We start from the raw sequence: 144,179 nt of genomic DNA, 5'->3' as shown, positions 1-144,179 counted from the left end.
GTGAGAAGGTCTTAAATGTACTATTTAGATACAGTTTGCGGTTAAAAATATCAAAGTTTATTTATTATTTTTATGCATAGCGGTTACGGAATGGTAGTTAGTAACTTCTGAAGCATTATTTGATCCGCTACTTTTGATGCTGACTATATACATCTGTAAACCGAAATACATACCTCTACTTGAGTCGTTCTGATTGATCGGGCAATTCCTGCATGGACTGCGTCAATCGAGTAATTAGACAAAGTATCGAGCGCTTTCATAGAAGTCCACCCGCGACGACTCACTACTCTGTTTTTGATTTTATATTACAGTGTAAACATACTTTTTCTAAAATAAAAATAAGATTTTGTAGGTAATTGATAAAACAGATATAAATATTATAATGTCAATATTACCTACTACCTACTCCGTAAGAACTTTTGCCATGTTGGTAGCAACTTCCATCAAGTTTTTATTGGCAACGTGCATGAATGAGTATGGCGCTTATTTTAACAGATACATAAGATTTGTGCATTATTGAAATTTGTGTACCAGTGGCGCTAACCGCTCCGATGTATCGCATGGTGACTGTACTTATATTAAAGTAATGATTGTGCAAAGCGTTTTTGTATGGTACCCGTTCTAATTGATCGAGCATCGGGTGCGTTAATCGAGTGATTGGACAAGGTGTCTACTTTCATACTCGACCGCCCGTGAGAGCAGTGGCAGTGGCTCATTTTGACGGTAGGTTAACCGTGACAACACAACACATGGCGGTTAATCAAGCATTTTCTATACCTTCCACGAAAGACCAAAAATCACACGTTCGAATTTCGCCTCAGACCCGTTGCTGCCTAATAAGTGCCTAATTCGAACCTTATTTTTATTCATGTCAAGTCTTAGTTTTAGATCGACATGGCGAAGATATTTTTAGTATCAAAAGTGACTTTTTTTTTAAATAAAAATGTTGAGTGACATATATGTATCCGATATACAGTGTGGAAAAATAAATCGGGCCCTGTATCCCCCCCGTTGCTTTAAATCCTTAAGTTGGCTCATTTTAAAAGAGTCCAAGTCTAGCAGATCCCAAGCTCACATAGCCACAAAGCGCCCCAGTTAGATATTAGCAGGCACCTTTGCTTGTGCGATGCGGGCGATATGTAGAAACCTCATTATTTATAATTTCCTCGGCGACTAGACATCAAACTCAACACTAATCTATCGGCCATTTAACACGGGTACCGTTCCAAACATAAGACATTAGAAAAGCACACCTATCAGGGCGGAACGCATCTGCTCGCAATGACTACGCGTTTACCACACACCCTTACTCTTCACACAATCGATTTACAGCCTTAAAACCTCTTCACAAGCTTTAAAACAGTGTAAATGGCGGGCTAAATCATTGAGAATTTTTTTCAAAGTATAATAAGCTTCATCTAGTTACTTCTAAGTTTAGTTTAGAGTGGTAACAATCGTGCGTTCGTAGAATGTTCTGGTTGTTGCGCGTCGAATCGTCTTCCGGCCGCCGACGTGATTTCTTTAAGAAAGTACCGCGTGAATGGAGGCGGTGGACAATGTCCGTTGTATAAGCTGTAGTCAGCGACTCGGCTACCGAGACTGGTCTAATTAGAATTGTAACGTGTGAACGAGGTTTTTGTCAAGCTAGCGGTCAAGTCCGTTTAGGAGCAGGACGATCGTGATCAATCACCTAATAATAACCATAGGTAAGGGATTTCGAAAACTCATGAAGTGTTTAGGTATCACAGTCTTTTTGAGTCGACGATGAGTGACTCTTCACTTAGTTACAGACTCTTATTGAGTTGATATAAGTACTATCAATTTGTATACCCTTCCATTAACAAATATTCTACAATAAAAAAGTATATTGAAGCCATGTAAGAAGGAAAATCAAATAACTTAGTAAGTTAAAACCCCTCTTAGTAGCTCATAAGTTTCATATTAAGAATTCATGACGCGTAATAAAATATTCTATTGCATAACTTTTCCTTGCAATCTATCAATAACTTTACTATTTTTACATAAAACCTAAACTGTCTACTCAACACTATAGCTGATTTCCTGGCCTTTCCCTTATTGAATGACACCGTGAGAGAGACGGGTTCACTTTTTACGCCATCTCAGACAACAGTCAATTGATAAACTTCTAATCATTTACCAACTTATCGAGGAAACAAAAATCGAGCAAAGACTAACCTTAATATATTTGTCACAAGTATTTATACGTATTTAAAGTAGTATTGTTGACATAAGTTGGTATTTAACATTACTTAAAACTTTTAAAAGTGACGCAATTGATCCAAGTAACGATGCTGTTGAAATCCTAATGGGTCCTTTAGATGAGCTTGTAATAATGTTTTTGGTATCTACTTGGTGATAAGGCACGCTAAAATGTAGTTTATTCGTTTATAAAATGGTGATTTAATAAATAAGTGTGTAGGTAGGTTGTGTATTTTGTTCGTGTTAGGATATTAGTAAAAGAAAAAAAAATAAGACATCATTTTAATGGGACAATGGTCCATTCCAACTATTAAATTCTTCTACGTTTTCCTAATTAGAACACGAGATAATATAGAAACAATCGATATGGAAACAATACCTAATCTCAGCCTACTTCACAAAATAGAAAAACCATCTGAAGGTATCAAAAGTGTATAAGTGGCTGTACCGCAGTAAACACAGTTTTGTTGTACCTAACTGTCGTAAGACTGTCGGAATCAATTTATCCTGTTCCTGAATTTGGGACTTCCTTTTAATTCTCATTAATTCTGTTATAGTGTAGTCTTGAATTGAATTTGTAACGTTGTGAATAAAATACGAGGACACTTATGAGGATAAAAAGCTTCCGTCGGAGCAAAGACGGAAGCACGAGAGTCTAGGCATAAATGGAAACCACGTGAATTTGCTTAAAATATCTAATTAGAATTTTACCGTGCGCTGTTTTTTCTTATAACGACAAGAAACTTAAAACCGAAGTAAATTACATATATGAAAGAAAAAGACCAAGTCCTCTGGTGCCTGAGGCTGGACAAGAAACTTATTTAATCGTCGCAAAAGCCATCACTAAATGGACCTGTGCCTTACTAGACTGCTAGAATCGATAACAGAAAAAATACTAAACCAAAACAACACGAAACAACGGCCAGCTGTTTTCTATAAAGCACGACCAAAACATTTTCCCGCCCCCGCCACAACGCTTAGAAAAAAGGGAAGCCATTTTTACGAAACTCGTAATTCTATTTTTAAAAGTGCAGAGTGCCAGTAACCTCGGGGAAATTCTTTTTAATTTCAATAGTGGGGTCGCGGGCTCAAGGCCAACGGCCGGAGGGGACAGTTTTATGATCAGCTGATACTTTTTGTTATCTGCGCTGAGTGAATGATTTATTAGGTTGTTTATGGAGCTTTCAGTATCTGTGGTACTAATATTTGGAGCGGTAGAAAAGTTGGCAAGAAAATATAGTTTAGTGCCTAGGATTTCAAGTGGGGTACTGTAACAAATAATAGTATTATGACTTTCATACACTTGCCTTTATAGTTTATGTAATTATAATAAACGCAGAATCGAAAGTAAACTAAGGAGCTAAAATGCCAATTTAGATTAGAAACTTTACTAGCTTATACACCAGAAGCAATAAGTTAGCCTTTCGATTAAGTTACATTTATATAGATTAGGTTAGTTTATGAAGTTTTAGTAATTAGAACCCTACTTAATTAATCATATTGAATTCAGTAGATTAGGCAGCTTAGAGAGAAAACCATTATGAAAGTTTTAATAATATGCCGTACATTGCCGCCTCGTTGTCTACGGCTGTTTAATTTTTAATTCGCATAACCATAAACAATAGTCACTTGCACACTTCCCAGACAATTAAAAACTAACTTGGACTTTTAAAGTTGTCTCGATAAAAAACGGCTATAAAACGGGCAGAGGGCAGTGGGGGGCGGTCATCTTAACCCCCTTTTTATCCCAAGTCAAGGGCGCGTGGGGCAGGTTCGGCCGGCCGGCGGCTATTGACATTCTGTTTTCAAATTTACCTACTTTTGCCATTGTCCGGAACTTTTTAATGTTCCGGGGTCGTTGGCCGAGTGGCCAGCGATAGCCCTTGCGTAATCCAGCGTAACAGTTGCTTTTTTGAAATTGGAACGCGGTTTTGTTTTTTAATTTGGTCGGTTTGTTTTTGCCAGTACTGTGTTAGTTTCTAATTAGGTAATTATTTAACTTTATTTTTATTGCTAATCAGATCTGTTTTTCTGTTCTAAAACAAATTTAGGTGCAAGTGATTGAGTCTCTTACAAGTTTGGCTAAGTACTATAAATATTAGACATTTATTAGATTTAAATTAGGTATACTCCGTTTCTTTTAAGATTAGAACTATCTGTCAAACGGGTAAACGAAGAAGCAGTGATCGTAAACCTTCCTCCTTCGATTTCGGCCGATACCACTGATTTCTCGGAACTTATGTACATAGTGTAGATAGTGTATGTAGATAGTGACAGTGACGTTTTGTGGGAGCCCTATTTATAATAGAAACTCTTGAATCAAATCTCAATAAATTATATTTAACGCGAAAAGAAAATTACAGCGATAATAATAAAATGTTTAGTGACTTTTCATATCAGACATTGACACCTATCAATCAATCATTACAACAGCCAGAAAGCTAGAATACAAATAGGTTAGCTAAAGTCGCCACAGTTTAAAAATAGAGCATAGGGAACTTTGCCTCTTTAGGTTTTTTAACGCTGAATAATGTATGTATTCTCGTAATCGAGATATTTATTAACTCGTATTCACACTATTCACCGTTCGATCCGCAGAATGTGCCCGATAAAAAACCTTATATCCTTTTCTTGACAGGTCTCTCTAATGCTAAAAAAACGAAGTAAGTATAGCAATGGGAAATAGGTGATTTCGGTTCTGATTCTAAAAATAATGTAAAGTGTTTCCTTTACAATATCTTTGTCCTCATACTCGTAAAGATAACTCAATAAAGATTTATTTCTCCCCAGCCATAGACAATCATAGACAAATGACGGGTGTTAGAAAAGCGCGATAGCATCGGCCGTCACAGTCTGTCAGTCGCGATATCTATCGTCTTTACACAAATTATTACCTCGCTATCGACTCTGGCGCATCGATCTGTTAGTCCTGACGCTTGGTACAACTATTTATTAGTAGTAAGTAACACTGACGTGATTTTTAATAACCTTAATTATACATATTTGTAGCGTTTTTCCTCTTAAATGAAAAAAAATCATTTAAGAGCCCCGTGCTTCAAATGGGAAAACAGCAAACAACCCTTATAATACCTACTTATCTACATAGTTTCGGTGATAGGACATGCAAAAGAATGTTACATGCCATAAATTATTTTCATGTTAACTTGTACTTCTGAAAAGTTGTGCTATGTCTTTGAAAAATAGGATCAATTGAATACAAAACAAAATCTGAGATGCAGATTAACGACATGGTTATAAAAACATAAGAGGTTAAACCCACCATAGGAAAATTTCCTATAGAATGAAAGGCGAATGGAATGTTGAACTAACAACCTATTGGATATTTCGTAGGTACTGCATATCTTATAATTAAAATCCATTAAGATCATGTCTTATTAGAAAGCAACGGTACAATGCCACAAATCCCATAAGACCCTTAACAATAATTAAGACATTACAAACACCGATCGCATCTGGCCACAAAAAACTCCCAAAACGTCTTGAGTGACGGGACCGCCGTCGACAAAGCTATCGATGTATCGATACTATTCGATACAATCGATACAATCGACAAAGCGCGCCGCGCTCGGAGCGTGTGCTACGTGTGAATGCTATCGAGATATGACGAGATACAGAGATGTGTATGTCGATAACTTCCCCATTACGTTGGTAAAAATGGCTGGGAACTGTTCTTGACGTGCATGCTTGTGTGCGTGATTGTAATTGTGGGCAATGACAGACTGATGGATCCGAAGATATCGTTCGTACACGAATCTCACGCCCGTATTCGTAGAAGATGCAGAAAAAATGTACACTCAAAATATCATGACAACAATTCCAATATTAAACTGACATACAAGTATACCTATCATAGCTGAATACAGCTTAATTAAATATGCCAATGGATTTACTGTAACATATTTCATCTTTTATCCATACCTAGTTAATGCACTATACCTGTGAACATATAACATGAAAGCATATCATACCTATGTAAATTATCGTAATTAGTTGTACAAATAAAAATAGAGGTGAAAAATAAGCAAGATTTAAAGCCAAAGTAATTATTATTCAATAAAAGCTTCAAAACAAGAGATCACAGTTAAAAATATAATAAAAACTCCATGAATAAGAAACCAGAAGTCATAATTAAACCAGCAAAACTCCAAAACGGCCATTAAATCGAAGTAAACAACGCTACTACAAAAAATCTATTTCACGATTGTCCGATAAGTGTCCATTGAACTGCGTTTTCGGCGCGTGCCCGATGTGCCAGTTCATAATGGCGGACAATGCACGTCAAACCTAACCTAACTTTTTAAAAATGGCGTATGTCCCATAGACAATCGTACACAGATAAGATATTTTTAGCTATCGACTAATATCTGATAAGTCGCGGGATTACGTTACAAATTTTAACCACAATTACGTCTCTTAAACGAGCGCGATACTTGATCTGTAATAATGAACTTGAAACCTGTGATATAGATTGTGTAGACAAAGATTTCGTTCCGTTTTGTTAGTTCTTACTGACGTTTGGAAAAATTGAGTGTCTATGTTTTCTTGCTTTGAACAGTTTGAACTGCGAGATATGGCAGTTGAAACAAATTAATCGTGCTCAACATGAGCCAAGAGTGTCCTAACTTTGATACGTAACTCTTTACCTAATCTTCATTTATAGGTGAGCACCTAAATAGGTGAGGTAGAGCGTGTCCTTACATAACAAAATAATTCGCCTAAGTTGACAGCTACACAGACGGACAATACAACAAAAACGTGTGCCGAAATCGCAACGCAATATCTGAATCGAGTTGAAGATTTCGCCACAAAACTAACGAGTGGGCGTGTAGACGCGAAAAAAACATATCACTCCCACAACGACCGGTTATGCGACAACAAATCAAAGCAGCATCCAGCGAGCTCAAAATTAAACCCTTTGCCGCGGCGATAGGAGAGAGATGACATGAATGAGTTCGTTGGTGGATTCACACTGCCCGCACCACGCCTCGACACCCGTCATTGGCAGAAATAAAAACGTCGTCCACGCGTAACTCGTCACGTCTGGCCGGACAGCGGTCGTGCGACCGGCGACAATAACACGTCGCCAGCTACGCCGGACCCCTGCCCCGCGAAATGTGGCCGCAACAAAATATGAACGCATTCTTAGTGCAAACAAGTCAAAAGCTCATATGAACCAGTTTAAGGAGCGCTCTCAGCCTACGCTGTCCTGTTACAGAGTTGATCTGCGATCGCTAGTTATGATAGACTCGCTAGAGCTATTTATGCTATTGAAATATGCGTTCAGGAGAGAACGAAATGCAGAAACGAGGGATTATTCTAACAGATCATCGGTTAGTGGACGCGTTATAATTGTATGCCGTCGTCGTGCCTTATGAAATGACAGTTGAAGCTTCAATGCACAAACATTTCATCGATCACGCTTATTGCTAACCAAGATGTAAATCGTGTTACCGTTATTTTGAAAAATCGATTGAGAATCGATTTGTCACAGTTGCGTTTGGTTTACGCAGTCCCACGGTAGGCGTTCTGACCTGTGTGTCGGCACTGTTTAAGTGTAAAATCTTCTTTAGTGCTCGGTCGGACTGTCACAATTGTGTTGACATTTCCATTGCGGGGAAGTTATTTGTCATGAATGAGTTAGAGGTGAATGGGAGCTGTTTTTGTTAACTACGAGTATGACTAATAAAAGGAAATGAAGTTACATTTTTGGAGTACTTACGAAGCAATAATTACAGGGACTAGGCTGATCTTATAAAAAATAGGGTGAAACTCTGGAAATCCTGCTTCATCTATAATTACAAACACTGCTGTAAAACTTCAAATCAGTACATGTAAAATGCGTGACCACACTACGATGTCGCCAAATAATTTCTACTGTTTTTCCCAAGCTGTACATTAGGTATTATTTATTACTTAGTCTATTCACCAAAAACTTTGCTAAAACCTAAAACCTGAACCCCCGCATACCGCAGGCCGCAAACCAAAATTAGTGAACTATCCTGCATAGCATGGAGATTATAAACCGTCATACACGGCATACGTCGGGCAATTATACAGGGTGCCACGGCCTGGCACGGCCCGCCCGAATTTGCGGGTACAGGGTGTGTTAAAAGCCGCAACTTTTTTCTTTCCTTAATTATGGTTGGGCGTTTTGGTGAGACGTAGACTGAAGAGGGTATTTTTACTATTTTTAGTTAGTTTTTAGGTTAAAATAGAATTTTCACGGGATGGCACATTTTAAACAGTTTTTAATGGTAACATGCGTGATTCACGCCTGCACTCCTTAAATAATGCATAATTAGTAGGTATTGTAATAGCAGCTCTGAACTGCCAAACTTCGCTTAAACTCTGCAGAAGTCTGAATCACGAACCACGACTCGTTAATTTTCTCTTTAGCACACGATAGAAATAGAAATACGTTTATTATTAAAGAAAAACATTATACATAAATTATCAGGACACTAGGCTAGGTACGCCTGTATAGCGGTGAACCAGAACGATAAGCCACAAGTATCAAACCACATAATATGTGGCAAGCTCAGCCTATATTACCTATTGCAGACTCTGAATTTAAAAAAAAAACTGTTTCAATAACAGCCCTGAACCGCCAACCTTCGCTCGGCAGAACCCTGAACCGCGACTCGTCACGTGCGCCTTAACGCACGATAAGCCACTGATGGCGACATCCATTTGCCAATTACTGTACAGCTCTGAGAATATTGTGATTGAAACTGTGAACTTAGCTGATTAATTTTCTAAGAATTTCGAGACGTTTTTTAGTTCTTACCTAATTACGTGGATTCAGTTTTCTGGTGTAGATACTTATTTGTCACATCAGCCAGGTAACAAGAGCAACCTATGTTTGTTAGAAGAACTATTTTGATTGATGCTCTACTGATATTCGATATGGGTAAATACCTACATTGTGAAAAAGGCAATGAAAGGTCTATTTAAAGAGGGCTAAAAGTAGCCGTTACCATACTGTTTGATGCGTAATATCAATTTGTCAGTTGGGACGTAATTTATTTTTCAAAAAACACAATTTTAACGAATCAAGGCAATGAAAAGTTATGTAAGTAGCAGCAGCGGCTGGTCCATACAAGCCGATTCCCACCGGCATGCCTAAAATTGATTACTAATAAAGTACCTAATGTTAAGGTAGGTTTTTTTTTGCTCAGTGTTGCCTAACAGAAATTTTCACCAGCCGCCACTGGACTAAGTAGTTAATTCTGCTACCTACAGATCAATATGATTCTTTTTTGTTATACATATGCTGATTTCCATCCATTTTGATCGTGCATTTTCTATAATATCTAAAAAGAATATAGAAACGGTAACACCCTGTGGACACTGGATATGAAAGCGTATTCATTTGCATTTGTCGTGATTGCCGCGTGTGTGCTCGCGTGCTGCGATGTATTACGATACCTGCCTACAGTCTGCTGAATATGTACTACAGATAGGACACATCACACAACGTTCTTACAGAAGTACAAAATAAATAAGTTCTTACTTGGACATGGTCACATTTGGTGTGGTCCATGTGTGCTCGCGTGCTGCGATGTATAACGACTGTAGGCAGTCTACTGAATATGTACTACTGATATAGGACACAACGTTTTTAAATAGGACATTATAGATTCTTTCAATAGGACATATATGTACATACATATTTATACCTAAATATTATGTTCTTACAAACCGGACATGGTGAAATTTGTTGTGGTTCCTATGTGTTCTTGTGCTGCGAATCTGCGATACATTGCGATACCTGCCTGATGCACAGGCAGGCTGCCTGAGTTAGAACTACAAGTAGGACATAGTTTAAAAAAAAAAGTTGTTGCTGCGCATCCAACACAGGTACTCACTAAGTGACAGAAATTGATTGTAGAGAAGACATAGGCTCTCGTATTTGTAACTCAAGGAATATCAGAAATGAAGTGCTTTACTATACCTCCTCTTTATGCTGTACCAATACCAACTTTAACTGGAGTACGAGTACCTACATACAGGGTGTATGGCACATGAACCGACAACATTTTTTGGGGGGTTTATAGTGTCTATGGTTCCTTCCTTTTCTTCCTTGGAACCTTAATTGGTCCTAGGACCCACGGACCTGGAGATACGATTTTTTATTTATGAATGAATGAATGAATGAATGAATGAATGAATGAATGATTATTTTATTTGCATAAAACAAGCGTATATACATAGGTGTTCAGAAAAATATCCACAGCACGATTCTTGTTTTGCCCCGACAGGCGTACAAATATTGTTTACTTATGAACTAACAAAACTTAACTAACTATATACAAGATGTATACTAGTCTTACGCACTATAATTATTCATGCAGTTCTGTACATAAAACATTTCCAAAACAGCATAGCTCGCAACAGTGACAATAAATTAATTATATATAAACATTTAATTTGAATTTACAATAAATAATTAGTATTAAATAATTGATTATAATTTACAATTTATTACATATTCATCAATGGAGTAATAACAATTTTCAATTAAATGATTAAACAATGTCTTTTTGAAAACCAATGGGTGTAATTCTTTAATGTCATCAGATAGGATATTGAATAATTTGATAGCCATACAGTAAACGTTTTTCCTGGATAACGCTAATTTAGTCATAGGTAAAAGCAATTTAGTTCTATGTGTTCCACGTTTGGAGTTGGTTGTGATAATTTCAAAAAACGACATATGTTTCTTAATAAAGATACACATTTCAAAAATATAAAGTGACGGAAGAGGCAGTATACGTTTGGATTGAAACAAAGACTTACAAGGCGCTAAAAATTCTGCTCCGCATAGAGTTCGGATACATTTTTTTTGTAATTTAAATATAATATCTGCGTCTACTGAGTTACCCCATAGTATGAGCCCGTATCGCAATATGGATGCCACATAACCATGGTATGCGGTAAGAGCTGCTTCCTCCGAAACTACATTTCGCACGCGATTTAGAACATATACAAAGCGATCCAGCCGTATACGCAGGTCATCTATATGAGCTTTCCAATTACAGAAACTGTCCAATGTTATACCTAAGAATTTAGCTGCCTCTACTTCTTCAATTATAGTGTCATTATAGGTTACCTTCAAATTCATTTTCTTACTTTTGCATGTTAAAAGTTGTATCACTTTGGTTTTGTTTAAATTAATGTTAAGGTCATTGATTTCTAGCCATATTATTATGTCTCTTATTGCGTCGTTTATATCATCATTAAAGGTCATAGTGTCGTTACATTTTACGAGTAAGGTAGTATCGTCGGCGAATAAGATACACTCCTGTTTTGTAGCATTGGGTAGGTCGTTAATGTAAAGCAGAAACAACAGTGGACCTAGTATACTTCCTTGCGGTACTCCTGTCGAGTTTTTTCTATAACATGACCTAAAAGTTGTTTTATTGTTACCAATTATTCTCGTAGTTTCCACACACTGCTGGCGGTTACTAAGATAACTATTAAGCCATTCATGAGCAATTCCTCTTATGCCATATTTCCATAATTTATTTAAAAGTATTTTATGATTTACGAAATCAAATGCTTTAGTCATATCTAACAGTATTGCGACTACAGGAACATTACTGTCCAAGTTTTCTATTACAGATTTCACTAATTGAAAGCATGCCTTAGTAGTAGAACTATTTTTCCGAAACCCATATTGCTCATTTTTTAATATCTGATATTTTAATAAAAAGCTACATATTTTGTTATGCATTACCTTCTCGAATATTTTCGAGAAAACCGGAATTAGAGTGATAGGTCTATAATTGGTAACGTCGTGTTTGTTCCCCTTTTTATGTAATGGTTTTACCACTGAGTATTTGAGTCTTTTTGGAAAAATACCCTGTGTAAATGAGAGATTTATGATGTGACATAAAGGTGTTGAAATACTTGTAGCACATAATTTAAGGACTTTAGTGCATATGTCGTCGTAACCTGTAGAGTTTGTATTACGTAAATTTTGTATAACTTTTATAATGTCTAAATTATTTACTGGTGTAAGAAACATACTGTGTTCGATTTGGGGTATATTGTTGGCCTGACTTATCAAATCATAATCTGTTTTTCGAAGCCCCATAACTTTTTTTTTGTGTGGTCTTAAATACATAATTTGTTTGTTAGTCTTACATTAGGCCTGTCTCCTAAAATACTAGTTTTTATTATAAATTTCAGCATAAAACGAACCATGAGTTTTTTTTTATTACAAATAAACTGAATGCTGCACACGTGTTCAGTAATTATTTATATTTTTTTCACCTCACCAACTGGTAAAGGCTTTCTTTGCTATTCGAAAACAGATAGCATAATTTTTAAGAAAAAAAAACCGTCGCCTTTCGGGTTCTGGTGAAAGTTACTTGCGAATGTTGGATTATGTAGAAATGTGTAGGTATTTTTTAAAACTGCTTTTAATGCTTTAATTATTAGATGGCAACATAAATGAATATACGTATAACGTTAAGGTTTGAGGAGTTTCCTCAATTCCTCATGAATCCGATATTATATTATAAGAAATCGAAGCTTGACAAACTTTGACTTGAAAACTCAATATGCTTAACAAACATAACTAAATAAATAAATGTCACTGTTCTGAACTTAAATGCATGCTTTTCTTGCAAAAATACCAAAGTCACTTATGAGTGTGCCGTTCAGATTTGAGGAGTTCGGTTCTGACCATCAGCAGTTCCACTGTACCAAATGTCACTGTTCTAGACGTAAGCGCATGCTGTTCTTATAAAAATGGCAAAGTCACTATAAGCGTGCCGTTCAGATTTGAGGAGTTCGGTTCTGACCATCATCAGCAATTCCGCTGCACCAAATGTCACTGTTCTGGATGAAAGTGCATGCTGTTCTTATAAAAATACCAAAGTCACTATAAGCGTGCCGTTCAGATTTGAAGAGTTCTATTCTGGCCATCATCAGCAGTTCCACTGCACCAAATGTCACTGTTCCGTACCTAAATGCATGCTGTTCCTTTAAAAACACAAAAATCACTATATGTATGCCTTTCAGATTCGAGGAGTTCCCTCGATTTCTCCAGGATCCCATCATCAGAACTGGGTTCTGAGAAAAATGGGACCAATCTGTATGCATATACATTCAATTAAAAAAAAAATTTCAAAATCGGTCCAGTAACGACGGAGATATCGAGGAACAAACATTAAAAAAAATAAAAAATAAAAAAAAAAAACATACAGACGACTTGATAACCGTCCTTCTTGAGATATGAGGCGACGGTTAAAAATTGCATTTTATCCACAAGGGAGCAAAGTAATTTCATACAATTTTTAACTCGATGTCTTAATCTGGCTGCTAGATTTTACCTATAAATGATGATTTTGAATCATAAATATTGAATAAATTGATGGATTTGATTTATTTTGATGTTTTATAGTCAGTATTTTGTTCGTGTTGGTGTGGTGAAAAATTTTGTGTTTCACTCGGTGGCAAAGTTTGTTTAACCTTCGTGCCTTGATACCCTCGCAACGCTCAAGATTGCACTTTTTGAACCACTCGCTACGCTCGCGGTTCAATATTGGAATCTTTCGCTTGCTCAGGTATCAATATTGGCACGTGCGGTTAAACAACTACTTTGCCCCCTTGTAAAACAAATAACTATTTAATAACTCGATAACCGGTAGAGTTAAGACGCTAGTTTCTTAGAGAAATTAATTGTAATTGATCTAAAGCACCATCCCTTAACGGAATTCAATAAAAACGGGGTGTATTAAGGATATGGAGGAAATATCGCAGTTAACTGGGTATTTTTATACCTTCTACGATTCTACATAATAATCTTGTCTTTGCCCTGTCTGAGTCCGATGTATCGCTCTAATGAATCAACCCCGAATGTTCGGTAACACTCATTAGTTCGTTGTGTGATCGATAATCGACGAAGTTACCGAACGGTGAAGCTACTAAGTTTTAAACTAAACGTTTTGGCAACTTGCACAGAGTTATGACGTTACGCGAACCAAGGTAAGTCTGCAAATAGTGCAAATTTCACATTTCGCTCCTTGAAAAACATAGTGTCATTAAATGAAAAACGTCTTTTTTGGGTACAACGGTTTAAAGTTTTGAAATTTTTGAATTGTCAAAAATTACAATTTTTACAACAAACTTGTAATTTTTTGGCAGATCTTGTTAGTTTTGTGACTAAACCTGATAGATATAATAGTAAATTGTATTTTTTTTATTTTGTTTCTAAGATAATTAAGCTTGAACAAAATGGTAGTGACACTTTTCCATTTATTTTTGTTTAGGGACACATGACAACTTTATATCTTCGTTTTACTTTCTGGAAAAATGACACTATAGCCATTTTTTTATGAAATTTACCTTTTATTTCAATGAATAATTAGCAATCAAACCACCTTTTATGTATATACATTAAAATTTATTGAATTAAATGACATTCGGTCTCAAACCCTGTATCTATTTAGCATTACAGCCCTTAAAAACTAGTGTAAACACTCCTGGCTTGCCCTCTTAAACAATAAAATATAACTAAAAAAATATTAGAAACAAAAATCACTTTCAGTCTTGACATTTGCGTTAGTAATACAACATTTATTTTAATATCCATAAAATTCATGACATTTTATACAAAAAATTAAAATTGTCAGGAAGAAGTAACCAAAGTGCATTCAGGTTAAAATTAAAAAAAAATCAAACGCAATAAAATCAACAAATATCGAAAAAAATGACTTAAAATTAACCTTAAAACCCAGTGTTCCTCCCTCTGGCCCTTCCTGTAGCTTCCATGCGATCAGTTATGGACCTGATCAGTGTTACGATCAGTTTTTGAGGAATATTTTCCCATTCCTCAATAACTACGGCTTCCAGCTCTTTGAGGGTGGCTGGAGCAGGATCCCGTGACCAAACAAGCCGTTTTAACTCATCCCAGAGATGTTCGATGGGGTTCAGGTCGGGGCTCGTTGCTGCCACTCCATTACGGTGCATTCCGACCTCATGCATCAGGGAGTCCCGCACTATCAAGGCAGTAGGGCAACGGGCGTAGACGTGCATGAATTGGAAATCAGGTCCAAAAAACTCAGCGTACGAGACCATACGTTCTTCTAAGATCTCCATAATGAGGATCCGTTTTGCCGTCGATGGAAATGCCGCCCCAGAACATGCACGAGCCGCTCCCATAACTGACTGTTTCTTCGGTGAAGACTGGTGTAAACTGCTCTCCTTGACTCCTGTACACCCTTTTGCGTCTGTAGTTAGTGTAAATGATCTCCTTCGTCTCGTAGGGGAACAAAACTTTCCTCTATTGCTGCAACGTCCAATCCTTAAGCCTTGTAGCAATTCGATTGGGGTATTGGCTCTGGCTTCAATTGGTAGCCTCTGTCAGCTCTTCGGGGTAACATTTTCTTCTCCCTCAATCTTCTTCTGATCATGGAGATACTCACTACAGTTCTTCGAGCTGTTCTTAGCAGTATCTGCAGCTCAGGAGCGATAAGAAAGCGGTTCCGCAAAGAGGCTGATACAATGTACCGGTCGTCTGTAGCGGTGGTGCAGCGTCTTATCTCAGATCCTGGCCTCCTGATGTAGCTACTGGTCTCCAGAAACCGCAACAAGACTCGTCGCACCCGGAAACGGATTATGCTTAGGCGTTCAGCAACTTGCTACTGCCGTAGTCCGTTTAGGAGCAGTACCACCACTTGAGCTGCTTTTTCTGGTGTTTTACCCTATGCGCCTGCAGAAAAAAAAACCTTGAAGGCAGGTTTTTTTTTCTGCAGGCGTTCGTCCTCGGTGACTTTTGGGGTGCAAAAGATCCACATGACACCTTTACAGCTCCTTCTAAAACCGTCTGGGGTAGCATAGCACACCTAGAGTCCCATTAAAATCGCATCAATACCTTTTTTTAAACCACGGCAGATTGGCGATTATTGTTTTTAAGAAAATTGTACACCTTTTCTCTTAAAGGGCTTTAATTTTACTTTGAAATGACACAAATATTGATAGATTACAGTCAATAAGATTAGAGATATTTTTGCCTGAAACGATTTGCACAAGAAATTTATCCACTAGCAATCATAGTTTTTATATTGTATCTTAAATTAGTAATTGTGTCTTGTAGATCACAAAAATAGCAATTACTTCGTAAAAAATAATTATACAAAAAATAACCTTAATTTTTATTAGCGCTGTTTATAGGTATTTTACAAAAAAATAGAGTAAAATGTCTTTTTCATAGAATTTCATCAAAATTGTGTAGGTTTATGTGCTAAACTTAAATGGAACAATGGTATTAAACGTAATATGTCTAGAAGGTAATTAATCATTAACTGTTTTGTAATTTTAATTACCGCAAAGCATGACATAAAACTTAAAGTGACAAGAATCAGTCAACGCGCTTAAAGCTACCATTACCAGTTAAAGTGGCTTTAAACTCATAACAGCGGTATTCCATTTCTTTGCAAGTGTAACTATGGTAATTCATACAATCAAAAATGACACTAAACAGATAATGACGACTCATTCATGCAAATTCTTTTTAGCGAGGTAAGACCATAACGTCATTTTAAGTAAAAGTACAGTACAACTTTATTTTTAACCTGCATTAAGCCTAATAGTTTAAAACCAAACCGTCATTACGTGCACAGTGTCACTATACCTATCTCAACACGTTTAGAATTGTTAAAGTACTAGTGTCATTATAGCAAAAATGACACTGTTGCTTTAAAATGAAACTCAATATTGAATAGTTATTACAAGTTCAAAGTGACACTTTAAGGATTGATACAATGTTCCATAAGAAAATTGTTATACTTACCATTCAATCTCGCGGAACACCGTCACTAAACACAAAATGACAACTTTCGTCTTAGAGTTCACTACATTTTGATCGGCGTCCAGGTCATTAATGCAAACATGACATTGTTCCCGTCCCCCACGCGTCTATTCCCACTATTCGCCATAGTGACATTAGCGCCCCCTGTCGCTTCTAAGCGAGCTAAATCGATAGGTGTCTTTGCATTGCGTTCGTTATGACGGCGCGACCTAGATGGCGTTGTTAACTAAAAACCTATGTTTTTTGGATAGTGTCACTATGTTTTTCAAGGAGCGATTTGCAATGACAAAATGTTGCAATAATGTCATCATGGATGCATATAACGTTTTATAATGACAAATCAAATAGATGAAAAGTTAGCTTAGACGTATTCTATTTCTAAATTAAATAGGTAAAACCTTATCCACATTATCCGATCCGATATCGGATGTCGGAAGGATTCCAAAGGCTCAAAGATGGCGGCTTTAATGTATGGGATATCGGTCCTACATCCGATATCGGATCGGATAATGTGAAAACGCACTTAGGGGGCACATAATTTTAAGACATGATTGTCCCTTAAGTTTTTCAGCGCAAAGCTTTTTAAAGCTCATAATTATTACCATCATGTCGGCCCACCCATAACAAAACAAACATACAGTAGGTAATAAACCTCTCCTTTAGAAACTAAAACTATTGTAATAAAGAATTTAGTTATCACTTTAAAGATAACAGCCGTCCTTAAATGACCAAATAAGATATCACGGATTTAGAATACGAAGACAAAGGACCAACTTTACTGTGCAGTGTAAAATAAAACTTTCCCGTAAAGGCGTGAACACTTGCTGTACACGTCGTGCAATAAAAAAGGGACAAAAGGAATACAGGTAGGTGCAAAACAATGCGCTTTACGTGTATGGATGATTGCAAACGATTAGGCGAAGTGTAGATGCGGTACTGTGTTATTTAAACGCATTGTCCTCCTGTGTTTAAAACTGTATTATCTAGTGTACCTTTAGTAAAATTTACAAATAATGCAAATCACCATTAAATTACCATGCTGTACTTGCTAATCCATTGTGATACTTAAACATTTAATGGATAAGGCTAATACCACGTTTTGTGTACCTCTATTTTGAATGGATAGATTTTTTTTACTCGATATGTTTTAGTAATAACTTTAGATACAGTTTGAGCTAGCAGGTCGGTCTCTTAAAGTTTGTTCCAAAAGTTTGAAGCGCATGACGGAGTTTTTTGAATATTTTTTCTTCTACTTTGATTTGTATCGATTTTCTTCGTGACAGATAAATAACGATATTGAATTTCTTATTTGGTAATTCAATGTTACAGTTGAAAATCTTTCGCACTTTTTAGGATAAAGGAAATCTCTTATTGAAAACGCCAGAATTGTCTTTGCTAATTATTTCAACGTGAATACAACATATATTAACAATAATTACATCAATTACGTAAGTCTCATAGCAAGTGAAGTGATTTATTAATTGTTTTTTTTTCTCTTTAATTGTGCGGTTTTATTGCGCTATTATTAAACAGACTTACCACCTTATTGCTGATATTTCGCTCTGACACATTTATTCAAACGTATTACAGATTTGAAACGTGTCTATTCCTCATTGCATCTATCTCCTTTACCGTTTCATTTCAGTGCTCTAGTAATAAAATATCTTAAGTCCCATAGTAACGCCAAGAGACATACCCCTATTTTCGTTTCAACCACAACTTTTAACTATTACTCTAATTCCAAGTACTCATAAGGCTGTAAACGTATCCCATATTTTCCGTGACGTCTCGTCGGCACCTTTCATCTTTCTCCAGAAGACACTGAGCGAAATATTTTACTGCATGCAGTTAAAAAACATTACCCTCTTTTCTTGCGTCGGGGTATGAAGATGTTGCCGCTTTTTTGAAGACAATGGTGAACTAAACCTTATCATTAAAGGTGTAGCAAAAAAACATATTTAAGTCATTCATGGTGTTTTAAAGACCTCAGTAAAAACATTAAAAATCGATTGTGTGAAATTGAATGTCCGCCCAAGTCTCATGGGAAATCGTACAAAACTTAGCATTAACATTTACGCAAAATAATTATACCAATATTTGTTATCTACATATCTAGTTCTAGGTACCCTAATGCGGAATACATTCTTAAATTTTTTGACCGAAATAACATAATATATTTATTATTAAAAACCTTTGATTTTTCCGGGTATGACGACCTTTATTAGCTTTAGTAGTTTTCGACATTTTCTAAAATAATAAAATAAAGCGAGCGAGAAGTACTACTTCCGCAAAAAATATATATTTAACTAATTCGAATTCATATTATTTTTGCAAGCGAATCACACTTACCTAAGTAGGTGCACTAGGTGCTATACTAGAACTATGACTGTAGTTAAACGCTTTTAGTGATTTAAGCATTAAACTAATAATAGCGTACTAGTTTCCTTTCAATATAGGTACTTTTTTTTATAAAAGTAACCAGCTAAAAGCACCTCAAGAAAATCTAGCTCATCAGGCCATCTTGACCACACATCACCAGATCGCGTGTGCGCCCTCGCGTGCTGCCTATCGGCAACACATGACTCGCATAGACAGCCGAAAACCGCCGAAAATGCTAATGTCTGATGCTATCACGGTAACGCGTGAGCCGGCCCACGCATACCCGCCAATGTAACCCTTGAGTATCTGATAACGGTGTCCCAGTTTACCCTGGTCTAAGAAAAAGTTTGGGAAAATCGCCGAAAATTAGTCACGACTGTTCACAGTCCTGATGAAAAACCATTTTAAGTTGAAGCCTTAGTTACACGTGGTTTTTTAACATCTAAAGCTCAAATTATACTGCCTTTAAGATTTATGTATACGGCCGCTGGTGATTTAGTTTCCTTTGGTATCCGCACGCGTTCGTCAAGCTCAACCAGTATATTTAGACACTGAACTTTCTTAACGTCTAATAAGTATATTAGGCTGGTTCACACGAGGCGTCAAATTGCTTTCTCCAGCGATTAAAACTACCCTTCTAATCGCAGGTCTCCGTCAACTGGACGAAAGTGGCATGCGACGTTTGAAATATGTGGAGTGACGTCACATTTATGTCAGCCAATCCATTAATGCTTATCTGGACTTCCGAATTCGTGTGGGTCTTAGGCTTGTGTTTTATTGAACTGCGACATGACAGTGGGACAAAGTTTCTTACACTTAAGGTGACAAGTCGGTCAAAGAAACTCAGTTAAATGTCACAGTGCTCGATAATTCCTCAATAAATCGCACATGGTACTTAATTGACAATAAACGATTGTGTTACTTATCGATTAATCTGGATAAGTAGCAGCAGTGCCAGTCCCCAGTGGCGGACACTGGCGATCAAATATGTGAAAGAGGCGCGTTCCTAGCTCACAGTCTAAGCTCGTGTAGGTGAACGCGTATTATGCCTGTATGAGTGAAATATGACAGGTCGACTGTTCGCGTTTTTGACAGGCGGTAACTGTGAGGTATCCGAGAGGGAGTGGGCGACACTTTCAGCGGGGAGCGAGAGTCGCCATACTTACTGTACGATAGTACTCTTTCTTATACTGTGCTGCTACTAATTAGACTATCATATGCATTTTTATGCTGAGGTTAAAAGGTAACAACGTACAGACCTACGAGTATATTTACTGATAGACCAGAGAAACCACTTTCAACATCTCAAAATAACTGCAACACATTGAAGTATAGAAATAGAGAGATAAATACCTACGACGCAGAAGAAAACTAAAAATACAATAATACATATACCATCCGCAACACTGCAAATGTATAAGTCTACCGATGGTTAGCTAAGACTAACGCCGTGTCTTGCGTGGGCGACGGTCGCGCGACCGTCGCCGTCGCGTCTCATACTTCCATATCGATAAGGTTTGATTTCGTATGCGTAGCATCGCCGTCGCGCGACCATCGCGCGACCGTCGCCCACGCAAGCCACGGCGTAAGAGTGTTGCTGTTAGTACCCTCTATAAAACAGAAATAGTAACCAACATATCAAGAAGATGTCAAACGTTCCATTTTCAAAATTAAGTACCCTACTTTTAAAGTTAACCCAATATCAACCATAACCACCTTAATTTTACTGTTGTACAATCTAAATCATTATACTCCGCTTTGTTATTGTTATTCGCCATCACACGGCACGTGTTAAATGGAGGCCTGCCCAATTAATCTTCCCCAACAATTATAAGCAGCGGGTTAAACACTTGGGTGTTACACCACTGACGTTATGGCCACAAATTAATCAACATAGCATTAGCATTTATACCATGTTGTCCATAGTCAAATATAGAAATTTAAAAAAAAAACAAGTTAAAATTTTATTTCCTCAACCGAATGATGATGTCAACTTTAGACAGTCTTCTCCAAAACCATGGTATAGTGTCGGCCGAGTGACATTCATTTTTATATATTTAATAGTTTCGCAGCTAAATGAAATATTGATCAGATGTCAACTTGGCCAGTCTTCTCCGAGACAATATGGACAATTCTGTCCTCAAAAAGTCAAAAATAATCGTTTTGTAATATGAAATCATATATCAATATTCGTTATTGTTATTAACTAACTTTTATAGGCTTCACGTGTTAAACGCCTAAAACGGAGGCCTACCCGATTAATCTCCCCAACAATTATAAACTACTTGGATGGGTGTTCACCGCTCACCGCTGACATAATGGCCACACATTAATCGCCCGATTCGGCAGTTAACACCTACTAATGATTTAGGCTGTAATAAAGTGAGATGTAGTGAGTTATTGTGAGAGTTTGGGAGTCAGACATGGCAGCCTAGTTTTCAATAAGACGCTGTATCAATACGAGTAAGACTACAAACATACCTAGCTAAAGATTAAGTTCGCCTTTTGTACATTTTTTTACTGTGCAATAAAGTTTAAATAAATAAATAATAATTATACATAAATTGGCTTGTAACATATTGGCACGTAAAAGTGAACGCCCGGGGCGGCGTCCAATATAAACCCGTGTTCTTTAATTACCGCCAACACGAGAATGGTGGGCGCCGACGTGATTTGCCTAATCGACTCGTATCGTGTATCGTTATTAACCATGTAGGTATGGGCTTAATAATTTACCTGCAAATACGTGGGTCAGACAAGGCAAGACGCGGAAGCTCTTTGCATAGCTTCTACAATGAATATCGTCGTTTTTATTAGTGTATCTGTATACCTACTAGATATACATATAGTGACATGGATTTGGGCGAAGTTATGCATCAAAAGTAAAACTAGGATTCATTCCCAATTCGGTGTGACCTTGGAATAACTCAGCTGTGCTGACATCACGGAAAAAGTCTAATCTGCGTCGTGAAACATGTAAAGCTTAGTCATAAAGTTTATAAACAATAGTTAATACAGGTAATCGGACATTTTGTTTACAATCCCATGACTCTTCTTACACCTCTAGACTAACTTGTCACTAGAATTAAACCATCATCCTGGAAATACCGGAAAAACTGCAACAAAGTCATGACGAAGTGAAGTCATTTCATTGCCTTAGGAAAAACAGAACCGAGTTTCTAATAAACTCTCAAAGAGATACAACGTTTCTCTTCTGAGCATATCAATTTAGCTGGCAAACTTATTAGTTGCAGTCGCTTACTTATGGAAAGAAGCTTAGCGCTATACAACATTAACTACTTGGTAAGGGAGAAACGCCATAGACAACAGCAAAAATAATTTGGCACAAAATCAAAGACAAACTTTTTTTTTTTCAACATGTCCGAAACGTGGGTCTACAATACCGCTATGTGTGTAATAAATACCCCATTGTTCATAGATTTAAACAATTTCGTAGAAAGATGTGTGAAATTGTAAAACCCAGGTAGGGTGCATTGTTTTTAGGATTTGGTCTCAAGGACGGGATATGTGGTCATTGTTGTGTAGGTAAGTGTAATTTTTAAATTACGGGTATTTATGCTAAATGCATTTGTGAGAATAGGTAAGGTGTTTTTTGGTCAAGCTACGTTGTAAAAGGAAATAGGTGGCGTGCATGTGCCTACCTGCCACCCAAGGTCACAGTCGCTATAATTTCGACAACGAAACACTTTGTAGGTACCACTATCACCCTTTACGTCAGTCGCCATGGAGCGATAGCTACCTCAAAAACTTTTTCATTAGGGCAAAATTCGCTTGACGTGACCGATAATGAGATGTCCTATCAGCCCTTTTAATTTTGGCGATGGTTTACGGGACACCTGGTATGTACACACTAGTAGTTGTCCTGGTTCTAAAATTAAGCATGTACCTAAGGCCTAATGTTGTAAGAATAATTCTTATTTCTGTATTAATTCTTATTCATACACGTGAATAGAGTATAGGCAGAGCAAGAACTTATAACATAAAACTAATATACTCTGGTATTTTAGCTAAAATTAGTAAAACTCTACTTAAAACAAAGCTACCAAAAATACCATAGACATCTTTTATTTTTGATTACAAACTAAAACACTTTAAAACTTTGTATACCATCCCCTAAAACTCTGTAAATTTCCTGCAAAATAACGAGCAGGAAAGAAAATAAAAAGCACACGTGTACAAAGTTCCGCTATCGTGTGAATGGGCTCTAAACGAACCGCGCATCAGCCAACTTTGCATCGCATATACTCGACTATAAACCTGCTAAGTATAAGTGGTAAGTGCAGCAGAAGTTCGCGGGAGAAATATTATCTGCACAAGCACTTATGAATTAGTAGCGTGTACCTACGTACCTAGTGCGTATGAGCATGAGTTGTATGACTTATCTGTATTCGAAGAATAGTTCTACTCTGTGTTACAATAACTTCGGATGCTTATTTTAAAACTGCACGCACGGAGTGAGATCAAGTTAACTTTGCAACTATGTAACTACCTTAGAACTACCTTAGAACATTTTAATTTCGCACCCTTTTTTAAGGACAAGACTGGCTTGACACTTCTATACAGAGTGTATTTTGATAGCGAGTAAGGGCATCAAAAAACACCATGCGAAAAAAACATTTTTTGTTCATACAAATTGTATGAGAAAAGTTTTTCTCGGTTTGTAAGTTTTTTAGCCGGATTTTTTTTTCGTCCCATACAAGCTTTTGATCCTGGAGACCTGGATAGGAATGGGATCGATTGGCGTCAAAAAAAAAGTTTGTCAAAAATACCCTGTATGTTTTTTCCAAAATCTGTAAATGCCATTTTCATTAATTTGATATCGATGGATGGTCTCCTTAGACCATTTTCACGTAGGACTACGGGATCTCATAGCTGCCCTTACTGACCCGCTATAAAAATACACCCTGTATAAGTATTACAGCCTAAACAAGTGTGGTTTCACTTTAACATATAAATTACATAAGTATGATATGACGTTTAACATTAACACTTGAACAGGTTGGGTTATCGAAATCGCTGCCAACTTAATATAACTGTACACAAAAAACACGAATCTTCTATTTTTTATACAGGAACCGGAAAAAAACCTAGCCTAAGTAGCCTACAAAACTTTTCCACTTTGAATACACGTGAGCTTTGCATACACGCGCCAATTATCCTCGCACGGTGTACCAATACAACGGACTAATTCGCGGGGAAATTCGACGATGTGTACTTCACTTTAAAGTACTTACGAACGAATAAAACACCCCGTGCAGTGTACCAACATGACGGGCCGACTCGCGGGAAAACATTGAAAATTCGGCGCTTATCAACTCTATGCTTTTAACTTTTATTTTCTGCGCTCGGGGCGGGTCGTGTGGGCACGATTGGCCATAGAGTTAGGAAGATGATGGTTATTGTTTTTAATTGAGTATGATATTTATTGACCTATGATTTATGATGTATTTTATTTTTATGTTTTGTTAACTTGTTAGGTACTTAATACTAGGTACTTTACATTTGTAAACATTTGGCAAAATTGCATAGAAAGTTAATTTTTAATAAAAGCTTCCTTATAGCAAGTTGTTCCAAATCCTAAATAAGTACTTACCTACACCCTACATTTCAATGTAGCATACGCTACCCGATTCGTATCTTGAACAAGCTTTAAGCCTTCGAGAGCGTTGCGTCAGCTTAGCGGCACGCGAGCTGAACGCGCGCTGTTTCTGCGCGTTGGCAGAGCGCTCCGCCGGCGTCGCGCCGGCGCATCGCGAGCGGTCCGCCCTCGGAACGCTTGTGCAGTCACACATAACACAGCGCGCGTTGCGATCGGACGGATTTGCGGCATCATGAATTCGAACGTAGAAAGATAAATGCGAAAGTAACTCTGTTTGTCTGTCTGTCTGTCTGTCTGTCTTTCACACTTAAACCACGCAACCGATTTTGATGAAATTTGGAACAGACAATCTTTAGACCCTGAGACAGAACATAGGCTAATTTTTATTTCGAAAAAAAGGGATGAAGGGGTTGAAAAAGAGAGATAGGGATAGCGGATAGGGATAGCGATAGGGATAGCGATAGGGATAGCGATAGCGATAGCGATTGCGATAGCGATAGCGATACGGATACTATCCGTATCCGTATCGCTATCGCTATCGCTATCGCTATCGCTATCGCTATCGCAATCGCTGTCGCAATCGCAATCGCAATCGCTATCGCTATCGCTATCGCAATCGCTATCGCTATCGCTATCGCTATCGCTATCGCTATCGCAATCTCAATCGCAATCGCAATCGCTATCGCTATCGCTATCGCTATCGCAATCGCTATCGCTATCGCTATCCCTATCGCTCAGATCATGATCGGATTGCGCGCGCATCGCGTGCTTCCCGCCAGCGTCCGGCGGGCGACACGCCGGCCGCCTGCCGGCGTAAGTGACCGGCCACACCAGAGCGTCGCGTGTCTCGGGGCGCGCAACGGGCGTCCGCGCCACGCCGCTTCAGTGTAATTCAAAAAACGCCTCCTCAGTACATTTTGTATAGGAAAGACGTAAGACGCGCCCCAGGTGGCGTGGCGGCGGCGGGGCGCGCGCCGCGCCGCTTGGCGGCGCGTCTTACGTCCTTCCTATACAAAATGTACTGAGGAGACGCTTTTTGAATTACACTCAGGTGGCGTGGCGCGGACGCCCTTTGCGCGCCCCGAGACACGCGACGCATAAGTGGGAACGCTGCCTCACGCCGGCGTGTCGCTCCGCTGACGCGACGCCGACTTTCTCGAAACGCGCCCGTGTGGCGGAGGCTTTAATGTGGAAGCATTTTAATCATAATAGGCTAGTTTCCTATACTCAAAATAAAATATTTTATGCAGTGCACGAAATAAAGCACCACATAATTAGAAGAAATATATGGACAGTAGTTATGTTTAAACATAATTTCTATTTAATAAGTCAAATAGAAAGATATAAAGTATATGATTTGACCGTGACGTCACTCCTCAGTATTTCATAGTAATTCCATATTAGCCACAGACCAATACAACAAGACGGCCCTTACAGGGCGACTCGCGGTCACCAAGCATACGACAAATCAGGTTTATAAAAGTTTGATCGCGTGCGACACCGATCAGTAGCGCCCAAGTATACGACCCGCTAACAGTGTTCGTGTCCGCTCGGAAAAAAATCTTAAATAATCAAATTTGGTTGCAAACAATGGTCTCTTGCAGCATAAAGTGGTGTGGCAAGTCTTCTAACACTTCTACATATAAAAAAGATGGAATAACTTTCCACAGTTAAGTCAAATTAATTATTTTGTTGAATATTGTTTATTATCCGCGGAGTTCATTTATACTGGTCAATATGGTTGTACTGAGCGGCGCCGAGGCGCGTCCATCCCTTTTTGCCTAGTTAACAATGCGATATGCTATCCCTTTCACGTAAACGACTAGGGATGGGGCCATATTGGTTTATGTCTGTTGCGGGAAATTCGTACTACCGTTCGTACCATGTGCTACCATTTTATGAAATATAAAAGAAAGCAGATTTGTAATTGTGAATAATTATCTAGAATCTGTAGAGTCTGTAGTGTTATTTAGTTGATTGATTAGTTTAGAATATTTAGTTGGTAATTTAACTTAGTAAACGTAAGTAAAAATGCACAGTTTAGTTATTAGTTACTAGAATTATTTTTATTGAGGTGCTATCACAATCATCATCCTCCTTGCGTTATCCCGGCATCGGCATTCGCCACGGCTCATGGGAGCCTGGGGTCCGCTTTGGAAACTAATCCCAAGATTTGGCGTAGGCACTAGTTTTATGAAGGCGACTTCCATCTGACCTTCCAACCCGAAGGGTAACTAGGCCATAATTTAATTATAATATTATAATTTGTTGCAAAACAAATTCACCACAGTACTGGTACCGGTACCATTGTCTATAATAGACATGTCCCATTCCAATCCCTACTGCTAATCGTAAAGGCGCGCCATTATTTGAAACGACCAATGGCAGCACCGTGCGCGCCCGCCTCACCCCGCAAGGATTGGTGATTTGCGTCTCGAACAATATCGCTTGCATTAGCCTTCTAGTGGGGTGTTCTGTGATATTAGCAAATCGTTTTGACAGTTCTTAAAAAGAAGCTGATTTGACTAGTAGGAAACTAGCCTATTATAGAAGTACTATTTTATTCTCATGTAGAGTTAAGGTTAACGCAGGTACCTATCTGTAATAATTTCATGAGTTCAATGTGGGACTCTAAAAACAATCGACTGTAAAAGTATATCCATATAAGTATAACAAATGAACGTGACTCTTAAATATGTACCTGGTCTATTTTTTAAAATACTTGCAAATAGGTGTATGTATGTATAAAAATACGGCCGGCGAATTCTGCCACTTCCGTAAGTTTCGTTCCAATTTCGAACGCAACCCAACCGGCCAGCTCTATCACGTTCCAAAATCAAATCTGGGCGCACGCGAGCGACTATTTACGGCTTGTATTTTGGCCGTATGTTCTCACACGTCGCCGATACACATCTGATTCATTACCGCGTTGCCGATCTGCATTGTCTGTGCCAAGCATAGACAACCCGCGGCGGCCATACACGTCGTTAACGGCCATAGACAAACGTAAAGCGTGCTATACACGTACAATGATTTAATGGGGTTTTGTCTATGATAGGTGCTGCTTGATTTAGATGTTACAAGGACTGGTTGAAACGGTTCTAAACATGGTTACCGCCTAGTCTTACTGTTCAATGGATATGAAGCCGTGTAAGGTTGACTTATAAATAAACACGGGCCCTAAGAAGTTTATTTATAACTTACTCGTTCGGCAGGCGGATCGATTAAGAATTAAGTACGTACGTACCTACGTTATTGAGTAGATATACATATAACCATATATAGTGCCGTTATAAGCGTGTTATAAACTGCCTTGCGTACTGAGTAGTATTAGGGATCCTGTCCTAAATCTTGAATTTCTTTGCTATCATCGCATCGCTGTAGTAAAGAGGTAAAAGTTTTACCTACATTCCTAATGATATACAACTGAAATACTAGTTAGGTACTCTATCCATTCTAGTACCCACTTACACATCACAGTCTCGTCTGAACTTCTAAAGCCCATTTAATAAAACATCTTGAAAGCCATATAAAAACGTCCGTGCACTCATTTATATGAACAAGCGAGCAATAACGTAGTTGTAAAACTGGAGGCAACTAATCTAGGTGTCGGATGGAGAACGGGTTATGTGTTGTTTGTTTTAAAGTTCTAGAAATATGCATTGGAAACTTTCTTGCGGGGTTTGTGTACGGTAGCTTGTCTTGGACATGTAAAAGATAGAATACTCTTTATTGGCACACCTCAGCAAAAGATGCAGAAAAAAGATACAATGGAGACAAAACAAATGATTATAAATAGAGGCAGACAACAGGCGATCTTATCGCTAAAGAGCGATCTCTACCAGACAACCTTTGGGTAGCGGAAATAACAAAAACATAATCAAAAAGAAAGGTAATAAATTGAATATTGATTTAGACCGGGTGTCACAAAAAAGACTGTAATTTATACAGTTCTTTAATGAAGAATTTGGAAGAGTAAAATGCTGATAAATTCATACAAACTGGTTAGAAGATAATAAATAGGCATAGAGGTGGCACCGATAGACTTATTACTTTATAGTCATCGTTTATGCACATCGTGAAACCGGTGATAATGATTTTGATTACCGGATTACCTGTCAGAGTTGGAACAGACTAAATTTTACCATTTTCGAGGCTACCTGCATGCTGACATTATCAAATCAAATCTGTATCGTTCGGAAACACAACTTATACAACGTTGTTTTATGGGTATTCATTATTACACAAGATATAGTTATGTATATAATATATCTGTTAACATTAAAAACCTCATGAAAGGAGCGAGAACAGAGTATCAGCCTATAATATCGTTGCACTCAAAATCATAAACTCTACAAATTGGTGTTCATATCCAAACAAACTACCTTTTTATTTTTATCAATCAATTCCCTTCCCAACTTCGCCTTATGCTAAACTCCCCTCGTGTTACGTTTTATTAAGTGAGGTCAGATGGTATCGCGCGCTAATGGTACACACGTAAAGGTAATTCGGCATGATGTATGAACACGCATGCCCTGCTACGAAAACAACTCATGTCTTTAATGCTTTACTTTGGCATTTTTTTTTTCAGAAAGAAAGGACGTGTCACTATAAGTTAGCCATAGAGACTTATTAAGTTTTTTTTTTATTAAGGCAATGAATGAACGGCGTTTCCTTCCTGTGAGGGATTTGTTATGACATTTTATTTTAGTCATTTTGTAAAAAAATACTATTTTATTGTTATAAAAAATAAGTTTTATTAAATTGGTACGGAGATACAATCGTGTGTGGTCAATATCTTTGAACTTAAAGTTCGTTTTTGTAATTTTATTTTTGTGATCAGAGTTACCGATTTGTAGCTCATTCTTGGTGGCATTTGACAGAGGTAGTTAACCTACTAGGATTGTAAAAATCGTATTGATATCTAAAAATCGTGTCATACACGAAGCCGTGTAAGGCACACGCAAGGCGGTTTATATTGCCATGACATTTATCTTAGATAGGATATGGGATACCAATTCAGATTATTATAATACCCAACTTTAAAACTAATGTATTGCATGATCTCAATTAGACGTAACTCAATTGAAATCTAAATAATAATATATTAAGAGTTTTGTATGTAAAAAAAATATTTATTACTGAAAAAACAGTTTATTTTTTTTATACGTCAAATGTGGGGTGCATTAAATAATCCGAAACACATAGTTCACAATTCATACATCCCATTTTCTGAAATATTTATGAACACAATCTGTTATTACTGCAATTTGTTATTATTTCGATATTTTCATGAGGTGTGCAAGATCTTAAAATACAAAGTTTTCCTCCCGTTATTTACCCTTCTAACCCTTAACTTGGAGGCCATAAACGATGCGTTATATTAAAAACAACGTTCTTCGTTAACGTTACGGTTATTCAGCCCATAAAAAATAACGAGAGAACTTAGGTGTTATGTATATTGTTATGTCATTGTTTTTATCATAGCTTTAGTGATGTTTCAATTCTTAAATATCCGTAAGACACGTCTTAAACTAGAAAAAGATCTGTATTACCGACTTCAAAAAAGGAGGAGGTTCTCAATTCGACTGAATTTTTATTTTTAAGAGGTCATGTCATATACAGGGTGAAATGCAAAGGACCGTTCAAATTTTGCATTGTGATATTGTCTTCGGTTACCGCAATAGTTAGTCATGAAATAAAACTATGGAAACGGATTTTTTATAGTGTGTGAGCCTGCCTTAGAAATCTATATTATTTATGGTCATGGTTCGTTAATATTTCTTGTATGTGGGTAGCTTTTGCACATTGTTAATTTTTCCTCAGTCACCCGTTGACTCACACACTATAAAAAATCCGTTTCCATAGTTTTATTTCATTTTGCATTGTGACTTTTGTTTTGAGGTCATAATGAACAACTCTTATTTTGGGATGGGACCAATGCTGAAATCGCGAAAAAAAATTGTCTGTTCCGTAAAAATGAGCGGCATTATGACAGTCGAAAAGTAAGTACATTATGTTTCTACTTATGGTAGGTACTATCGGCTGCAAATTTGCATGGAGAAATTATGAATGAATTAATTGATAAATTCGCCATGCACTTTTGGAGCTGATAGTACCTATAGGTTACTAATGCTTTTGGAGCAGCCTAAACGATAACTTGCTAGAACGCTCCAGGGTGCGTAGGCAAGTTGCAAATCAATGACGCTTCGGAGCGTAGGTATATCGTAGCTGGATAGCTAAAATTAAAATTTTGAAAAAATCCCCGACTACGACATAGTAGACCGATTTTCATGAAACGTGGCTAAGAACACTTCCGGCTAACTGAGCTTGAAGACAAAAAAAAACTAAATCTAAATCGGTTCATTCGTTCGGGAGCTACGATGCCACAGACAGACACACACACAGACAGACAGACAAACAGACAGACAGACAAACAGACAGACAGACAAATAGACAGACAGACAGACACGTCAAACTTATAACACCCCGTCGTTTTTGCGTCGCCTAAATTGCCACGTGTTTTCGGGATCAACTTTCATTAGCCAGACTCAACATACTATCCGTATAATATTATGTCTATCCTCTTGCCGCCCAATGTGCAATGAGATGTACATTTTGGTTCAATGGAATTTTAACTTTCATGTGAATAAATAAAGTAGCATTTCTTTTGTCTCTAAAATGTTTCTAACAAATGAAACTCAATTCTATTTAAAATGCGAATAGGTTCAAAATTCTATAACAAAATGTTTGTATGGTGGTACAAATAAAAATAAATAACAAGTAGAAATACATACATACATACATACAATCACGCCTGTATCCCATGAAGGGGTAAGCAGAGCACATGAAACTTCTCAAGTTTCAGTGCCACTCTTGGCAAATAAGGGGCTGAAAGGAAATATGTCCATTAATCGTTAGGAAATCGGCATGTGGCCATTAATAGACTAATTACTGCCCTCGGGAGTAATGTATGTTTCCGATAACCGCGGCGGTGGTTAACGACTCCATGTGTGTAGTATAATTACATTAATTAAGTACTGCGTAATTAGTGGCAATGTGGATTTAATTGGAAATGTGGCGTAACCGTTAATCGTAATTGTAATAAAAACGTTTCAACCGTAGTCCATAGTATTAATATTCATAGTGGGAAATTGTGTGTGTTTGTTTGTCCGTATTTCACGGCAAAACGGAGCGACAGATTGACGTGATTTTTTAAGTAGAGATAATTGAAGGGATGGAGAATGAAATAGGCTACTCCTTATCTACTTTCAATGTGATTTTTTTTCATAATAAATTCTTACACATAATAGTCGTACGATACACGTGCGAAAAGGAAATGCGTAATTCGTAACTCCATTCGGTCGTGTTTTAATTTATCGCCACTCGTTTCGAATTTCGTTTTTCCCGCACTTGTATCGTAATGTACTATTTTAGTAACCCCTTCAATACCTCCAAAAACCGAAGAGAAAAGAACAGTTCTGTTTTTCCGTAAGTGTAACGTGTAACACAATCCTGGGCCAAAACTCATTGTCCCAGTGACTCAGTCGTAACAATTTACATAAACCAACACATAATAATTAAACAATCCCTTATTTGTTATTGTTAGGTTACACTTGTAATAAGCTATTGTTAAACAAACGTAACGGTTAAACAGGTATCCTTTACAAATCTCTTTGGTTCTAAAAATATTTCAATTTGGGTGCAGGTGTATTTATATCATTTTATTTATTACAACATTTTTTTTTTAATAATTATCGACTGATCTATACGAATTAGTATGTGATTAGGTAATTGATTAAGGTACAGAGGGGCAATCTCGACTGTAGGGAAAATGTAACTGGTCCATTTTTTCCATGTTTTACTATATTTGCATTATAAAATATAGTGTCCATCGGTTATAATTATATGGTAGGCGTGTTCAGTGGATACATGTAGAACTCAAAATCATAGTGTAATAATGGAAAAAATGGATCAGTTACAATTGACCCCCAGTCGAGATTTGCCCCGATTTCCAAATAATGTCATGGGCGTCTTATCTCTACCAGTGTTAGGCCGGCAACAGACAGTCTTAAAATTCATAATCAAAAATAGTATTTTATGCAACTGGTGGTTAAAAGAGGTCAAAAAAGGTGAGTGGCGTGGGTAACAATTTGAGGCGAAGCCGAAAATTGTTAATAAAGACGCCACGAGCATTTTTTGACTCAGTTAAACACCGTTGCATACAATACTTTTTCTACGACCAAGCACTTATTTTGAAAGAAAATTATAAATCAACAAATACCTACTTTCAGTCATCTTAGTTATCTAGCGGACCGCCTACCATTTTGAATATGCAGTTTGAGTGCAAACATGAAAATAAAACTGTCTATGGTATGGTTCTTTGAAGCCTGGCCATTAAGACGAATCGAGCCGAGTTGAATCGAGTTTTCATACATTTGAATGCGATTCGACGCGTCGCCAATGAACGCAGCAGAAAACGAAGGAGTCTCGACTCTGCGAATTGGTTTGTTAAGTTGGTAGCAATGTATTTACTGAACTGTAACAGCTATATCGTGCTACTGCTACTAAATGTTTTCAGGGTATAGACTAGATAGACTTGTCCTAACATCTTTTATGTAGGGTTCTAAAGTTCTATGCACGACCTTGTAACTCACGAATAACAGTACGGGAGTAGAAAAAAGAACATTTGTATAGGTACAATCTGTCAGATCAATCTGAAAATCCATAATGAGAGTGTGTGGACAGTTGCAATCGTGCATTATGATTTTTCATATTATGAATTTTAAGACTGTCTGTTGCCGGCCTTAAAATGCACATGGGACACTTGGAATGTCGAATAGGTACCTACCATTTTAATCCCTTTTCGAAAGCTGCCGGAATAATGTGTTTATTGCTACCTTCTTGACAATATAGGACGGACTTCAGAGTAAAAAGCTGTCACTTATGACATTTTGTAATAAGTCGTTTAAAGTGTTAAAACTCTGGGTATTAGTATCCAGGTATGTTTGAAGTTTTAACAATGATGCGAGGTCCTTAATTCTTAGGCTCTGTCGTCCTTTGTGTGTCTTGTTGTACGTAGAAAGTATAGAAACTTCAATGCGTTTTTGAGGAAGTTTTTTTTTCATAATTTGAAATTTATTTTATTTAGTCTTATGGCATCAATTGGAATTTTTTGTCGGTTTACAAGTTAATATCTAAGTGCTTCACCCAGTTTTTTTTTTTTACTTTTTTTACTACTTATTTACTCCTGGGCAATATTTTCGGGCATTCGTGGAAAATGTAGTCAAATGGACTGTACGGAAATTATAATCTGTCAAACAAGTCTGTCAATAAATAAGAACAAATAAAACTATAGGTGTCCTTTTCTATAGCACCCTAAAGAAAAGGATGCATATAGTTCTCTTTGTTTTTATTTACTGACAAACTTGTTTGACAGAGTTTATATAATTTATATATTAGTAGGTACCTATGCTGATTACTTTAGCATAATTTAATAAAATTTATATGCATAGTGGGCTCAAAATCGGATTCAAAACAAATAACATTAAATGTAATTAATAAGTAAGTACCTATACAACTAGGGAACAAATCAAATTATTTTATTGAATATTTTTTTGATTTGATCTCTGTTCAAGTAGTCACACTACTATATCATCATATTATTTAAGAGCCATCAGGCTCTTGTCTGTGGAGTAATCGCCATTCCGTTCTTATCTCTGCCGCTTTTTTGAGGTCCTGATATACGTCATTATACGTCACTACGTTGGTCTTCTCTTTAAGTTGGTCTAAAAACGCACGCGTCGGTCTTCCCCTGCCTCTCCTCTATATATAAATTGAAATGGATTATCATACACGAAAGAAAAAACGACGACCCTGGCCAAGACCACCCGTCTTAGTGGTGAAGACGTTAGCCGCGTAAGCTGAAGACCCGGGTTCGATTCCCGGCTCGGCCACCAGTGGGCCTTGTCGTTTTTTCTTTCGTGTGTGAAATCTATTTCAATTTATAAGTAACTTAAATAAGTACGTACATATTTTATTTTTGTTTAAATTAAGTGAATGCTAACACTAATCGATCCAAGTTGATCCAACGTAAAAAAATAACTGTCATTGAGGATTAGTGGATGCTACGCTATTACTTCTTCAGTGAAGAGGTCAATGACACGTAGTGTGACCTGTCAGTGACACTGAATGACCTGACAGTTACACAGTTAGTGCGTTTTCACATTATCCGATCCGATATCGGATGTAGGGCCGATATACCATACATTACAGGCGCCATCATAATTTTTTTCTATTGAAATCCTTCCGACATCCGATATCGGATCGGATAGTGTGAAAACAGATTTAGGTAGACCATAAATGAAAAGTCTATTTGATTGAACAAATTACATGACACATGTATACCTAAATAAATTAATTAACCCCCGACGCTAAAACGACGGGGAGATATAAGTTTGACGAGTCTGTCTGTCTGTTTGTGTGTGTGTGTCTGTCTGTGGCATCGTAGCTCCCGAACGGATGAACCGATTTAGATTTAGTTTTTTTGTTTGAAAGCTGAATTAGTCGGGAGTGTTCCTAGCCATGTTTCATGAAAATCGGTCTATTGCTTTTTGAACCTACTTCTGTTGCTTTTCTGTGTAGGCACTTAGATTTTAATAAATATACCTACTTAGATAGCATACTGTATAGCAATAGCATACAGGTCTCGACGGAAGATCAGCGCTGACCTTATGGTTAATTAAATTAGCAATATGCTGAGGCGGGACCATTTCGTGGTAAACAATATTTATACTGGTTTTTTTTATAACCATTTGTTTGTATTCTTTGTTATGTGTGTTTACCACGAATAAATGCTTTGTATTGTATTGTATTGTATTGTATTGTATACAAACAAACAATAGGTGAGCAGTTCCGTCAGCAAATTTAATTGATCTTATTTTGTTACCAACATGTAGCTAATATACTTTCGACTTTTCATAAGATATATGCAGGATAATTGTTATAATTAAGAAAATATAGATACTAGAGAACCTTAATGACGAAATAAAACTTCAAATTCAATTCATCTTGGTAGCAAAATAGGAATAAAATAAATTATTTAATTTTTTCCTTAATTTTTGTACATGCCTGCTACGCCGAGGTCCCGGGTTCGAATCCCGGTAAGGGCATTTATTAGTGTGATGAGCACAGATATTTGTTCCTGAGTCATGGATGTTTTCTATGTATATAAGTAATTATATATTATATATATCGTTGTCTGAGTACCCACAACACAAGCCTTCTTGAGCTTACCGTGGGCCTCAGTCAATCTGTGTAAGAATGTCCAATAATATTTATTTATTTATTTAATTATTGAGAACTTCTGAGGTATATCCAATAAATACTACCTGCTACTACTACCTTCTTATAAAGTAACATAAATATAAGTTTCTAGAACGGTCAGACATATCTTGAAATTCTAGTAGAAGCGTAGAAGGTACCTAGAGCAACTTAGTTATTGAACTTCGAATCTCGGTGCAATCACAGAATATATAATAGTACAAGTACAATGCAAACTCGGAAGGTTATTTAGAAGGGATCGCTTTTTCTCGATAACGTGCCTTTTCGCAGTTGACAAAGTCTGATTTACCTGTCCACGATTTTACTAGGAGCACCGTTGAATATGTATAATAATCATTTATTTTACCTGCAATAGAATAGTACATTACGATACAAGTGCGTAAAAAAGGAAGTTCGAAACGAGTGGCGATAAATTAAAACACGACCGAAGGGAGTACGACGTTTTTCAGTACAGATGAGCCTCCGAAGTTTCGACCTGACATATAATGAACCACTTCTCGCACTAGTGCGTAAAAAAACACCATCTGTACTGAAAAAATATATATTTGGATGTAACTTAGGCCTAGGTACTATAGAATATTAATGCCATGGACAATTGGACATGTACGTATCAAAGCGGCGGTCTGAAAGAAACATTCCTTATCTGTTTTATCTCGCAGACAGAGTTAAATTCACGAAGCTCGACTCACCTATGGACGCAGTAAAGTAACGAATTCGTCTGCCTCCCCCGCGTTTGTAGGTCAGCGCTACCGAGCTGGCCCTGACACGCCAGGCGGCCATCCCCGAATATTACAATACGAAACGCTTCTTATCACGCTCCGTGCAACCGCCGCGAGAAACATACCCATATGTTACGCTACGCAACTGATAACGAGATAAGAATCCAGTACATAAAGGAGGTGTGTCAACGTTACGGAATGTAGGTACTAGGCTGACATACATAGTGTGGGCGTCACATGTGACGGTATTCGGGTAATGTGACACGTGTGTGCGGGCGGAGGGTGGTGGGGGGTAGGCGGGGCCGGGGGCGGCCCCACGGCGGCCACTGCCCGCCGGCGCACGCAGCGCGCCTCGGCATTCGCGCGACACCGCCGCTCCGCGCGCCCGTCTGATCACGCATTCCGCGCTCGCGCTCCGACCGCGTCGCACGTCCGCGCCCGAGAGTGTGTGCAGTGTTACGAACCGGACCGAGTGACTAACTTTTGACTTCAGTGAGCTATGCGCCGGAATTGAAACGCGAAAGGGTTACAAGTACGCGCACGCGCGTCCGACGGCAGCATGGAAGAGAAACCGGAGGAACATTACAGCTTACGCTGGAATAACCACCAAGCGCACCTCCTTCGCTCGTTCGAAGCCCTCCTGCACGCCGAGACCCTAGTCGATGTGACGCTAGTGTGCGCCGAGCGCCGCGTCCGCGCCCACAAGGTGCTGCTCGGCGCCTGCAGCCCGCTGTTCCGGCGGATTTTCAGCGAGAACCCCTGCAAGCACCCGGTCATCGTGTTGAAAGATTTCCAAGGATGGGAGGTGCAGGCGGTCGTGGACTTTATGTACCGCGGCGAGGTGTCTGTGGCACAGGAGCAGCTAGGGACTGTGATACGGGCCGGGGAGTCGCTGCAAGTGCGGGGCTGGCGGACCACGAGCGGGAGGAGAGCGCGCGGTCGTGCACGCCGCGGAGCCCGGCGGCGGCCGAGCCGCCCGCGGCGTCGCCGCCGGCCAGCCCCGCGAGTCCGCAGCCGAGGAGGAAGCAGGCGCGTCCGCGGCGCCGCTCGGGGAGTCGGACACGCCGGAGAACCTGTCCATGCGGCGCTCGCCCGGCGACGGCGGGCTGAAGGCGGTGCGGCTGGCGCGGCCGCGCTCGCCGCCCAAGCAGGAGGCGGAGGAGGCCGAGGAGGCGCCGCCGCCGCCCCGCATGTTCCCGCCGCACCAGGACCTCTACCCGCCCGTGCCGCCGCAAGCCGTCTCAGCCCTATCCCTCACACCGCCTCACAGTAAGTACTCACATTGTAATAACCTATTATTCTAGATGGCCATGGCACGCAAACAACATTCTCAAAATAATAAGACCACAAGACCAGACGAATTTTTAAATAGACTGTTTGTTAGTTGTTTTAGTCACTTCATTTTCAAATTCGTGGCTCAATTGTCATGTTAGAAATGTGTCAAAATAATAGGGTGTCCAAATCGATATGCAGTGTCGTGGATAGTCCCGCCCCATATTATGAGACAATTAAAAACGTATATTAAAAAGTTACACGAGTCTTTATTAAGGTTGTATTATAAAAAGTTAAGGCCAATATTAAAAGCAAGGCTGTTCTGGATGAGCAATAATTACGCACCTGATAGGTAAATCGGTAAATAAAAACTGACCTCGCCATCAAGATCTTAAAGTTAACGCTACATTGGTTAGCTTTTTATTTTATACGTAAACAAGTTATTTGTCGTTTTTTTGATGTCAAAATACACAAATCTGTTTTCCTCCTCTAGATATTACTATAGTGGTGAACCTAGGTAGGATTTTTTCTAACGAGATTCTTACAAGAAGGTACTGTGTCACGTTAGCAATAAAAGGGTTAAATCACACATAATTACGGCATGGGTTAAATCACACATAATTCTGGTTAATATAGCGATATTTTTGTTTTGTTATATTAGCAAGCTCTGACTCCACAGTCAAACTATATAAATAGTTTTGTGGAGCAATATATTTAAAATAAAGTTCTTGTATCCACATGTATATTCATTGAATAAATAATAATAATAAATGACGCAGGGATAAGTATCTGCTTAAAATTCATTTTATTAGATAATACTGAGAAACATCTACAAGATGACGTTAATGCACTAATCATTTAAAAACACGAAGTGTCACTAGGTGTCATTATCATAATTTATCAGATGCGTGCTTCAGTATCGTAGTCAAATGGGAACGTGACGTTATAAAACACATTCTAGAATTAGTTTATTGTTCTCCGAAACCTGTCAGGCTTAACATAATTCGGCTCTCCGTCATTGCCCCTCGCGACCCACAAAATTCGCTTTAAATAACCTACTGTTTAACCCCAGTGGTTCACGAGTTGAGATTTATCACGCTCCACCCCACCGCACAGGTTTCCTCACACTCGATAATGGCATGCTTCGTGATACCAACATACTCACGAAAATATCTCACTTCAAACATATTCCGTTCAGCTCACGAGTCACGAATTTAATCATTGTTGTGACATTGTAATGCCGTATTTAGAATAAAATATCGTTTATGCGCAAGCTTTATAAGCAATTAAATTTTAATGGGGAGAAAGTGACACATCTAAAGCCTTAGACCTATATCAGTGCCGTTTTATGCGAAAATATGTAATGATTCACTTAATTATGCCGTGAGCTAATGTAATTACAGTGTACCGCTATCGGTGGAATCACAAGATCACATTATCGCTTTAAGCTACCTACTGATTATATTGACCGGAACCTCACATCTGAGATAAAATTAAGATCACCTATTCATGCGTCGGGTGCATTATCTCGTCAATCGCGTGAAAGGTTATAACTTTATAAAGTCCATTAACTTAGCATATCGCAAACATTGGCCCGGCCGTAAAATATCGTTTTAAATGGCGTTGCATTCTACCCGCCGTGTATGGTCCTCGTAAATGTGTGTCAGTGTAAATTTTACACTTCAATAATTATTGCTCGAGGTCTCTTTGCTCGTATGAAAGAGGAAGCAATTCGAGCAGTCATCTTGCTTTATGATCCCTTTTCGATTTCTAAACGCGTTTACAGCGGAAAACGCTGTAGTTCTCGCGATATTTACGGCGAATTTTATTGATGACGCTCGAAGGGATTGCATTTTAATTACAATGCCACACAGACGTGGAAAATATATTGCCTTTTCAAATCATTTTAATGTATTTGGCGAAACACGTAAAAAGGCTGTATGTATACATATAGTTATGATTGACATATTCATGAGTTCAAGGTGTAATTGATTGCAATCTGGATCAACGACAGATCCCGACCGTGTGAATTAGTTGTTTAATTTCTCATTTTAACCACGCAATTATATCAGTGATATACACATATATTTAAGTTATTGTCATCTAAATAATGAGACAATCATAATAACAAAGGTATAGCAGGACCGTCCACAAATCACGTCAATAATGTATTTTATACGACAGGTTTAAAACCTCGGTCGGAATTAGTTCAAGGAGTGGTTTTATACGTCAATTTTGTTTTATTGTTTCCTCAGTTTCGCGTATGTGCTTGATTGCGCCATAATGCCGTGGGTAGTAATGAAGGGTTGCACGCACTCCGCGTGTTGGGACTCGAGGGGGAGATTTGTGAACGTTTCCGCACTTGTCAAGTTTCAAATCAAATTTCGAATGCATTCGAATTTTACTTTAATCACCGGTGTGGTTTTCCTTATACGTATACATCTCTATAATATCTTCCACTCGTTTATTAAATCCAATATTTTCCTCGTACATTTTTAATCAAGCTTCCAAGCTTCAGTAGGACGTCATAATATCAGAATCAGTGGTTAAATTTAATATAAGAGTATATTTTATTGTTTCCTCCATCTCCGTGTGTGATGAGAGCTTGATTATGGTTAATGGTGGTACGTAAATGTAATGAGGGGTTGGAGCGCCGCAATCACAGGCCTTCCTGATTGTGCTCACTTGGACTTGTCAAGCAATTCCAAATTTAAACCGCTCTCTTATTATCTCTGATTGTTTTATTTTCACGCTACCGTAGCGATTACTTCGAAATGGTGAATAAAGAGAGTTTATCTTCGCTTTAAAGCTATTAGCAGTTTTGGAATGTTAAATGATTTTAATTACTTTAGAACTTCGTGTGTGGCGTTTACGATGCTTAGTTATTTGTAACGCTAATGGCATTTGAAATCATTAACCTCGCCATAGTTAGCAACAATGAAATGGCTATTTTTTAATTTCTCTTTACTGGGGCTGAAGGATGGCTATTTGAATTAATTGATGAATCTATGTTGGCTATTGTTTACATAAACCTTATGTCTCGACACGCGAGGTCTCAGACCATTGGGTACATGACCTTCAGGAGGAGTAAAAAAAGTAGAACTGTGCAGGCGACGACATTGGCACGAAGCGCGCACACGCGAGGATGGATAGGAAAACAATACGTCACCTACATATTAATTACTTGTAATTACTTTTTATACGTACCTACAATTTATATGAAAACCTTTGTTTGACACAGTAATTTTCCTCGCAACTAAAACTATTAATGTTTAAAATGAAGTGAATAATTTAATTGCCTATTTTACTATTGACATGCTAAAATCTAAATTATTTACATTTTAAATTGATGTGTGCGACAATCGTTAATGATCTTACACCTGAACAGTAGGTAAATGCAGAATATACATTTTATATTTAAACAAAAAAAATGTAACTCCTTTAGAAGATTATTTTAAAACACATTTAAAACTGTATATTTTTCTACTCAAAATAAGGATTTTATTAATCACGCGAGCGAAAATTTAAAAAAAAAAACGAGACTGTCCTCACATCTCGCACCGTGTGCGCACCGCGAGCTTGACGGCGCCCGCGCATCGCATTAGCATTCAATCGGCCTGACCCACTCCCGAGCAACACCTAGGATTATGGGAAACGAGGGCCTTTCTGTAAACACTACAACGGGTGTATGGACAATAGGGAACTTGACTGTGTTTAAATAAATTAATTTAAACCCTGTATGAAATTTAGCACCAAAAATTACTAGAAAAATTGTAGACAATTAATATTTTTCGCTACATATAAGTAGGTAGTTTGATTTTACCGTGTCGCCATCGTCACTTGTTGTGTTCCATACCATAGTATTTATCGATTTACTGGGGGCCGATTTTTTAGTCTCACGGCGTTAGAATTCAGAAAATTGTCACTGAAAATAATAGGCAATTCACCGTTTTCAACCGGTATTTTAGTGACAGTGAGACTCAAAAATCGGCCCCCTGGTTCAAAATGAATCTGGACTTGGACTAAATTATTGTAAGTTGTCAATTTAGCCAAAAATTGAATATGCCCTTTACAAAAACTTTAGAAGACTCTTGAGAATTTTTTTTGCCGTCAATTAAGGTTTTAATAAAGGGTGCATGAAGTTGCAGAGTTTGTGGTCAAACAGGTGCAACACTTATGACAATGCTGGTTTCCCGGTGGCGTCATGTATGGAACTCTCCGTGGTACTTTTTATTAGAAATATGAGTGTAGTACAAATGACTACACATAATATATGTGCATTCAGAATACCTACTTTGCCTCTGCAAATGAAATAGCTGACAACACTTTTAACCCAAATTCTTTTCCAATTTGACTGTCAAAGTTAGCACTATCGAGTCTATCGACTTATCAAGCACTTCAAGCAGTATATAAGTAATAGTAGTAAAGGACGCAAGCACCTTGTGTAAGACCTACTACTAATTTACTAGTTTAGCTTCTCATCACTCCGATATTGATGAAGATGTACCTACATGATAATTGATCAGGGTTGCCAACGTTGCCATCGCGTGCGCAGACGCAGCATTAGCATTCAATCGGCCTGACCCACTCACCAACGCGATTATGGGAGATAATGACAATTAATTTAGAACAATTAACTGCTGGTGTTAGTTTATGTTAATATATTGGTACCTACCATGGTTATCTGTGTTATAAAATGTAAAAAAATAACATTATGACAGAAATACATAAATTAATAAAATAAAAGAATAAATAATTAATTAAATATTGGGGGACACCTTACACAGACCAACTCAGCCCCAAACTAAGCAAAGCTTGTACTATGGGTGCTAAGCGAGGATATACATACATACTTATATACATAGAAAACATCCATGACTCAGGAACAAATATCTGTGTTCATCACACAAATAAATGCCCTTACCGGGATTCGAACCCAGGACCGCGTCTCAGCAGGCAGGGTCACTACCGACTGAGCCATACTGGTCGTAAATGCTATATATATATATCTCACTAATCTAGTTCAATTCGGCACCAATCATTTCCATGGAGTAAAAATAAATAAAGTGGCATTGCAATAAGTTGCAATTCAGTTAAACTAGAAATCAATACTCTATTCTTTTTTTTTTTCTTAAAATTAATCGATTCTTATGAAATATTAATGACTTCTATTATTACCTAGTCATAACTTATAAGAAAAAATTATGAAAGCTATTATTCATTTCACAGTCAAATAAAATATTTGAAATTTGTATAAATATCATTATATATCTACTTTCATTGGAGATCTGTTGGTATTAAATAAAAATAAATTTAGAATATATTTCCCTACATTTGCAGTCACATTAACCGAGATATGCTTCAGTTAGTTAAAAGGGAAAACTCCGAAAGAGTGACAGAGGGCACTCGAGCCCCATGCGTCTCATTTGACGTTTCGTGCGTCTTTGTCAGACTCGAGAGGTTTCTTAAACTTGCAGGATTCTTCAAATAAACAATTTAAAAGTCACGTTTCATATACTCTTAATAAAAGTACTTATTCGCAAGAAAACTGTCTGTGCTATTTCTGGGAGTTATTTTCATTTACCTTTATAAGTTTCCGCTTAGGAAAAAGTTTCTCCAAAATTTATGAGACGTTATGTCTAAGTTTGTAATTCATATCCAAAAAAATACCAATTTTTTTCACTTTATACTTAATTTTTCATATTTAATACAATAGTCAAGACAGTAGATTATTGATGAATTGGCATTTTTCAAAGGCATGCGATAATAAAAATTAATAGCTACCTATAACATGCCAAATTATTGCCAATGTGTGTACTGGTCACTCTGGCCAGTCCGTAGTCGGTATCACTTCCCCGCCTCAAAGCATACATAATACAGATCAGTGGGACAGACAAGCGTTAATTGCCATTTTAATCAGCCATTGTGTTGGCCCCACTGACGTCACGACACGTGTACCTATATGGCGGGTAATTTCATAATTGGAATCCTATTTGTTTACGTTTTTATGGATGCGTTCACGCTTTGCTGATTGCCAGTAATTTATGTTGAATGATTAGTATGTGGGAATAACTTGAAGCTTAGATGTAGTTGTGATATGTACTTCAAACAGATAAAGGTTTTAGATACTTATTTGCATATAAATACTATAAAAGACATTTGATATCAAGCTACTTGTGTGTTACTGTTTCACAATTTATATGACAGGAAGGATCAAAATTTACGATTACGACAAAATATGTGAGTACCCTACATTTTAATATGTTCTTGTTTAGTAAATTTAATACGTTAAAATTCCAGTTACCCGCAGATAGTGTATGCGTTTCAAAACTCGGACAAAACGTCGTGTACCAACAACAACATTCAAACATAAACTGAATTCGCATAAAGCCCGCCGTACACTAGAAACCTGGTGGGCGTATCGGTAATGATATGCGTTATATAGTGCCACAATAATTTATGTGAACATTTCTATCCGCTGCAGGTGATTTATCTAGCAGGTGACTCGGTCGTGAAAGGTGAGAGCGGTGTTGCCACATCGTGAGCTGGCTTTGACAAACAAAATGCACGCATTCGTATTGATTAAGCGATATGCATATCGGCGTATTGGAAGATAATTGAAGGGTTCGTTAAGGAATGGAATAGACAAAACGAGTTCAGTGGAAGATATGAGAGACCATCTATAATGCAATTTCTATTCTAACAAGGTTAATTTCACATGCTCCTTCCGTTACGGACCTAGAATGGCGGCGGTATTTTAGTTCACTCTTATCATAATCTTACAAGTTTTTTTGCATTCAGCTGATTAGTAATTAAACTAATAGTGTTTATGGTTCATGATATATTACCTATACCTACTTTGCATGCACAAAGATTATCACGTAATTCACGTACTAAAATAATGGCTGGATTCCAACCGCCGAAAATAAAAAAGTTTGTTTTGGCAACTTTACCTTTGTCTAGTCTCAAACGCGCCCTTATAGTTAGAAAACATGAATGGGTGGTCGCCTCGCCGACCTATTCATCGCTTCCTCATAATAAAGCAATAAATATTCAATTCTGCGCTATCATTCGACCAAATAACTTGACGAAAGCTCCCCGACTCAGTAAATATGCCCTTGTAAAAATGAAATTTACAACCTAGACACTTGCTGATTACATGGGTGCAAGCATAATCCCATTACTGGGTACAGGTAATTGAGTAGTTTACATAATTAAACACTTGCTCACATGAAATATGTGGGTTTAACAGTCTGGGCGCAAATGCACCCGCTACGCGTATTAATATTCCTTGGGCTCGATTCTGCGACCAACTTTTACATCTTTTATATATGATATTCCATAACTTAAAGGACCGTATGCAATAAGCATAAGGACGCTTTTGCTATGGAAAAGCACATAAATGTCCATCAGTATTTATTGCGCTCTTTTACATCTGCTTATACTAAAGTGGTAGTATAGCAAAGATAATATGATTTTATATGTATACAAGATACTGTTCAGTGGGTCAAAAGGAATCTAGAACACAGGAGCTTTATTGATTTTGAAGGTGAAATGAGATCTACCCTTCAATATAATTTTAAACAAGCAATCATTGACGATTAAATCGAACGGATGCAAAAAATGTCCTGCGATAATCAAAATTATGGTCACACGAACATTTGCTTTGAAGTTATTAATATCCTACATGATTTTTTATGAACATGTAACTTACCACGACTTAATTCTGATCCTTATAGTGTTAATAAAATGTAGAATTCTTTTTATAGGTTTTAAATGGTCGTACTAAAAAAATAAAACCGCCTTCAAAAAAAGCGTGTTACAAAATACGGAGAAACTAAAAAGCCAAAAATAATAAACCTTCGAATTCAGATTTCTTATCGGATTGCAATAATCTAAACATCCAAATTATAAACAAATCAATTATTTTTGTAGTCGGTACCAGACCTGTTCGTCGCCTTGCTATTTCCTGTTTGCCCCACCCAACCATACGCAGGCTGGCCCCGACTCCAAAAATAATTGATTTGTTTATAATTTGGATGTTTAGATTATTGCAATCCGATAAGAAATCTGAATTCGAAGGTTTATTATATTTGGCTTTTTAGTTTCTCCGTATTATACGCTTTTTTTGAAGGCGGTTTTATTTTTTGTTAAAAAAGTAATTTATTTGTTGATTTTTAGTGGTTCCTAGTGATATTATATGTATCAGTCCGAATATATGTACAGTAGTGAAAGAATTATCCTTTAACTCCTAACCATTGAGGAGTTGACCTTCCATCATCAGCTCAGCCACATAAAATTATTACCATCAGGCGTAAATACTGGTGTACCTTTGAAAAATACACTAAAAACATTACATGTGCCTATAACATTTGAAGAGTTCCCTCGATTTCTCCAAGATCCCATCATCAGACCCCGACTTGGTGCCAATGGGACCATCTCGGGGTTATACCCGTTCGATAAAAAAAAAATTTTGAAAATCGGTCCACGATTCTCGGAGATATCGAGTAACATACATACAAAAAAAAAAAAATTTAGTCGAATTGAGAACCTCCTCCTTTTTTGAAGTCGGTTAAAAATAAAATCAAAATTCCATGCAAAGTTTTCCGCAGCGATTTTTACAACGTAGAAATTAAGTATTACGCTCGTTATTGAAACGACTACATATGTATATTGTTTACAACTGTATATCGATAGAAACATCCGTAGAAAGCAGTCGTTAAATATTTCAATACATATGCAATTAAAATTTTGAAAAACCCCCGACCGTGACCTAGTGGACCGATTTTCATGTAACATGGCTAAGAACACTCCCGACTAACGCAGCTTTCAAATAAAAAAAACTAAATCGAAATCGGTTCATCCGTTCGGGAGCTACGATGCCACAGACAGACACACACACAGACAAACAGACAGACAGACAGACAGACAGACAGACAGACAGACAGACAGACAGACAGACGGACAGACAGACAGACACGTCAAACTTATAACACCCCGTCGTTTTTGCGTCGGGGGTTAAAAATAGCAGCAGCCGTGATTTCCTAATAGTTGTTTACCAAAGTGCTTATGAATGTTTTACATTTATTATCTTTAAACCCGCGGTCTTAGAAGTAATAGGTATCGGTATGTGTATTAAAATAAATTATGTACAGTTTTTTATATAAATGTGTCCTTTAGGCATTAGAATTTATTTAGAATACCTACATATATTCTTTTTTTTTCCTTAAAATATGAAAAATATGTTAATACATATTCTTCCCGTGGGTGTCGTAGAAGTCGACTGTGGGTTAGGGGTCAAATTGTGGCGTAGGCGAAAAGCTGGCAACCTGTCACTGCAATGTCACAATTTGGATTTCTTTCAACCCCTTTTTGGGACTTCCGGTACGGGCGCCATCTTAGCGGTATCGTGTCGTGAATAATTTCTACTTCTTTTGCTCATTAATTTTGTTTAAAGTGTAATATCGATAGCTTATTATGCAGTAAACTAATGTTATAGTGAGAAGCTGATGAAGAATTAATCTCGAAACGCGTTTAGCCCCTTTTTTGTCGTCAACGGCCGATAGTCCACGTGCCCTTGTAAAATCTAGCTATCAATTTACAAGTGCCAACTAACGAACACTGTCGTACTTACCGTACCAAAATCTAAAACAATTAGCTTATATCACCTTAACACTGGCAAAATAGTCCCACCAATGGGACTGAGGCCATTTAATTTTAAAAATCTAATCTAACCCCTTTTTGCCAAGAGTGGCACTGAAACTTAGTAGTTCATGTGCTCTGCCTACCCCTTTATGGGATACAGGCGTGATTATATGTGTTTGTATATTATTTAATCATTTACTACTCAGTATTCATTAAAAAAAATACGTCATAACAGACTTTTAAAATAAAAAGCTCCTAGCTACTATAATAGACACCTTTTTGATGTTGATTGTTTCCAAAATTCGTTGGCTATTCTAAAAATATTGTTAAACGTAAGTTGTTTTAAAAACATAATTACGTTAGGTTATGTTATGTTGTATGAGTTTCATTTTTCTTGTATTACGTTACGTTATGTTGTTTTCATATTTTCATTAAGTAAACATTATTTAGAATGTACAATTATGAACCTCCAGGTCTTTTGTAGCTATTTTCTTTTTTTTTTGCAGTACATTTTTGTATTGCCAATATATAATGTGTTTATGTGACTGTTTGTTTGGTTTCTGAATAAACTAAAAAAAAAGAAAAAAAAAAAGATGGAATTCTTTCTTAATCTTACTTACTTAATCTGTCACTTCTTAATCTTATTTAAAACATATTAGGTGCCTAAGTAGCAGCTATAACATTTTATATCACACTTTGCCGTCCTTTCATATTATCGATACGCAATAGTTAACTATTACCATATTAAAACTTAATGTTTCCTGCAAGGAAATTGTCTATTTTACACCCCATAACACACGTTTACTAAACCTAATGAGTGATATTAGACTCCCTTAAATATCTAATTATAATAAATCAAAATTACCTATTAGCTTTACACCTTTGTCTGTGGTCTTTAGGACTAAATTACGTTTAGTATTGTCTATGGTCACATAAGAGTGACGTGAAAAGCAATAAATTTGGATTCTGTAGTGACATCTACCGATTGGCAATAGGTAGTAATAAAGTAATGTAGGGCTGACCTCATTTCGATTGTGCTCATTTGTACTAATGTGAATTTTCCATTCATTCTCCTCAGGAGAATTTTATTGTAGTGTTTTATGGCAGGAAAATGCTGCCTGGTGGTACTTTCTGGAACTAACAGAATTATATGACATATGTAACATCTCGAATACCAGTTGAAACTAAACATACTACCTACTAGGTATATCATTCACACATACCTATCTATATTTGGAAAACACCTGAAAAAAAAATTTTTTTTTTTTTCAAAACATACTAAAAATAACCCTACATACACAGATAATATTTTTTATTCATTTATTAATTCCACTTGACTTTGGCTTTTTAGGAAGAATTATATACAGTCATGTAAACTAACGAAAACCATTTACTGTAACCCGTAAATGTCCAGGTGATACTGAGAAACTTTTACTATGGGACCAACACCCAAAACGCGAAATAAAAATTTACTCTCCCATAGGAAATACTTACTATAAAATAAAACTACCTATGAAACTGTCAGAAGATATTTTCGTGATTTCGGGGTTGATTCCATAGTAAAAGTTTCTCAGTATCACCTGGACATTTACGGGTTACTTACAGTAAATGGTTTTCGTTAGTTTACATACTTTATATCCTGTATAAAGGTAATTTGTGCAAAAACAGAAGTTAGTCACTATGTTAGACATAGTCGCAGACAAGTAAAGTTTTGCAATTCATAATGAGATACGTCATTGAAACATTAATTGTATTATACGCAGTCAATACAGCTTGTCATAATAATAAGGAAAAAATAATATATGCCAATTTATGACGAATACATAACACATGGTCTGTGGACCATGTGGTAAGTATTATTTCATTACAGGAAATTAAATAATATGAACCAAATATAATAAAATTAAAAAAAACTCTCTTATACGTGGTTAATGATTTTAATGTAGTACCACAACATACAAGACGTAAAATAAATGTAAATGGAGGATTAATATCTTAATCAGGGATCAAGCTGTGTAAAATTACAATTTATGACAAATAATCTAGATTTTACGTAGCCCGAAGATGCATTGAATATACATAAATTGTGAAAACACGAATAATGTAATACGAATAACGAAAGAGTATCTAAAGAAAAGAGTATTCTAAATCATCCCATGCCACCCTACTATTTGCCACCTATAAAATAAAGAAGATATGACATTGTCAAAATAAAAATGCCTAGTATTTTTTAAATAATATTTTAGTCTGAAGAACTTTCCTGTGGTGTCCAGCTGTCCACCTTCGTCGCCCACATCGTCGTGAATCTCGTGATTAATATAGTAGATTTGAAGATAATATTCGCTCAATAAAGGTGTGAATAGCGCCATTAGTGAGCTGACAAATGTTCTCTGCCTCGGCGCACGCGCCGACACCATATACGGTTTTTTTAAACGTCAACTCGTAAAACTGACATAAATTAGGTTATAACATTTGTTAATGTAGGTATATTAATTTATAACACTTTTATGTAACTAGGTTTTTTTGTTCTTTTTGTTTAAGATTTTAGAATACAATTTCAAAACCTTTTTTATCCTTTTCACTTGACTACATTAGATAGCTTCAGCTTCAGACTTATCAAAGGTTACTAAGTGCAATTCCTACACACAAGCCCTTTTTATCTATTTTAAAAACTAGGTAGCTTTTACTAGCCACTACAAAATATACACCTATTTACCATGAAAACTAAGATAATAGTTATCTGCGATAACTAACTCAAACCTACGCAAAAGCATATCATATGTTATACAGAAATTAAGGCCCTTGCACCTTTAGAACAGCTTTCAATACTCGATTGTTGATAGTATTGATACGGCACGCGGATCGTAAAGCGTCTAATAGGTGGTGCGGACCTACCACACAAAAACCCTTTTTTTAATGAAAATAATAATTATATTAGCAAATATACACCTTCATAATCTCGGCTGAGATATAATTAATTTCCACGATATCTAAAACCTACCTAGTCTACCTACGCATATCTCATATGTTATACAGAAATTGAGGCACATGCACTATTAAAATAGCTTTCAATAGGCGATTATTGATACGGTACGCGGATCGTAAAGCGTTTGATATACGACGCGTCACATATCACACATATACACTTTTTTAATTATTAAAAAAGACGCTTTTACTAGCAAATATACACCTACTCCGCGCAAACTGAGATAATTTCTGCGATATCTAAGACTTGATCTACCTACGCGTATCTCATACGTTATACAGAAATTAAGGCGCATGCGCCATTAAAATAGCTTTCAATAAGCGATTATTGATACGGCGCGCGGATCGTAAAGCGTCTAATATATGGTGCGGACGGCGTCGGCGCGTTCTCCCAATTACCAGAGGGTATTTGTCAGGGCTGAGAAACGACGCACTATGCAGTCAGTGTGTTGTTGGATCAGTTGAATGCTATCTGGGAATCAAACGGTGACGTGCCTTTGAGGGCTAGGTTTATGTTGACTTGTAACTTGACCATGCCCCGTATGAGTTTTAAATAAGAAACCGTAACTAATATTCTAGATTGAATGTAACTAATTAGTAAACAAGGTTAATTCTGGTTAGTAAACATGTAAATCTTTACTAACCAGAATTTGCATTGTAAAAGTCTGAAAAAAAAATCTACAATTGTTCAATGATAAATGTTTAACTGAAGACTAAATTTTGGGACATCCCGATAAATTCGAGATATATCTGGTCACCCGTGATCTGATAAGATACTTGCCGTATAAGATTGTCTGTACTTATTTAAAGCTTAATTTTATATTTATTATTAAACTTTAGTAGTTAAACTAATATTTTTGCAGTCGTAAAAACCAGACGTCATAATTATTTTTTAATGACAGTTGTTTAAGATTCCTTTTTGAAAAATTGGCCAGATGTAGTTTTGAAACTGGGAAGATGAGCGGGGAGGGTTTTTATATGCAATGGAAGGCAATAGAACAATAATAGTAATATTTTTAAAAATTTTATAAACCGAAATACATAGATATAGGTACAGTAATAGACATAGTGACATTAGTGACCGAATCCACCGGTAGTCGAGGTTTGAATTGGACTAGTCTCTTTCATGGCCACTGTGACTAGACCACCAGGCAAAAAAAAACCTAATTGGTGATAAGTAGATACTCGTATGTAGCAATTCATACGATTTTTGGTATAGGTAGGTACTCGGCATATGTGACGTGACTCGTAGGACTCATCATGTTTTGTCATGTTTTGTTTGTGTACTTAGAATTGTTTGGTTTTCCTTTAAAAATGCGCTTTTGTGCAATACGTGTGGCCCTTAAGGAAATTTATACCTTCGCTTTACTCAACAATGAATTGCGAAATTTACGTTAAAGCAAATAAAAATACGCTTTTTGAAACTTGTTATGTTTGTACTTGTACTTCGTGTGTACTTGGTATTTAATCTGATTTTCTTTAGAAAATTCAACGACGAACGTTAATTTGCTCCAAATCCCAAACTACCGTACTTTTAAACAACAAAAAACTGTTACACGCAACCGGAACTCGAATCATATATTAGGTTTAATCTTATACGAATTTAATAACAAGTGATATGCCCAGACGCCATTGTCCGCCTGAGAAAGAACTCCATTTTTTGTTAACGATAAAGAGGTGCCGACGAACCAAGAGATTGATGTGCATGCGTGATCATATCATTCATATCTACCCGCTGTGCCCGCGTTATTAAATGTACGCGCAGGAAGATTCTGCTACCGACACAACATATATTTTCGTCACACGACCGTAATTGATTTTAGCCGTAAAATTCAAATTTTGAATGAGCGTTCTGTGAATGAGAATCGAAATAAGATCACGAGTATGTTCGGCAACGGCCTCTCACCGACACAATGACCGGCGCATACGCCAGATCTCTCTCTCGATAAACACAAAAAACTCCACGAAAAAACTACATGTCATGCATCTACGTGTGCTAGTCGATTTCACGGCGGCCATGGGAATTGAGTGACGAATGGAGTTTAGAAAGCAATTAAAATACAGTCCGGCGACCAAAAAGTGCGCTCGACACATGAAATCGTCGGCCACGTCGGTGTCGTCACGATGCACCCGGCAAAAACGGCCAGCACCGTTAAACGGCTTCAAACTTACCGCCGCCACCCATCGTACCCAGATTTATTGACCCTTGAAAGGGATCCTTTACCACAGATAAATGTTATTCTGCAGAATCAAGGAAAATACCTTCATAAAAAACTTTTCCCGCTACTGAACTTCGCAACCTACTTAATGTAACGAAAACGATACAAAGGGACGAGCGTCCGAGACTTGATTTTTTACGGCCGCAAAGGTCGGCAAGGAAACGAAATCGGATTACTGATCTGTGATTATAAAGTTTCGTACGAACCGCGGGAAACCACAATTTCGTGGCGGGGCTCGAGCATGTTTTGTATATTGCAACATAGATTAGATATATGTTAATTAAATGTTCCATTTTGTATGGTGGTATCGCGATATGCAGCTGTCAATCACAACCATAACTGGCAACCGAACTTTGAATAAGGAACATGGCTTTCGACATTGTTTTTTTTTAACTTAATAACTTATGTTGTTTTACATCTTTGTTTACTCATACGCTATGTTGCCAACATCATTACAATAAATGTAATTAACCAAAAGCTTCTAGGGACTGAGTACATTATTTCTCGGTAATTTCATTACAAATTACAAATGTATCTATGTTATTATAACTAGCGGGCGAGGGGCGACCATGAGTCAGGCACATGAGTAATGTAACACAATGGCGGTCACAAACCTGCGGCCCACCACACACGTAAACGTAAACAGCAATTTGGCCGGAATCAATCTAACCTTTTTCTATATCAATACGATACGCGCCGTGATAAATAGACGCCCATAGACAATTTACTCTTTTGTTATTCGATTGCATACTCGATTGTATCGACTTATAATTGGAATACGAGATAGAACATTCACGTCACTTTCTGTTTTGTTTACTTGCATGAATACAAAGTAAGCTTCACGGTTATTCAACTTAGAAATAATCTTCAGATAATTGCTTGTTGAAAATAAGTCTACGTATTTATTTTATTATGTATTAGCCTTTCCTTTTAATATTGACAAAGTCTAGTTTTTATTAGACACTCACTTTTGTACTTTTTACGGTCTATGCACAGAGAAAGTACAGTAAATGTAACGATCTAATCGATTTTTTATTCGTATTCGCAGCTTTATCCGCTTTAAATCGATTCTCGCGAATAACCACAATCGTTTTGGCTCTTTCACATGATAGATTACATTACATACGCAACGGAAGCGAACTATTACCGATACGATCGACAGACCGCAGAGCACATACCCCCGTTCTTTATTACTATAAAACGAGACGTGACATGCAAACAAAACAACCGCGGCTCACTGTAGACAAGTTATTACCAGATAATAAATTTAATAACGAAATTAATTAGGCCGTTCCGATTTCTAAAATAACAATGAAGTTTGAAGCGTCATGTGGGCAATAAATCGAGCATCGGAAACGGAGTTGAATCGAGTGATTAAAGCTCCTCACTATTTGGGCATAGACAATAAGATCGACCTCTCATTTCGGCGCGAACGCGAACAATAGAAAGCGCTGCAGCCAAAAACTTCACACGATGTAACATGGGAAGTTAACGAAAATACATTTCAATAGCTAATGCCCAAATTGGTGCGAGCTTACGAAATTAACACGTTACTAGCTATAATTTGCTTGAACTCTCCCACCGTGTGTGATTCAGCTAATGTGTTCTTGTTACAATCAAACGTGAACGCTAATTCGGAAACGGTGTAGTGTCATTATGAAATTACAATTAAACCGATAATGAGTCACACGTCATCGTTAGTCACGGGAATGGTTTTTATATGAAACTGTTTTGCACGGCTCGGATGCGTGTGTCATGAGGAAACTGGCTCCAGGCCCAATTCATTGAGACATTACTTATCAATTGTTTACGTTTGCTGTAGTTTACCGCCGAAAGCTTCCTTATTTTTGTTTCCGTTTCTACTTCCATCTTCCATGTAGACCGTGTAGTCCATGTGTAATAGAGCAAAACTGTCTATTGTAATTGTAACTAAAATCAAAACGCTTTTGGGCATTTCAATAGTCTATGACACCCTATGCCACAATTACATTTTTGCAAGTAGAACTAACTTGGTTAGGTAAGGCCCCAGGCCCATAACAGTGACAATAGGTAGGTACTGGTATTTAATATAGTCGCATTAGTCGCTTCAGTTAGGACAAGGCTTTATAGCTGCAATCAAAGCTAGCCTTATAAATATTGAAGCCCCGCTTATCAGTATTCTTTACACCCTATATTATTTATGTAATGAGGACTTATATTGGACACGCGATGTCTCGAACAATGCAAGGATAGTCGCAGCATCATCGGCCTAGACTTCTTTCCATTTAATCGTTCCCCACATCGACGTGCGTGTGCCTCGGCTGAAACAATGGATTAACCTAGTTGGCGAGAGGTAGCAGTTATGGCGTCTAGATATCGTTACCGTGTCCTTGCCGGCCGCTATCTATCATGTGATCTATTGTACGTACAGCCGACATCGGTCTTAGATTAAAGCGATAATTAATGCTGATTCCATACGACCTAGATTCGGGTCCGCTCGATAAAGTTAATTTACAGTTATAGTTGTAAATCTCGTTGCAAAATAAACGGCGAGCACGAGCCTGACCATAGACAACGCGCGGCGACTCCCACACAGACGCGCCCCCGTGTGTGCGCCGGTGTGAATGGGCCCGTACGTGACACGTGCCTAACCCGACACGACCCTTTACGCATGTGTCGAGCGAGACACAACAACACATGTGCGTCACGCGTAAGCGGGACGGAGCTCCCTGTTTCCTCAATGACCGGGGTGCTCTGACAAGTTGTACGCAAGGGTTGCGTTGCGGACCAAGTTGCCGCTTTCGATTTCTACGCGTGGTGCATATGGGGCACGATCGATCGCTAACTTTGTTGTCTGATAACTTCCAAGTGCGATTTTGTTTACGCCCGTTTCACTGGGGCGAACAGCTGGCGCTTTAAAACGAAACGGCTTTAGTGTTTGAACGACATCCAGTGCGCATAAAAACAGAGGCTTTTACGAGTATGAAGGTGACACTTGCGAAAAATTCTTAAATAATTTGCGGAAAAAATGTCGTGTCGAATTTAACCGTATTGCAGTCTGGTTAGGTTTCGAAAATAATTGTTTATGGTCGAACAGTTAGTTGGGGGGGGGAGTAGAAAGCGCCGAGCGGCTAATTGACCACAAGGTTCGTTCTGGAAATCGTGTGATATAATGAAATCGATTGGTCACAGCGCTTGATATCTTCATGTCGCAGTTGTTTTGTTTGCATTACATAACCGTGTTGTAACTTGGAAACGTTTGACAAGTGCCTTTTGAGCTGAATTTTCTTTTATCTTAATTCGGAAGCCGTGCACGACTTTTATTGCGAAACTTAGTGAAGTACGTAAAAGACATTAGTAAGAGAGTGAATATTTCTGTTCAGACCAACCGTTGGCACCCTGGCGACGGTCGGAGCTTGCAGAGCAACTTTACAGTAAGTTTAGACTAATTATCTATAATAAAACCTTTATAGTACCTGTCGAAGAATTGAAAAAAGTAGAAGCACTACATTTTCCCTTAGTACCCATAATACGCTGCCTTATCGCGGTCACAAACCGACCAACTCATAGTTGCCATTAAGAACCCATCACAGTTGTGTAGTTTACCTTGTCTTCATATCTAAATATACACACGAACCTACGTTAAGAGTGATAATAATCAAAACTCTTTTCTTTGGCCAAAATCGTGTGAAATAAAAGCACAGCTAAAATTACATCTCCCTGGCCGATACAGATCTCCACAGTTATTTTTGAGCAATTTCCATCCAATATGAATGTAGGCTTATTGATTGTCGGTAATTATGCAAATGGTTCGAGCTAACGAGTACTGTAACCAGTGACACAAATTAACTGTTTGGTATTCCTGCCTCTATAAACCTAGACGACTCTAACATAAACTCAAAAGGGCTTATAACGCTTACAGAGTAGATTTCATAGGTCGTTTTGGAATTGGCGTGGGATCGTATGTAACCACGTATCGTAAAATTTCTAGCCTTTCGAATGCTTGTAGTGAGAATTACAATTAAGCAAGTAATAGTGCAACTCCGTAAGATTGAACGGGATCCGTTTGATGGCGGAGTGATGAAGGCTCTAGTTCCCTATATATTTCCAGCGCCGCTCGTAACTTTGCGATTCTTTTTAACGGCTGTATTCGAACAATTTTGCAGCTGTTTCACAGTGATACGACATCGAAAATGTCCGTTGCACAGTTGAAAACATCTCTTTTCACAATGACAGATCGGTATCGTATCGTTTTTAAATCGATGAGGAGTGTTTCGAATGGGTACGGCTGTAAGTCAAATGTGGCTGAGAAGTAAGAGGTTTTTTTTTTATTATAAATGGGCTTACTCTTGACCACAGACTAGCCAAAGGCAAAGACGTGGCCTAGTGAGCTCGCGTGATGCTCGCTCGATGGAATAAGTATGAGCAAAGACATATATGTTTAACTCCGTATAGACAGATAAAGTCTAAGAAAGAAACGTACCTCAGTACCATACAGAAAAAGGTACGGTGGCCTAGATGGCATTACACCTTTGGGGTACGCTCAGCTAGATGGCGCTAATATTAATATTTGACATTTTAACACATATCAAGCTAAGAATATGGCCCAAATTGTCAAAACTGAGGTTCAAAAGTTTTAAGCCTGTGTCAAGAGATGGTAGTCTATGCACTGTGATTGCACATTTTACTTTGACAGTAACTCTCTATAATACTCGATCCTCTTTGGTATGAGTAAAGAAATAAACCATACAGTTCTATTCAGTAATGTTAATGTAGACATATTCGCACATTGCGGTTTTGATGATCGACGTCCGGTTCTCTGTATTTATCGTACCTCGCTCACAATATTTACGATTTTAAATAAATATTACAATGAGACCATTCATACTTAAGGCAGAGTACAATGCTTTTTGATATTTTAATATAGATATCAATCATATCCATGTTTTAACTACTTTTCGCTGCTCCTGACCGACTTTTTCTGCAATAAATGGTCATACCGCACGACTTAGTGCGTTTTCACATTATCCGATCCGATATCGGATGTCGGACCGATATCCCATACATTACATGCGCCATCTTGGATTTTTTCTATTGAAATCCTTCCGACATCCGATATCGGATCGGATAATGTGAAAACGGTCTTAGGTTGGAAGTTGGAATCCGTAAATACTTATCGGCCACCACATCGATAATAAAAGATTTCTGATTGTTTTAAGCACCATATCAGTCTATATTATCATAATGTATTTGTAAGAAACGGACTATATGAACAAAGACAAGCCATTTGATACACGTTTTATGAATCCGTGGTATTAAATAATGATCATAATAATGTTCATCAATCCAACTATTTATCGAGCGATGAATTCCAAATCGTTTACGAAACACGCAAATGTCATTTAAAGTTAGTTTTCTTGCAAATGAAACCTAACTACGATGTTTCTAGCATGTTAACAACCATTTTTAGATATAAAAGTACCTACCTAATCGTAATCAAAAGAAAATAGTTACTGTAATGACTGATTGTGCCAAGCGTGACATGCAAGCCTTCAACATCCCGGTCCACAAATGGGAAGAGCTTGCCGAAGACAGAGACAAGTGGCGCAAACTGGTGTTCGACGGACGTACAATCCACGACAATGCTTGGTTTACGGCACTCGCAAGTAAGCGCGCCAAGCGTCATCAGCGCGATACGTGTTCGCCAAGTGCACACTACACCTGCCAGAGTTGTGGTCGTGTTTGTCGCTCCCGTATTGGCTTACACAGCCATGAAAAACGTTGTCGCCCCACGTGACACTGCTTGTATAAAAAAAAAGAAAAAAAAGTATATAGTCTGTTATAGACTAGAAGGCCAATGATGATGATGAATCACAAACTTCGATGTTACATAAATAATTAACTAATCTTTTGCATACATATGAAAGGTACAGCAAACTAGGAAAATCAAAATCTAAATAAGCAAAGATAGTGTACCCCTTTATAGGGCACTGGACTCAAAAGACCACCCTGTAAGATTATCTTTTTCAATTTTTTTTTTCACAGAATTTTTAGGACTACAGGGTGGCGATGAGGATTGAGTTAACGATTTTTTGGAGTCTTGTTGTTGTTAATATTCAACATTAGAACCGTCATATACGCTCAGAGTATCTGCCACCTTGGAATATTTCTCCAAATAAACTTAACCTACCGATTTTAATATTACAGTCCAAACCATTTAAAGACATAATGGCATCTCGTATAACAACGAACGCGAAATGACGTAATTTTAAGGTTTTTTAGGGTCCCGTACTGAATATGAATCTAATCTTGATTCTATCTGATAATTATTCAACAGTAACTTTACCTTCAATATACCGATGACAGTGTTTGTTACGTTTTTAATAAACCCCTTTCGAAGCATAGATATATATCTCGCACAGATATCCGCGTTTGTCGAACGCAGACATACCTGTTACTAGGGTTGCCACATGGTCGGGATTTGACGGGATTCTCCCGATTTTTATCATGTCCTCCTACTCCCTACAAAATGAAAAAAATCCCGAAATTTTACTTTGCAAGAACATGAAACGAAAACGAAACGTTGCTGCTTCAGCGCTTGAAAATAACAAAAAATCAAAAATGTTTTATCAAAAGTTACACTTATGCTAAATGCATTTTTTAAAATTGTTTATCATTATCAATTTATGATAATAAGGGATGGAAATATCATTTAATAAGGAAATATCGAGAAAAAAATTGTTTAATTTGATTTTTATTTTTCACTTCCCGACACAAGTTCCAAAATCCCGATAAAATGTCCTTTTATCATTATTTTGGTGCCATTCGGTCTGGCAACCCTACCTGTTACAAAGCTATAGTAATAAACCTAGCCGGCGATATCGATTCAGCGGCAGGACACCTCGGCTTATTTACATCTGCAGACTATCTAGCGCTCGAGTTATGTCTTTTACTAGAAATGTATTGTCTGAGTACGTTTGGTAGTTTTTTGGGAACTAATTATTGGTTGTACAAAATGCAATTTAGAAATACTTCAGTAGGGTAAGTTTTTTTTAATCACTCCATCTCCCTGTATTTTTCGGAACATTTGGGACACTCGGAATTGTCAAGAAACTTATTACTTTATTTGAAAAAAAAATACCCTACCCCACAGTTTCATAACTAATATGTTTACTACTCGTCTCATTTTTAAACCTACTTTGGTCTGGTTGTTTGGGCTGATTCATAGCTATATTGTTACGTATACATATTTGTTATGAATGTGCCTTTGTTTCCGCCGTAGGTAGGGTGGTAAAACTCGATAGAACTGGCGTGAGATTTGTCCCGAGCCGTCAATATTTTCATAGACAGTCGTCGTCTGTTACCTATGTCTGCATCGATCTGTCTTAGCACATTGGAATCGGGCGGTAAAATTTTATTTTCGATAGTCAATAATAGACCTCCGCTCTTTTCGGCTCATGAATCGATTAGGGGATGTGATGTGATCAGAAATCGACCAATTGGGCATCATTTGTTCGATGTTTTAGTAACCATGAACCTTGTGCTTTTGGAAATTATGCCAAGAGTTTGATCACTGGTTATTATACCTACTTTGTCAACATCAGTTTCCGCTTGAAGTTCATGAAAGTAAATCTAATCCACTTTTACATAAATAGTACTATAAAATCGATGGGATACTGCACTGCATACATTGGCCTAGCTATGGGCCCAATTTACACCTTGGAGATATCGCATGCAAATTCAAAAGATTTAATCCTGTGCCGAGAGATGGCAACGTATGCACTGTGACTACACATTTTACTTTGTCAGGAATTAAACTCGACTCTCATTGTATAGACGGATAAAGTCTAAGAAAAAAACGTACCTCAAAGCCCTAGAGAAAAAGCTACGGTGGCCTAGATGGCGTTACACCTTTGGGGTACGCTCAGCTTGATGGCGCTAATATTTGACATTTTAACACACATCAAGCTGAATATGGGAAAAATTGTCAAAACTGAGGTTCAAAAGTTTTAAGCCTGTGTCAAGAGATGGCAGGCTATGCACTGTGATTACATTTTACTTCGACAGTAACTCTATAATACTCGATCCTCTTTGTTTGACAGTAATTAAACTCGTTTCTCTTTGTATCGACTATTGACGGAACTATTTCATACACGAATAGAAATCGCAATTCCCATAAGCATATTCCCGCTGGCTCGCAAAAGAAACAGGGAGTAATTTCAATTCGCTCGGCGCGCAGTCTACTCGTAATATACCCGGCATTATGTATGCAGCTTTATAGAGCTCGTGAATCCATTGGGCTTCCTTTTGGTCTAATATCTGCTAGTAAAACATTTTAGACCAGTTTGGTTTAGTAACTAGCAGTTTTTAAAATAATAATCCAATTTATGAAATGTAATTCAAAGCTTACGCGGCTAACATCTTCACCACTACGCCACCCGACCGCAGTGAATCGTCTTATATACCCGGTATTATGTATGCAGCTTTGTAAAGCTCGTGAATCCATTGGGCTTCCTTTTGGAGCTTTTATCTAATATCCGTTACTGTTAGTGAAGGATTTTAGATCAATTTTGTTTAGTAATTTGCACTTTTTAAAATGAGTATAATTCTAAACGTATTCGACTATTGTATAAAATAAATATCATAATCATAAGCGAAAGAATCGAACCCGTGTTCGGTTTACGCGGCTAACGTCTTTACCTCTAGACCACCCGACCACAATGAGTCGTTTAATATATCGGGAATTATGTATGCAGCTTTACAAAGATAGTGAATTCATTGAGCTTCCTTAGAAGTTTTTATCTAATGTCAGTCTGTTACTGGTGACCGATTTTAGATCTAGTTTGGTTGCTAACTTGCTAGATTAGTAAACAGAACTTCTTAAAATTGTGTAATTTTTAACCCCCGACGCAAATACGACGGGGTGTTATAAATTTGACGTGTCTGTCTGTCTGTCTGTGTGTGTGTGTGTGTGTCTGTCTGTCTGTCTGTGGCATCGCAGCTCCCGAACGGTTGAACCGATTTAGATTTTTTTTTTGTTTGAAAGCTGAGCTAATCGGGAGTGTTCTTAGCCATGTTTCATGAAAATCGATCCACTATGTCGCGGTCGAAGGTTTTTTCAAAATTTTAATTTTGTGGTTAGGTTATTATATCAAACTGTGTGCTTGAGATTGGATCTTGTATTCTTGTGTATATTTCGTAATAGTGAATGACTGACTATGAATGTTCCGGCTCCGTTCGGCTAAGTAATTGCTACTAGCAATTATTACTTGTGTGTGCGTTACCACAGATTAAAGATTAAGCACAAAATTAAAATTTTGATAAAACCCCCGACCGCGACATAGTGGACCGATTTTCATGAAACATGGCTAAGAACACTCCCGACTAACTCAGCTTTCAGACAAAAAAAACTAAATCAAAATCGGTTCATCCGTTCGGGAGCTATGATGCCACAGACAGACACACAGACAGACAGACACGTCAAACTTATAACACCCCGTCGTTTTTGCGTCGGGGGTTAAAAAGGACAAGATTCGTCGACCCTAAACTGCTGTCGAACTTCGATTTTGTAGGAACTGTATTTTCTGTTATGCAGAATATAAGTTCGTATTTGTCATGCTAGTTCAGTCTATATCAGTACATCTTGTAGGTACTGACACTGACTGACATAGCATGACACGTTCGTACGTTTCCGTAACAATTCGAAGGCAAATCTTTTCACACTACATCTATACTTACATAATAGCTATCATTGCGAACATTTCTTGCTCGAATTCTGGGAATTCAACTGCCTTTACCTACTAATAATTAATGTTCAATTGCGTAATGTCTCTGAATGAGTTATTTTCGTGCATATTTTTGTAATTAGTCTGTGTTAATATGTCTGTTTAATCTGTCGCCAAAAACGGGTTGAGTCAGACATTGCTCATTAATATTTTTTGTCTAATTAATTGTATTAGATCTAATGTCATGAAATTAAAATGGCATTTGTCCTAGATACACAACTTCGGACTTATTAATTGTATCTTTATCTCATGATAATTAGTACTAATTAACAAATTGAAGTGAATGGAACTTAACAATTTTGCCATAAGTATTTATCTACTCGTAACTTGTTAACTGCGGTTAATAATGCAAAAATCAAGTTATAATATTAATAATTCATTCATCGACAAACAACACTTGTGAAAATAATGACATGACGCAGCTTTAATTGATGATTCAGATTTTAATTAATTGCGAATAAAACGCACGCTCAGTACATGTTTGTTCAATATTTTTTCAACTATATTTCCGTATTATTACGGCTGATATTCAAATACATTTTCATTGCGGACGGCGTTTAAAAAGCGAACGCGACTGGCAGCGCCATCTGTCGTCGAGTAGCGGAGTTACTCGCCCAACTCCTTTCACTACTTGTGCTCAGCTACTTATATCTATTCCTTGCGTTCTAATTACGTGCCGTTTCCATTTATTTGATCATATCTTAGGATGTAAACTAATAAGTAATCATAATTATATTATCTAATTTTACAATATATTGATAATAATAGATCATCGTACCTGAGTTCTTGCATCTCTAGTTAAGATTAGAACGCTGTAACTGTAAGAGAAACTTGTTGCAAACTTTTTTATGTTTTTAGCTTAAACGATTGTTGGTGGCATCTGGTATCTCTGTCAGCTATCTTTATTTAAAAGTAAGCTTATTTAGCAAGTCGATAAGCGAACTTATTAAGTATTATTATCCAATGTCTTGAATTAGCTTTTACGTAATAATAGTTAATATAAACTGTCTCGAATCAAATACTAATGTTGTCTGTTTATGTAATAGTGTGGGTATTAACTATATAAGGGCGAATCAACTTTTTGACCGACTCAAATCTGTCCGCACATTCTTAACATAGTTGTGAAATTTCACCCTTAAATAATGAATTTTATTGGTATTTTTCACTTTACCCTGTATATTAAAACATAACCCTAACTGTTAAATCCAATAAACTGAAACTTTGTTCATTAGAAGTTCGATTTCTTGGTAACTCCAGAGACATTTTGAGTAACGCCAGAGACACCAAAAATGTCGGTCAAAAAGTTGATTCGCCCATAAATCAGGTATCAGGTAGGGTTGTGAATCAGGTATCTTGTAAGTAGAACGCCTAATCTTATGATAAGTAGGTATACATACCTATTTGTTGTAGCCCCGCCTTGATACTATAATTATGTTGCTCACACTTGTTGACAAACACATCACGTACGAGTGGGTAGGTATCTTGATAAAGTGATTCATGACTACATGTCAGCCAATCAAACACTATATGTATAATGTTAGGTAGTTTCTAAAGTTCCGAACTTTGATAAATCACGCCAATAAGTATTCATTAATTACATACATACATACAATCACGCCTGTATCCCACGAAGGGGTAGGCAGAGCACATGAAACTACTGAAGTATCAGTGAAGTACCACTCTTGGCAAATAAGGGGTTGACAGAAAACGAAACTGTGACATTGCAGTGACAGGTTGCCAGTCTCTCGCCTACGCCACAATTTAACCCATATCCCACAGTCGCCTTCTACGACACCCACGGGAAGAAAGGGGGTGGTTTAATTATTGTTTATTAATTCATTAATTAATTATTGTTTATAAACAAGTAAAACATATTTCAGAGATTCGAGGTTCTGTATTGATATACCTTTAAAACACAAACTGATGGTTTTGCAACTTAACGCTTTCAAACACTGACGCCTGAAAGGCACAAGCATTCCAAAAGTTATCTCTGCAACTCTAAAATAGATTTTCATAAATAACGACAATTTAAATTCGAAAACTGGCCTAATTAATTAAGTACCTACTTAACTAATACCAAAGACTTATATAACTCCGTATAAACAGATAAAGTCTAAGAAAAAAACGTACCTCAGTACCATACAGAAAAAGGTACCTACGGTGGCCGATGGAATTACCTTTGGGGTACGCTCAGTTAATATTTGACATTTTAAAACATATGAAGCTAAGAATATGGGCCGAATTGTCAAAACTGAGGTTCAAAAGTTTTAAGCCTGTGTCAAGAGATGGCAGTCTATGCACTGTGATTACAGATTTTACTTCGACAGTAACTCTCTATAATACTCGATACTCTTTGCTAATACCAATAAATTAATCTTGTGTCCTTATTGTTCCAGTGTTCGGCATCGACTCTCCACTGGGCCTGTTCCCGCCCGGCATGGACAAGATGTACCCCCTGATGGACGTGGAGCACCGCGCGCCGCCGCTTGACGCACAACTCTTTACCAACGTTAAAAAGAAATGTGAGTGCTATTCTGTACACCTTTCACGGCAATTTACAAATCTCACGAGTAGGCATGACACAGGTCATCGCAACAGGCGTGTACCTACAGTAGGAAATAGATATAAAGACAAGATGTACCGTACCCCCTGTTTAATGTGGAGCACCGCGTACCGTCGCTGGACGAACCCGACGAACTCTTTACCAACGATAAAAAGAAATGTGAGTGCTATTCTGTACACCTTTCACGTCAATTTACAAATCTCACGAGTAGGCATGACACATGACATCGCAACAGGCGTGTACCTACAGTAGGAAATAGATATAAAGACAAGATGTACCGTACCCCCTGTTTAATGTGGAGCACCGCGTGCCGTCGCTGGACGCACAACTCTTTACCAACGTTAGGCACTGGTCCCACCGCGAGCTAGTAAGCTATGAGCTATCGGCTATAAAAACGAGCAAACGATAGTCGCTCCCGTGCAAATAAAAGAGACACGGCGATGTTTATAGTTACTCGCCCAGCGGTGAGCTATCAAAATCGCCGTGTCTCTTTTATTCGCACGGGAATGCTTATTTTTTGTTCGTTTTTATAGCCGATAGCTCATAGCTTACTAGCTCGCGGTGGGACCAGTGCCTTAAAAAGAAATGTGAGTGCTATTCTGTACACCTTTCACGTCAATTTTCAAATCGGCCAATAAATAGTAGATAGTGTCAAAAGTTACAAAGAAGCAAAATGGCGGAAGCGTTTGTTGAGCCGTATAAATGAATAGACAAGATATGAACCAGGACTTATTACATACCTTAATTGGATGGACTCGAATACAAAATATAGGCAAAGAAAAGAGCGTACACTCATCTTAAAGGCCGGCAACGCACCTCCAACGACTGATGTGCCGACGGAAAGTTTCCAAAATTCTGAAATTTTCCCATAGGAAAACTTCGGAAACTTTCCACACTTTGTATGGATGGAAACTTTCCATTTCATAAATTTAAATTCCCTTTATTTTTCGTGAAAGTTTCTTGAATTTTTCAAGAAATTAAGATTTTTTTGGAAAGTTTCCGCAACTTGCACATCATTACCTCCAACACTTCTGGTGTTTCGGGTGTCCATGGGCGGCAGTGATCGATTACCATCAGGCGACCTGTCTGCTCGTTTGCCTCCTATCCCATAAAAAAAGGCAAACTTGCTTCTGCGCATAAGAATCAATTTATTATACCTATAATATGTTTCTGTCCGCATCACCATCTGCACAAGCCGATATAAGATTGATAAAAAGTGTCCTATCCTTACCCGAGCTTCAAACTTTACATTTTAATCAGTCAATTTAAGCGTGGAGGAGTTCCTTTTGCACACCTATAAAAAGCCTATACCTTAGATGGTGCTACATAAGTTCATTCATAAATTCTAGTCTAGAATAAACATCAAATAACGAAACATTAAACAAATCTCCATCTCGACATCTCGAGATTACTCGGCGCACGGCCGCCTGCAGCAAACAAAGCATGCAGGCATAATGCACAAAGTTCGCACACGGCTTTGTCTCCGGGCTGTTTATTAAGACGATCTGATAACGTATCAGCGGCCACCGTATGAATGCTCTCGTCTCGCACGTCCCACAATAGCGATCGATCGACGCCCATTTCATCTACATGCATGCGACGCAGAACTGAAGCGCACACAGGGCTTTTTGTAACGCGTTTTGACAAAGCGAGGCAGTATCGCTGAAACAATGGGTTGGACTGTCATATGTGTTTTGATGAGCAGATCTACGAAACATGACTATTTTAGATAATTTTGTAATTTCAAATGGTTACAGTAACTTTATGAATTTGTTAGAAAAATTAAAGGCCAAAGAAGCCAACGGGATATTTATCTGAGTAACGGAGCATTTGAAAAGTTAGAAGTATGTAACATTTGCCACAGTCGGTACAATTTCAGCGACTTTTCAAAATATACTGCAGTCCCCGTGTGCGACGACTTTAACCTTCTTTAATTTGCCATCGCGTGACCTCGAACCTCTATTAAAATAAAAACTAATTTCCATAATAAATTTATCATTCCGGTTGTAATCCGACTCGATTATCTGATCGGAATCGAGTTAACGTGCTCCGCGGGAATTATAAAAGCATAAAGTTACGCGGGCGACATCGCGCATATGCATGTCCGCTTTTCTTTTTGACAAAACCGACTCGGTTGTAATAGTCGCGTGCGGCGACAAATTAATGACAACCCGCCGTGTGGCAACCCGCTCATTGGCCGTGTGTCGCGGAGTTATTGCTCCGCCAAAATACGGTTATTAGATAGTAGCCTGCACCGCGCACGTCATGTGTCGTGCCCCCGCTGCACCGTTCACAAATCACCCCTAATTACCGGAACGTTTTGTTTTTCCTGTCGATTAAACTATTTGTTGTTTCAGGGCGACCGAAAGGCCAACACAGCGCGCCGCGCGGCGGGCCACCTCGATCATGGACCAACGCGGAACTGACAGAGGCTTTGCAACACGTGTGGAACAAGAAGATGACGACCAGTCAAGCGTCGAGGATCTTCGGCATTCCGTACAATTCATTACTGATGTATGTGCGCGGGAAATATGGGAAGAGTCTAAAGCTTGAACAATTACGTAAGGATTGCATCGGAGGACCGCTCGACGGACTCGGGATGCACTCCGGCAACAACAACAACAACCACCCACCAGGAAAACATCACGATAAAGACGAGCACGGAGGAGGGGGCGGCGGACAGAGGCCGGCCAGCTCAGAACCCGACATCGCTTCAAGTCCCATGTTCAATCCGTTCACGCAAGGGTTTTATCCCGAGTTTCCTCCCGGGTTCCCGATGCCGCTGAACATGCTACACCTGCTGCCGCCGGGAGACAAGGCGCGCGAGCTATACCAGGCGATGCCGATGGCTCTAGACTCGCTCGCCGCCGTAGCTAAGGAAGAGGACTGCAAGAGCGACCGCTCCAAAGAGAACTCTGAGAACGAGGAGGGCGAGTCGTACCGCGCGCCGCACGCGCCGCACCCGCCCGACAACCGCGCGCTGCTACACCACAACGGGCAGGACTAGGCGCCCTCTTTAGTTCACCGTAGCAACGTACCTTAATTTTACGTCTGACGTGTTCTGATCTCGACTCCCGCGCGAGTCTGAAACGTAGTGCCTTTGCTGAAACACGGCTGTTTTAAAAGTTGTAATCTGTTTTGTTGCAGCTATTATTCCGATCTACTTTAGACATTAAACATTTTATTCAGCTTTTAAAACAGTCAGTTCTTAATCTTGGCACTGACGGTTTCGGTCTCGAGCGCCGCGACGAGGTCTTCTAGTATTCTGGAAACATTCCGGAGCTCGCGGCGAGCGACGTCCACATTTAAATTAGTTAAATTTATATTTAAAGATGTGTTAATATTGTAAATGTATATGAGATCGCGTATAAGTGATAGGCGATAATTTATTATTCCGAAGGAGTGCAATAAGTATGAAAGGTGTTGTGATTGTTATCGTTAGTGACCGCGGCCGCGGAGCTCTCTGTTTGTTACATTCCGTTCTCATTCCATTTGCGTTGTTCGCTCCTGCGTTTTCGCACTGTTACTTACGGTGAATCCTATACGTTACCTATATTATTATTATTTTAAAGAACCGTTCCATTCTTGCCCTAGACGTGTCCTGTAGATATTATGTTTGTGCGAGTTCTTCTGCAATTCACCAAAGTTTGTAAAATATTTCGTAATAATAGTTATATTCGATGATAAACAATTTTAAATGTAAATATTAATTGATAAATTAATGGGATATAAAATTAAATTAGCAACTAATGAGGAGACATTCGGTGTCTAAAATGGTAAATAGTAGTGTATTTGTAATTGTTGTAGTATTAGTGAAGTGACTACAGTGATCGGTTCGCGCCGGCCGGGTTCCGCCCGCTGCTCGCCGCGCGGCCCTTCATGCACGACGCGGGTCTCGAGTACGCTGTGTTATAGTATAGGCCCGGGAGCAGTGCCGTGGAACCGCGCGCGCCAGGTTAGACAAATAAAGGTATCTGCACTCAATGTTCAAATCAAAAGGAGCTTCTCAAGATTTTAGTGAATATGTAATAATGAAGTTAGAATTAAACAAGACTCGGTCCTACCTGGCTTTAGATAATTGTATACCGATGATTTCATAAATAGATTTACCACGTGATTAGATAGACTTGTGTATATACGGTTTATTTCTGTACCTAATTCTTATTGTTCCGTTGAGAATGGTCGACACCCACATGTACATTGCGTTGTGTAGATATTGGACTAGTTCTCCGTTGAAGCAGCGAGGGCGCCGCCGCACCCTCTACCGACAAGACTGAACACTATTTACGACTCTATTTTATATAACGACTGTAAATGACATAATCACAGTTACTCCGCAGCTCTCAGCATACCGTAGGTGCACTACTAGTGTCACGTCATATAACAATATTATCGTTACAGGGATTTTATATAATTATAAACGAATTACATTATATATTTGAATATGTACTATAGTTTTACAGATCAGAATTCTATTGCTTTAATATTTCCTTTTTAGCTTACTAATGTTACCGATTTCGTCTCCGAGCGCTTGATCACATGTAATAATTTGTAAATGTAAAGTAAGGTTAATGAAATAAGTCGCTGTCATGGATTAATGTTTAGCAAAGACTCGGGATCGTGTGAAAGTTACATTATTGTGCCAAATAATCAAATTCAACGACATCAATAATTTTAAAATTTTCACAGCACAATTTTAATACAGCTTCACGGATGAGTGATTTTATATTTGATTTGTTCATGAAATGTTTGCGTGACGAATGTTTACTGTGACAAACATTTGTCGAGCTGATTTTATTTAATTTGTGTTGCGACTTGTGGTTGTACATTGTGTTGTCGGACGATATACCTAATTCGTACAAATTCAGCAGTATTAAGAGTGATTTTGTTAAAGTTTTTAATTGAGGCGTTTTAATTAAGTTTTGTTATTTGTTAATGATACGTACTGTGGTTGAGTAATTGTTTCGACGAGTGCCGAGCTCCGCTCCGCTAACTGGCTCCGGAGCCCTGAGCTACAACTTGGTTACGAGTTCCTTCTAACTACGTTAACCTCCGTCTTAGCACTTCATCTAAATTGTATATTTTAAGGCACAGTTTCAGTAAACGATGTACAGAGTATTCACCCAGGAGCCAAATGTAAGGACGTAAAGAATTAATATATAATGACGTAAATACTTATGTTTAGTTGATAAACATGTGATTGTGTTAATTTAGTAGATTCAAATATTTAGTTCCTTCATTTTTGTTACGAGTATTTATAAATTGTAATTGCAATGATTTAGCTTTTAGATAATTGTTCTCTCCGATAAAGATTATAATTAATTATTACTTGAGTAATTTAATTTGTTGTATTTTTTCTTAATATAATGACAAATTAAATTAAATGATATCGTTACATTAGGGTGTAAAAAAGATTATCTATTTGATCTTAAATAATACGAAAAAATATTTATGTTCTAGTATCATTCTATCGTGTAATTTAAATTGAAATGATGGAGCGTTGTAGTAAAATTGGTTTACGATCACCGACGTAAATAAATTGTAAAAAATAAAAATATTAAATCCCACTTCGTTGTTTATTTTCAAGACGCCAGAGATCCTCCTAGCCTGAGATACAAAATTATGGTCAAATTCAAATAATGACAAAATGTTATCTTGATTATTAAATGATAATACAAAACCATATTATGGGATATATAAGTAATATATAGTATGTATGTCAAACACATTACTCTTTATAAAACCGATGATTATGACAATAAGGGCCATTTTTTTTAAGTTGTCCACCCCACTTTTTTGGATTTGGAAATTCGTATGGCGGTAACGGAATGGAAAATGTATGGAAATCTTGGGACATTTTTTTTTCTCCTATCAGGGTCGAAAGACCTCGCGATTCTGAGCATGAATCGCGTAAAAAATACTCGTGTAAAAAAAAAGTGGGGTGGACAACTTTGAAAAAATTGGCCCAGGCAACCCTTTGTTCGGCTTATTTAGTCAGTATTAGATCTCGAATGCGAGTTTCAGTACCATCCGACATTTGATCGGTCGACTGAATGGAAATGTATAATAAACGCAAAAATAGAGAAATATAAATTTACCACGTCGAGCGAGCATTCAGTTGGTACCACGGCGAGCTACGTGCTGCAATACGATGTCTTATAGTAAGGCAAGGTAACAAATGTGGCTTGAAAACCTGGAACATAGGAGGCAAGTAATTTTTATCCTATGTATCACAGCAAATTAAATGTAAAATGTATCCACGAATCGAGTGTCGACACAAACCTGATAGGGTTTCATGCCACTGTGGTGTATGAACAAATGTAAGGTGTTTAATATAGAATTAAAAAGAAAGTGTAGTTGAGCCGATGGCCTGGTCCCATCTCCAGAGATCCCACACAGTGATACGTGCTAGGTACTTATGCGAGGCGCACGGTGATAGGTAGGATAGGAGAAAATAAGAAGGGCGCCACCGTCTGTCTATATAAACCGTTTTGCGTATGGCAATTATTTTGACACTTTTCTCTGAGAACAGTTAAGTGTTGCTGCTATGATAAAAGAAATTAGTTATATTTCTACTCTTTTTGCCAAGGTGTAGATAGATATTATGGACGACGGTCGACGGAAATGCCGTCCAATGGCTTAACTATTCACGATATAGCGTTGCAAAAATGGTCAGAGGCGCAGTGACCGATGATGATGAAGGCAAAAATAAAACATCGAATTTCTATATCACATGAAATCGTACCCTTTTATTCACAGTATCATTAATATAATTTATACATACAAAATTAACACTAGCGGTGGATACAGAGTGCCAATGCACCCGCACTTGAGCAAATGCAAGCTTCAAAATAATATGCAGTGAATATGGCGCCAAATGTAGGAAGAATCTGAAGGCGACGCCATACTTTTCATATGAAGCTGTCAAAAAAATACACCATTGAACGATAATTAATATGCTATTACAAACTTGAACGATTGTTAACCTCATGGCCGGTAGTTATGCATAGAAGACAACGTAGACGCCAACGTCTCGCATAGATGACTACCGAATCTATCGTATAATAACCCACATACTTTCACACAAGGATTAACTTCGTCATTAACATTTAAAAAAAGATGGGTGTTTTTAATGTCAATCATTTGTTTCTTATTATGACCATTAATACATAATCAAAAACTCAATAAGATATGAGTCGATTACATAAAAAGAAGACTACTTTGACAGCTCCATATGAGATTCAGAAAAGTTAAATAGTCTATGGCCAGTTCCTGTATTCGTATCATTCTATTATAATGTATTTTATTCCTAATCGGAATGAGGTAACTATTTTTTGTATTTCGCTACATATTGTTGCGTTTATTCCTTCATTATCACACTGTGTTATAGATAATTGAGAGATAACTCATATTAAGGGCCAGTTGCATCAACCACATTTGACAGACACATCATCGTCACGCAGCAGACGTCTATGGAACTTCCCATACAATAAAATTTTACGAACGCTTTAACGGTGACAGAGGGTTTGATGCAACCGGCCCTAAGTGGCACAACAGTATTCTGTAACATAAAGTTAGGTTAACGCTGCAAAAGTCAATGCATTCATCGGCAGATGAGAGAAGAAGGCTGTACAAAATAAGTGACATGAAAGTATTTATGGCGGCGATATATTTTTAAATGCTGAAGAAAAAAAACAGTTTGGGCATTCCCCAGTCTAATCGTTAACTAGGATAGTTTTAGTATGATTCAAATTATGAAGGTTGAAGAGCAAAATACTGTTGTGTTAAATCATAAACAAGTTTAGAAAAATAATCTACAATTCCACCAAAATAATCAGTTAAGTACTTTTTATAATTTGGTTTCATATAATTCCACGAAAATAAAATCAAATGAAGGTGAAGAACAGTCTTCAAACATGCGGGCTACAAGATATTGACGCCTATTTATATACAATTTAACATTTTGAAGTATTCCTAGACTTGCAATAATAAGACATGAAATAAGTCAATAAATAAAATTAATTTAAATTATCATACTACACATTCAATATCATACACTATTCAAAACAATTCAAAGTATATTTTAACGCACTTTCATCAATTTCACGGACCAATGAGGCCTAATACTAGAAAGAAGAAAGTAGTTACTATAGAAAATTAACTAACAGTTTGAAATAACTTTCAATGGAAAATCAAATGAAATGAGCCTTTTACATTTTCCATTCGTACACAAATCGTGTTATTGTACTAAGCTCAAATTCATATTAATGCGTGATAATTTCCCTAGGATATGTTTTAATCAAATTCCCAATATGTTGGACACACGTTTCTTAAACGATGTCCATACCGAAAATAAAAATTAAGCAATCGAAACAGACTATCAGCTGTTCCTACTATTTATAACAGTAAAATATTGATTCAGAGAATTAAATATAGTGTAATCATCCTTAGTAAATTACAGCATAAACATTTCCTGCAATAATTGAATCACTTAAACTATCAGATTTAATTGTTAATCATAAAACAAATTTTTGTTAGTCTAAATAATTAAAAACATTCCAAACTTAAACCGTAATTTTACTACATTTATTTGGTCGTTAAATTAAAACATTATCATGTTACTGCATAATTTGCCTAAAAAGCCAAATTGTTCGATATTATTTCGACGCACATACTTCAAACAAAACTGTAAAAATTACAGGATACCAAACTTAATTTATATGAATGACTATACAATCGTGCAATTTAAAAAATGCTAGCAAAGTAATAGAGGAGTAAAATATGAAAAGAGGCCATGAAATGATGACTTTTCTTCTGACCGTTTCTCAGCATATTATGTAATTCGGTAACGTAGTCAAAAATAAAAACACATTTTTTTTACATTTGTCAGCATCAAATAATGACGGTAAAATATATGGAAAACACTTGTTTGTATAGAAAAAGTATTTATACCGTTATATTACATCACTTCCAACGTCACCAACTCACCGTATACTTGATGCCGACAGTACATTGATTCATCGTGTCCAATGAAACCTACACCTAACCTAACATACTGGGTAACATTTGGGAAGGGGACACAACGAATGACAATAAATAAGCGGCTTGCGATGCGTGGACCAATTTATGCCTTGGTTACACATACAGAGCACAGACTGGTATTTGACCCAAAAAGTTGGCCAAAATTATTTTAAAGTTCCAATGGCCTCCTAACCATTTGTTATTAAGATTTAAGGGTCAAGAAGGTAAAATAAACCGGCCAAGTGCGTGTCGGGCCACGCTCAGTGTAGGGTTCCGTAGTTTTCCGTATTTTTTTTTAAAACTACTGAACCTATCAAGTTCAAAATAATTTTCCTAGAAAGTTTTTATTAAGTTCTACTTTTGTGATTTTTTTCATATTTTTTACACATATGGTTCAAAAGTTAGAGGGGGGGGGGACACTTTTTTTTCCTTTATGAGCGATTATTTCCGAAAATATTAATATTACCAAACAACGATTTTAGTAAACCCTTATTCATTTTTAAATACCTATCCAACAATATATCACACGTTGGGGTTGGAATGAAAAAAAATATCAGCCCCCACTTTACATGTAGGGGGGGTACCCTAATAAAACATTTTTTTCCACTTTTTATTTAACCATTTTGCCGGCGTGGTTGATATATATATTGGTACCAAATTTCAGCTTTCTAGTGCTACCGGTTACTGACATTATCCGCGGACGGACGGACGGACAGACAGACATGGCGAAACTATAACGGTTCCTGGTTGACAAATTGAAAGTTGAAAGACATTAAATATTATATTTCAACTTTTATTAGTTATTTTCATCAAAGCTTACATTAGCTTTCTTCCAGGACATTTCTGTTTTATGTCTCTTGCTCCTGTCGCTCAACTCTAAGAAAGTCTTTTCAGGACGACCAGAACTGACTCCTGCTTTTGGTAGAGATATGCATCCTTTGAGCTACTCGATGCTGCTATCTAGGAATCTGGCACTTGTATTAAGAGCAGCTGTCCATTTTTGTTTAAACTAATGCTTGATGCGAGACAGTTTCAGCTTTATGTCAGCAATATTGTGGTCATTTTCCGTATATAGATTCAGTAATACTTGCTCCAAAAATTGCAACTTTTTGTTAAAAGTTGAGCTGTCTGAGCGTTCAATAATAGCAAATAAATCATTCCTATATAATACCCGGATTCCAGAAGAACCTAAAACACAAAAACGTAAAAATAAGTAAAATCTCATGTACCAAGTAACGAATGTGCTTACGGAAAAAAAATCACCAAAAATAGGCGGGTGCATTGGGGTGGCTATTCTGTACTTTATATTATAAAGGAAAGTCTATTCTTCAACATGTCATTCAAATGTTAGCTGGATAATGCTTGGTAACTTATTAAAAATTCCAATGTTCTTGAAAAACTTATCTTTTTATTTAAAATTTCCCGGTACTCACTTCTCAAGGGTATTAATGAAGAAAATCAATTAATATTTAAGTAAAATTTTGTGTTAAATAAAGTACATACCTAGTTCTTTGCAATCCATATTAGAAACCAACACAAAACGGGCCAATCAAGGAATAACAAATTTTTGAAAACAATGAAATTCGAGTGCATCGAACAATCACGCAGACGCTTTCGGCGAACGGTAATTTTCGACTAAGCCTACACGGGTGATAGATGACTTTAGCACGTGGTATTTTTTTTTACTAGGTGGAGGGGTTATTCTAGTTTTAAGAAACAATGGTTAAGAAGGGGTACGGCGTAAATAAAAAAAATGGATTTTGGCCAGCTTTTGAGGCTCAATACCTGTCTGTGCAGAGTACAGTGGAGAGTACCAAGCGAGTATTGAACACTCGGTCTAGGGCACGCTCGTCACTGAAACCGGTATGTGTGATAAAGCCCTTACAGTTAATATCGTAGGATTACATTACCTTACAACTCCACTACATATCACAGACCACGGGGCTACTACTTGGACGCAACCTATCCTAAATCAAAGTATAATGTAGCTAAAGTAGCAATTTATAGATAAATATTGTTCAAATTATCAGTTCAGCAAACGACTGGCCTCAATATGAATACAAAAGAAAAAGAAATTAAGTCGAGAGTCAAACCCAAAGGATCTGCATTTTATAATATAATCATTATACTGCTTTAGCTACATTTACTGTGATGACCTTATACTTTTTAACATGTACACTTCAAGACTTAAAATAATTAGCTCACAATTAACTGTATTACAATCAGTTCAAATATAACTTTAGCAAGAAATCTGACGTTGACTGACGTGGCATGGGAATACAAACATCACAGAGAAAATACAAGAAAAATCTATTATCTACTACATTTATTTTACTGGGGACGCTATTGCTATGTCTTGTATGGGAACCCTGCATTTTGTGATTAAGCACTGAGACTTGGCACAGTTGTTCATTGGGTGGCCCTGAGTAGATAAAGATCGGGAGGCATCGAGAGCCCCCATTAATTTAGGAGGGAGGAGGGGGGGAAGGCTGGCGCCTCCGCGCTTCCTTTGAAACCATATTTCTCTAAAACTATACAAAATAGGGCATGCGATATATCATTTTCGGATAAATGAAGGACGAGGAATTCATTTTTGGAACAAAAAAAATGTATTTTAGAACAAAAATACAAAATAAAATGGGAAAATCTGAAAACGAGATTTTTTTTATACATATTATTGCACATTTTATGAAAACTGTAATGGTTTTTTCTAAATAAAAAATATTATTTAATAGCTACATTTATCTAGTTTTAAAAAATGTATAATTTGTTGTAGAAATATATTATACGACGAGTGATAAAAAATAATTTACATCGCCCGATAGGGTGATTTGAATGCTCATTTCAATAAGTTTTGTCAATGATTTCAGGTATAATCACTATTTTTAACACACGAAAGCCGTAATCATTGTATTTTATGGCTATTTTAGTGATTAATGTACTTAAAATAAAAAAAATACAAAAATTAAAAAAAAAATGTGATAACTCTTTTATAACATTAATTATCCTATTTTGTTCTTTCTATACAATATATATCTAAAAGCAGTAAATATGAATAAAAAGCCACATTTATGTAGTTTATAAAAATATATAGTTTGTTATATAAATATATTACGAAACGCGAGATAAAAAATAATGAAAGTGACGTGGCAGGGCGATCTTGATGTACGCTACGGGTCAGCTTGTATGATTCGATGAGGTGAGGTAAAGGTACTCAAAGCTCTCAAAAAGTGTAGTTATTTAGAGTAATTCAAATTAAACAACATAATTACTCCTATATAGTCTGAATTTAACTATTTATATTACATGAAATGATCGATTGATATGATAGGTCAGATATATACATCTGATCCTAATACATCTTGTGAAATAGACTATCTATATGATTTGCATAATTTATGGATAATTCTTACTTGACATATTTATTATTCCAGATCTGCGTCCTGTACTTTGGTTAACGAGTGCCGAAAATAGTTATTAACCAAAAAAGACCGCCAAATTAACAGCATTTCACCGACAAAAGCTGCCTTGCACCATTTTTGTAAGGGTTATAGGTATATCAAGGTGTCCATTTATGGGGTCAACTAAACCTAATTCAAAATTTGCCATTATTTGCTACTTGTGGCTGGACGAAAGTCTGTAACAATTGGGATTTGGGAGCCTACTTGCCCGCAACGTTGCCTGTTGCTGCAGAAACATGCCTCGAAATTGTCGGATGCAGGTGTAATAAAAAACAGTGCCGCGTAAGGTGCAACCGTAAAAAAAGACTTTTTAAATTAAATGTTCGGAGCTGATGTGCTTATGCAGTGGATGTTGTGATATATACATAATTAAATTCAGACTATTCATGTTGTTTTATTTGAATAACTCAAAATAGCTACACTTTTTGAGAGCCTTGAGTACTAGCCCCGATACATATGTTTTCGTCTAGTCAGACCATTTTTTGAGGTTCTCCTTTGTACAATGTCTTAGTTCAAAAATCATTAATGTTTAATGCTAATACGAATCTAGTTTATTTTTTATGGCACTATTGCGCAATAACTAACTATCATTGATACTGAAAGGAAGAATATGACGATTTTTATTTTATCTTTTATGGATGGGTAAAACCGATTTAAGGGTGCCCAAAGGAAGTAACTAAATTCTGCTAGTAAACTAAAAAATCTTCAAGCCTATGCATGCAGAACTGCTTTAGGAGAGGAGAACGTGATTAAGACATTTTTTTTGCAATATAAGTCACATGCAATTTTATTTTACAATCAAAATAAACTATATTATAGGACTTTTACAATTTTCTGTACTGGGTCGCGATATACCTACATGTGTAAACGTTATTAGAATAAGTATATTTCTGTATTACTAGACGAACTCCACTGCATAGCGGGTAGTACCTTTACCTCACCTCATCGAATAATGCAAGCTGACCCGTACATTAAAATTTTCATTTTCATTATTTTTTATCTCGCGTTTCGTAATATATTTATATAACAAACTATATATTTTTATAAACTGTATAAATGTGGCTTTTTATTGATATTTATTGCTTTTAGATATATATTGTGTAGAAAGAACAAAATAGGATAATGTTAAAAAAAATTATCACATTTTTAATATTTTTTAAAATTTTTGTATTTTTTTTTATTTTAAGTACATTAATCACTAAAATAGCCATAAACTACAATGATTATACGGCTTTCGTGTGTTAAAAAACTTAAAAATAGTGATTATACCTGAAATCGTTGACAAAACTTATTGAAATGAGCATTCAAATCACCCTATCGGGCGATGTAAATTATTTTTTATCACTCGTCCTATAATATATTTCTATAACAAATTATACATTTTCTAAAACTAGATAAATGTAGCTATTAAATAATATTTTTTATTTAGAAAAAACCATTACAGTTTTCATAAAATGTGCAATAATATATATAAAAAAAATTCTCGTTTTCAGATTTTCCCATTTTATTTTGTATTTTTGTTCTTAAATACATTTTTTTGTTCCAAAAATGAATTCCTCGTCCTTCATTTATCCGAAAATGATATATCGCATGCCCTATTTTGTATAGTTTTAGAGAAATATGGTTTCAAAGGAAGCGCGGCGGCGCCAGGCTTCCCCCCCTCTTCCCTCCTAAATTAAGGGGGGCTCTCGATGCCTCCCGATCTTTATCTACTCAGGGCCACCCAAGGAACAACCTGTGCCAAGTCTCAGTGCTTAATCATAAAATGCAGGGTGTTGTGCAATAGCGTCCCCAGTATTTTGTATCTTTGTATTTTAGTAAAATAAAGTACAATTTTTAAAACTCTTTCAATACCATTTCTAATTTACGTAAAAAGCGGTATTTCAACTCATAACTTGTCACCAACCTTACACTTTCAACCTACCATCTTGTTAATTACTTTAGCAGGAACTATAATGTAACACAATTGTGAGCTTATCATTTCAATTTCACATTTTATAAAGTGTATCTATAATTTCCACCGTGTATACAATTTGGCTATTTAGGAATGGTTAGTCAAACGCCTTAAAAGTCGTATATAACACTTACAATTATACTTAAATAGTGCTTTAGGCAGTGTTTATAATTTAAGATATATACTGCACAACTCTGACCAAATTGATAGAAAGATTCTTTTGAACGCCATCTGTCAAATATAAAAACGCCATGCAAACGCCAATGTCTCTGACACTGGCTAACAAATACAAACCGTTCTGGCAGGCAAGCACGGTCGCGTGATAAAGATATAACGTCAGGCCGTCCTTTTCGCACTATTTGTAATGGGATGCAGCGATGCGATAAAGGTTATCCAACTAGTACACTACGCCCTTAGGAAACGTTGAAAGTGACTTTGGCGACATACGCCATAGCGCTTATAAGCTTTCCTGACGCCAAAGACACGATTTATTACGTCCTCTTGGTTCTTGGCTGTCAATTTTGATTTTTACTTTGCAATCAATTCAATCAGAAATGTTACTATGCTAAGTTTACCACAGGCTGTCTTTTCTAATTAAAAATTAAGAAAGGGACAACACATGGATGTACTCTAGCATAATAACTCAAGCAGTGACCATATTCACGGAATGTAACGTGAATGAAACTCGACAAACGCTTACAGCAAACATTTTTATGGGTGATTCTCTGTAAGGATGTTCAACAAACAGTCCCCTGGCAATGATTTTATAAAATATTTATTTATAAAATCAGAAATAGTTTGTATAATTTAATTAAGGCAAATGGGTTTTATTAAATTATACTAACTATTTAGGATTTCATTAATAAATATTTCAAAAAATCATTGCCAGGGGACTGTTTGTTGAACATCCTTACAGAGAATCACCCTTATATTCTTCGACAACCTTACGGCTCCAATAAATTACAACCTCAATGACATTCGATATAAACTCTTACGTACATATTAAAGTTCGTTTCCTAAAAAATGCTCAGTCCTGTTGCCATTATTGTGTTAAAAGACCTTTTAATGAAGGGTGATAAATTGATAATCACCGCAGAATTTGAAGTTCTAAATTCAACCCAATGTCTAAAATAAGGCATAGGTATAATTTTAATATTTACAATTACATGTGACTTTAAAGCGTGGCATTCGTCTTAAAAATATTAAATTCAAATGGCAGTGAAATTTTGAAATACTTCACATACATACATACAACTTATATTTGATAGTTATAACTGCACGCTCATGTGTACTTTGGTACAAAGTTCCAAAGTTAAATTTTCGGTTATTACGGTGTTCTTTTGTATGTCATGTGTATGTATGACCACTAACATTGAAATTAACTGCCTAATATTCATGAAAATGTTACCAATCCTTCCTTTCATGTAATAATCGTTTGATTATTCATACTGGCGAACCTAAGTTTGCGGAAGCAAAACACAGGTTTCTTTTCAAATACCACTGAACTGACATAACGCACGTCGCACTGAAAATAACCACGCGGCAAATGACAAATTTTACATTATAATACGATTTTCCAATCACTTTAATTTTGCTAACACTGTTGAGTATACACACCATATCACACGAATCGATGACATCGTTAGCGCAATATTAAACAGGCGCTCAAGCGCGAGGCGTCAACATTAACCAAGTGAACGCTTCCACTGACGCTCGACGCTGAGGCTTAGCAAGCGAACCAACCCCAACCCAAGGGCATGCGAACAGGCTAGCGGATGCTCGGGAGCGGCTCTTAACATTTTGAACGCCAAGAACAAGAATGCCTTTAGTGTTTAGTGTCGTTACTAGTCGTGCTCACAGCAGCTAGCAATTATAGCTGCAGTGTCCACTTTCAAGTCATACCACCACCTCGCTTGCGCCCGGTAACATAGGGTTTAATGTTTTTATGTATGGGTCAGAACGTTCAAAAGGTTAAAGACGGTCTAAAACGCTGCTCAAACGCAATTTGACGCTCGACGTTACGCTGCACGCCACTGCATTTTCTATTCAAAAAGTCACTCACACAACCAGCAACAGAACCCGACGGCTCACTTCCTCGCTATGTGCACGTACCGCGCGACCACGGCCTGCAAGTCGGCCGGCAGCTTGGAGCGGTCCGCGCGGTCTATGTAGCGGCGAACGACGGACGACAGCTGCGCGTGCAAGTCGAGAAGTGCGCAGAGCCCGATCAGCCGGAGCGACTTCGCGTTCTTATATAGGAGGTTATCTAATTCAGTCTTGTTTATCAGTACTTTGTCCGCGTCTGAAATAAATGTATATTTAGGTAATTACTTATTCGACAAAGTCCAAATTGTAGACCGTTCAAATCGTTCAATAGAGTAAACGGTGAGAAAACCGTCTATAACCCTTATAAACACTTTTTGAGCAATCGAGTAGTGAGATCTTGGAACAAACTCCCAGAAGACGTGGTCTCAGCACAAAATGTGAATCAGTTTCAAAAATAGACTAGACAAGCACATCACATCTACAACTCGGCTATGATTACTGTCACAATAATCACTGGATACAGGCTATATCAGTTCTTTAACTGCCTGCCTGCTTATTAAATAATAATAAAAAATAATAATAAAGAAATACCGTCTACAAGCGTGGTAAACCAAAATGAATACGAGTCGAGCTATATACGTAAGACAAGAGATTGTTTACTCTGTGACGACTTTTCCAGCAAAGGTAAATGTTATGTGAGAGCAAAGTCAAAAATTAGATAAAACCAAAAGAAGAGGAACAAAGGTCATAAAATGATGATTACCTCTACTCGAAGTCTCGTGCCCCGAATTTCTTTTCTTTGGTGATGATTTTGAAGTCACTTTCTCTGTTGACTTTGCCGGACTGGAAAATAATATAATCGTTATTACTTGATTACAGAACAAGCCAAAATAAATTCAAAGTTTGCACTTTAAAATGTGTGCGACAAGACAGATTATTTTTTTCAAATGCTCACGTTTAAGTCCTATGCAAGCGAAGGATTATATTTGAGTTGCGTCGACTGATCCGAACTGTCTACGCTTCTATGCAAGTTTTAAGTTCCCAGGGTATGAGTATTCAACCTCTAACACGTGGCTATGAACACCCTGCGGAGACAGAATGAACACAGTGTCGTCCCGGGGCTTGTCGCTCGCAGCTCGTCGTCTGATCATGATTATCTATCATTTATCATTTATTTATCATAAGTACACTACTATCTATACTAGTATCTAATATCTATAAGTACACTGTCTACGCTCATCTATGTATACACTATTTAAGGGTGCAACTATAGGCTCACCTCTCTAGCACGTGGTTGTGAACGCCCTGCGCAGACAGATTGAACACGGAGTCGTCCCGTGGCCGCCTCAGCGGCGCATCATCGTCAGAACCTGACGTCGACGCACCGTTCGTCATCGGCGTTGATGTGATCGGCTTGTTCTCTTTACTCTCCTCGTCGGTTATCATTACAGTTTCTTTGAAGGTCTGGAAAAAATATTGATTTCTATAATCCATTGTCATGAATAAATGGAAAAAAGCGCTAAAACACGTGTCGACGAAGGACATCTGGCCCCGTAGTCGAATGGCATTTCTATGACGCGAAACGAAAACGAAACGCAGCGAAAGGTAGTCTGGCTCTGTCGCGCCAATACGCAAGAGCGATAGAGATAGATATCTACGAGCAATTCGTTTCGTGAGCGTTTGCGCATTCGGCTGCGCACGCTGTGCTATTCTATGCCTAAAAGGGCCTTATGCACAATATCAGTCAATAAGGTGAATAATTTACCTTCTGTGTCTTCTATCGCTTTACCACGAGCCCCTTGGACCACGCATTCATGCGGCGCCGTTTACGCTTGACGCTTTCTCGCTCCGGGCAGTCACCACTTTCCCTCATCAGTGCAGTGTAAAAAAATCTAGAAATGTTTACCTTCCGCGTCTTCTGTCGCTTGAGCAAGAGTCCCTTTGTTCACACGTACATGCGGCGCCGTTTACGCTTGACGCTGTCTCACGTGTGGGGAGAATTGCTCTTGGAAGAGCAGTCTAGAATGATCTAGAAAGGTTTACCTTCTGCGTCTTCTGTCGCTTCACGACGAGTCCCTTGGACCACGCGTTCATGCGACGCCGTTTACGCTTGACGCTGTCTCGCTCCGGGCCGGGCGTGTGAGGAGACTTGGTGTCGCCCGTGCAGTCTAGATTCGCGGACACATCTAAAAAGTAGCAAGGTTTTGTTAACACTAATGGTGTTCGCGAACATTAGCATAAGGTAAACTTTTATACGTGTGTTTTATGAAAAATAAAATGGCATCATAGAAACGGTAAACAAATATGAGAGATACACGTCAGTGGACAGATATCGAAGTCTCGTTGAAATGAGATCAATTTCTTCTAATTTAAGATTTTGAATGCGTAAGGATGCGTTCAGCAACGACGACGCGTAAGCGTCATCATACCAACGAGCGATTTTTGGTCGGCGATAGGTTTGACACCCTCATCCTTTCTTCTTCCACCTATAATTATCTTAGTACTCCAACTCAAAGTCAACGATCCATCTCAATGATCAACGATATTAACTATGAGGATCATGTATCCCAATACTTACGTAGATTAGAAGCTGTGTATATAAAGTCCGGCAGATCGTTATCAGCCGCCGTCCCCTCATCCTTTCTTCTCCTCGCTATATCTTGACACTCGAGCTCAAAATCGCTATCCATTTCGACGTCGATCAAAGCGTGCGCGTGGTCGCGTAGCGAGCAGGCTTCGTGACGAATCTGCTTGTCTGATGACGTTCTGTGAAGGTGAAACTTAGTTGTAAGGTTCAAAATTGAATGAGCGTAATATGGGAAGCTATAGTTTTACTTACTCGACCAACTGGGTGTTACTCAAATTACTATAGGGTCTGGTTATGGTCAAGGATATTAAGCCACTCGTCAAATGCATGCATACGCAAGTTTGCAAAGATATCAAGGTACTATTTATTTCAAAAAGCTTTATGCAATAAGGAATGCACAAGTAACATGTTTCTAGAACCGCCATCTATAGATGTATAATCCACTTAAAAGACACATTTGTAATTGATTATTAGGTAAGTGTTTCAGCCACTTGTACAGTCAGCAGAAGAACAAATTAAATCAGCAAAATATTACAATTATCTGCCTACACCTTTGACTGCTTAGCTACTTCTTTTTCCGACTGTACCAAGTATGGATAACCAGGACAGAAAATACAGGTGGCAGCCCTTCATGTTACAAAAAGGTTAGAGGATGTACATACATAAATATGTCATACAATTTTACATATTATTATTAAGTCACTACTTTATCAAGTTGCAGTTTTCATACCTATACATCCCTCTAGCCCTTTGGAGACGGCAAGGCAATGGAAGAGAGAAAGATACATGTGAACACAGAATTAAATAAAGGTAAAACAATATTTTCTAAATCTTAAAACTATTAGAATTTTCATAAATTCAAAATAAATTAATTTTTCACCTCCTGTGCCAAGACAAAATTAACCCACCCTCCGTATCCTGTCAGGAAATAGATTAAGTATTGTCAGACAGTTTGGCTTTATGTGGAGCTTTCTATGAAATAGTCTCGTTGTCCCATACAAACGCGAATTTTCAAAAAATTTACTGGTGTAAGAGGCATTATACATAATTTAACACAGGAGGATGTAAATTATTATTTTTCTTTTTTCCGACGTACTCGAAGATTGGACAATGGCTTATTGTTATGATAATGTACGGCTGGCGAAACTAAGATCAAAAAAGTTTTGTACGATTTTACATTTTATGAACATAAAATCTTTTAAGTCTAAGAAAAAAACGTACCTCAGTACCATACAAAAAAATGTACGGTGGCCTAGATGACATTACACCTTTGGGGTACGCTCAGATCGATGGCGCTAATATTAATATTTGACATTTTAAAACATATCAAGCTAAGAATATGGGCCAAATTGTCAAACCTGAGGTTTAAAAGTTTTAAGCCTGTGCCAGGAGATGGCAGTATATGCACTGTGATTACACATTTTACTTCGACAGTAACTCTCTATAATACTCGATCCTCTTTGAGTCTACTTACTGTCAGCCATATTACTTCGTCTGTCATGGCGGTTTGATTCGTTCGCGTATTTCTTGTAATACAGTATTTTCTATTTTTCGTAAAGTGTGAAGCCTGATTAAAATAAAGAGGTAAGCCTTTGTTGAAATATCACAGAGAAGACAGTTTTGAAATGAAATATTTATTTTCCAAGTAGGCATATTACAATGCGCATATGAACATCAAATAAAGCTACGCCGGCTCTAACCCTACGCCTCAGCCTCGAGAAGATTTCAGTCCCCCCTCAGTTGGGAGGGGGGTATCCACTATGGGACCGGCAAGAAACTCGGCGAGCCACTTCTTTTCAAAACATTACATCTTATAATTAACATGCAGTAAATCATTGTATCACTTGTGACCAAAGACCTATATAACTTCGTATAGACCGATAAAGTCTAAGAAAAAAACGTACCCCAAAACCATACAGAAAAAGGTACGGTGAGCTAGATGGCGATACACCTTTGGGGTACGCTCGGCTAGATGGCGCTAATATAAATATTTGACATTTTAAAACATATCAAGCTAAGAATATGGCCCAAATTGTCAAAACTGAGGTTTAAAAGTTTTAAGCTTGTGTCGAGAGATGGCAGTCTATCCACTGTGATTACACATTTTACTTTGACAGTAACTCTCTTTAATACTCGATCCTCTTTGCTTGTGACATAAGTGTCGAAATTTTTCTGTCCGTACTCACTTGTCCGGGTTATACTCGAGCGCGTTGGCGCATATCAAGTCTATGTCCTCGAGAAACTCCTTCGCGCAGTTGTACTTGTGCATGTCCACCTTGGTCATCATCGACTCCAGGTCCATGGGCTGCTTCACGATCTCCAGGTAGTCTGTCACCTGTCAATAAATGTATAACTTTACAAAAGATCACAGAAACGAGTCTTTTTGATTTTTGTTGCATTTTGTACGGATGAAAAAAAAAATCAACTCATATAATACTTCAAATTTAATTAGAAAGATAATATCTAGAACCTTTCTATAAGTTATAGGGTGAATCGACGTAAAAGTAACATGAGTCACGACTTCATTGTTCATTTGAACTACAGCTGCAAATGAAAGGACTTATGCATATATCGGGAAAGTAACACTTATTTAAAGATAGATTATCACTTAAGCTTGCATCGTGAATAAATGGAACATGCCATAAAATCGTGACTCGTGTTACTCTTACCGCTGATTGACCCTATAAATATTTTTGTGGAAAGCCAACTTTTTCAATAGAAAGAGGGATGAAATTGGTATGCGAGACTGACCGAGTTTACGTACTCATATTCTAATTTGATTTTGGCACTTGACACGAATCGGCAGTGGGAGGAGCTAAAAGTGCTAAAACTGACTCATACCCCCTCTAAATCCACTGGGGAGCTGAAACACTGGTTCATACCTCCTCCAGGTCCACAGGTTTAGTGAATTTGTAGAAGCGTCTGCTAGAAGCTAGCTTCCTGGGATATCTCGGTGGAATATCCGCAGTTCTCTCAGTTTTTAGTCTTCCTTGCGCTTACATCCGCTAACTAGCCATTCGGTCCACGAGGTGGCACTGCTGTGGGGGGAACTAAACACTGATTCATACCTCCTCCAGGTCCACGGGTTTAGTGAACTTGTAGAAGCGTCGGTTGGAAGCCAGCTTCCTGCAGATGTCCCGCAGGAATATCCTCAGCTCGCGTAGTTTGTAGTCTTCCTTGCGCTTGCGACGGGATATCTGCTCTTCGGTCTCACGGGGCGGCGGCGGCGGAGGCGCTACAACACATAATTCAATTAGCTATTTTAACACCAAAGACGACAGGCGACTGTCTCGTTTCAGTATTTGTAACCACAATAACATGAACGCTTTAAAATTCCAAATGCATCTGGACGACCGGTCTGGCCTAGCGCGTAGTGACCCTGTCTGCTACGCCGCGGTCCCGGGTTCGAATCCCGGTAAGGGCATTTATTTGTGTGATGAGCAAAGATATTTGTTCCTGAGTCATGGATGTTTTCTATGTATATAAGTATTTGTATATTATATATTTGACGACCGGTCTGGCTCAGTCGGTAGTGACCCTGCCTGCTAAGCCGCGGTCCTGGGTTCGAATCCCGGTAAGGGCATTTATTTGTGTGATGAGCACAGATATTTGTTCCTGAGTCATGGATGTTTTCTATGTATATAAGTATGTATTTATCTATTTAAGTATGTATATCGTCGCTTAGCACCCATAATACAAGCTTTGCTTAGTTTGGGGCTAAGTTGATCTGTGTAAGGTGTCCCCAATATTTATTATTTATTTATATATCGTTGTCTGAGTACCTGCAACACAAGCCATCTTGAGCTTACCGTGCGGCTCAGTCAATCTATGTAAGAATGTCCTATAATATTTATTTATTTTATTTTTATTTAATAGGCTGTTATGTAGATCGCTACATCACGATAAACTATGAAACTGCTCATTCAATAAAATATCTACCTATACTAAATGCCCTAACAATTACAAAAATTTGGTCATTTCTTTGTACACTACACTACACTCAATTTAATAGACTGAGGCATGAATAAGAACGTTGAACTAAAATATGCATAACATCGCAAATTAAGTACAACACACTGAGAGGTATATAGCAACCTAAGAACACTATAGAGAGCTTAGGGTGGTTAGAGTAAGCGCCACCTCGTCTTTCACGCAAAATAGGCACAATGCTTGTCGACTTACGGAAAAAGCCCACTATAAGTAACTAAGGGCCAGTTGCATGAACCACATTTGACAGACACATCATCGTCACGCAGCAGATGTCTGTGGAACTTCCCATACAATAAAAAATTAACGAACGCTTTAACGATGACAGACGGTTTGATGCAACCGGCCCTAACTAAGGTACAAACCTCTCGGCAGCGGAGGCGGCGGCTCATGATTCTCTATGACGGGCGGTTCCAACGGAATTTCGGTGATGATCGGCTTTAAGAACGCGATAACTTCGGAAGCGCTCGGTTCCCGTACGGAGTATACGCAGTCTTTGTAGACGGGGAAAAGGTCTTGAACCTGGGGGCAAATTACATACTTTATAATTAAATACAACCAGGTGCCGCAGCCAAATGGCATTTCTGCGACGCGAAACGAAAACGAAACGCCGCGAAAGGTTGTCTCGCTCTGTCACGCCAATACGCACGAGCGATAGAGATAGATATCTACGAGCGTTTCCTTTCGTGAGCGTTTATGCCATTCGGCTACGTACCTTGGTTAATTAAATAATAAAGTCACAAAATTAATCTGAAATAACCACCACTCAATCTCCATTATTCCCGCTGCATTTCCCCGCTCCCACAGAATATATAATAATACAAATACAGAAGGATCACTCCTTTGATGTTAACAAAATGCCGCTATTCTAAATTCTTACCTACATTAACAAACGAATCCTGTGTGGTGACGGGTTAAGAATTTCACCACCCCCTTTCTTCCCGTGGGTGTCGTAGAAGGCGACTATGAGATATGGGTTAAATTGTGGCGTAGGCGAGAGGCTGGCAACCTGTCACTGCAATGTCACAGTTTCGTTTTCTTTCAACCCCTTATTTGCCAAGAGTGGCACTGAAGCTTTAGTAGTTTCATGTGTTCTGCCTACCCCTTTATGGGATACAGGCGTGATTGTATGTATGTATTAACAAACGGACCGCACGCGAGCAGTCGATATTGAATTTTATTGCGCCGAGCGTTGGTCGTCACCACTTAATGGGCCGCGAACTCCGGCCGCTGGCATATACTTGTAGCGTGGCGATAGAATAGCGGAGTGAGCCGCCCCTGCCGCTACACAGCTAACAGCAATGGCAGTATATCGCTAAACAGTCTATTCAAATACAAAGCTAGCGAGTATGTGGTACATTAGAAGTAGCTAGCTTAAGTATATATAGCGTCTTCAGCAGCTCTGGTCCTCCATAGTTGAGCAAATAACCCTACACTGGTTGCTCCCAGCATGGTCCATACTCCACAATCATGGCCAAAGAACAAGAGTCTACTAAAGCACACCTCGGACTATGGCGATCAAATATATGAAAGGAACGCGTTCCTACGCACACAGTCTAAGCTCGTGTAGGCGAACGCGTACCATGCTTGTATGAGTGAGATATGACTGGTCGATGTAGCCGAGACCCGCACTCGGTCACATCGACGACACTTTCACCGGGAAGCGGGAGTGGCCACACTGTACACAGAACTTAATTTAGATAGAAGAAACAAATTCATATATTTGTATAGGGGCCGAGCGTGTCAAATTTTGTACTGAAGTTTATTCTTGCCTGTAATTTTAAATATGTCTCAGGCTCTTGATTGTTCATAATTTTTGTGTTGTTGCAATTGAATATCACGTAACGAGGCATTTTTTATGTTTTGGTTGACTTCAACTTACAAAAATTGACGCCCGAAAGCTGCAAGCTGCGAGTAAAGACGGACAACTCAGTGGATTTCACTGAGTTCATTTGACACGCTAAGTAGATACGTTTGCTTGATCTATGGTATATATGACATCTGTGACACTGTACGATAGTACTCTTTATTATACTGTTACTAAGTGCGTTTTTACATTATCCGATCCGATATCGGATGTCGGAAGGACTTCAAAGGCAAAAATCCAAGATGGCGGCTTACATGTATGGGATATCGGTCCGACATCCGAAATCGGATCGCATAATGTAAAAAAGCAACTTAAGTAAGTCTTACCTCTAGCGGTAGATCTTTATGTGGTACATTAGAAGTAGCCAGCAAAAGAGTAGCGTCTCCAGCGGCTCTGGTCCTCCATAGTTGAGCAAATAACGCTGCGCCTGTTGCTCCCAACATGGCCCAGACTCCGGCACAGTCGCGAAGGAAGAGCACGCAACCGCGGTCGGCGCGTCGGCATTCGGAGAATAGCTGGAATAACATATTTAAATCAGGCAGGCAAGCAACTCGCGCGATAAATGATAAAACATCAGTAGGCCTAGCACATGATGTGATGGCCGCGGGAGTATGTCGCCGCGAGATAGATGAGACGTCTTTGTCTAATTGTATTAATGACATAAGGACAGGTAGTCTATCTCGCGGCGACATACTCTCGCGGCCATCATGTGCTAGGGCTGCAGGCCGTTCCTATCGAACTTATAAATAGCGTGATAGGGACGGCCTGATGATTTATCATTTATCGCGCGACCATACTTGCCTGCCAGATCTGAATGAAGGTTATTATATAGATAGATGTGACATTCTGAAGTAAAAGGTACCACGTTGTCACTTACAATAAGGACGAAAATTGTCGTTATATGAATATCCTGTTATCCATATGCTTAAGCGACAATGAGGTATCATTTGCTCGAGACCGCCACAAATTATTGTTTCTCGAAAGTTATGAAATAAGTTTAATATGGAACATAGGTTCAATCGGTATACTAAACTACGAGTCAGGAATAGGTTTCCATGACCAATTGCCTCCTGGTCGAAGTTTTGAAAAGTGTTTAAGGGAACCCACCAACAAAGCGACAGCTAACCTCCACAAGGATTAATCAAACATAACAGATCACCGATTTGCCTATCTAAATTCGCCCGGGAGGCGATACTGGCGAAATGTTCGCCTTCCCTGTCTATTTGGTGAAGGAGAATGTTAGAAGGTAGTCGTTTTCGTCAAAAATCGTGTCTCTACTTACAGTGATCAGCGCCTGTTCTTGTGTGAACGCGTGTACGGAGTGCAACGTGCTCATACTGAGCTCCTTCACCGTACAGTGCTCCAACTGAGCTAGCAATGCAGGTGCTATGTGAGTTTCTGCACATTCCCCGCTGATTAGGAGCACGCTTGGAGATAGGGGGACGTCGCCGATCCTGTTAAAGAAAGATCAGTATGAAAACTAAGAAAGGAAGTTCAAGGTTGTACAAAAGTATTGCAAATTTGGTTCGTTTTTAGGGTTCCGTAGTCAACTAGGAACCCTTATAGTTTCGCCATGTCTGTCTGTCCGTCCGTCCGTCCGTCCGTCCGTCCGTCCGTCCGTCCGTCCGTCCGTCCGTCCGTCCGCGGATAATCTCAGTAACCGTAAGCACTAGAAAGCTGAAATTTGGTACCAATATGTATATCAATCGCGCCAACAAAGTGCAAAAATAAAAAATGGAAAAAAATGTTTTATTAGGGTACCCCCCCTACATGTAAAGTGGGGGCTGATATTTTTTTTCATTCTAACCCCAACGTATGATATATTGTTGGATAGGTATTTGAAAATGAATAAGGGTTTACTAATATCGTTTTTTGATAGTATTAATATTTTCGGAAATAATCGCTCCTAAAGGAAAAAAAAGTGCGTCCCCCCCCTCTAACTTTTGAACCATATGTTTAAAAAATATGAAAAAAATCACAAAAGTAGAACATTATAAAGACTTTCTAGGAAAATTGTTTTGAACTTGATAGGTTCAGTAGTTTTTGAGAAAAATACGGAAAACTACGGAACCCTACACTGAGCGTGGCCCGACACGCTCTTGGCCGGTTTTTTTTTATTTTTTGCAACAATACATTTACGTAAATTGTTTTTAGTGAGGTGTCCAGTAAAGAACGTCCAGTGTTGCCGCTTGGTTGATTCACCAATATTCGATTGGTACCACATTATCATAAAGTTAAAATTCTAAAATGACAATAATAATTTCGCTTAGGCAGACAGTTCTATCATTTATTTAGTTTCAACTGTTGCCAGTGTCATACAAATAGAGTCTTATTCTTAATTATTCTCATGTACTAAGACGTTGTTCATAAGCTCGCCGACGGCCTGTATCTGAGCTTGAAGTGGGGGCGCCACATGTAACGCTAGTCGTTTCGCTAGTAGAGGACTGGTACGAGAACTCGCCAATACTATAGACTAACATGGCTTGGAGTAAAGGGTACAGGTCTACATGTGTCTTTCAAATGATAAAGTGAATTATTCTTACTTTTTTCTTGGGTTAAATTGTGGCGTAGGCGAGAGGCTGGCAACCTGTCACTGCAATGTCACAGTTTCGTTTTCTTTCAACCCCTTATTTGCCAAGAGTGGCACTGAAGCTTTAGTAGTTTCATGTGTTCTGCCTACCCCTTTATGGGATACAGGCGTGATTATATGTATGTATGTATGTATGTATGTATGTTCTTTTCATGTACGAAGACGTTTGTTCATAAGCTCGCCGGCGGCCTGTATCCGAGCTTGAAGTGGGGGCGCCACATGCGCTAGTTGGTGCGAGCTCTCGCCAATACTATCGACTGCATGGCTTAAAGTAAGGGGTACAGGTCTACAGGTGTCTCAAATGATAAAGTGTGTTATTCTTACTTCTTCTCATGTACGAAGACGTTCTTCGCCTGCGGGCTGTATTTGAGCTTGGAACAGGGGCGCCACGTGTAACGGTAGCCGTTTCGCTTGTAGGGGACTGGTACGAGCGCCTGCCAATACTACTTAGGGACTACACGGCTTAAAGTAAGGGGTACAGGTCTACAGTTATTATTCAAATGATAAAGTGTGTTATTCTTACTTCTTCTCATGTACGAAGACGTTGTTCATAAGCTCGCCGGCGGCCTGTATCTGAGCTTGTAGTAGGGGCGCCGCGTGTGACGGTAACCGTTTCGCTGGTAGGGGGCTGGTTCGGGCACCCGCTGCTACCAGGGACTGCATGGCTTGGAGTAAATCTTCTTGAGTTACTTCCACCTATGAAACAAACATTTATTAGTTATTCTACTGCATAAAAGGGGACATGTATTGGTGTACTGTTAAAGGTCGCAAACTGACATCTATTGAAAAATCAGGAAAACAAAGCATTCCTTTCAATTATATGTTTCAGTCCATACTTAAATAACAAATAGACGTCTACGGTTTCAGTGGTAATCATCGCCGTTGCAATACGGTAAAAGTTAATATGTCAAGGAGATCTGAAAAAAAGTAAAAAATCACTCACATTTTTGGTGTCTATTAGTAACGCGTATTCACTTTCGTACACTTGTGGATACACTCTCCGTAATGCTTTTAATACTGCTTCCGAACATAACGCCTTCAAATCCGAACCTGTAACAAACAAATAAAATCGGGTGATAATAGTAATTTTTACGTAGGTGCGGTTAACCAATTAGCATACTAGCCCACTCTAGAACCTTGTCTTATTGTCATCGTGCTTTATTTGCTATATAATTCAGTTTGAACTTTGAACAAGGGTTTACTGCGAAAAGGTTCTACAGGATTGAATGATTTACTGTACAGTAGATTCTTTTTTTAAACATAATTTCCAAGTCTTCCAGAAGACAGTCTTCCGCGACCACACACAATACACATGTTGGAAGAAAGGTAAAATAAGTTAATGCGTTCGACCTGTGTGTGACCTTAAATATGTGTACAAAATGCGAGAACTTAAAGTGTTATGAAATAATTTCCAACATATTTACGTAGTAAGACTAGTTTACCTCCATAACCGCTAGCGACCTGCGCCAAGTGATCCAGCGTTTCATCCGAAGGCTTAGGCCTCCAGTGACTAGTGTAGATGTCCAAGATCTCCCTCCTAGCGGCGGCATTTATTTATTTATGAGGCATGAGGCGGAGGGAGTGACACTCACGTAACTTGCTACAATTCTACATAAATGCTGTAGTAATAAGTATAAGTAGTAACCTTACCTCCATAGCCGCTAGCGACCTGCGCCAAATGATCCAGCGTCTCATCCGAAGGCTTAGGCCTCCAGTGACTAGTGTAGATGTCTAAGATCTCCCTCCTAGCGGCGGCGTGAGGCGGAGGGAAGTGTAGTTCTCGGTCGAAACGGCCCGCGCGGCGGAGCGCCGGGTCTACGGCGTCCAGACGGTTGGTCGCGCCGATTATTATCACTTCGCCTCTGTAACAAAGAATGATGAATGAAAAAATGGGGAACCGAACCACCTCATGACTCAGCCTCTGTAAAACATAAAAAGGAGAAATGGTAATCCAAAGCACGATCATCGTATGACCATGGTCGATTTGCACAACAGATCCCAATGGTTCGAAGTGTATTCGTAAGGGTCCCCGCAGATTCAAGATCCCATGGTCGATTGTGTGCAAGAAAGTCTACTTTCACGGTAACCTCTCTTCTGATCGGACCACATTAAGGTAGCTTCATGATTAATTGAATCAGATATTGTCACTCTTGCTTCGAATTTTACAGCTTGGTATAAGTTGTGATGTGCCTGTTATGTAGTAAATTTGATTGTCAGAAGTTGTCCAAAAATCGGCTGTCTATGGCGTCAAAAAAAATCTTAGCAGGCTATGGTGCAAGTAGAACCCCCATAGACCCCATAGGAACGTAGATACAGGTCTCGGCTCGCTCCGTGAAAGACAATGGGAAACTGATAACGCGAGCTCAGGGTACATAGCCGAATGGCACAAACGCTCACGATACGAAACGCTAGCTATCTATCTCTATCGCTCTTGCGTATTGGCGCGACAGAGCCAGACTACCTTTCGCGGCGTTTCGTTTTCGTTTCGCATCGCAGAAATGCCATTCGGCTACGACACCTGGGGTTTTATTGCCTCGGTCGTCAGTTTGGTTGAGAGCAAATATAGTAGTTAAAAGTATACCTGTCACACAATCCGTCCATCTCTGCAAGCAGGGTGCCCACGACGCTGGCGTGAACTTGATCCTGTCGGACACTCCGTACCGGCGCCAACGCATCGATCTCATCGAAGAATATTATGGACGGCTTCATCTTACTTGCCTGCCGAGAAACAACAGTAACATCATTTATTGCAACAATATTTGCCACAGAACCTGCTAGATTACTGTCCAACTGTGGCATGATCTGTATGTATAGATTTAAAATATGTCTCTCACTCTGCGCTCCCTTTATCACAAAGAAGGCAAACTTTCTGTACTCGTTCGCGAGCGCTCTAGCAGTAGTAACGTTTTGTCTGTGCCCGGTGAACCACTAGATATGACCCCTTTAGCTAGAATGTACCAGGATAAAAGGATTTAAAAGAGTTAACTATTCATACCTGTTGGTAGATACAGTAGCTTCAAGTGACTCTCCCTTTCCCACCCATTTTTCCAAACAATCCACTCGTGTTCTCATAACAATTTCTTCATTTCTTGGCTTTCTTCCCACTAAACTGCATTTGTTCGCAAGCACTCTAGCCAGTACCATTAGATATGACCCCTTTAGCTAGAATGTTCCAGGAGAAAAGGACTAGACAAGAGTTACCAATTTAACATACCTGTTGGAACAGCAGCTTCAAATGCCTCTCACTCTCCCCCACCCATTTCTTCAAACAATCCGCTCCTTTTCTCATAAAGAATGCCACCTTTCTCCCTCCTACTAAACTGCATTCATTCGCCAACGCTCTAGCCAGTAGAGTTTTGCCCGTGCCCGGCGGTCCATGGAATAGGACCCCTTTGGCTGGTCTCGTGTTGAACTTGCTGAACAGGTCTGGGTACATTAAGGGGAAGAGGACCATTTCGCGGAGGCATTTTATGTGCTCTTCTAAACCTCCGACCTGTTGAAAAGTAACGTTATTAAATTACGCTTACTACAGAAAGCTTAAATAATTAACTGGACTTATTGCAATACCAACAATTTGACAAAATACTTTTGAAAATATCTTACGGATGAGAATCTGACGCTTCCATCGACTTCCACAGGTTGTATGTCTCTTAGTGCTCTGTCATCTTTCTTGTCGTCTGTTGATTTGGATTTTTGTCTAAAAAATATAAAAAAAACGGTTAAACACTATTTTACAATCCAAACAAGCCCCACGAATACCATCATATCTCGTGAGTGTTGTGTGTAGGCAAAGTGGCAACCTTGGCGTAGAAGTGACTAATGAATGACAATCAAGTGCGGGTAGTTCGAAAAACTCGTACAGGTAAAAGATGTTGATACAACTCCCAGCCAGTCAACCCGTGACCACGGACGTAATGTCACGTCCGAAACGCCGGTTTAAATATAAACTTAAGTCTTACGCGATGAAGTCCCTATACTTAAAATAGTTTATGCAGTGCACGAAATAAAGCACCACATAATTAGAAGAAAAATATAGACAGTAGATATGTTTTTAATAGGGATGTACCGACTATTGATTTGGCCGACTAGGCCGACTACCGACTAGTCGGCGCTTGGGTGGCCGATTAGTCGGCCGACTAGTCGGCTAGTCGGCCAGAACATAATTTTCGAGTAATTTATCAAAATTTTTGAATTACATTGGTCGTTTGTTGGAGCATTTCATTATTTTTTAAAGGTTCAAAGGTCAATGAGAATATTGATATACAATTTCCATTTTTAACAAACGGTTTGGCTTAAGTGGGTAGGAATCCTGCCTATGATTCTTTTGACTAACAACATAACAAATAGGTTCATAATACAACAAAATCAGCTGTTAATTTATGTTTGTACTGTTTTTCTATCACTTATAATGTGCCGACTAATCGGCCTTTTTTGCCGACTAGTCGCCGACTAATCGCCGACTACAAATGTGGCCGGATAGTCGGCTTTCCCGACTAGTCGGCGACTAGTCGGTACATCCCTAGTTTTTAAACATAATTTCTATTTAATAAGTCAAAGAAAAAGATATAAAGTAAAAGAATTGACTGTGACGTCACTCCTCAGTGTTTCATAGTAATTCCATATTAGCAAATCGTTTTGACAGTTCTTAAAAAGAAGCTGATTTGACTAGTAGGAAACTAGCTTATTTGAAGAGTTACGTTTTTAGATAAGTTTCAGTTTTAGAGTATTCCGGCAGATGCTTACCTGCCCTTGGTCTTCTTCTTCATGGTGACGTTAAGGTCCTCGTCCGTGTCCGAGCTCATTGTGCTACTGCTGCTGCTCGACGGGGATTGAGCTGCAAATCATTCCCACATATACACCTAACCTAACATATTGTAAATTGGAGAATACAACTCGGGCATCACGCGATGCGAACACACAATCGGCCCAGCCACGACATTGGTCTAAGCGCGACAGCGGTGAGCGGCAGACATACGTGCGAATGAAAAGTCCCATAGCTGTGTCTCACTCCAATGTATGGCCGCCGCTCCCCGCTGTCGCACTTAGACCAATGTCGTGGCTGAGCCGTAAGTGCGTTTTCACATTATCCGATCCGATATCGGATGTCGGACCGATATCCCATACATTACAGGCGCCATCTTGGATTTTTTCCATAGAAATCCTTCCGACATCCGATCCTGTCGCCGACCAAAAATCGCTCGTTAGTATGAACATGCGTACGGATGCATTCAGCGACGACGACGCATAGACGACCGGTCTGGCGCAGTCGGTAGTGACCCTGCCTGCTACGCCGCGGTCCCGGGTTCGAATCCCGGTAAGGGCATTTATTTGTGTGATGAGCACAGATATTTGTTCCTGAGTCATGGATGTTTTCTATGTATATAATTATGTATTTATCTATTTAAGTATTTATATCGTCGCTTAGCACCCATAGTACAAGCTTTGCTTAGTTTGGGGCTAAGTTGATCTGTGTAAGGTGTCCCCAATATTTATTTATTTATATGTCTTCATATTAAAAAGCGATTTTTGGTCGGCTAGAGCTGATTCCGCGTCGGTAGGTTTGGGGAAACCCTAATTCGTACTATTTTTTAGAATGGATTTTACCTGGATTACTCAGCAATTTAGATTAACTATCCCAATGTCCAAATTTTATCAATTGTCACCAATCAAACCAAACCCAATGATTTCTGTTGGATGTGTTTGCGGACAAACATATTACGAAATTATCAAATTTAACATCATCTTGTAAAATAACCTACCTATGAACATTTTCACGGTAGGACATAATACGACTACGATCCATTTTATAAAACTTTGTAATAACAATGTTCATCAACGATCGCTAAGCATCGCTTTTTATAAAAATAATGAGTATGTTTCACATGACGCATACAAAATTGTGTCTTTGCAAACTTCATAATCTCTTTTAACGCCAACGAATTTTTAGTTGGCGAATTTTAACGGTATTTTATTGACCCCATTGCTTTATTTGTATTTTTTTTTGCATAGAGTCAATTCTACAAATAATCCTCCTTAATTACACACCACCCAAACTATACACACCACCCTTTTAGCGCATTAATAATCATACGTTTAAAAAAAGGGACGGCTTACATCTGATAGTTTTCCTACGAAGGATTTTGGGTTTCCTCTCTCGGAGGCAGTAAGGCTTCTTCCGTATCGTAAACGTTTTTGCTGAAACAAAACGTACCGTAAGGACCTCGATTCTGCGACTGTATTTTACAGATATTTTATATCTATATACTAGTACACTCCGTTGTCAATACAGTGTATTTTAACTGTGGGTCGCAACTCCAGAACTTTTATTCATAAAAATTACAATACAGATTGCAGATAAAAAAGAGTTGGCGGACTAGAGGGCGCTAAAAATGTTGCAATCCTTTAAGCGCTATGCCTACGGCGGGCATCATTGATAACTTCGTCAGATTGATATCTTTTTCATTAGTTTATATTGGGCTGTAAGTATATTATAGCATCACTCGACCTTTTTGACGATCAAACATTGATTGCGAAGAGAGTTGCATGATAAAAGAGTATACTAATTCATTTGATTAGAAAATAATGTACTAACTAGTTGATGTGTAACGAAGCGCACTAATTTATAGATTTTAAAATATATGTCGAATATGGTCGCAAAATGAAGGTCCATTGTTGAAACATGTATGATATACATGCAGTATTTTAGCCTTCACCGGGCATGCTTGTGGTTATATACGTTTGGGTTTAACAACACACAATCTAGTCTAAAACACACACAAAGCCTTCTTGTAGGGGGTACGTTCGTGCAAGCATTTTTTTTTCGATCATTGTTTTTTTTTAGTTTTGGTACTAGTCATTCTTTTAAGTCAGGCATGTCACCAAATTCTTATTATATAGGGTTAAATGCAATAGCACACAATAGCACATAGTACACAAAAAATTAGATTTTGTACACATAGCCCGATATGCTGACATACATATTACTTACTGCGAATTTGCTGTCGCGAGCTGTACCTTTACTTGTACTTTTATATATTCTGTGGCTGTACACTAGTGTCGCACTACCGACCTCGGCCGCGGGTCACCCGAAGACCGATCTGTACGAAGGCCGGCTTTGGCTGCCGGGAGCGGGCGGAGGGATTTGCACGAAGATGTTCCCGCTAGCCGGTGGAGCGCTGACTCTGATGACGTCACTATACTCTAGTGTCGGTTGATGACTCCTAGAAGGATGCGAGAAGTTGCTTCTGCCCTAAAAGTGTAAGTTACTGACTAGGTTGTGTTTAAGTCTGGACTGACCTTGGCGGCGTAGCGCGTGGAGTGCCGCAGGGACAACTCTTGATGACACTAGTATCGATGTGTGATCCTTAGATCCTAGGGGAGAGTGGCAGTTAGTGTGTAGGTTAAGTCCGCACTGACCTCGGCCGCGCGTCTCCCGCTGAGCGATCTGCACGAAGGCTGGCTTGGGCTGCCGCGAGCGCGTGGAGCGCCGCGGGGCGCGCCGCAGCGTCAGCTCCGAGCTGGACTCCGATGAGGACTCCGTCACTATGGAAACCGCCCGTTTGTTACTCGGGTTATTCAAGTGATGTGGTGGGCATTGAAAATCGGGATTTTTTTATACTACGTCGGTGGCAAACAAGCGAATGGTCCGCCTGATGGAAAGCGGTCACCGTAATCTATGGACGCCCGCAACTCAAGCAGTGTCACATGCGCGTTGCCATCGCATCAGAAACTTATACACTCCTTTTTGCTGTGTTAAGTAACCAGCAAAAAGGAGTGTACTGAGCTAAAGGAGTGTTCTGACAAATGCTCCCCACGCTTCATAAAACTAAAAATTATGAATGAATTTTTTGTTACAATCCCATTTCAATATCCATTTTGTAATAAATCTATGTTATCCCAAACTAAATACATAGTTTTAGTATGTTGTACACACCTGAAGATTATTAGACCCTTTTCACCAAACGTATCATATTAATTTTAAAGACTGTAAATATGATATTTTTAATCATTTTTCAAAACACATTGGGGGAAACGTAAGGTATAAGTTTGTTAGCGAAAACTTAAACTAGGCACTCTGTAACACCAAATACTAACTAAACATTTAGGACATTACACAAAACGAAATAAAAAAACATAAAAATACAAACAGAATTTACAAATAAATATTTACAATGAAGTTTCAAAAGTGACAACCTGTCATGACACTCATGACAAGAAGCATAGACCATAAATTCCAAAGAGAAAAGTTTGTATACCTGTGTCTTGTTGGCTATCCTCTTTCTTTTGCCTGCGCCGACCGCGCCCTCTGGTGGATCGAGCGGGGCCTTGATTGCTATAAAAAAAAAGAACAGGAAGTTCCTGATAAGGATTCTGTCCAAAACATCATATGTTTATAATCATTTAGGTGTTTCCTTCATTGTCTTGAAATATATAAATTAGCTTATTTAGTCCTTAGTCAGGACTTAGGTTATACGGACAGAGATACGAACGGTCTGCATCCCGACTGCAACTTGTATAACTGCCTAAGGTACAGCGGGGCCAATATCGACTGGGGGCAAATGAAACTGGTGCATTTTTGCATATTTTACAATGTTTGCATTATTAAATAGAGTGTCCACCGGTTATTATATGGTAGGCGTGCTCAGTAGATACATGTAGAACTCAACATCATATATATCATATTGTAATAATGGAGAAAATGGATCAGTTATAATTGCCCTCCAGTCGAGATTTACCCCGCTGTACCTTATAAAAGTTTTTGTTGGGTTGCAAATCAGGCCATTTGAATTGAAGCTTTACTTTTATCAAGATCTGAACCACAAGAACCGACTGACTCGGACCGAGAGCGCGCAAAAACGGCCGATCAGCTCTCGGCTAATACGATCAAGCGTTACTGTACGCCATATGCACAATTTGTCTCTCGCTCTCTCGGTGTACTACTGTACCAAAGACATATGTAACTCCGTATAGACAGCTAGTCGAAGAAAAAAACGTACCTCAGAACCATATAGAAAAAGCTACGGTGGCCTAGATGGCGATACACCTTTGGGGAACGCTCGGCTAGATGGCGCGAATATTAATAATTGACATTTTAACACATATCAAGCTAGAAATATGGGCCAAATTGTCAAAACTGAGGTTTAAAAATTTTAATTTTAATTTTAATGAAAAATTAAATTCCGGTACAAACCTCTCACTATCCTGTCCGTTTTCTGCCGGCTCGGATGCCTCCTCCTTCTTGACTTCACTCGTGTCCATATTCGCATTCTCATCTTCATCCGCAGGTGGCTTCTTTTCTATCACTGTCTGGTTGTTATCCGCATCCGAATCTGATTCTGTGGCATCCTGATAAAAAAAAACGGTAAACTCTTTGCGTAGCAAACTACTGCAACGGAACCGTATAGTGGAAATTTAGGGCCTCCCACATCTAGCGTCTCGCGAGCGTAGTGTCGGACCAACTGTATGTACAGCCACGACATTGGTCTAAGCGCGACAGCGGTGAGCGGCAGCCATACGTGCGAATGAAAAGTCCCATCGCAGTGTCTCGCTCCAATGTATGGCCGCCGCTTACCGCTGCCGCGCTTAGACCAATGTCGTGGCTGAGCCGTAACGTCGGCGCGACGTCGACGCGGCGTCTTTTTCCATACAGTTAGCCTGACGCTACGCTCGCGAGACGCTAGATGTGGGGAGGAGGAGGAAATGACGGGTACAAATATTCACTACCAACTTGCTCAATTGGTGTGTGGCCTAGCTCTCGAGCTTGTCCAAGACAGTGAGTTTTATGTTTCCTTTATCCCTAGTCAGCACTGTGGACATTGTGGTAATGGTAAGGTTTGCAAATTTGCTATAGACCTCAAACACACCTCGAACACTGGCGATCAAATATATGAAAGAGGCGCGTTCCTAGCACACAGTCTAATCTCGAGTAGGTGAACGCGTACTATGCTTGTACGAGTGAAATATGACAGGTCGACTGTTCGCGTTTTTGACAGGCGGTAACTGTGGGGTAGCCGAGAGGGGGTGGGCGGCACTTTCAGCGGGGAGCGGGAGTGGCCATACTGTACGATAGTACTCTTTATACTGTGCCTCAAGTGTCCAGTAACCTAATATAGTGAGAAATGAGTCTTACGTTAGCCTTTTTGTTGAATCTAGCCGAGGTCCTTCTCTGGCGCGACAACTGTGTATCTTCATCTGTGTTTGTCGGAGGCGGGATGCTGTGAGACTGTAAAAAAAAAAACATTTAAAATCTCCATTATTCTAGAAGCAAATTGTGGTGGACGCCGCAGACATTTTTTTTCTAATGAATTAGCCGGGTTTACCTCGCCCGAGCAAATTTGCTCCGCAAGATGGCTGCCCTCGATCTGCAGTTCAAAATAGTTCTGCACTTATTTATTTCCGTGGCACGTAATTCGTGGTTCTCGTATTTTCTTTTGTTTAAGAATTAATAACCTTACCACAAAATTAAAATTTTGAAAAAACCCCCAACCGCGACATAGTGGACCGATTTTCATAAAACATGGCTAAGAACACTCCCGACTAACTCAGCTTTCAAACAAAAAAAAAATAAATCGAAATCGGTTCATCCGTTCGGGAGCTACGATGCCACAGACAGACAGACAGACACACACACAGACAGACACGTCAAACTTATAACACCCCGTCGTTTTTGCGTCGGGGGTTAAAAAGGAAAGTAAATCATTCATCATTCACGATTCACGGCAATAAATATGTGCTCTCGTGCAAAACTATTTTCAACAGCTGACCAAGGGCCGCCATCTTGCCCAGCAAATTTGCACTGCCTCGCGACTTTCGCGAGGCGCACGGCCAGTGTGGACCCGGCTATTCAACCACAGTTTAAGCATTACATACCTGAAATTATTATTATTTTTTTTTTTTTTTTATTAAGCAGAAACGTCTGCTAACGATTCTAAACATTTTTATATTAAAGGAAAAAATGGAAAAATTTACGCTTCCGGCGGGACTTGAACCCGCACCATTTTTGCAATCCGTGCAATGCTCTTACCAATTGAGCTACGGAAGCCACGCCGGACTTCGCAAATCTTTCCATGCCTTTCCTTTTTGTACACACGTCTTAGGGTGACGTCTAGCGCCATCTACCGACAGACTATTACATCTTGTAACGGCACTGGAGTCTCAAGTTATATTGAGAATTCACCAGTAACAATGTGCTAACCCATACTAAAATTAATTTTTATTAAGAGCGTTATAACATTTCGGCGTCGGGCGAAATTAGGTATTTTACCCGCCGCGCGAGCCCAATATGCCGACCCTTTCTAGCACGTCTTATCACTCGCTCGCACTACAATAATGGACAAAACAATCTTGATCCTTTCTATGGAATTTTGATAACAACCACAATCTACTATCTCGATATAAACTTTTGGTTTCTAATAAACATTATTTTGTACGAAAATACGAGAATATAGCGCGAAATAATATCAATTATGTTAAAATTTATTTAAAAAATTAAAGTAATAATTATAAAAGTAGATCCCATCCCAAATATTTGCTTTTGTTATATGATAAGTATTAGAGTAAAGTATATATTAAGAGGGCATTCAACGAAAACGTCGTAATAATGTAAAATTGATAGTTTTAGTCGGCAAAATGCTACACTTTCCGTCATCTAAAAGACTTATAAAGTTCAGGATTCGATTAGGACATCTTCTTAACTTATATGTTGTGAGACTGGATTTTTAAAAACTAACTCACTTAATTAATTATGATTTTTTTTCTGGTGCATGTTTAGGAAAACCCGCGAAAAGTGCTGACTTAGTCCGTCTAATTTGTAAAATTTGGATAGTTTTGAATGCTTCAAGTGGTAAATTTGTATTATGTATATCCTGTACTACAATCTTCTGAGACTACTTCTTTGTTATAAGGCTTTAGAATAGAGTAAATGAGGATATGATGAATCCAATTTGTTTCAGAAATCACCTCAGAATAAGTGTCAATTTCTTCGAAAACTTACGTGTTTTTGAAGTAGTTTTAATATAAAAATAATCTGCAACGCTTACTCAAACAGATTTTATGCAAAAGTTTTCTATTAATTGCAATTTAATATTTTTGTCGATTTTTTAAAAATGCCTCCTTATTACCGGTTACGCGTGCTTGCGATGTCAGTACCGCGGCAGAGCTTGTAGAGGCAGGACGTATGTTAGTCCGCTCCGCACGCGGCTCGACGATCGCGAAGTTATTTTGTCATTGTGTGCGGCACCCGCCGTGTCCAAAACCGCACTTGTGTGCGTGTTTGGCTGTACTGTTGCATGTATACTGCGACCGAAAACTTTGATCCTTGGGTTGACGACTTTGGTAACTAACTAATTAACTTGACTTATATTTTTAGTAAGTATTATTTATTATTGAATATCATTTTAGGTTACTGACTCGTCTCAACAAAATCTTTGACAATAGATGGTACTCAGGATCTGATGATGAAGTCAGATGGTAGTCATGAGTTCTCATCAACCAGGTCTTGAAACCATTTCGTGTTTGGGCTCGTTTGATTCGCCTCAACAAGATCTTTGACAAGAGGTGATGGTACCCAGGATCTGATGATGAAGCCGGAAGGTAGTCATGAGTTCTCATCAACCAGGTCTTGAAACCATTTCGTGTTTGGGCTCGTTTGATTTGCCTCAACAAGATATTTGACAAGAGGTGATGGTACCCAGGATCTGATGATGAAGCCGGAAGGTAGTCATGAGTTCTCATCAACCAGGTCTTGAAAGCATTTCGTGTTTGGGCTCGTTTGGTTCGTCTCAACAAGATCTTTGACAAGAGATGGTACCCAGGATCTGATGATGAAGCTGGAAGGTAGTCAAGAGAATTCATCAACCAGGTCTTGAAACCACTCCGTGTTTGGGCTCGTTTGGTTCGTCTCAACAAAATCTTTGACAAGAGATGGTACCCAGGATCTGATGGTGAAGCCGGAAGGTAGTCAAGAGTATTCAACAACCAGGTCTTGAAACTCTTCTGTGTTGGGGCTCGTTTGATTCGTCTCAACAAAATCTTTGACAAGAGATGGTACCCAGGATCTGATGATGAAGCTGGAAGGTAGTCAAGAGTATTCCACGACCAGGTCTTGAAACCACTTCGTGTTTGGGTTCGTTTGATTCGTCTCAACAAGATCTTTGACAAGAGATGGTAATCACTCTTTTATACTCTGGCGCATCCACTGTCTCAGTGTGTCAACAGTCAACTAAAGCAGGTAGGCGTAGTGTAGAGTTGTATTTCCTTACAAAAAACTAATACATAGATGTGGACCTTCCTGTGCTCCATGCAATTAAAACAACATAATATTTAAAAACCGGCCGAGAGCGTGGCTCGACACGCTCTCGGCCGGTTTTTAAAGCCGCGTTGGTAAATAGCCGCTCGGCTCTTCCGTAGTTTTCCATATTTTTCAAAAACTACAGAACCTATCAAGTTCAAAACAGTTTTCCTAGAAAGTTTATAAAGTTCTACTTTTGTGATTTTTAAATATTTTTTAAATATATGGTTAAAAAGTTAGAGGGGGGGACACACTTTTTTTTCCTTTAGGAGCGATTATTCCCGAAAATATTAATATTATCAAAAAACGATTTCAGTAATTCATTTTTAAATACCTATCCAACAATAAATCATACGTTAGGGTTGAAATGAAAAAAAAAACACTCCCTACTTTACGTGTAGGGGGGGTACCCTAATAAAACATTTTTCCACTTTTTATTTTTGCACTTTGTCGGCGTGACTGATATACATATTGGTACCAAATTTCAGCTCTCTAGTTCTAACGGTCACTGAGATTATCCGCGGACGGACGGACGGACGGAGGGACAGACAGACAGACATGGCGAAACTATAAGGGTTCCTAGTTGACTACGAAACCCTAAAAACACATTTTAAATATAAAAAAAAACTACTTAAAATTAAAGAAAACCGATCTTAGTTCCATTATATACAGAGTGAGGCCTGTAACAAAGGCGAAGAATTGAACTGTAGGCTATTCTCCTTATACTGATCAACATTTATTCAGTGACTTTTAAAAATTATGAAGTCTTTAAATTTTTAATTTTTCATACAAAATAAATATTAGCTTCAATGTACGCCATTATTGTTGTCATTGACGTTGTCTGTCACACTTTAGACTTAACAGAATTCGCAATACATTACCTCTTAGAAAAAACTTTCAAGGGTGATAAAAATCAAAATACAAGTTATTTTTAAAAGTCGCCGAACAAATGTTGATCAGTATAAGGAGAATAGCCTAGAGTTCAATTCTTCGCCTTTGTTACAGGCCCCACTCTGTATATGTACCTAGAAAACATCATCATCTTCCTTGCGTTATCCCGGCATTTGCCACGGCTCATGGGAGCCTGCGGTCCACTTTGACAACTAATCCCAAGATTTGGCGTAGGCACTAGTTTTTACGAAAGCGACTGCCAACTGACCTTTCAACCCAAAGGGTAAACTAGACCTTATTGGAATAAGTCCGGTTTCCTCACGATGTTTTCCTTCACCGAAAAGAACCTAGAAAACATATCATATACAAAATGAAATAAAACTAAGAAAACGGATTATATTCATTATACGCGATATAATCTGATTCCATAAATTTATTTCATGAGTAACTATCGCGGTGACAGAAGACAATATTATATACACAATTTATTATATTATAAAAGTTTTTTAATTTATTTCTTCCAAGGCTACACACGTTTTAATAAAAAAAACTGTGATAAGTTTAATAATTAAACTAAAAGGTCAAGTATTTATGCACGAAATCATGTATGCAAATATGTAATATATATGGTGGTGTTTTTACGCAAGTATCAATAATGGTTAGTCCGCAACGCTACTGACGGCGTGGCGGTACCGACCATGAATGCTATCCCTTTCGCTCTAGCCGTACGTAAGGTTGGTTCGAAGAGGATCGCACGCTATGTCTGTACCGCAGGCTACAATCGTTATGCTTCTGGTTATAGTGTGCGTCTGCACACAGGCGCACGCCAGCGCCGCCGGCGTCGAAATGCGAGCAAGCAGATTTTTTGAAAGCGCTCTTAATATGATGATAAAATAAGACAAATACAATTCTAATTACTTCAAGGTGGTGCTCAGGGTCTGATGATGGAGCCAGATGGTGGTCACCAATACCAATGAACAATATGACTATACAACTTCGTGGTTTACATGTCATTCTAGTATTTTCACTTTCACATTTCAAGTGCATATACCACGAGTATAGGTTTTCGGGTGTGCTGATTTAAAAATTAATGACCGATTTGGAATCTGACATTGCTGACTGTCACTTTGACACAAAAGTCATCATGGATGTCGTAAAATAGGTTTTAGGGGGTGCTGATTCCAAAATTAATGACGAATGTGGAATCTGACATTGCTGACTGTCACTTTGACACAAAAGTCGTCATGGGTGTCGTCAAATAGGTTTGCGGGGGTGCTGATTCCAAAATTAATGAACAATGTGGAATCTGACATTGCTGACTGTCACTTTGACACAAAAGTCGTCATGGGTGTCGTAAAATTGGTTTTAGGGGGTGCTGATTCCAAAATTAATGACCAATGTGGAATCTGACATTGCTGACTGTCACTTTGACACAAAAGTCGTCATGGGTGTCGTCAAATAGGCTTGCGGGGGTGCTGATTCCAAAATTAATGAACAATGTGGAATCTGACATTGCTGACTGTCACTTTGACACAAAAGTCGTCATGGGTGTCGTAAAATAGGTTTTAGGGGTGCTGATTCCAAAATTAATGACCAATGTGGAATCTGACATTGCTGACTGTCACTTTGACACAAAAGTCGTCATGGGTGTCGTCAAATAGGTTTGCGGGGGTGCTGATTCCAAAATTAATGAACAATGTGGAATCTGACATTGCTGACTGTCACTTTGACACAAAAGTCGTCATGGGTGTCGTAAAATAGGTTTTAGGGGTGCTGATTCCAAAATTAATGACCAATGTGGAATCTGACATTGCTGACTGTCACTTTGACACAAAAGTCGTCATGGGTGTCGTCAAATAGGTTTGCGGGGGTGCTGATTCCAAAATTAATGAACAATGTGGAATCTGACATTGCTGACTGTCACTTTGACACAAAAGTCGTCATGGGTGTCGTAAAATTGGTTTTAGGGGGTGCTGATTCCAAAAATAATGACCAATGTGTAATCTAACATTGCTGACTGCCACTTTGACACAAAAGTCATCATGGGTGTCGTAAAATAGGTTTTAGGGGGTGCTGATTCCAAAAATAATGACCAATGTGGAATCTAACATTGCTGACTGTCACTTTGACACAAAATTCATCATGGGTGTCGTCAAATAGGTTTCCGGAGGTGCTGATTTGAAAATTAATGACCGATTTGGAATCTTGACATTGCTGACTGTCACTTTGACACAAAAGTCGTCATGGGTGTCGTCAAAAAGGTTTCCGGGGGTGCTGATTCCAAAATTAACGACTATTTTGGAATCTCACAGTGCTAATTGTCATTTTGACACAAAAGGAATCATGGGTGTAGTCAAATAGTTTTTAGGGGTACTGATTCCAAAATTAATGAAATGATTTAAAAAGTAATGACCGATTTGGAACCTGACATTGCACAGTACCCCTGGAAACCTATTTGACGACACCCATAACGACTTTTATGTCAAAGTGACAGTCAGCAATGTCAGATTCCAAATTGATCATTAATATTGAGATCAGTACCCATGGAAACCTATTTGAAGACACCCATGATCACTTTTGTGTCAAAGTGACAGTCAACAGTGTCAGATTCCAAATTGGTCATTAGTTTTCAAACACCTCCGGATACCTATTTGACGACACCCATGACGACTTTTGTGTCAAAGTGACAGTCAGCAATGTCAGATTCCAAATTGGTCACTAATTTTGGAATCAGCACCCCCTGTTAGCGATCTAACCTTTTTATAACCTTTAAATACAATAAGTCAGTCAAGAAGAATATAATTTTTATTTGTCAGTGTCAAATGTTCTATGATTCTAAATATATGTCTTAATTTTACAAGATGCTAATTTTATTACAACAATACAAATAATTAATACAAGTTCACGCACCTTAAGTCAATTACTGGCGTGAACATATGGTGACCCTACGTTTCATGAACAAGTACCTTTAAATACGGAGCATCGGATCAAGGAATCGAGCGGAATCCCGGAGTCCGGCTAAAACAATAAAAGGACAACAGAGCTACAAAGGACGGAAAGGAAACCCTGGCGTGGAGTCTTTCAATAACTAACTTAATCACTTACACGTTTTTCAAGGTTGCCTCGATCCTGCTCAAGGTTGTACCCTTACAATTTACTTAAAACATTACAAATACTACGATACCTTACTAACTATAACAACTAGAAATCCATTTTATTTATATTTACAACAATTTTTATTCAAATTTCAAAATAGACCAATGAGTTAAAATTTAGTCCAATGAATTAAAAATAGTCCAGTGAGTATAAGAATAGTCCAGGAAAATTAGTTCAATAAATTACATATTTTTCGGAATTAATTTTAAACGAAATAAAGCAAAATATAGCATATTATCGTACTCTGTTTTAGCGTCATTATAATTTTCAGGGAATAATAGCTATATGATGCCTTCAAGATTTTTCCGGAGATACGGGTGTAAGCTGGCTATCTGCGTAGTTCATCCGCTTGATCGCGAGGATATCAGCATCACTGCATGCAGACAGCTCTCCCATTTGCCACTTGTTTAATACGGTGGCTTACACGGTTTGAATTTCAATTTATTCTTAGTACTTTCTGTTCAATTTATTTGTGCCAGTTTCTCAGTATAATTACTAATGCAAATATAGTTAATTTTACAAAATGTCTGACAAACTAAAGCCGTTAGTTCGCAAGCGCGGCACTATAAAGGCAAAAGTTACTTTATTTGAAAAATATATTGACACTATAAAGGCGATTTCGACGGAGAATTTCACTAAGGCTTTATTCGGTGAACTCCAACTTAAACTAGGTCGATTTCAAGAATTACTATCTCAATTTGATGAAGTGCAGTCAGAAATTGAAACTTTGGATGACATCAACTTAGCCGATCAGCTATTAGAGCGGGAACAAGTTGAAGATTCCATCATAAGGTTGATTTCATTGTCACAATTGATACTTGAGTCTAACCAACCAGTGACTACTAAATATGCTACAGCTATTTCTCGGGCCGAAGGTTCTATTCATACAAACGACAGTTCTCATGTACCTGTCCATTGTCCAATTCGGCTTCCGACTATAAAATTACCTTCATTTGATGGTAGCTATGCAAAGTGGATGGAGTTTCGTGATACTTTCAATTCATTAATAAACAATAACGAGTCCATCCCAGCAATCAATAAATTTCATTATTTGCGTTCATCTTTGGAGGGTGGAGCAGCTATAGTTATAAAGTCTATTGAGTTCACAAGTGACAACTACAAAACCGCATGGGATTTGCTATGCGAGCGGTACAATAACGAAAGAATTTTGATCAACAATCACATTAAGGCATTGTTCAATTTTGAACCCATTACTAGAGAATCCCACAAGGCTATCAGGTTCATGATTGACTTCTATTCCAAAAACTTACGTGCCTTACACACTCTCAAAGAGCCCACTGACAGTTGGGATACATTAGTTATATATATGATGGTGTCCAAACTAGATGCCGCCACTAGTAGAAAGTGGGAAGAACACAGAAATACACTTAAAGTATCTCCCAAGCTCGATGACTTGTTAGTGTTTCTTCGTAATCGAGCAGATGTCTTAGAGACGATACAGTGCGGTACTTCTACGCAAAAACAGGACAAAACTAATCATTCTATAAAGGAACACAAACATATTACAACATTACTAACAAGTGACAATGAATACGAGTACACAGCTAGTGTCGCTAGTTATAATGACATAGGTACAAAAACAAAAATAATATGTGCATTTTGCAAAGAAAATCATTTCAATTACGAATGTGACAAGTTCAAGGAAATGTCAGTAGAGGGCAGGCATAATGAAGTTTCGAAACACAATTTATGCAAGAATTGCCTGCGCCCTGGACATTATCATGATCGTTGCCGCTTAGGTCCATGTAGGAACTGTCATGAAAAACACAATACATTATTACACGTTGAAGTTAATGACAACAATGAGACAAATTTATCTAAAAACACAAAAATTACTACCGCAATGTCTTCATTCACTCAGGCTAAGAAAGGTTACGTGCTTTTGTGCACTGCTGAAGTGAATTTAGTCAATCCTGTAACAAAGGAAACTCACAATGCTAGAGCACTATTAGACATAGCGAGTCAATCTTCATATATATCTGCAACAATGCAAAGAAAGTTGAACTTTACCTACACTGATAATGACGAAAATGTTATAACTGGATTAAATGATTGCATAATTGGCAGTGCTTCAAAACTGTGTAATGTAGTAGTGCAATCCAAAGACGGTAAATTTAAAATTGATGTTCCATGTCTAATAATGCCAAAGATAGCACAAACTGCTCCAAGTTTTGAAATTGATACATCCAAATTTGACATTCCTAAGTCTCTTGAGTTAGCGGATCCTAATTTTCATCATCCGTCCCCAATCGACATAATGCTGGGCGGTGATGTATTTTGGGATATTGTAGAATGCAAGAAAATCGAATTAGGCAAAAACAAACCAACCCTAAAAGAGTCTAATCTAGGTTGGCTTGTTTCTGGTCCGACAGGCCAAGGTTCAGCATGTTCTACTCGATGCAACTTCTCTCAAAATGAGCTTCCACTCCGTGAGGCCCCGGAGGACGCCTTAGGCGACTCCAAAAACTGTATAATCAACCACGAAGTCCATGAGCATAAACTAAGTGAACGAGAGCTTTTTAAGTCACTTAGGCGAAACTTCAACTCTCGAGTATTTTATAACACAACATTACGTAAATCGCGAATTGTAAACTGATTACCTGTCGTAATTCCTTATAGATCTCTCAAACTCGATAAATCTGGCTTCAAGGGGGGTCAAACCTCAACAATAATTATCCTGAACTTCGTGTGCTGCGAAGGACCCTGCTTCCTTGAGAAACCAGTGTTTGAGTAGCCTAATCTAATTCTTTATAGCAAGTCATCAGTCTTTATAATCAAGTGTGTACAATACTTACGATAATGGTTTAAGTCTATTTATTCTTCTAAGGCAACAAATGATCTTAATCGCAAATTAAAGCTACTGAAATTAACTATATTCCTCAATGAAAATGATATTTGATTTATGTTGGTGGTCGCTTCGTTAATGTTTTACACTGATTATATGAACAGTGACATCTAACCATCGTATATACAAAGCTTTATTATTTTTACGATTGACACTAGATGTGTGATGTGTTTATCCTAAACCTAACTAACTAGCTAACTACAAACATTAATGAAAACTTACCTTCTCTCCCTATGTACCTTCTTCTCCACCCTTCATGTGCCATGTCTGTGGGGTCTTATTTATAATCTTATTCTAACATCAAGATCAAATGAGAAGGTCTGTGGGGCCAATTTAGAAATGTCAGTTTCGTACATAGTCGTTTTCTCTTAGACAAATACTATCTAGCGTATTCGTAAGTGTTATTTAAGTGGATAGCGCGAGCGCCTTCTTTATATGTTTATATTATATATTTTTATAGTTCAATATATTTTTACAATTGTACGAATATTTTAGATACTTAGCTAAAGTTAAATTGAACAGAATGCTACAAACGTTATACGTATGGCAAATCGGAGAGTTCGCTTGTAGCGAGAAACTGTTATGTCATTCTTGTCCAGTGTAGGCTTCGGACTGCGGTAGAGTCTAGAAGGCAGCAGTGAAACCTATTTAACTATTATTTTATTGTTCATTATGTATTAGTGCTAATTAATGAGGATGTTGAGAAATTAATATAATATTGTTTGCATTGATTGAGGCAATCGTGATTTCCATCCTTTGACTCTTTGTCTCTGGATTCTTCAATTAACTTCACTCACGCCTGGGCACTTCCTTGTCGAACGACCAAGAAACCATGGATGTCCCTATCGTTATATAAAGTGAAGACACTGATGATTTACATATCAGCTCGTTTAACAGCAAGTTATCCTATCAAGTCGAAACCAATCATCAACAACATACTTCTGGTCATGGACGATCGTTTGCCACCATTGAAATGGCCATTGGATTATAACGAATACCTATATGTTGGCAGTAATGAAGTCTGGCCAGTCATCAACATGAAAACAAAGAACAGCTTCATCGAACAAGCCGTCTCTAGGCTACTTATTAGCCTAAAGAATTACGCTCATTTGAGCCTCTTGAAAGCTAGGCTTTCAAGGAGGGGCAGTATGTTAGCGATCTAACCTTTTTATAACCTTTAAATACAATAAGTCAGTCAAGAAGAATATAATTTTTATTTGTCAGTGTCAAATGTTCTATGATTCTAAATATATGTCTTAATTTTACAAGATGCTAATTTTATTACAACAATACAAATAATTAATACAAGTTCACGCACCTTAAGTCAATTACTGGCGTGAACACCCCCTAAAACCTATTTTACGACACCCATGACGACTTTTGTGTCAAAGTGACAGTCAGAAATGTCAGATTGAACATTGGTCATTAATTTTGGAATCAGCACCCCCTAAAACCTATTTTACGACACCCATGACGACTTTTGTGTCAGAGTGACAGTCAGCAACGTCAGATTGAACATTGGTCATTAATTTTGGAATCAGCACCCCCTAAAACCTATTTTACGACACCCATGATGACTTTTGTGTCAAAGTGACAGTCGGCAATGTCAGATTCCACATTGGTCATTAATTTTGGAATCAGCACCCCCTAAAACCTATTTTGCGATACCCATGACGACTTTTGTGTCAAAGTGACAGTCAGCAATGTCAGATTCCAAATTGGTCATTAATTTTGGAATCAGCACCCCCTAAAACCTATTTTACGACACCCATGACGACTTTTGTGTCAGAGTGACAGTCAGCAATGTCAGATTGAACATTGGTCATTAATTTTGGAATCAGCACCTCCTAAAACCTATTTTACGACACCCATGACGACTTTTGTGTCAAAGTGACAGTCAGCAATGTCAGATTCCAAATTGGTCATTCATTTTGTAATCAGCACCCCCTAAAACCTATTTTACGACACCCATGACGACTTTTGTGTCAGAGTGACAGTCAGCAATGTCAGATTGAACATTGGTCATTAATTTTGGAATCAGCACCCCCTAAAACCTATTTTACGACACCCATGACGACTTTTGTGTCAGAGTGACAGTCAGCAATGTCAGATTGAACATTGGTCATTAATTTTGGAATCAGCACCCCCTAAAACCTATTTTACGACACCCATGACGACTTTTGTGTCTAAGTGACAGTCAGCAATGTCAGATTCCACATTGGTCATTAATTTTGTGTCAAAGTGACAGTCAGCAATCTGAGGTACTACATATTCGTAATCTGAAAGTAATCAAGTCAATAATTTCAGTTATTTTGAATCGACTATGATTCCGAATTATTGGTAATAGTAATGATTGTATAGATGATTAGGGATTCCTTTACATGTAATGGTAATTTACCGTTTCACTTGATTACATTACAAGTAATCTGACACCCAGTAGTGTCAGATTACAAAGTAAAATCAAGTAATCGTGTAATCCGGAATCGATTACGATTTCCCCATCTCTGGGTTTAGTTATATGGTTCATTGGTACTGGTGACCACCATCTGGCTCCATCATCAGACCCTGAGTACCACCTCTTGTCAAAGGTCTTGTTGAGACGAACCCAACGAGCCTAAACACGAAGTCGTTTAATTACATGGTTCACTGGTACTGGTGACCACCTTCTGGCTCCATCATCAGATCCCGAGTACCATCTTGATGTGTCTTATCATCTTGACCGTATTGTAATTTTCACATTTTTATCATCACAACGTTGTAATACTTTAACATTCAAACATAACAAAGTATTACAAAAGCAAATATTTACGGATCTAGGATCAAATTCGTTGGTCGCTGTTTACACACACACAATGCGAGGATAGCCCGTGTAGAAACAAGGCGTCCGACCCACACAACAATAAATATTCTCGACGTTTGCGATGAAAACTCGGAGACCAAAGCGACATACGTCTTACCTGCTCGAGCTCCGGCGCGGCACTGAAATCGCAGGCGTCCGTCGCCGGTAAAATAGCGACAGGAAGGCTAGTTTTCAAATAATTGGCAAAAAATCATGATAAAATATTATAACGACAAATGGATAACAGCAGTTTAAGCACATTGTGCAGATTATTTATATACTAAAATAACTTCGATAACATGTAGATTTTTGGAGAAATGATCACTTGTTTCGAAGTATTTTCAAGACAAAATTGAGTTCGTTTTACTTTCAATTTCTCAATTTCAAAGGATTAAATGATAAATATTGTTTAATGGGCCTTAGGTACAAGATATTTGGAACTTAAATTTACCTCATTTATGAGAGTGATCTTATCAAATTGTACATAATAAGAGCTCCGAATTCTGTGCTTCACGCGGTTTTTCCTAAACGAGCATCAGAAAAACAATCATTACTAATTGAAAAAGCTTTTTTTTTCATATGTTTTTTATTTAACCGACAGTTAATAAGATGTTCTAACTGAAACAAGTACTTTCACTGTCTTTTAGTATGAGTAAAGTGTACAATTTTGTCGATAAATATTGTGCATTTTACAATATATCGCCTTTTTTTGTCATAGCGCTCTTAAGCAGAAACGTCTGCTAACGATTCTAAACATTTTTATATTAAAGGAAAATTACATACCTGTCCAACAGACACCATTTTCTTGCTAGAGACCCTGGTCGCCTCATCTCCCGAAGTGAACTCATCAGAGGAACTCGACCCGGGAAACCCGTACAAGTCCGGGTACCCCTTGACCTTCAGCTCGTTGGTGATCCAGCTCTCGTTGAAGTTGTGATGCAGCAGCTTGCGCTTGCGGCAGCTTCTTCTGACGTCTGTTAACAATATAATACATATTTACATAATCAATATTGTCATCAATGACTTTACAGACTTTACGATCAGCCGGGTCCATAGTGACGGATCAGTCACGCGAAGCAATGCCTCGCGCGCAAAACGCGCGCGCCATTTCGTGGTACTTTAATATTTTGTCTGTCTTAAAAATTGCTTATTGTTTCTGTGCTTACTTAATATATCATTATTCTATTCTAATATAACAAACACAGGTAAATTTGTACTAACAGGTACAATAATATGTACATTGGCATTTATGGTGAATTATCTAGTCATTCGTCATTCATTAAACATCATGGTTGGCAACATTGACCCATATTGATAAAGATGTGCCCAGTCACCACTTCAACCATAAACACAATTTATATTAATATTATTTTGTCTTTACGAATATAAAGTCAGCGGCAGAGATCCAAAGAAATAACCTAACCACAAAATTAAAATTTTGAAAAAACCCCCGACCGCGACATTGTGGATCGATTTTCATGAAATGGCTAAGAACACTCCCGACTAACTCAGCCTTCAGACAAAAAAAAACTAAATCAAAATCGGTTCATCCGTTCGGGAGCTACGATGCCACAGACAGACACACACACAGACGAACATACAAACAGACAGACAGACGGACAGACAGACACGTCAAACTTATAACACCCCTTCGTTTTTGCGTCGGGGGTTCAAAATCGAATGTGTGAAAGGCGTGTCTCTAATCTAAGGTCTCACTTTGTTGTATAGGTTTGTCTTCGCTATCCTCCATGTAGTTCTTTCTCGGGGTCCGGCTGTTGTGAATGCGGAGACTCCGATTGGTGGAATCATTGTCGTCTGCGAAGAACACCCTAACTTGACGCGAACTGTGAACAAAGCAATTCAAGCAATGCAAAAACTTTCATTTATGTTATTGTAAACTACAGATGCATATAATAACGATTCATATTATTGCCGGTGTGGTGACAGTTTAAGAATTTAACCTTTTTAATTTCACCACCCTCTATCTTCCCGTGAGTGTCGTAGAAGTTGACTGTAAGATATGGTTTAAATTGAAATTAAAACAAGCACATGCACACTATCGGGAAACGTGCAAACGGGCGGTGCAGATTCTGTCTAGAGTCTGAAGAAACGCCCTGGCAGAGTGCCCCTCTCTAATGCGTACACGTAGCATGATTCTGGGCAGCTATCAAATACAGTATAATACACTACCCAGATGATGTGAGGTATCTCGATCTCAAAAAGATCTACAAATCTTCGAATTTGTAGGACTTGATCGAGAGTTGTAATAGGTGGCTATCACAATAGATCAGAAATGGTCGCAGTGATACATAAGGCACTATGAAGCCTTACATAGCCCCTAACCAAGAAGAAGAAGAAGATGGGTTAAATTGCTGGATAGGCAATTGCAAATGTCGCGATTTCGATTTTTTTCAACTCCTTAATTGGCAAGACTGGCATTGAAGCTTCAGTGGTTTCATGTGATCTGCCTACCTCTTTATGGGATACAGGCGTGATTGTATGTATTAATGAATAATCTCGGTATTCGCATTCGCTAAGTTTCCGCGCCGTAATTTTGGTACAAATTGTATAAGTCTTAATAATTGAGATTAAGTTAATAGCAGAAAAAAGCAGACTTTGTTATTATGTTTGTTGCAAATATTATGTAATCCTGTTGTCATTTGTTAGAAACAGAATGCTTTTAGAAATCAATCTCATCTAACATGAATGAATAAAACACGCATGAGTTCTAACACATTGTACCTACCTATATGAGAAGATATTGAACACAAATTCAATATTATGACTGAAGTTGTTTGAGTCATCCAGAGAACTGAGTGAAATACTGCTGTTATAATAAGTATGATAAGTATCAGTTCTGTGAAATTGCTAAAAAGAACTTACCGTCTAGAATATTTTTCTGGCTCTGTATCACTCTCCGGAAACACAATACGAGGCATTTTTATAGTGCGACGTCTTCTGCTATCTGTAAGTACAACTATATTAAAAATTGCTTTAAGTAGAGATGATCCAAATATTTTGTTATTATGATTGTTTTCTTCTAACATTTGGGAAAAAAGTGTATGCGCTAGGGCTTGCAGTCGCATCCAGCTTTTGTATACTTGGTGCCATGCCCGGTTCTCATGTTACATGAATTCTGATTAAAAGCCTACATGACGTACATGGTGACCAAAGGTGTCTGGAACGTTTTAATTACAGTTTCCCATTAAACATGTTGAATTCTCGGGATACTTGATTATTTGTATTTACTGAGTTTAAAAGATTCTAAGAGCATCTTCTGTTTTGTATAATAAAACTTGATTCTACATAATTAGCTGCTAATGTAACATATTTCTTGATTTAATATTTACTTGGTATACTAGCAGCAGCTCAAAGATGTATACAGAGTGTATTTTGATAGCGGGTCAATGAGGACAGCTACCAGATACCATGTTGCTATGCGAAATTCGCTATTATACCGCTTTAATTACAACTTTAAGCGGTCTCAGGAGACCTGAGAAATTTAATTTATTTATTTAATGTTGAAATCGTAGTTGCCACATAGATATTGTTGAAAATCTGTAGCATTACTTATGTGCAAAAACATACCTATGTTTTAAGACAGCAGAGACTCTTTTAAAACTCAAATTTTTAAAACAAACAAATAGTTACAAATCCATACAGCTTATATAGTTACATACTAACATATTTCAAGTTGCTACCAGCTACTAGTCAACAATAAAGTTATTATCTATCAACTCACATTTCTTGGTGGGCCAGTGTTGTATTTTCCTTGTCACTTTAAACTGGCCACTCCTCAGCTCCCTTTGTGACCAATTGGAAGCCTACAAAACATTAAATAAAGCTGTTATCATTTATAAATACCACCTACTGTCATCCCAACTCAAAACAAAGTTACAGCTGAATTGCAAAATAAAGTAACAAAGGATGGATGCAATTCAAGATCATGCTTCATATTGGACAAAGGAAGGTAGAGTAAAACACAAACTAAAACAACACCATGGGTTAATCCAATAGGACAGCGTTTGTAAGCTCATGCGTGAGTGCATTTTAGGGTGCCAACAGGGATCAGGGTCAGGCGAGGAAGTGGCGTACACAGTGAAGTTCCGAGTAACTTATCATTGAGAACAATTCACCTTCTCGTCAGAGACACTGCCGCCGTCGTTCAGGCCCTCGTTCCCTTCCTCCACCTCCCCGTTTTCTCCATTACTGCGGCGAGTCTTCACCATCGCCGTTACTTATTTCACTCCCGTCAACTTACACCCAAACCCCATAAATTCGTTATGTAACTCACAAACACAGTTACATACACGATTGTCTACTAAAAACACTGTATAAACACTCGGTAAAAGAAATGAACACGACAAAGAATAAAGCAATTCATCCGCACATGTCGTTGACCAACGCCATGTTAAACGGCCGATCTGTCGAAACGAGCACGGCCGCTGCAAAATGCGATGACACACTCACCGATCAATCTCGCCTTTTGCTTTGTTTTAATAATAAAAACACGAAACTTTTATAACTCAGTCATGGTAAAATTAACGCAAGATTTAAGAAAGGATTTCCGAAAATCACACACACTCGCTACTGTACCGCCTGTGAGTTTTATGTTTTTATTGACATTTTGACAACTGTCAAAAATTCCCGCAAAGAAATTTTATTCATGAAATATGACGAAATAATTCTATAAATATCCTTAAAATATGTAATTTATTTGTGGTTGGTCTCTAAACAAATCATTGTAATTAATATATGGTAAATAATAATTAAATATAGTTAAATACTTTACATTGAGTTGAGTTTGCATGGTTTGCAGTAGACTATCCGTGACGACTGTTTCTAAAATGAACAGCGTTTCATATTACCTAAGAAATAACCTATTTCTTTTAATTTCATTGAATTGTTTAACCATTTCCTGCACTATTTCATATAAATTGCACAAACTTATGAGCCCAAAAAAATGTTGAAGCGTTTATTCCACGCTATTCAAGCCATGGATTTCACCGCTGAACTCTTTTTTTCATTCACTCATTCATCAATCAAAGTCATTATCAAACGTCAATACCCAAATGTTATCATTTGGTTCACGAATTTTACGATTTGTATTGTATTCTCAATAAAACATATTTTACATAATATTACTACAATTAATTAGTATCTAAGAAGATAATGGCTGAAGGCACAAATAAACCCAGTTCCCCAGACGTGGAGGACCCGCCAAATAAACAAGATGATATAGAAGATGAGATTTCTGCTCGGATGACGGCTTCCTACAGTGAAATATCGTTTCACTCGGACCAGGGTGCTAGCGAACAGCCAGGAAACTCACCCGGGCCATCCCGACCCTACAATTTGCCATCAGAGAACAGGAAACAGGAAAAATTTCCTCTAAACATGGATGGCCATGTTAGGTATGAAGGAGACATGACACATTATGTAGCAGATGATTTAGAGTTTAAGATAAAACTGTCTAGTCCTATAACTAAGCGAGGTGAAACTCCAGTGTTTGGTAGTTCCAGTGCCTCTAGATCCAGTACACCATCAGGAAAGCTCTACAGACAAATACTAGCCCCACAGATAGGTCAGATTGATATCACAGTACTGAATGATTTAGAATATGAAGCTCAAAGGATCGCTCAGTCTGTGGATAATTTAATAGAGAATCTGTCAAGTATATTGCATTCAAATTCATCATTAACTGCTGAGAACATGGAGGTGTACAAAGATGCTGTTGGGAAGACTTGTGACGCGATGGACAATAATATTAAGAGCATGTACACTATCCTTGCTAAAGGAGAGGAGGTATCACAGGCTATGATCCCTGTGCAGGCGCAGGCTGCTAGAATAGCGGAAATAAAAAGACTACTACAGTTATTTGAAAGTATGTTTTAGGTTTATAACAGTAGTGATTTATTAATTATTTTGATGCTTGTCTTTAGAGGACAGAAGCACAACTAAGACATTATGCAGACTTTAAGGTTTAGTACACTTCTGGAAATCACAAACTGTCAAGTCTGTCAGCAAGGCAAACTTGTGCTGTGTGTCAGTACTAAAATTTATACCTGAGTGTGAGAGACAAAACAGTAGTAAAGATTGTAAAGGATTTACAAGCAAGATAATTTATCTTAGATAAACAATTGATACTAGGACAGGCTAGTTCACATGTGCAATAACTGTAGACTCCCAAGTCCTGACTTGAAAAAAAAAACACAATCATTAAGAGGCCTTATTCCTAAAGACGAGCGTTTTTTGCAAAATAGAACCTTTTTCATTCAAAATTATAAAGAAACTATAAATGATTATTAAAAAAATGATAATGTTCCTAAAAGTACATATCTTAAGCTAGAAAGTCAATTGGTACTACTTTAAAATATGTCTTTTTATACTTCCGAAAAATCAGTTTTTTCGGAAGACGTTTTCAAATTTCGTAGTGGAATAGCTCGTTTAGAATCGTGATTGTGCTGTTAAAAATGTTATTTGGGGTAATAAATGATCACAATCCTATTTGTTATATCCTGTACGAGTTAGCTAATACTTTGACATTTTAAGATTTACTTGAAATGGTGGATAAATAACCTTCCGTATCCTCCCCATTTTTTCGATAAAAAGAGGTTTACATTATGTATTTTTCCTGCGATTCCTGCATTTTTTGTAACTCTTAAATAATATTATCCTAAACTAGAACTTTTTATTGACCTATAAAAAAAAAATCATACATATAAGACATACCTTTCTGTCGATAGATATGTTTTTAAAACACCTAAAATTCGAATAAAAGACACTGTGCTAACGCGAGCCCGCTCAGTCTGCGCCGAGCGCTCGAAGACAACGGACCTGCGTTTGATCGTCCGGCGCACCTAGCTTTCGTAAGCGTGTCATACTTTCTAGCGGTGACATGATATCGTATGGAATCCAAAGCGACATCAAAAAAATGTACGGAAATTGTACTAAATTGTACGCTAATTAAAAAAAAAAGTACTACACGCATTTACAAGAAAACAATGATCAATATGTCACCGCCAGAGAGCATACTTTCTGGCGGGCGCTATCTATTTCACTATGTAACAGTCCAGTTTTCAGCTTTTTTATGAATCAGAAAAAATGTACGAGAATTGTACTAAGCTGTCCGATACTTAAAATAAAAATAACTACGCGTATTTACAAGAAAACAATGATTTATATGTCACCGCTAGGAAGCAAACTTTCTGGCGGGCGCTATCTATTTCACTGTGTAACAGTCCAGTTTTCAGCTTTTTTATGAATCAGAAAAAATGTACGAGAATTGTACTAAGCTGTCCGATACTTAAAAAAAAATAACTACGCGTATTTACATGAAAACAATGATTTATATGTCACCGCTAGGAAGCAAACTTTCTGGCGGGCGCTATCTATTTCACTATGTAACAGCCCAGTTTTCAACTTTCTTGTAAATCAGAAAATATGTACGAGAATTGTTCTAAATTACATGACAATCTTAGAAAATGTTCATCACATATTTACAAGAAATTTCACCACGCCAACTGGTACGGTGAGCTACATAAGGTAGGTAAATATACCCGTATTCAATTTTGACCTGCATTCTTCCCAAGTAATAAGTTTCGATATGTATAGATATTTATAGACGAGACTGTAAATGCCCATTTGAGTCTTCGAAAACAGATAGCAAAATTGCGTTTTATCCACAAGAGTGCAAAGTAATTTCATACAAATTTTAACTTGACGAAGATAATTATATATATAACCATTATGAAATAGGTCAATGGTGCCCCTGACATGCGTAGAAATAATTACATGTTTGTTCTAATAAATTGTTATAGGTTACTGCTATGTTACTATGCAACAAAAACACACGCATGGTAGTGCGCAGGCCAAGTTCCAGCAACAGGCGGCGCACATGCCATGCACTATTTACACGAACTGTTTCGACCCACTTTTGACCCCCTGTAGCTCAGTTCCTATTCCATTCTCAAGACTCGCCAGCGCTACTACACACAGTCCTTCATTCCAGAATACTTCTAAATTTGAACTTGGCAGGTTAATTTAATTATTTGTATAAATAGATTCATTTAATCTTTTAAATAATTACGTACAGCATGAAAACCTGCCAAGGTCAAATTTAGAAGTATTCTGAAACGGAGAACTGTATGTGGTAATTTCTTGGGAATTTCATACATTCAGAACGCGCAAATGCATTGTCACTTCATAGTTCATCCGCCATTAAATTTCACAAACGTCATTTCGGTCACTTAAAAAAAGATAATTAATAAATAATAAGAACTAAAAACAAACAAGCCACATTTCCAAGATCGTTATAATGTATTCTATCAGGAAAACTTTACATACCCAATTAGCCGATATGAACTTGGCCCCCTTTTTAACAGGTATGTTTTTGGTGGGTAGCACGCCGCCCTTACACCTGTGAGTTTTACCGCTTACGTAAGCGACTTATGTAAAATTTTCAAATGGTGGTTTTTGTATATGCAGCTTACGGTAAGTTTTGACTTGGTACTTTCGTAAGCTGAAAACTTTTAAGTGAGATGAGTACGAGTTTGCTTACGGAAGCGACTCACAGTTTATCGAAATAAATTGATAAGTATTAAATAAATGTCATATACAAAGAAAAAGTGACCAAGTTGTATATGACATTTATTTAATGTTTATAGTATAATAGTAGTGTTACTACTTAAAAAAATACAAATTAAAATATTTTCAAATGAGAATAATTTAATTTGTTCTAAAATTGATAAGATTTGGCCTTACGAACAAGGCGGTCGTTTTTTTTTTCATTTCAACTTTGCTTGCTTAGAACAATGTAGACTTTTAGTAAGTTGAAAACCACAAAACTTCCGTAAGCGAAACTTACGATAAGTTTTTCATAGGTGTAAATGGAACCATCAGTCGCTTACCAAAGATTTACGTAAGTAACTTACATGTGTAAAGGCGGCCTAAATGAAATCCATCAATTTATTTATAATTTATGATTCAAAATCATCATTTATACACAGGTAAATTCTATCAGCCAGCAGACATCAAGTTAAAATTTTGTATGAAATTACTTTGCACTCTTGTGGATAAAACGCAATTTTGCTATCTGTTTTCGAAGATTCAAATGGGCCTTTACAGTCTCGTCTATAAATATCTATACATATCGAAACATTACTTGGGAAGAATGCAGGTCAAAATTGAATACAGGTATATTTACCTACCTTATGTAGCTCACCGTACCAGTTGACGTGGTGAAATTTCTTGTAAATATGTGATGAACATTTTCTAAAATTGTCGTTTAATTTAGAACAACTCTCGTCCATATTTTCTGATTTACAAGAAAGTTGAAAACTGGACTGTTACACAGTGAAATAGATAGCGCCCGCCAGAAAGTATGCTTCCTAGCGATGACATATAAATCATTGTTTTCTTGTGAATACGCGTAGTTATTTTTTTTTAAGTATCGGACCGCTTAGTGCAATTCTCGTAAATTTTTTCTAATTCATAAAAAAGCTGAAAACTGGACTGTTACATAGTGAAATAGATAGCGCCCGCCAGAAAGTTTGCTTCCTAGCGGTGACATATAAATCATTGTTTTCTTGTAAATACGCGTAGTTATTTTTATTTTAAGTATTGGACAGCTTCGTACAATTCTCGTACATTTTTCCTGATTCATAAAAAAGCTGAAAACTGGACTGTTACACATTGAAATAGATAGCGCCCGCCAGAAAGTCTGCTTCCTAGCGGTGACATATAAATCATTGTTTTCTTGTAAATATGCGTACTTATTTTTTTTTTAAGTATCGGACAGCTTAGTACAATTCTCGTACATTTTTTCTGATTCATAAAAAAGCTGAAAACTGGACTGTTACATAGTGAAATAGAGAGCGCCCGCCAGAAAGTATGCTCTCTGGCGGTGACATATTGATCATTGTTTTCTTGTAAATGCGTGTAGTACTATTTTTTTTAATTAGCGTACAATTTAGTACAATTTTCGTACATTTTTTTGATGTAGCTTTGGATTCCATACGATACCATGTCACCGCTAGAAAGTATGACACTCGTAAGCAGCGCGATAGTTCCGAGAAGTGCCGTAAACTGCGACTAAACAAATCTTGATCCTTTTTACACCTTATGCAATTTTAGCATTCGACATGCTTTTCATATGATTTTGGATTTTAAGTTATACGTGAAGTTTGTTGAGATTTTGAATTATTATTATATTTTGGGACCAGGATGAGGTTCTGGTTCTCATGATGATGGAGTCAGGCAGGAGATGTTCAACAGAACTGCTATTCTACTTATCATAACTCCACCATGTTTGGGCTCATTAGATTTGGGCTGATGAGCACCATCGATCTAGATGAGGTCCAAGGTCTCATGATGGAGTCAGGAGGTGGTCAACAGAACTGCTATTCTCCTCATCATAACCCCATCATATTTGGGCTCATTAGATTTGGGCTGACGAGCACCATCGAACTAGATGAGGTCCAAGGTCTCATGACGGGGTCAGGAGGTGGCCAACAGAACTGCTATTCTCCTCATCATAACGCCATCATGTTCGGGCTCATTAGATTTGGGCTGATGAGCACCATCGATCTAGATGAGGTCCAAGGTCTCATGATGGAGTCAGGAGGTGGTCAACAGAACTGCTATTCTCCTCATCATAACCCCATCATGTTTGGGCTCATTAGATTTGGGCTGACGAGCACCATCGAACTAGATGAGGTCCAGGGTCTCATGATGGAGTCAGGAGGTGGTCAACAGAACTGCTATTCTCCTCATCATAACCCCATCATGTTTGGGCTCATTAGATTTGGGCTGACGAGCACCATCGAACTAGATGAGGTCCAAGGTCTCATGACGGGGTCAGGAGGTGGCCAACAGAACTGCTATTCTCCTCATCATAACCCCATCATGTTCGGGCTCATTAGATTTGGGCTGACGAGCACCATCGAACTAGATGAGGTCCAAGGTCTCATGATGGAGTCAGGAGGTGGTCAACAGAACTGCTATTCTCCTCATCATAACCCCATCATGTTTGGGCTCATTAGATTTGGGCTGACGAGCACCATCGAACTAGATGAGGTCCAGGGTCTCATGATGGAGTCAGGAGGTGGCCAACAGAACTGCTATTCTCCTCATCATAACCCCATCATGTTCGGGCTCATTAGATTTGGGCTGACGAGCACCATCGAACTAGACGAGGTCCAAGTTCTCATGATGGAGTCAGGAGGTGGTCAACAGAACTGCTATTCTCCTCATCATAACCCCATCATGTTTGGGCTCATTATAAATATGTGGAAGGTCGTTAATAATAATAAATGTTTTATTAGGGTACCCCTACATGTAAAGAGGGGACAGATATTTTTTTTTTATCTACTACTTTTTTTTTATCTGTATTCATATACATTCAATAATTTTTTTTTTAATCGGTCCAGTAACAACGGAGATATCGAGGAACAAAGATAAAAAAATAAAAAAAATAAATAAACATACAGACGAATTGAGAACTTTGCCTCAAATCTCTCAGATTTGAGGCGACGGTTAAAAAGTGACACATCATGAGCAGTTCCAATGCACCAAATGTCACTGTTCTGGACGTAAGTGCATGCTGTTCTTATAAAAATATGAAAGTCACTATAACTGTGATAATTTCCGAAAATATTAATATTATCAAAAAACGATCTTAGTAAACCCTTAGACTTATATTGACCGGGATATAGACCGTGATTACCTTTTTGATTTTTGTCGAGCTCCCGATATTTCGACGCAGTTGCATGCATCATGATCACGGAAAACTGACGAAGGCGGGTGGATGTTAAAGTTGTATAGACAGCGCGCGATCTACCCTCCTTCGCGCGCGTTTGCTGCGTTCACTTTCAGCGTTACCACTGGTCGCGTTCACACTCGATGGTCTGTCCAAACACACTACACTCACAGTGTCACTACGTTTGTTCAATTCTGACTTCACTGGCCAAAGAAGCCATTCAGAGAAGCCATTGAGATTCACAAATATAAAAATTTCAATCGTGAGGATGGCTTCAAACTATCTAATGTATGGAATCCAGTGAATTGTTTGTGTAAAAAACCGGTGAAGTCAGAATTGAACAAACGTAGTGACACTGTGAGTGTAGTGTGTTTGGACAGACCATCGAGTGTGAACGCGACCAGTGGTAACGCTGAAAGTGAACGCAGCCGACGCGCGCGAAGGAGGGTAGATCGCGCGCTGTCTATACAACTTTAACATCCACCCGCCTTCGTCAGCTTTCCGTGATCATGATGCATGCAACTGCGTCGAAATATCGGGAGCTCGACAAAAATCAAAAAGGTAATCACGGTCTATATCCCGGTCAATATAAGTCTAATGAAAATAACCGTGAATCATTCAAAACTCTTAGTAAACCCTTATTCATTTTTAAATACCTATCCAAAAATATATCACACGTTGGGGTTGGAATGAAAAAAAAAATCAGCCCCCACTTTACATGTAGGGGGGGGGGGGGGGGGGGGGGGGGGGGTACCCTAATAAAACATTTTTTTCCATTTTTTATTTTTGCACTTTGTTGACGTGATTGATATACATATTGTTACTAAATTTCAGCTTTCTAGTGCTTACGGCTACTGAGATTATCCGCGGACGGACGGACGGACGGACGGACGGACGGACGGATGGACAGACAGACATGGCGAAACTATAAGAGTTCCTAGTTGACTACGGAACCCTAAAAAACAGAAATCACTATTAAACTATTCTCTAATTTCAAGTTCCTAACTAAAATTTTCCTAATAAAAAAAAAAAAACAAATTGATCCCGCTACAAACTTTCACCCCTTTTTCCCTCTACTAGGGGTGTAAATTTTCATAATCGATTCTTATCTCTTCGAAATTTTATTAATGCAATCTATACAAATTTCGACTTTCTAGCTTTCGTAGTTTCGGCTCAGCGGTGTTGGTTGTTGAATCAATCAATTAGGAAACCTGAATTTATATACTCATACTCATACTCATACTCATTTATTCATAATATTCTTAAAATATTATTATATGTACATGTAGACTAATACTATACTTTTACTACATTCATATACCTTATTTACTACTACCATACCATGAATATGAAATTAAATAAAGAGTCCCCATATAAAATTGAAAATTATGTTATTAGCAATTTAATTCAAAACTATCAAGATTATTCGTGTCTGCGTTGAAACGCGCGTTGAGTTGCCGGTGCTCGCGTACCGAGCGCCAACGCCATCTATCGATAGCCGTTTCGTGAAATCGATGAGCGCTCTAAGGAATAAGGGGTCTTAAGTTTGAACTATAATACAAAGAAAATTCAAACAAGATATTTTAAAATGAATATTATCAATTAATATTTATGCATAAGTTTACAATATAATACATGTATTATAAATTTAAACTAGTATTTGTTAATAAATATATATACATTTCAATTTTTTATTGTTTTAATTCTGCAATGCGGAAAATTCGGATGATTAAGGTGGTTTTCTCACATCGTATTTTTATGAGAATCATGATACTATACTTTATAATAGTAAGTAAATAATATGCAACGGAATTGGGAACCACCTATTTTGAAATCTGGATGCTGTTGGTTAAAAATAATGTTGTACCATTTAAATAATTGATCTGAGAAAGAAAATAAAACCCATCCAAAATCACTTCACAGAGGGCACTACTTGTATACTATTCTTTGTATCATTCATTCATTCCATTTTATGTCAGTTCAATTCAATCATTCATAAATCATTCATTATCTCAGATGTCTAGCTGAATCGACCCGCAGTGGTCGCGCGTAATAAAAATATTAGGAGATCGTCCAAAAGAAAAATGTAAATTGAATAAACAACATGATTTTGGACATTTCTTCAAAGTAACCCGTAATGTTTTTGGTCACGTAACCATTTAGATTCCAATTCGGCGCGGTGAATCTTAAAATGGGTGACGTTCTGAGTTTATTTTCTGTGATAATAATGAAATTTAAAGCCAAGTTCAATGAAAGCAAGATTTATTTTCATTGGGATATTCCATGGGAGAAAATGAAGAAAGTAAAATGGATGAACGAGCGAGCATCGCCGGATAGAGCTTACGTTCCAACGCTGGTGAGTATTTCACTTAAAAGTGGTATTGTTTTTATTTGGCCAGATTTAATCTTCCGCGTGCCTAAGTATTGCGAAACTATTTTTAGTTAGCTGGTCTTAGACAGCTTGTGTTGGTCTATAATTAAGGTAGATGTTGATTACGCGCTTCCTATTATAGGTTTTGGATCATGTGTAAAGGGAGCCATGTGATAAGGAACATCAGGTGTAAGCTATATTTAACCCTTGCATTCAATTAATCTGATACATCATACCAGCTGCCCATGCAACTGTTTGAATTTGAAATTTGTTTTATATGTTTGTACTTATTTGTGAAACATTCTGTCAGCCTTTTTTTAGTTTCCTTACAACATACATAAATGAGTTCTCTGAGACTATTCCTTTAGATCATCCACCCCGTCACCCACATCTTAGCCAGTAGTTAACTACCAGTGGTGGCTGGTGAAAATTTCTGCTAGGCGACACTGAGCAAAAAGAAACCTACCTTAACATTAGGTACTTTACTAGTACTCAATTTTAGGCAAGCCGGTGGGAATTGGCTTGTATGGACCAGCCGCTGCTGTTAACTAATTACTATATTCTTGTCAAAAAGTGAATATAAAATGTACCAAAAATTATTACATTATTAATTGCATAGAGAAAATTTTCATAATCATGCCTCAGTAATTGTTGTTTGAAAAGGCATATTGGTAATGAGAATTTAGGAGTCCCCAGCAAGCTCAACGAAGTTTCACATATACATATTTAGTCTTATTCTCATTTTATAACTATGCATTGGATTGTAATTAAACTTTTCACATACAATGACATGAGATATTGTAAGTACAAAGTTTTGGAGCGATTTAACTGTTAACTTTAAAATGAGAACAATGTCTTAAAGATAACCCAACTTACTGCGGACGCAGTTGAGCATACAGTTGTAAATTGATTAAAGTCTTAGAAAAAAGTTCACAAAATCTCATAAAGGATATTACCAAATTCAAAATTGAAAAAAATTGGCCAGGGTTTTACAAATAAGTGTTCAGGTCATTGTACTACAAAAGAAATAAAGCATTAAATTAAATGTAACTAAACAGAAATAATTCAAATAAGTGTAAGTTAATTAACATTATTCATGTATTTAGGTTTCATTGAGTATTTTATTCAAAGTGGGTATTGTGCTCAATGATTGGATTATCTAATTAGTAATAGATTAATTAAACATTGATTTAACAATAACTTTGATTAACAATACTGCATGATAATGTTAACAGGCCATTAAACTTACTTGACATAGCTTCACTGTTGTCAAGTACTTCACATTTTAATAAGATTAGATTAAATTAGATTTCTTTGTTTCATGATAAAAATTACACTATAAATTTGTTACATGCCAAAGTTATGTTTATCTTCTCATCATGATCGTCAAAAATTACATTATAAACTGAAAATAATAAAATGAATAGTTTCTCCCAATAAGAATCGTCATTTACAAAGAGAAATACATAAAGCACAATAAAATTAACAAATGAAATAGAATCCGAAGTCAGTGTAATCAAATGCATGCTGTCACAAATTTAATTCCATGTACTCATTTACAGTTTCATGCAATAAACTAATAATGTATTGAAAATATTGAAATGTTCCAAGTTAGTTATAAAACTGCTATAATTATTTGTTGTGTCATGAAACTTCATAATTACACATTAATGTTGTAGAATTCTACATATCCAATAATTTAGATGGTGAGTTGACAACTCACAAGACCAATCAGCATAAAAAATTTGGTTCTCTTTTATGCAATAGGAGGCAAACAAGCAGACAGGTCGCCTGATGGTAAACAATCACTGCCACCCTTGAAATCCCAAAGCACCAGAAGAGTTGGAAGTGTGTTGACGGCCTTTAAAATGGGCATACTCTCTATTCTTGTATATATGTATATGCTGCTATCATGTAGGTAAGCAAGAGTACGAGTGATTTTGTCCATAGGTTGTAAAAGATTCAAATAGAATTCTTTAGTAGCTGCTAGTAGTTTCCTTAAGTATGGGCGCAATTTGGCTCGAATTATATAAGTACTATGAACAAAATACAGGCTAATAAATACTAAAATAATTAATCAATAAATTTATGAATGTGACAGGAATCTTTCATCATTACCAATTTTAAAGATTTCTATTTCAAATTTTTAACTTATGCAAAACTACTGTAAGACAGAATAAATATAGAGACCATATTAGAGGCATTAAAGCCCAGTGATTATTTATATTTATGTTATGTTTGTTGATAAGGATCCATAAACATTGCTATCAGTCACGCTTTTGCCCAAGTACGATATCATGTACGTGTAATGAATAATGATACTTTAATGATAGGGTCGCTTCAGATAGTTCAGTGTTTAACTTAATGCCCGCCTACACAAAGCGTGCGATTTTCGGAATTGATGTGCGAAATATCATTTGATATTTCCACTTTATATACATTCGGGACTCGAGACGTCTCGAGTACCTGTCATTTTTTTCTCGTCTCGAATGAAGCCGAAAGTCTCGAGAAGTCTCGAGTTCGAGACTCTCGAGCAGAAACCCTATTTGCCAGTCGCTTTTCGGTGAAGGAAACATCATCATCAAGGAAGGTCTAGTTTACCCTTCGGGTTGGAAGGTCAGATGGCAGTCGCTTTCGCAAAAACTAGTGCCTACGCCAAATCTTGGGATTAGTTGTCAAAGCGGACCCCAGGCTCCCATGAGCCGTGGCAAATGCCAGGATAACGTAAGGACTAAGGAGGATGATGATGGTCTTCTTCTGGAGGGCGCGACACAATTTTTTTCAAATATTTTTTAAATACCTATGTACATGTGACGTGTAAAAGTGCCCCTGTGGCCTATTTGCTGAAAAAAAAAAAATTATCCGCTTGGCACGGGAAGGAAATTAAAGGATCCTTCGGTATATAACCGAGGCGTCCTCGGGCATGCCGAAGACGGCGAAGACTCACTTGCCATGGCTTGCCAAAAGCAAATTCTTAACAAAGGAAAAAAGTTTTCTTAAGTTTTATTTATAACTCATGTTGATTTAAAACACTCCCTTTGTGTTTTAATTTATCGCCACTCGTATCGAACTTCCTCTTTTCCGCACTTATATCGTAATGTACTATTTTGTCATGCATTGCATCATAACATTTATTACAAGTCATGCCTTGATACACAAAACCAAATCACAGATCAATATGATAAGGATAATAATACTCTTCGTGATTACATGTAATAATATTTGAATAAAACATAATATTGCGTAAACATATATACCTAATCTACTTATATCTAGATATAATCGTAACTATGTAGTATACCTATTACCTACTCACTTATGTAATGTAACATAGACTTTGCCTACCTATTGTTCCTAAACTCCATGAGATCATATCACGTTGATGGGAAGGTAGGATAATAGATAAAACATAACTAATTGTAAAACAAAACACTGTAGTAAGGTTAGTGCGGGCAAGACCGGCATAGTTTATTTAAAATAAAGTTTGAGTGGATAAAACTCTACACTCTAAAAAAAATTTGTTTGCTCCTATCAATATTTTGATCGTCGTAGTCAAGCATCTTGATTCCATACGAGCCTGATAAGATCTTAGACAAATGGAATAAGGTAATTTTGATTGCTCTTACTTTTGCAACGTAACTGAGACAATTAAGATCTTGTTCAATAATTACATGAAAAATAATTAGGCGAACTAAATTACCTTAGTAAGTTCAACTAAGCACTTGATAATTATTATCATGATACGTAACTGTATCAACTAACGCAAACCAGTTAGTTCAACTATGACGTTGCTCAATATTAACATGGAGAATGATTGTATTAATTATTTGACCTAAATAAATTCAACTAAGAACATGATTACATCTACTTACGAACCTTGTGAGTCTGAACTAAGATATTGGTCAATTTGAATATTAATTGTTTAATCAATTCAACTAAGACATCTGTCAATATTAACATGAAGCATTACTGTATTAACTATTTAATCCGAATAAGTTCAACTAAGAACATGATTACATCTACTTACGCACCTTGTGAGACTGAACTAAGATATTTTTCTATTTGAACATGAATTGTTTAATCGATTCAACCAAGATGTAGGTCAATATTAACATGAGGCATTACTGTAGTAACCATTAAAACCAAATAAGTTCAATTAAGGACATGATTACATCGATATACACACTTTGTGAGAGTGAACTATGATATTGTTCAATTTGAATCTTTGTTTTGTTATACATTTCAACTGAGAAGCTTGTTCAGTACTATCATTCATGTTCAATTGTACTATGACTTACTTTGTCTCATTTACTAAGACAACAACCCCTTATTGATAATTGTCATAAAACACCACGGGACTGAATTAGACAAATTATGTTTTATACCTATTTACAAATACATACGTTAACTTGACAGATAACATAAAACGATTCATATCTAATTCAGGCTGGTGATGCGTTTATGAATAACGCCATAAATAAAACAAAAGTTATAAAAAAATGACATTTATTCATAATATACTTGGCACCTACTACTACTACCTACTTAGAATAAATAGTTTTTTTCTTGCGGCGGTTATCACATCACAGCTAACCTAACAACTTACAAGTTCAATGGAGGAAGAAATCGAAATTTTAAAAACATGGGAGTTGGAGAACTTAAGACGCTACAGGAGCGAAAATGCTAAAACGGAAAGGAGCCCCCCTTTCAATTTGGGAATTCAAATTTAATATACAAGTGTTATTAACTAGATTTATCGAAAAAAAATGTCCATTAAGAACTCAGTTAAAAAATATTGCGAAAAAAATCTTTAAAATCGAGGTTCCGCTCTCGACTGTTTCCCCCTTCAAAATTAAGTCAATCGTAACTCAATTTGAGAATCTGAATAACAATGAAATAATCAGTGTCGGACCGTTCAGTTTTTGTGGCTAATTGTTACCAATTTTGAATACCACACCTTTTTTACGCCATAATCAATAACACCGTTTTTGAAAATTTTCGATGGGCTCTAGCGTCTTTAAAAATAAGAATCTCAAAAAATCAAAACGGTCCGACACAGATAAAAATTATTATAATCTGTCTTGAAAAAAATCATTGCTGTATCTTGAAAAACCAGGGAGGAAATAGTCGAGAGCGTTTGTATGGAGAATAGATCACTCCTGTATCGTCTTAATACCAGAGTTCACCAGTAAGTACAATGTATTATATTTTCATTGTATTATATATTTTGTAGCACGTATCTACTGCGTTCATAATGGACTGTCTTTCATAGATTATCGATCTGCTGACAACAACTAGAAATGATTCGATTTTTTCAAGAGACTCACCCACAACAATTATGTATGGCTGGCATGACAATCCTATTTTTTGAAGTGTGGCTATGCGAAGTTCGATGGTCTGGCTAATTTCTACACTAGAGCGGATATGCTTTATGAAACCTTCCCTTACTTCCATTTTACTGGGCTTCCAATTTTGACTTGCACCGGAACCTCGCTTCTTCTTTTGGCGGACTACCGCAGTGTTCAGCAAAAATGGAATGGTGAGAAATCCGGCTATATTCGTTGTTTCCTCATAAGGCGCTATAAAAATGGGACTAGTTAGTAAAATATTATTACAAACGATATAATATAAGGAAAGATCAATGCGGGTAAGTGAACAGTGGGGCAACTGAAACGAGCCACGAAGGTTAAACAAACTTTGCCACCGAGTGAAATACAAAATTTTACACTACACCGACACAAACAAAATATTAACTGTAAAACATCTAACTAAATCAAATCTATCAAGCTTGAGACATCCAGTTAAAATTTGTATGAAATTTCTTTGCACTCTTGTGGACAAAATGCAGTTTTGCTATCTGTTTTTGAAGACTAAAGAGAGCCTTTGCCAGTCGGTGTGGTGAAACTAACTATTTTAACATAGACAACATCTGCTTTATCAATTTTATCATATACTTACAATTGGTAAGTGCAGTAAGTTCGACTTTTTGTATTTCAGCTGTTCCTGAAGATTTATTTTCATTGATGGAAAATTTATAAACAAATTGTCCTAGTAAATTTCATGTGCTTTTGAAGTCGTTAAGCCGCTGGAATGATAAAACAAACAATTAAAAACAAAAAGTAAAAAGAAACGAATGCAGTATTCAGTTATACATATAATAATTATTTTAAAGTTACATAGTAAAAAGTGACTTAGCTAGTTAATGTTATTATATTTACCAAAGAATATCCTTGTGGTTTTTTGAGACCAGAATATTTTCAAAATAGTGATGCAGAGTCCAATGACTTTTCCACAATCTGAAAAATATTTAGAAACTTTACTTTTCATTTGCCTCTTTAATTAATATAATTATAATACAATTAATTACAGTCATAACCTATACACTCACAGTATAATGTATCATAATAATAAATAAATTAATTAATGTAATAGGACATTCTTACACAGATTGACTGGGTCCCACAGTAAGCTCAAGAAGGCTTGTGATGTGGGTACTCAGACAACGATATAATTAATAAACAAATAATTATATAAATAAAAAACATCCATGACTCAGGATTCTCAGGAACATACCTGTGCTCATCACACAAATAAATGTCCTTACCGGGATTCGAACCCAGAACTGCGGCTTAGTAGGGACGGTCACTTAGTCACTACTCGCTAGGCCAGCCCGGTATCTTGCCTAACAATGCAGTTATATTAAAAATATTATTGTGATAAGATGAGTATGTTACTTCAAAAATGGTTGGAATAAAATCTCTCTCTGGTATGTTGGTCTGCCTATGCAGTATTCATTTATTGAATAGTAATTCTTATAATGTTTTTTACAATAAAATACAGAACCTCCTCCTTCTAGGTAAAGAAGTCTGTTAGAAACTGCTTACCCTGGAATTATAACTGGGCTCTGCTTTCTTCTCAGCAATTGCAGATGGCACATTTTCCTTTTCCGAGGACAAGTTTTCCTTTTCTGAAGTTTCTACAACTATTAGGTCTGTGCTTATGTTAAACTCAGAAAAATCCATCAGGGTCTGGAAATGAATGATACAATTAATATCACATACCATACTACAAAATTATGAACAGCGTGGAAAAATATTTGGCCCTAGAGGAACCGTATTACATCTTTTTTTAACTCAAAGTTAATATTTTTCAATATTGCTACAATATCTATAATTGGGGGCCATTATGCTAGCAGACAAGATTTAAAATTGAAACAACTCTTAAGGGCAAAAGGTAATTATTTCTCTGTTAATTAATCTATTACAAAGGACTCCACTGAGCCTTGCCTTATATTATGAAATTACTCTCTAATTTACTAAGTTTACAGAGCCGAGGGCTAGCTACACTTGAACATGAGACTAAGGTTTTAAATTATTTAAGGGAACAAACGTGGATCAGCGAACTCTTGAGTTAAAACTACGGGTAGAAACGGTGTACGGTGGATATTAAAATAAAAGGTATAGTAACACGGAGGGTGCCAGAACCATAATTATGCCGGTTCGATGATGTAGATAAGAGTGATTGGAAAGGTCTAACCTCAAACGTGCTACGTCAGCCGCCTCAGACCACCACGACTGCCACGTCAGCCGCCTCAGAGATGGTGTCGTGTGGATGACGGCAGCGTCAGCTTGCCGCCTGTAGGTTACCGGAACACAGCGGGGAATGCTGGCGACCGGCGCGAGGATTAGGCGACGCGGCGTGAACCCTGAAATGTGTATACCAGTCTTTAAGTAAAATTCCAAAGACGGCGTCCGTGAGACTTGGATCGCCCGTAGGACAGGGGAATTGCCCCGGAATTCGAATTCCGAACGTCAACGCGTTCTGTGAAACGACCTACTGCTAATTTGGAATTACACATAACCTAAGTGACAATTTGACAAGGTTTTTAAAGAATGTACAATTTACCGTTGGTGGACAAAAGGCGAGCGGAGAGCAGTTTTGCACTTATTTCAACACCCGGGCACGCTGGGCGTCGCCTATTACCATCGGAACATGGTTTTATTAGCGTCCGATTCCGGGGCTGGAAAATATGCAACGCTTTGTTAGAAACTATCCAACTATAAGAAAATACACAACAGAATCACTATCAAAACTCACTCAAACGGGCGATTGCGCCCGATTTTGACTCGGGCTAAAGATCCCCTCGCAATTCTCTCCCTGGCAAAAATAATTCCGGTCTCTCTCATTTTGACGGAACTATAGTTACCATACCAAGTCTAAATCGGCTCGCGCCGCGAACAGCACATGCCACACGAAAATTGAGCCAACTTAAATGTGTATTTTATAGACAAGAAATTTAAATGTGTATTATTACGAGATTGCATCCATTATCGGCCGGGGCCGCAGCCCAGCAAGCTATTGGCCTCGTGTCATTAGCAACTTGACTAAATAATGAAAAAAATACATTGTACTTACTGGTGAATTTTCGTATTAAGTTCTCCAACTCCCATGTTTTTAAAGATTCGATCACTTACTCCATTGAACTTGTAAGTTGTTAGATCTGTGATGTGATAGATAACCGCAAAAAAATTAACACAAGACGCGTTGACAAATCACTTCGGCGTCAGTGTTGCCAACTCCGATTTTGTAAAACGCTAGGCTAATGTATAGAAGATGTCTAAAATACGTTAACATTTTTTTTTAAATGAGTCTACCTCGAATTAAAGGCATAAAGGTACTTAAAATAAATGATTAAAAATAATTCATAAATGATTAAAAATAATTCAGTACCTATCTAAAATTGAAATGCCGTCAAATGATACCTAATGTGCAGTAAAATTCACCTTTGTTATTTGGTTACGAGTCTGTTGTTTTTTATTATTATTATTATTATTATTTCGTTTTAGACAGGCAGCTGATGCTGGTACGTCTAAATCATAGTTCACTTTGCACGATTTCACTACTTAGATAGTTTGTCTAGTCTATTTTTAAATTGATTAACACTGGTAGAGTTCACAACTTCAGAGGGTAATTTGTTCCAAGCTTGCACTATTCTGTTTGTAATGAAGTTTTTACCGATATTTGTTTTGTGCTTTGTTGTTACAAGTTTTATGTTGTGTCCTCTTGTGCGCGTGTTTGAATTTCGAGTGAACAAGTCGACTAGTTCTGGACAGTCATAGTACCCTTGAATGATTTTAAAGGTCTCGATCAAATCTCCACGTTCACGCCTCTTTTGCAGTGACGTCAGGCCCAGCTTCACTAATCTTTCTTCGTAGGAGAGTGACTTTAGTTGTGCGGGAATTTTAGTAAATCTACGCTGCACTCGCTCGATCATATCAATGTCTTTAATGTTTTAGCAATATATTTGATGGAATTTTTATTTTAACTAATAGATAGTAATCAATAGTAAAGTAATCAATAGTAAATTACGATACAAGTGCGAAAAATGGGAAATTTGAAACGAGTTGTGATTAAAACACGAACGAAGAGAGTTTTTTAAATCGACAGGAGTAGTGAATTACCTATAATACTTATTCTATTCGTACATGTATCGTACAACGTTTTACAATACATACCATAATTATGTAATAGTACATTACGATACAAGTGCGAAAAGGTGGAAGTTCGAAACGAGTGGCAATAAATTAAAACACAACAGAAGGGAGTGTTCTAAATCAACACGAGTTACGAATTTCCTTTTCGCACGTGTATGGTACGACGTTTTTCAGTACAGATGGTCCTCCGAAGTTTCGACCTGACAAGAAATGAATCACTTTTCACACTAGTGCGTAAAAAACGCAACATCTGTACTGAAAACTATATTATAAGTCAATAAAAATATATATTAGCCCCAGTGTCAATATATTGTAAGTAATATATTATATGTTGCCCGTGTGGTGACGGGTTAAGAATTTCACAACCCCTTTCTTCCCGTGGGTGTCGTAGAAGGCGACTGTGGGATACCTATGGGTTAAATTGTGGCGTAGGCGAGAGGCTGGCAACCTGTCACTGCAATGTCACAGTTTCGTTTTCTTTCAATCCCTTATTTGCCAAGAGTGGCACTGAAACGAGTAGATTCATGTGCTACCCCTTCATGGGATACAGGCGTGATTGTATGTATGTATGTATGTATATTATAAGTCATAATTTATTGATTATTTCTCCTCATTTCCTCGCAAATTAGGACAAATTAAATAAATATACTAAAGCAATCTAAGCCTTGGAATGCTTGAATTTTCTGCCTTAACATGTACCTATATAATTATATGCTAAAAATCCTTGCACTTTAAGATGAAGCCACACGCGCCACGCCGAGTCACGTGATCACGCATATATATATAGCGTAACCGAAATTGCTCTAGTGTGGCTTCACCCTTTAGGGCTTCTAGATAGAACTTGTTACAGGCTCTGCGCTGCTTTATCCGGCACTGCGTCTGAGCTGAGCCAATTATAGCATTTTTTCTGGGAAGGGGTGGATCCGTTCCTGACTTGGATACTCATGAAGAATACAAAACTGAACCCATATCGAGTCCGGCTATGCTAACGCTGCAGCGTTTTTGATAACAGTGTGCAAGCGTTATTGCGATTATTAAATAACTTTAACGATTCTGACAACACTTTCATAGTGGGCTATCAAATATGAAAAGCATGGTTAGCTTAATAGGATCAGCATGGCAATCCGTAAATAACTCACCCTTCCATTTATTTTGAAAATTGTTATATTACATCGCCGTCCGCCACACACGAAAATTCATAATAAAATTGAATACCATATGGCGATGACAAATATGGTTGCTTTCAAGTTGATGCCTTAGACCAAATATGTAAAAATATGTGCCCAATGCTAAATAAAAATTTTCGATGAAAGAGCCGTGAAAATATCCCAGATCTGGTATATTTTATTCCGAGTTGGCAACACTCGCACGCGCTGCGGGAGGGGCGCGGGCGGAAGGCGGATGTACAAACGCTTACCCCTACTATTCACTTGATTGATCAGATTACCAATTATTTAATTTGTTTATTATGATAATAGATTTAACAATTCATTCTTAGTAGAACTCAATTCATTTCGTAATTGATACAACAATTTGATCATAATGGGATTGAGAAATGTATCTTCGTTGTTTCAAAATTTTATATGTCTAGAACTATTGACATACTTATCTGTCTTAAAGAATTAGTTGAGGATTGAAGCAACCTAGATTTAGTTTATGTCAAATACCAAGTCTTATTTGAATCAACAAAGACAAAATAATCAAATTAAGCATGAAAATGCTTAAAACCATTATCATACTTATTTGTTTTAATGAATTAGTTCAGGATTGAATGTACCTACACGTTTAGTTGTTTCAAATACCTAATCTTATTTGAACCAACAGACAAAATAATCAAATCAACTATGAAAATGTTTAAAACCATTAACATACTTATCTGTTTTAATGAATTCGATCAGGATTGAATCTACCTATGTTTAGTTGTTTCAAATACCTAATCTTATTTGAATCAACAAAGATAAAATAATCAAATTTACTATAAAAATGTTCAGAACTATTAACATACTTATCTGTTTTAATGAACTAGTTCAGGATTGAATCAACCTATGTTACATAGTTTTGCCTAACAAGTTAATAATTGATTCAAGGTGTTCATTGGTTAGGAATAACAAAACACCTAAGTTATTAGTTCAATCATACATTCCTTTATTGTTTTAGTAATCAGCTTTATTTGAATTGTATAAGATCGTAATTGTAGTGATTAACTTAACGTCAACTAAGAGAAAACTGCTCTTAGTTGGCCTTCATTTTTTAGAGTGTATAATTAATGTAGTCTGGCGTAATGCGCATGGTCCTATGAGATAGCAAATATTATATTTTACAAAGCTTTTATAATATTTTGGTGAAATAAGGTACTTTTAAGTCATAAAAATCACATTTTATAAGGCTCGGCGGGTTGACCGTCCTCCCGCGATGAGTACAGAAAGACCGTCTAGTGCTTGTTGTCGCGTAATTTCATATGAGACTAGGTTCCAAAATCATGATCATTGTTATTTTACGTAATAACAGGGCAGAATGTGCTAGATAATTAATAAAATAATGTTAAAATTTTGAACATATAAGCATTTTTCTATTTATAAGGCAAGACCGGCATATGTCCCGTAGATGGGGTTCATAACCTTTTCTTTTCAGGTCCAGATATTGCATAATACTGTTTTTACAACGAACACCTGCGATACAATTTAGTCACGATATTACAGACTCATATAAATCCAACTACTTATCTGTTTTTGAAACTTTTTTTTTTTTTTTTTTTTTATTATAAATGGGCTTACTCTTGACCACAGAAAAGGTAATAGGATATTAAGATGTCGTGAATTGGTTTGGTAACATTTCTTAGCAATGCTTGGTTTTTCTATAGTTACTACCAGAGTTACCAACTACCTGAGCTACCACCCCCGAAAACCTATGACGACACCCATGACGACTTTTTGTCAAAGTGACAGCCAGCAATGTTAATTAACGGTCGGGTAGCCGTAAAATAGTCGGTCAAAAGTGTCAAAACCGTTTTAAAGGGTACCCATACGGTCCCTGTTGGGTAATGCTGATTATAAAAATAATAACCAACTTGAAACCCTACTCTCTTTTGAAATATTTGTCACCGCATCTTGCACAATCTAAATATACTTAAACAAAAATAATAAAAAACGGTTAGAGCTTACGATAATTCTACCAACTTAAATATGATGATGAATAATGCAGTGTAGGCTTACTTCTGTTCACCTCTTATCATTCTTCACAACCATGTCACATATATTTTATTTTTACTTAATACTTTCGAATGATTTTAGTAACACCATACGAATCATTATCAAAACTGTATTTCGAAGTTGAAATCAAAAACGGACAACGGTACAACTATCATAAGCCAAAAACGTACCTATATATTGATATTGTTTAGACTCGACTTATTTCCAATAAAGCCTAAAGAAGGTTGGCAACTCCTTGTTTATCATATGCCGGTCTTGCCTTTCTCTTTTATGCCGGACTTTCTGACTAGGCACAATTTCTAAGTTACATATTTCAGAACATAAAACTAGAAATTGAGCGCGTTTTGAGTAGAATAATAGTACTATTCAGAAATAACGGTTATTAAATGACTGCGTTACATACATGATATACAAATATTCCGACTGCTTCTATTTTATTTTATTTTTTTGCGGAACCATATTGAACTTGATGTTCGAGTTCGAAACGAGAAACAAGTTTATTGTTAACTAGTGTTCGTCCTAGGGATATGTATTGAAGACCAATGGATTAAGGATGAAAAACTGCTATACCTCCAGAGGTGTGAGAGGCGTAGATATATAAACAAAATAGTTATAGTCAATAGACGGTCTTTCCGGGTAGACGGTCTTCCCCACACTGACCTTATTAAATTTAAATTATCTGCAGGCTTAGCACATGATTGCCGCGAGAGTATGTCGCCGCGAGACAGACTACCCGTACCCTTATATGTCATTAATACAATTAGAAGAGGAGTGTGATCTATCTCGCGGCGACATACTCTCCCGGCAATCATGTGCTAGGCCTGCTGACACTGACAAGTTGACAACATTGACTGTCGGCTAAGAGGAGGAGACTGTCGGACACCTAATGTGCGAATGTCACGCTCTCGCCAAACAATGAATGAAGAACTCTGGAGCAGGTTACCTGGAAGGCTGGAAGCTGGAACCCAAGGACTTCAGAGAGCTTAACATGGGCATCATTCAAACACGGAGATGGCCGAGAAGCTCCTGAATAGATGAAGGATCTTGTAATAGGGATGCCGACTATATAAAAAAATTGGCATTCTGTTTAGTCCGCCAGTTAGATCGTCGAAAAATACTGAACACATATTTTTCGCTTTTTCTAATTAATGAAAAAATACGAAGATATAGAGCATCAAAGTTGTGTGGGGGGCTTGTGACTTCACTTCTAAGTAAAAATTGTA

General features: G+C 37.8%; 4 protein-coding genes and 1 long non-coding RNA gene across 7 annotated transcripts in view; 3 read left to right on the top strand and 2 right to left on the bottom strand.

Annotated features, from left to right (window-relative positions):
• The first annotated feature begins 37,682 nt into the window (after window positions 1-37,682).
• Window positions 37,683-71,138, top strand: LOC125231376 (protein jim lovell). The gene is made up of 5 exons (XM_048136820.1): window positions 37,683-37,951; window positions 38,013-38,392; window positions 56,607-56,657; window positions 65,405-65,530; window positions 67,929-71,138. Exons 1-5 carry the CDS (start codon window positions 37,683-37,685, stop codon window positions 68,576-68,578), a joined length of 1,476 nt encoding a protein of 491 aa, XP_047992777.1. The 3' UTR covers window positions 68,579-71,138.
• A 9,801-nt stretch (window positions 71,139-80,939) lies between these two features.
• Window positions 80,940-120,709, bottom strand: LOC125230947 (ATPase family AAA domain-containing protein 2-like). Of its 3 annotated transcripts, none has more exons than XM_048136249.1 (27): window positions 120,261-120,709; window positions 119,867-119,948; window positions 119,008-119,089; window positions 117,841-117,968; window positions 116,908-117,098; window positions 103,214-103,306; window positions 102,275-102,429; window positions 101,340-101,416; window positions 100,501-100,626; window positions 99,199-99,279; window positions 97,828-97,918; window positions 96,688-96,781; window positions 96,299-96,577; window positions 95,666-95,802; window positions 94,735-94,946; window positions 94,028-94,134; window positions 93,608-93,780; window positions 91,777-91,948; window positions 90,821-91,009; window positions 88,993-89,149; window positions 87,709-87,875; window positions 86,827-86,975; window positions 84,632-84,819; window positions 84,097-84,239; window positions 83,333-83,517; window positions 82,817-82,896; window positions 80,940-82,309 (listed from the first exon to the last, which is right to left on the bottom strand). In XM_048136249.1, exons 1-27 carry the CDS (start codon window positions 120,351-120,353, stop codon window positions 82,095-82,097), a joined length of 3,846 nt encoding a protein of 1,281 aa, XP_047992206.1. In that variant the 5' UTR covers window positions 120,354-120,709; the 3' UTR covers window positions 80,940-82,094. The 3 variants fall into 3 exon arrangements, with proteins under 3 accessions (XP_047992206.1, XP_047992208.1, XP_047992207.1); XM_048136251.1 differs by having other exon boundaries at window positions 120,595-120,708; XM_048136250.1 differs by lacking the exon at window positions 99,199-99,279.
• A 496-nt stretch (window positions 120,710-121,205) lies between these two features.
• LOC125231031 (BLOC-1-related complex subunit 6) lies at window positions 121,206-122,342 on the top strand. The gene has a single exon (XM_048136372.1). It carries the CDS (start codon window positions 121,297-121,299, stop codon window positions 122,017-122,019), a length of 723 nt encoding a protein of 240 aa, XP_047992329.1. The 5' UTR covers window positions 121,206-121,296; the 3' UTR covers window positions 122,020-122,342.
• Window positions 122,343-129,917: 7,575 nt separating this feature from the next.
• Window positions 129,918-144,179, top strand: part of LOC125231205 (monocyte to macrophage differentiation factor) — a 64,466-nt gene continuing 50,204 nt past the window's right edge. Inside the window, exon 1 of the mRNA XM_048136581.1 lies at window positions 129,918-130,238. Within this exon, the coding sequence (XP_047992538.1) occupies window positions 130,074-130,238 (165 nt within the window). The 5' untranslated portion in view covers window positions 129,918-130,073. The remainder of the gene's footprint in view (window positions 130,239-144,179) is intronic.
• Window positions 135,451-138,833, bottom strand: LOC125231206. The gene is made up of 7 exons (XR_007177599.1): window positions 138,669-138,833; window positions 138,159-138,273; window positions 137,790-137,958; window positions 137,138-137,281; window positions 136,472-136,549; window positions 136,212-136,338; window positions 135,451-135,832 (listed from the first exon to the last, which is right to left on the bottom strand). It is a non-coding gene; the product is annotated as an uncharacterized LOC125231206 (long non-coding RNA).

The sequence above is a fragment of the Leguminivora glycinivorella genome, chromosome 11, assembly GCF_023078275.1.
Source record: "Leguminivora glycinivorella isolate SPB_JAAS2020 chromosome 11, LegGlyc_1.1, whole genome shotgun sequence".
In the NCBI taxonomy this organism is placed as follows: Eukaryota; Metazoa; Arthropoda; class Insecta; order Lepidoptera; family Tortricidae; genus Leguminivora; species Leguminivora glycinivorella.
The sequence above is the reverse complement of the archived record's forward strand: the minus strand, read 5'-3'. Positions and strand labels throughout refer to the sequence as shown.

What these genes read in the sequence shown, in the direction of transcription:
- LOC125231376 (XM_048136820.1), top strand. Translation starts at nt 37,683, where the DNA reads ATGGAAGAGAAACCGGAGGAACATTACAGCTTACGCTGGAATAACCAC. An exon ending in ATCCCTCACACCGCCTCACA is followed by an intron (nt 38,393 to 56,606) that starts GTAAGTACTCAC and finishes ATTTCTGTTCAG; the next exon opens with ACCAACCGTTGGCACCCTGG. An exon ending in GCTTGCAGAGCAACTTTACA is followed by an intron (nt 56,658 to 65,404) that starts GTAAGTTTAGAC and finishes TTATTGTTCCAG; the next exon opens with TGTTCGGCATCGACTCTCCA.
- LOC125230947 (XM_048136249.1), bottom strand. Translation starts at nt 120,353, where the DNA reads ATGGTGAAGACTCGCCGCAGTAATGGAGAAAACGGGGAGGTGGAGGAA. An exon ending in CTCGAGTATAACCCGGACAA is followed by an intron (nt 84,820 to 86,826) that starts GTGAGTACGGAC and finishes TCACCTTCACAG; the next exon opens with AACGTCATCAGACAAGCAGA. An exon ending in ATACACAGCTTCTAATCTAC is followed by an intron (nt 84,240 to 84,631) that starts GTAAGTATTGGG and finishes GCTACTTTTTAG; the next exon opens with ATGTGTCCGCGAATCTAGAC.
- LOC125231031 (XM_048136372.1), top strand. Translation starts at nt 121,297, where the DNA reads ATGGCTGAAGGCACAAATAAACCCAGTTCCCCAGACGTGGAGGACCCG.